This window comes from Garra rufa, chromosome 8, assembly GCF_049309525.1.
Source record: "Garra rufa chromosome 8, GarRuf1.0, whole genome shotgun sequence".
Classification (NCBI taxonomy): domain Eukaryota; kingdom Metazoa; phylum Chordata; class Actinopteri; order Cypriniformes; family Cyprinidae; genus Garra; species Garra rufa.
Window position 1 is genome coordinate 14,183,660 of NC_133368.1, and position 144,179 is coordinate 14,327,838.

At 37.8% G+C, this 144,179-nt stretch overlaps 6 protein-coding genes across 6 annotated transcripts in view; 4 read left to right on the top strand and 2 right to left on the bottom strand.

Moving 5' to 3' along the window:
- The first annotated feature begins 27,165 nt into the window (after window positions 1-27,165).
- Window positions 27,166-40,043, top strand: steap3 (STEAP family member 3, metalloreductase). The gene is made up of 5 exons (XM_073845496.1): window positions 27,166-27,402; window positions 33,491-33,983; window positions 34,073-34,600; window positions 34,691-34,855; window positions 38,631-40,043. Exons 2-5 carry the CDS (start codon window positions 33,498-33,500, stop codon window positions 38,901-38,903), a joined length of 1,452 nt encoding a protein of 483 aa, XP_073701597.1. The 5' UTR covers window positions 27,166-27,402; window positions 33,491-33,497; the 3' UTR covers window positions 38,904-40,043.
- A 134-nt stretch (window positions 40,044-40,177) lies between these two features.
- c8h2orf76 (chromosome 8 C2orf76 homolog) lies at window positions 40,178-41,808 on the bottom strand. The gene is made up of 5 exons (XM_073845497.1): window positions 41,437-41,808; window positions 41,255-41,305; window positions 41,107-41,144; window positions 40,802-40,883; window positions 40,178-40,658 (listed from the first exon to the last, which is right to left on the bottom strand). Exons 1-5 carry the CDS (start codon window positions 41,564-41,566, stop codon window positions 40,582-40,584), a joined length of 378 nt encoding a protein of 125 aa, XP_073701598.1. The 5' UTR covers window positions 41,567-41,808; the 3' UTR covers window positions 40,178-40,581.
- Window positions 41,809-45,199: 3,391 nt separating this feature from the next.
- Window positions 45,200-52,758, top strand: dbi (diazepam binding inhibitor (GABA receptor modulator, acyl-CoA binding protein)). The gene is made up of 4 exons (XM_073845529.1): window positions 45,200-45,306; window positions 51,964-52,081; window positions 52,168-52,230; window positions 52,321-52,758. Exons 1-4 carry the CDS (start codon window positions 45,298-45,300, stop codon window positions 52,392-52,394), a joined length of 264 nt encoding a protein of 87 aa, XP_073701630.1. The 5' UTR covers window positions 45,200-45,297; the 3' UTR covers window positions 52,395-52,758.
- Window positions 52,759-54,525: 1,767 nt separating this feature from the next.
- On the top strand, window positions 54,526-56,676 carry tmem37 (transmembrane protein 37). The gene is made up of 2 exons (XM_073846290.1): window positions 54,526-54,741; window positions 55,773-56,676. Exons 1-2 carry the CDS (start codon window positions 54,721-54,723, stop codon window positions 56,370-56,372), a joined length of 621 nt encoding a protein of 206 aa, XP_073702391.1. The 5' UTR covers window positions 54,526-54,720; the 3' UTR covers window positions 56,373-56,676.
- Window positions 56,677-61,534: 4,858 nt separating this feature from the next.
- sctr (secretin receptor) lies at window positions 61,535-96,878 on the bottom strand. Its single transcript, XM_073846173.1, has 13 exons — window positions 96,721-96,878; window positions 95,268-95,382; window positions 86,418-86,513; window positions 85,258-85,367; window positions 84,909-85,018; window positions 80,583-80,715; window positions 80,307-80,460; window positions 76,350-76,410; window positions 76,056-76,125; window positions 75,729-75,820; window positions 75,358-75,496; window positions 62,390-62,431; window positions 61,535-62,184 (listed from the first exon to the last, which is right to left on the bottom strand). The coding sequence occupies exons 1-13, from the start codon at window positions 96,781-96,783 to the stop codon at window positions 62,032-62,034; spliced, it is 1,338 nt and encodes a 445-aa protein (XP_073702274.1). The 5' UTR covers window positions 96,784-96,878; the 3' UTR covers window positions 61,535-62,031.
- A 34,251-nt stretch (window positions 96,879-131,129) lies between these two features.
- The window catches only part of rap2aa (RAP2A, member of RAS oncogene family a), a 17,203-nt gene continuing 4,153 nt past the window's right edge, over window positions 131,130-144,179 (top strand). The window contains exon 1 of the mRNA XM_073845414.1: window positions 131,130-131,895. Coding sequence (XP_073701515.1) covers window positions 131,582-131,895 — 314 coding nt within the window. The 5' untranslated portion in view covers window positions 131,130-131,581. The remainder of the gene's footprint in view (window positions 131,896-144,179) is intronic.

The following is a 144,179-nucleotide window of genomic DNA, read 5'->3' on the forward strand; positions in this document are numbered from 1 at the left end:
TTGGAGTTGTATTTATGTGCAAAGTGACAAATCCCTCTTCATGCTCAGCCATGAGAGAGTTAACAGTGTCAACACACCTATCAAATTCAATGCCGTCAACATAGAACGTGTCATCATATACAGCGGATTTGTCCATTTTAAGTTCATGTACTGTCTTTTTGTAGTTTGTTTTCTTTGGACCAAACTGACAACGCAACATTCTGCAACATTTTTTGAAATGGTTCATTTTCTTGCAGTTGTGGCATAGCTGTCCAAAAGCCGGGCATTTTTCTTTCTTTGCTATGTGATTGTTTCCACAATTCTTGCAATTGGTTATGGTGAGTGAATCATTGTGTTCCATTTTGGGCTTTTGTCTTATGTACTGGCGCCTCCTGCTGGAAACTGGATGTACTGCATCCACATTAGTGGGCGTCTGCGGCATCGCCAACGTTTTATTGTTTTCTTCAGTCATTTCATGTATGCGACATATTGAGATGGCTTTAGTTAGAGTTAAATCGCTGTCCCTTAACAGTGCTTTCCTTAAGCTCTCACTGTTGATACCGCATACTATCCTGTCACAGATTAGCTCGTCTGTCAATTCTCCAAAATGACATACTTTTGCTTTAATCCTTAGATCACTGATAAATGACTCAATAGTCTCACCTTGTTTTTGGTTTCTGGAGTGAAACTTGTGTCTCTCCATTGTTTTGTTTTGTTGTGGGTTGCAAATTTCACGAAACTTCCTTTTCAGGCATTCCGGATCCTCTCTTGTTTCAGCGGGAGTTAAAACAGCGCCATTATCGCCCGGTGCACGCACCTCCGCTGCGTAGACGAACGAACGCTCTCGTTCTATGGCCTCCGGTCCTGCGAGATTGAGGAGGATATAGGCTCTTGTCTTGGCAGGCTTATCGTGGTGCGCCGCCGCGATGAAAATGTCATACTCCTGCTCGAAGATTCGCCAATTGTCGGCAACATTCCCTTCGAAAGATAGCGGGTCAGGTCTCCGAAAACAATCCGCCATTGTCACGCACTACGCGGCTTGAGAAAAACTTTCTACGAGCAGTCTCTGTTTGTTTACAAAAACGGTTCACTCGCAGGCGAAAAGTCCGTGCCGTTTTCTGACACCATGTTGTGTGTCCCAGGAATTAAAACCATGACATCGACATATGAACGTGATGATTATTAACACGGCTTGTGTCTGTGTCGCCAACATGACATGTCACACACACACTCACTCCAGGCTACTCGTTGCTGATACATACATCGCATGAGGGAGTGCCATTCTTAAAGGGCCCAACACATTTAAAGTGCAACACATATAATGCACAAACCACTTTCTATTTATGAACAGATCATTTATCACAATGATCTACACAAATCATTGTGCTTGTACCCCGACGATCGAGTTAAACTGCATTGTTTGATTTACTCTCTGTGCAGTTGTCCACAACGCTTTGGTGACAGGACTTTGAAATAACAAACAGGGAAAACGATAAAAGGCATGACTTTACATGACTTTATCCAAGCTCCATGATTCGTAAGATTGTTTTATTTTTTGCTTCATTTGAACGGCTTGTGATCTCACCGAATTTGGTGGAAATTGCTCTTCGCTCGTTAACTTCGCCATCATTACTCTGATTGACCGCGCCTCAAAAGAAAAAAAAACCCTTAAATCTTGCGGTATTTTCTAGTGCTTGGGGCAGAATTTTCAGCGCCCCAAGACCATAAAATTCTGAGAGACTGATTGGCCGCATATTTATTAATTTACCCTAGCAACAGTACATGACTGGCTATTTGGCTGCACTGCAGGGGCGCTTTTTCTCAGCGCCCCATGACAGAAACGATACAAGTCTGTCTGTGGAAATTCACTGGTGAATGAATGTCACTAGGTGGGAAATGTTGTATATGTTATTCATATCGCATGTAGGCACATACTGGTGGGTAAAACCGAATTTAAAAATACATTTTACATTTTTAGCCCCTCTTATCAGGGAGGGCGGTGCCCCAGCGCCCCCTATGGGCCAGCCGCCACTGAGGTTCAACCAACTCTGAGTTTAAACTTGAACTCAGAATTGACTTACCCTGAGATGGGAAACACTTGAGTTTTTTGTTTCAGAACAGCTGAACTAAGTTAGTTCAGTCCACTCTGAGTAGGTTTACTCTGAGTTTAGTGCTTGCACTATGACTATGAAAAGCCCTGATCAATGGAGCTCCGAAATTATGATTCACCATGGCAACAGATCCCGCCAAAAAGATGCATACTTCGAGTCAATGCTTAACTTTAATTCTTAATAATTATTAAGAATATAATAATTTAATTATCAATAATTAGAATATCAAACGAACGGTAAGTTACTGTGTAAGGTCGCATAGCATAGAGAACTGAACTGTCACATATGCGCAATTTAGGTGCAGAATGATGTGCTTCAACACAACCTGAGCGCACGCAATAAGCAATGAGCAGCGCTTCGTTATGGCAGAGACGCGCAAGAGAGAAACGACTACAGTACGGGTGGGTCTATGCTGATAAGACTATTCAAGCTGTTCAGGGATGCAAAGTAGTTATATTGTGTGCGTTGATGCAACATAGTAAGTTCTTTATTCTCATTCTTTATTTTATAATTAAGATTATTATGTTTGTGTGCTATATTGTGGTTAATGCCGATGACGCACTGCTAGTTTCACTCAACTCGCCATTTGTTATGCACGCAGCGTATATTACATTTGCCTAACAAAGATATAGTTTCTGTTGTATTGTGTATTGCATAGCGGAATACTTTGAGTGGTTCTATCAGAAATATTCGTTATAATCTGTGATGCACTTTATATTCAGTCACGTTTTTTTGTACATGTGACAGTGCTTAGCGGCAGTTATTATTGCTTTGAACATGATAGTTAATTGCACGTTACTGTTTAGTTTATTTACTGTTTAGCTTTGAAAGAATGTATATGAATAACAATTTAATAATGCTGTTACTTATGCTGGTTATTTGTTTAATTTCTGAACCACACACATATACCCAGATAATATAAAGCCATTGTTTGCCCATGCCTACTTCAACTGTTAATTAAACAACCTCAATTCAGCTATTGGTCTGGTTCCTGTGTCCTGACCGACACCCGGGAGTGATTACCACACAAATAAGATCCAGCAATAGAACTTATATACAGTCCTTTTACGTCTCACTAACATACTGAACTATTAATTTTCATGGTATCCCACAGGCAAAAAATAAAATAAAATAAAATAAAAAATAATAAGAAGAATGAAACAGCTAAACATGAAGTATAAAAACAATATTCAACCAGGTAAAGCTTTAAGCATAAAGGGTTCATGGGTGTAGGCTACATGACTTTACTAATATTTGACATTAAAATATAATTCTGGGTCTATTTCAATTTGCAGCAGCTTTTTCCACATAGTCTAACGCTCTTTTCACATAATTAAATGTTCTCTAATCCAAACGGTTGCATTTCTTAATTAGAGTATTGAAATTAACATTTGATGCCTACTCAGCCAACAGAAAGAAGGCTCAGATGAAGAGGAGATGGAAGTACTGGAAGAATATTAAAATCCAATAAGAAAAAGAATAAAAGTTGCATTTGTGCATTTAGGGAAAAAAGGTGGCTGTCGTGGTGGTTATATATAGCTGCATTATGAAAATATGTGCAATAAATGGATGCACCTAAAAATGCTTTTTCTTACTAAGTATTATTGTCCTGGTGTTTCCAATTGAAAAAAAAAATCTAAAGATTCTTAAATCAAGATGCATTTCTAAGAAAAATGTCTTTCTTTTTTCTGTCAAAAAGGTTTTTGAGGAATTCCAGGATTTTTCTCCATATTTCGATGGGAGCCAACAGGCCAAATTTCAGTTTCAATGCAACTTCAAAGGACTCTACATGATCCCAGCCAAGGATACGGGTCACTGGAAACTTGTAAAGCCCTTGAAAAGCTGTACGAAAGCTGTATTGAAACCCTTCAACCCTTTAGCTCTCATTGAAGTCCACTATATGGAGAAAAATCCTGGAATGTTTTCCTCAAAAACTTTAATTTCTTTTTGACTTGAAGAAAGAAAGACATGCACATCTTGGATTACATGGGGGTGAGTAAATTATCAGGAAATATTTTCTCTGGAAGTGAAGTTGTCTTAAATGATAACTATTGCCAAAATGCAACCTGGGCTGTTTTTTTACTGTAAATGAGACAAACTTATATCTAAAAGCATAATTACGACAAACGAGCCGTTTTTGAGATTGACCGTGATTTTGTTTTGTGGTCAATGGCCGGTGAATGGGAGTACTAGGGGCATAACTTTGAGAGCATCAAAATCGATATTTTTACAACACTAAGAAGGCTCGACACACCATAAAACTTTGCTCGAAGTATCGCCTGGGTCTCTACACATGAACTCGAGCATTGAGAACATTGTTTGTGTACACAGAGTTTACTAAAAAGAAAGGTTTTGAACAACTCACTTTCACTGTTTGAGTTTCCGCTCGCGGCCGTCTTGCCAGTCAAGAGGTGTCGATATCCGAATGCGAGGAGAGTAAAGATGGATAGCTCCTAAAGCATATTTCCATATAAATGCTCGGCTAATTCGTTGTTTTGTCACAAGTGAAAAACAACACTGTTAGACATTTCTGTAATTTCTACAGTTATTTACTGTATATCACCCAGTATAAAACAGCAAATTCCCTTTAAAGTAAATAACTGTATTTCCCTTTGCATCATGGGAATTTTCTGTGACGTCAAACACCACATACAGAGACTAACTTTATTTTTAAAAATTGCTGTATACTACTGTATTTGCGGTAACGACCTCTTTGGCGCCACTCCATTGAGATAATTCTTTTCCTCATTTCTTACATTTGGACTGACAGGATTTTGCGCTACAGGAGTTTATCCTTCGTGTCAGAAACAACGCAAGTGAAACAGCGTGCTTACAGTACTAATGTACTTCAGAGATATACTGGGGCATCAGTTTACTGTCCTGCATCTATTGTGGATAGTATCACGGATTTTAATGGTTTCTATACTGTCTTTTGTCGCGTCGCGTCGCTCTCGTCTGAGGACACGGAACCAGCAAGGCAGCGTCGGGGGTAATAAGACAAGCAAGCAAGGTAAAATATACATATTTGTATGTCTGTTTGTGTGTGGTTTGTAAGATTTTTGCCCAACAGTTTAACCTAGTAACATTTACTTGTCAACATTATGTAAACTTTACCACGGTAAACTGCTGCATACTTTCAATTAACAAACGACGCTGTCAGCTTATTAAATTACCAAATACAATTATTTTAACGCGCACGGCATAATCCTATATTAACTGTACGTTAACCAATGTGAAATTTTGATCGTGTTAACGTTGGCCAGTAGCCTAGTTAAGAATACAAAATCGTATGTTAGCTAGGTTAAACAAAAGTTTTATGACTAGCTGCCTTTCTAGTTTTAGCATTAGATTTTTTTAATTGAATTTAATATTTACTGCATTTTGTGTGTGTGTGTTTAAAGGCAACTCAAATGAAGTATCACAACGGACAGAAGCAGGCCAGCCACGCTGGGACTGATAATTCATGGTAAGAGAAGAACTTCACTATGATTTTGAGAGGTTTGTGTATTCCATATGGGGGTTTGTCTTTTACAAATGTGTAATTTTTTTTTTTTTCAGGGAACAAAAATCTCTATGTAACAAAGTGGATGGTGAGCAAAGGTGGCCTACGTTTTGGAGCAGCACCTGGAATGCCTTAGATGGGAGAAGCAGTGAAGATGCACTGTTCCAGCATTGGAAGACTATTTTTCAGTGTTATATATGCAATGTCTAAATATAGAATTTGATATTTTGGAATAATTGTGTCTGTTTGAATTGAATGTCAGTAGGACCTATAAAATTAATTCTTTATAAAAATTAAATAAAATCTATATACAAAACAATAATATTTGGCAGTATATTACTACAGTGCCTTACTGTAAACTGAAATACAGTTGGGTACTGTAAATCCTAATTACAGTAACTTACTGGCAACAGTGTTACTGTAAAAACCCTTTGAAATGTCTAACAGTGAATATTAACCTTCCAGTTGTAAAAAGAGCCTCATATAAGCCTAATATTTCGTCCTATGGAGTCCATTCATTCACATTCGGAGATCGACACTTCTTGACTGGCAAGACGGCTGCGAGTGGAAACCCAAACAGTGTAAGTGAGTTGTTCAAAACTTTTTAGTAAACTCTGTGTACACAAAGAGTGTTCTCAATGCTGGAGTTCATGTGTAGAGACCCAGGCGATACTTCGAGCAAAGTTTCATGGTGTGTCGAGCCTTCTTAGTGTTGTAAAAATATCGATTTTGATGCGCTCAAATTTATGTCCCTAGAACTCCCATTCACCGGCCATTTACCACAAAACTAAATCACGGTCAATCTCAAAAACGGCTCGTTTGTCGTAATTATGCTTTTAGATATAAGTTTGTCTCGTTTACAGTAAAAAAAAAACAGCCCAGGTTGCATTTTGGCAATAGTTATCTTTTAAGTGGAATATATATTTAATTAAACATTCTGACTGTTCCATGTTCTTCATCCTCACAGTATTTTAAATGTAATTGTGCTGTATTTCTTAAAAAAAAAGAGCTAAAAATGTAAAATGTAAATTTTATATGGCATTTCTGCAGACTTTGTATTTTGTCTTTTACATAAAACTGTACATTTTTCACCTTGAGCATGCTTTGACACTTTATTGAAGTTTTTTTTTTTATTGTAATGATTTGTAAAATAACAGTGTTTCTCTGTAGAACTTTTTTTTTTTTTTTTTTTTTTTTTTTTTTTTTTTTTTTTTATTTATATTTAGTGCTTTCATTGTAATAATCTAGGTAAAATCTGTCAAATAAGGATTTTACACTAAAAAAATGGTCAAACGACTGGCAGCTATGGCTGCCAAACAAAAATCATAAAATTAAAGTAATATATCCTAATTGAAACAAGGAAAAATCTGTAAAATAAAGTTTTTTTTTTCTCTCTCTAAAACCTTTAATGAAAATCTCTGTAAAATTATTGTCTTTGCACTTTATTTAATTTTTTTAATTTTTTTTTTACAGTGTACATAAGGTGTTTACTTAATCTTTTAAGTGTATTTTTCTGATTTTGCATATCTGCCAATTGGGTAAGAAAATAATTTTGTTTCCATTTGCATTAAGATTATTTTTCTTGTTTTAAATAAAATGCACTAAATTTACATTCCAAAACACTCACTAAGAAAAGCATTTTTGGAGCATAAATGAATGAATGATGTATTTAAACATCACTTACACTTTAAAAGGGGGGAGGAGAAAGAAACTCTGGGTTTACAGAAGAAAACCTGCTCCTGACCAGGTTTGGTTCACAGAGTAAGTTAGCAAGGTATAAGTGAGTATAAGTTACCTGTCTTTCAGAAACAGGCTTGACTTACCCTGCTTTCTTGATAAACCTCCCATTCTGAAACGGAAAACCCAGAGTTTCCCTTATTTCAGGGTTGACATACTCAGAGTTTTCACTTAACCTCCTTTCTGAAACGGGCCCCTGGTCTTAATTTAGGCGGAACACAAATATGCTATTCGCACAGGCAACATTAATTGCCCAATGGCAAGACACTTCATGGAACACCATAATAGTAACCCGTCCACTTTACAGGCCTGTGGGATTGATCACATCCCACTGTTCTTGAGAAAAGGTGATAGACAGAGGCAGCTAAATCAGAAGGAGACTTTTTGGATATTTAAATTGCAAGCCACTAAACATCCAGGCCTAAATGAAGACCTGGGGCCCGTTTCAGAAAGGAGGTTAAGTGAAAACTCTGAGTATGTCAACCCTGAAATAAGGGAAACTCTGGGTTTTCTGTTTCAGAATGGGAGGTTTATCAAACCTGAGAAAGCAGGGTAAGTCAAGCCTGTTTCTGAAAGAGAGGTAACTTATACTCAGAGTCAGTTACCTTGGTAACTTACTCTGTGAACCAAACCTGGTCAGGAGCAAGTTTTCTTCTGTAAACCCAGAGTTTCTTTCGGTCTCCTCCCCCTTTTTAAAGTGTAAGTGATGTTTAAATACATCATTCATTCATTTATGCTCCAAAAATGCTTTTCTTAGTGAGTGTTTTGGAATGTAAATTTAGTGCATTTTATTTAAAATAAGAAAAATAATCTTAATGCAAATGGAAACAAGATTATTTTTCTTACCCAATTGGCAGATAATATGCAAAATAAGAATTTTTTTTAAAAGATTAAATAAACACCTTATGTACACTGTAAAATAAATAAAAAAAATTGAAATAAAGTGCAAAAACAGTAATTTTACAGAGATTTTCATTAAAGGTTTTACAGGGAAAAAAAACGTTATTTTACAGATTTTTCCTTGTTTCAATTAGGATATACTGTATTACTTTAATTCTATGGTTTTTGTTTGGCAGCCATAGCTGCCAGTCGTTTGACCATTTTTTTACAGTGTAAAACCCTTATTTGACAGATTTTACCTAGATTATTACAGTGAAAGCACTAAATGTTCTACAGAGAAACACTGTTATTTTACAAATCATTACAATCAAAAAAACCTTCAATAAAGTGTCAAAGCATGCTCAAGGTGAAAAATGAAGAGTTTTATTTAAAAGACAAAATACAAAGTCTGCACAAATGCCATATAAAATTTACATTTTACATTTTTAGCTACATTTTTTTGTTGTTGTTGTTAAGAATATAATATATATTATATATAGCACAATTACATTTAAAATACTTTGATGATGAAGAACATGGAACAGTCAGAATGTTTAATTAAATATATATTCCACTTAAGAGAACTTCACTTCCAGAGAAAATATTTCCAGATAATTCACTCACCCCCATGTAATCCAAGATGTGCATGTCTTTCTTTCTGCAAGTCAAAAAGAAATTAAAGTTTTTGAGGAAAACATTCTATTTTTTCTCCATATAGTGGACTTCAATGAGAGCTAATGGGTAGAAGGTTCAAATTTCAGTTTCAATACAGCTTTCATACAGCTTTTCAAGGGCTTTACAAGTTTCCAGTGACCCTTATTCCTTGGCTGGGATCATGTAGAGTCCTTTGAAGCTGCATTGAAACTGAAATTTGGCCTGTTGGCTCCCATCGAAATATGGAGAAAAATCTTGGAATTCCTCAAAAACCTTTTTGACAGAAAAAAGAAAGACATTTTTCTTAGAAATGCATCTTGATTTAAGAATCTTTACATTTTTTTAAAATTGGAAACAACAAGACAATAACACTTAGTAAGAAAAGCATTTTTTAGGTGCATTGATTTATTGCACATATTTTCATAATGCAGACACTGTCAAAGTGACAAAAACGGCATGTCCTTTCATACATAAGATTATTATTTTTTATATAGTATATATATATATAACCACCACCACAGCCATCTTTTTTTCCTAAATGCACAAATGCAACTTTTATTCTTTTTCATGTTGGATTTTAATATTCTTCCAGTACTTCCATCTCCTCTTCATCTGAGCCTTCTTGCTGTTGGCTGAGTAGGCGTCAAATGTTCATTTCATTACTCTAATTAAGAAATGCATCTGTTTGGATTAGAGAACATTTAATTATGTGAAAAGAGCATTAGACTATGTGGAAAAAGCTGCTGCAAATTGAAATAGACCCAGAATTATATTTTAATGTCAAATATTAGTAAAATCATGTAGCCTACACTCATGAACCCTTTATGCTTAAAGCTTTACCTGGTTGAATTATGTTTTTATACTTCATGTTTAGCTGTTTCATTCTTCTTATTATTTTTTATTTTATTTTATTTATTTATTTTTTGCCTGTGGGATACCATGAAAATTAATAGTTCAGTAACTTACCATTCTGCCAGTTTTTACCTTTGATATTCTAATTATTAATAATTAAATTATTATATTCTTAATAATTATTAAGAATTAAAGTTAAGCATTGGCTCGAAGTATGCAGAGGTCTTTTTGGCGGGAGCTGTTGCCATGGTGAATCATAATTTCGGAGCTCCATTGATCAGGGCTTTTCATAGTCATGGTGCAAGCATTAAACTCAGAGTAAACCAACTCAGAGTGGATTGAACTAACTTAGTTCAGCTTTTCTGAAACCAAAAACTCAGAGTTTCCCATCTCAGGGTAAGTCAATTCAGAGTTCAAGTTTAAACTCAGAGTTGGTTGAACCTCCTTATTGAAACAGGCCCCTGGACTTTAGTGTTTTTCTCTGATTTTGTGTCTGGTTGTTGCCATCCTTTTATTATTTTTTACTCTAGATTTTGTTTACTTTTACCTGGTTACTGTGTGTGTTTTTGGACCATATGTATAGTATGTATATGTGATATTCAGTGTGTTTTATGTATAATGTTTATGTCTCACTGTTTGGTAAGGATGACACCTGTTGGTTGTTTTTGATATACACCATTAATGTTAAAGTGGATTTTAATGATAAAATGTACTATTTAGAAATCACATTTGAGAAGTGTATTGTCATCCTATATTGAATAATAAGCTAAAATAGCAATATTTAATTAAGGAGAGTCTGATAGGCAAGGTCGAATTTTGATTGGTCGTTTGATTAAGCGTGCTCACCCAACCTAACATCATGTAAAATTTCTTGCATTACGGAAAGCAAACTCGAAGGCTAGGCTACGAACATCAAATAATTTCAAGGTTGTATATTGCATGAACTAATTTCATCATGGACATTCGAAAATGGATTAAAAAGAAAGAACCTGCAGCTACTACTAGTACCTCTGACTCTGAGCTTCTAAGCAGTGTGGAGGTGGACACTGACAGTGTAGGCCCGCTTGCTCCACTGACAAACACTCAGCCCGCCAAAAGCAAGGACTCACCATCACCGTCAGTGTGCCAGAGGACCTCGGTAAAGACAAGCCAGTCCAGGTTCGTCTCAAGCAGATTCCAAAAAAAATAACAACATAAAAATGACTGTACGCGGTCATTTTCACTGAACTGGTACTTCACGAGTTCCCTCTTACAGATAATAAACTGAGCGAAAGGTTGTGCGTATTTGGCGTGCTGTCCGGGAGAGGGCCTCGAGCTCGGTAGTCATTCCCGAGCCCGGGGCTCTCCCCCGCCCAGGGGGAGGGGTCCGAGCTCAGCACTGGTCCGAACCCTATAAGCGCTCCCCCCTATGGGCTGAAGGTGAGGAGATGGGGTGGAGGAGGGGCGTTGACAAGACAAGAGATGATGAAGGTAGGAATGTTGTGTTATTTATAGGGATTTTTCCTGTGCTGATTGGAAAGGGAGAGTGATTGCTAAGGGTGAATTGGCCGTGTTAAGTATCTGTGTGAGCTCCTCCCGAAACTTGTTAATAAAACATCACAATGAGAGAGAATAGCTAGAATATTCAGAGCAAGCAGATTCGGCATTTTGTTTCCCTTGTCGGAAATTTGGTGGGAGTGACTCTGTGTTTACAAGTACTGGTTTTAACAACTAAATGCAAGCGACAGATAAAGCGAAGGGATTTCACAGACATGCTAACAGTAAAGAGCATCTGGCATGCATGGCTATTTGGAAAGAGCAGCAATTGCGATGTTCCACAGGAAAGGAGATTTCAACCCTAGTTAATTCAGATCAGCATTCTCGAAACTGTCTCTATGTGTCTGCAATTACTGACATTATCGAATTCCTGGTTTCAAACAAACTGCCATTGAGGGGTGCAGTTGATTCCTTTGAAGACAGAGGCCAGGAGAGCAGCGGACTGTTCCTGTCACTATTTGATTACACACTAAGAAAAAACAAAGAGCTAGCCCAGGCCTTCAGTACAATTCCAAAAAAATGCGACATACACATCACACGATGTTCAAAATGATTTAATTGAACTGATGAGTACAATCGTGACAGAGCACATTGTGAAAGATGTTGGGGAGTCATGGTTTACAGTTAAAGTGGACGGAACAAAGGACCCAACGGGCAGTGAGAATGTCTCAATTGTTCTTCGATATGTAGACCAGAACTGCTCCGTGAAAGAGAGACTGTTGTCAATGTTGACCACGGATAAGTGTGATGCCCTGTCACTCAGTAACATGGTGCTTGAAGAGCTGGCAGACGTTGGTCTCAATACGAGTAAAATACTAAGTCAGTGTTATGACGGGGCCAGTGTAATGTCTGGAAGAGAAGGAGGCATGCAGAAACTAATTCAAAACAAGTTAAACAGATGTAAGATTGTAATAGGGATTAATTACACATATAATTTATAATTTAGCTCAAAGGGAATCGAATATGATTCAATAGGGAATTTGAACAGAATCGCTGTTTTACGGCTGTTTCAGAGTCGACCCGCGATTCATTCAGCAGCCGTCTAACAGACACTCTGCAATGGATATTGCTATCCAGAATATAGTGAAAACACTATATATTAGCACAGTAGCAAAATCAGCAGTTTAAGACATTAACTTGTAAGCACGAAACACAAGATACTTATCTTTTCTAATAAAAATATGAATTTATTGGATAAACCTAACACATACAAACTAATCTAACATAAACACACGCATTTACACAGGTTGCAGAAAGAGAAAGTGAGGAAAGAATGAGTTTAAAGGAATGAAAATATGAAGTCCCAAGTTAGCAATATGCAATTGCTTAGACCTGAACAACCATCAATCACTTAATTAACCCTCGTATTGAGTCTCTCAAAGAGGTTATTAAACTTTATATCAAAATGCACCAGTTCAGTAAGATTCTGGAGGTTACTTGCGCGTTGCCTTTGGGAATTCCTTTGGTTGCGTCGCTTCAAAAAGGGGGCTTTCCCGAGGTTGCTGATTGGTTGGTGGTCGGTCAATGTGATGTCTTCTTGGGCGTTGGCTGGATATGAGAGTTGTGCGTGCGCTGATAAAGTTCAGGTCCGCGAAGACGTTTAAGTCGGTCGCGGCTTGCACAAACTTAACTAGACACGAAACTCTCAACGGAAAGAAATAAAAAGGATTAAAGAAAAAAACAGAAGTGGAATGATCTCCTCATGTTTCCTTTAGATGAGGAGGCTGGCATGCAGGCCAGGCGGCGTCGAGACGCGGCGGCGCGAAGCACGTGAAGAGCGTTGTAAGGAGTAAGAAAAGTTGCAAGAGAAGAGCGAGATTTTAGGGTGTCCTTGAGTTTTTAAACTCAGCCTTTGGACACATCCCAAAATGATGTCTTGACCAATTAGAACATTGGCTGAACTCCGGTGGGCTGCTGGTTCCACCTTCCAAACCATAAATCACCATGTTATCTTATTAGTCCCGTGATCCCAAATTCCCGCTCTTTGCAGAGATAAATTTGGACATGATTTCTATAACAAGACAATAATACATTTCGCAAAGAATTGAATTACAGGAACATTTTGAGAATGCGATTTCCAGACCGTGCATATCAAACATCAATATAAACCATTAAACTATTCAATAGTTATCAAAAGGGACATACACAATGAGTGATTAAAACATAATAGACAAATGTGTGGGTTACATATATGATAGGAAGTTATACATAGAAATGAGGAGTTGCTCCTTAGTTCTTTAGCACATTTTAGGCGCATATGTACATCAATAGACAGTTTTCTGTGCCCTTCTGTGAGGGTCTGTTTTCTAAGCTGGGAGGTCAAAAGTTTAGGGAAGGAATTTCCGTTGTGTCCTGTGTGTGGGGGAAAACCAACCATATCGCTAATGACTTTAATCATGTGATGTTCAAAATGTGCATCTCTTTGACCATTAATCTTGGTTACTTGCTCCAAATTTGACAATCTCCTTATTCGAAGGATTTGATTACGAAGAAGTGTCTTTGTGTTAATTTCGCAAGTTCTTGGTTAGTTAGGTCTGCTTCAGGCTGGCGTTCTGGCGCCAGGCTATGAAACGTCAGATTTATGACGGGCCTATGGTGGAATGTGAGTCTGTAGTGTTTTTACTTTTAATCGACTCTCCCAAATTGTTTGATTCGCGCTGATATCCCTACACAGAGAAGTGCCCTATATCCATTGTTTTAATCATCAGTTACATTTGGTCATAGTACATGCTGTTTCATCCGAGAGCGCGGTAGAAGATTTTTTTGACGTTTGCAATGCGCTTTACAAATTTCTGAGAAAGCCCACCGTAGCTGCACAGTATAAGGGAGAGAAGCTTAAACGGCTGCTGGATCAACGACGGACAGGACACCTTAATATGTGGTGCTGACACACTTGTCGAGTTCTGAATGAAATAGCGACCACAAGAAAAGGTGCTGATATAAAACTTGAACCTGTTGGACTTCACAAAGCCATCACAGAACCAGCTTTCAAATTTCTTTCCTGTGTGATGTACAAAGTTTTGGGCCTGATGGATCCACCGAATAGAATGCTGCAAGCTGAACAAACCGATCTAATGATGGCAGTTCAGCTCATTCGCAGCGCTTCTTCATGCATTGAAAGTCTATGATCGGATGCAGAGTTTGCGAAACTGTGGGCTGAAAGCATTAAAAGTTCAGATGATGCGGTTCCTACTGCTCCAAAATGGCAGCGACAGGCCAGCGAGTCTCTGCAGGACTATATTGTAAATGAAAGTGTTGGTCAGCGTGAATCGAACATTGAACAGGAGTGCAAGCAGCTGTTTTTTAACATTATTGACCCTTTTCTCGGAGAAATGTCCGTGTGTTTCAGCGAACGTAATAGCCAGTACATGTCAGCTTTGGATGCACTTGACCCTGGAAGTAAGAACTTTTTGGATGCGGGGAAAGTGAAACCACTACTGGATTTAACGAACACCGAAATGGTCGAGTCTCAGTTCACCGTTGCACGCCAGTTTTGGCAAACATTGTGCACAGACCAGGACGAGAAAATGACTTTGGTCAAACTTCTTTCAAATTACTCCAGCGTTTTCCAAGCCATGCCAGTGGTGCTGACTGCCCTAAAACACGCACTAACATTTGGGGCCTCGACTGCTATGTGCGAGAACTTTATCTCAACGTTGAAGAATGTATTTTCTTAGCACCGATGCAGCATGTTGCATAGACGAAAAGCGCATCTGATCAAGTTGGCATTCGAATAATGACCTTAGTAGAAAGTTCAGAGAAGAATGGAAAGAGTTACTGCTGAGGAGGTTTCACTCATCGAAGAGAAGATTGCAGCTCTACTGAGGCTAAAGGTATGATTAAATATTTTGCTTGTGTTTTAAAGAGTTTGATGATTAGTGACAGTTGTCAGTGCTGTCAGGTTGTTTTAATACTCTGTTAAACAAACATGTAGGGTAGCAGGCATAAATTGCGTTTGATGGTGTTGTTGCGTGTCTGCATTCGTGGTAAAACTTATGGTTTTGTGTATATATATACACACATATAAAGACGGTTCGTTCAGAGCTCTGGACGTTGCTCACTAGCTGCAGTTTTTGTGCTTGTAGCAGATATGTTGGTTGGTTTATGGCGTGTTAAAACTTAAGCAATGTACCATAGCTATCTGTTTTTTCTTACTTGGGAGTGTTATATTTGCATTAATATGATCGCCTGATCTAATACACCACATTCTGCATTCTTATATTCACTGAGACCTCATGTAGAGCAGAAACTCTCAACATCTGTTTTATTCTTTTTATGTTTTACGTCTTTCTTGTTTAATTTTGATATAGTGGTTAAAATGATATACTGGTAGACATTTGGTATAAATCATAAACTTCTTCTGTATGCCTTTAAAATCGTTATGAGATTCAGATAGGCCTAAGTTAGATTCTTACTGTTAGATCGCTACCACTTCATTTGAATAAATGAACAATTAATTGACCAACGAATGTATGCTGTGCCACAAGGCTTGGTTTTATGTCCTTTGTTGTTCTCTAGACCACTGGTTCCCTACCATGTTACCCAGAATACCCCCAGCAGTGAGTGCACCCCTTCTATAGATACCATTTTAACCATTATGATATTTCTAGTTATTAAAATGGGTATTTTTATTTTTGGTGTTCTGAAGTTTTTGTGTAACTCAGCTGCTGGGTCAATTTTAGTGACAATACAAATGATGAGCTCCCTCACACTTGGTCAAGTGCTGGGTTAATGCAACCCAATGCAGGCTACTGTGCCAAATCTTTTTTTTTTTTTTTCAGAAAATGCTGCATCCAAAAGCTGAAAATGCTGCCTTTGGATGATGCAATCCAGGTTAGGAAAGTATCAAGGCACATCTGAATCCAATGGTAGCTTCACTTCCTGTCTCCTGAGATATTTTTTATCTGATCGACTTTTGCCATTAACATCCCACAGTTCTCTGGATTCAGTTTAGTTCAAAACATCTGAGCTAAAATTTTTAAAAAGCCATCTGAAACTTTGGGTTGGTGGTTAGTTTGTGTGTGTGTGTATAATCTAGGTTTTTGACCAGTTCCATTTTTGATATGATTTATAGCGAGAAATTAGTAATTAAATTGCTTAGTTATCACCATTACCCACTATATTTCTGTCTGAGAGTGCATTGTTAAAATGAATAACTTTCAGTATCAGAATGTTTGACTTATCACTGTGCCAGAAAACAACCCAGCAAAATGGTTAATGTATAAAACCCACAAACCCTGTCCAAAATTTACCCAGCACCGGGTTGCCAAATAAACTAGCAATGGTGGTTTTTAACCCAGCTTTTTTTAGAGTGTACTATGGTAGCTGTAGCTAGATCACATCTGTCTAAATCAACATAAAAGCACATAAAATCGGCAAATTAAACAGATTTATGAGAGTACATTATACAAGAAAACACCATTTCTGTCTTTCTAATTTCCTGAGTCTGATATTTTTTATTCTCATGTGCCTAAACATCACAATATTCCATGTAAAACTGCTTTGGATAATGAATATTTAATGTGTTTTGGATATAATATGTGACCCGGCACCACAAAACCAGTCTTAAGTAGCACGGGTATATTTGTAGCAATAGCCAAAAATACATTATATGGGTCAAAATTATCGATTTTTATTTTATACCAAAAATCATTAGGATATTAAGTAAAGATCATGTTTAATTAAGTTATTTTGTAAATTTCCTACTGTAAATATATCAAAACTTAAAATTTTTTGATTAGTAATATGCATTGCTAAGAACTTCATTTGGCCACCTTTAAAGGTGATTTTCTCAATATTTAGATTTTTTGCACCCTCAGATTTCAGATTTTCAAATAGTTTTATCCTGGCCAAATATTGTCCTATCCTAACAAACCATAAATCAATGGAAAGCTTATTTATTTGGTGTAAATTGTGTCATGTCTTATGACTCGTTTTGTGGTCCAGGGTCACATATAATATGTATTATAATATACAGCGTGATATTTTAAGTGTTAAATAATGACCAAATGGATAACAGTGTTCATATTCTTTAATTACACCAAGTAAAAAAATGAAAAAAAAAATAAAATAAAAACCTGTACCCTTCTTATCATTTTTATTGTTGAAAATGCTCAATTACACTTTATTACAATATTATTATAATATTATTTTGATACTCTTATAATGTATACAACTAAACTATTCTACCTAATCTACAGTATATGTACAGTATATTATATTCATTTCTATTATTTATGATCCAGATGTGTGCAGGCTGCTTATGGGTGAAGTTTCTGTTGAATGGAGATGAACGCAATCTTGTCACTTTTGGATTCTATAATCAGGAGACAAAAAGAGGGTAAGTTTAACATGAGTGACCAGTTTGCACAAAAAACTGTTAACAGAAAGTTTGAACTGCTCTTAGAACAAGGGTATTTTAATTTTAGAAAGCATTACCTTTTTGCTTGGTTTGTTTCATTGTACCATCTATTGACAAATAAAGTGGAACTTCTCCTCACAGTTTCTGTGTGTCCAAACCTTCGTTTGCTTGTTCAGGGCTCCACAACGAAGGTCTCTGGCAGGACACTGGGGCAGTTTCATCTGAAAAAAGAAGGAGTATTGAAAATGATCTCCGTTGAGCCAGAACCAGTGCCCTGCTAGATAACGCAGACCAGTCCACACATATTCAGTTTGAGCACGTGCGATTTCTGGTAATGCAGAATTCATCATGTTCGCTGTGCTCAGACTTGCCAGATCGTTAAAATAAGTTCTGCAATATTCCAGAGCTCCTTCCCAGGTCTCATTCTGACGCACCAGAACAAACTCTGATACGTTCATACAGAAGAAGGAGTATTTAGCCGAGCAATTTGCATCATGCAGTTTCTTACGGCCTCTGTGTAGAAAAGCACAGCCTCCAACTAAATCTGGTTGATTAGTATCCCAGTTAATCTGCGTCGCATTTTCACCTCCTGACCACTTCCAGACTCCATATTCCATATAAAGTCCAACCCAGGCATCAGGCGTTTCATTAGCTGCATATTGCAAAAATTTCTGTTGCTCATACTCACTGGGAAAGATGGAGAGGACATGAAAATTAGATTCACAGTATTTTTTCGCAGAATCCCATGTCTTCTCATCATTCACAAAGAAGTGTTGTATAAAGAGACCAGAGGAAAGTCCGTAGAGCTCTATGATTAAGAACACAGTGAGTTTAGTCTTCATCTTCATCCACTTGAAGAGGTTCTGTGATTTTTCAATGATCAGTTGAAGTTGAGGACAGAACTATGCAGGATGACACTGACTCTCTCATATTTAAACTAGCATACGGCCAATGACAAATGAGTGAGATGGTGTGACCAATCACAGCACATCTTTACAGACAGAGCAAACAAAACAGGTTCATTTAACCAAATAAACCACATAATATTTGTAAGAAAGAAATTAGCGACAGGGAAATATGGCATGAAACATAAAATTAGCTTCAGTGTACTTCAGGATTTTGTCACAGTTTCATTTTGCTTAACCAATTTATCCATTTGAGTTGAGATTATACAAACATGGGAACAAGATATCAACTTTTCATATGTTTTGCATGGGACTGCATAAGGAGAGTAAATGCTGAAATAAATTGTTATTATTTTTAGCATATTTTAGCAATATGAGAAAATGGGCAGACTTTTCATGTTTAATGTTTTTTTAAATGTTATTACAGTGGTGAAATGTAGAGCATGTGCTTAGGCTGAGGACATGCTAACAATAATTCAATCTGCCTGAATATTCTGTCTTAACTTCAGGTCCCACACATTCTTTGGTTTATTATTTTTGTGTATTTGATCTCTTTCCAACAATGACTGTATGATTTAAAGATCCATCTTTCCACGCTGAGGACAACTGAGGGATGAAACTACTACAGAAGGTTCAAACGCTCACTGATGCTTCAGAAGAAAACAATGCATTAAATGAAAAAAATATGATAATTAGTCAGAATAAGAAAAATGAACATCTTAATTCTGTTCAAAAGCTTTCACCCATCGGCTCTTAATGCATCGCTTTTCCTTCTCAAGCATCGGTGAGCTTTTGAATCTTCTGAGATGCATATGAGTCCCTCAGTTGTCCTCAGTGTGAAAAGATGGATCTCAAAATCATACAGTCATTGTTGGAAAGGGTTCAAATAGACAAAAATGCTGGAAAACCATGACTTTGTGGGACCTGAAGGATATTTCTGAAAAACAGCAGGCAGTTCAACTGTTCAGGACAAACAAGGGACTCATAAACATCTATCACAAAAACACAGCTGTGGATCATTCAGGTAACAACACAGTATACAGTATAAGGAATCAAGCGTATGTAAACTTTTGAACGGGGCCATTTGTATAAATTCAGTTCGATTCATTTTGTATGATTCTTCTTATTTTGGTAAAATAATGAACATTTTTACTTCAACTGTAAATGTTTACTTAAAAAAAAAATGTTATGTGTGTATCACAGTTTGTTTTAAATGGTTCCAGATTTGGTTCTCATCTAAAGAATATACAAATACAGTTTAGTTTTTATTACATTTTTATTATATTTCTAGTCCAATAAACATTTAAATGGTGGCTGTCATAAAAACTTGACAGATTTATTCAAACATATATTAAACACTGAAGAACAGTAAAAAAAATATGTTATATGCTGCATATATTTAGCAAAATGCTCCTCTCTAAAGTAATTTTTTTAGCTCACTAATGAGTTTGTGATCACTGAATATAGTGTTTTCACAATGCGGCATCAATAAGCCATATTGACGGCACTGAACAAAATTAAACTGACATAGTTTGCTGATTATTGCTGAAAATGGTCAGTCATTTTCATGTTTTGAGCTGTACTAATAGGTCTGACCAGGAAAAACATTTGGAATACTATAGCCTGCCAAAAGTTATAACATCTCAAGGAATAAAAGAAACAAAAGGCATTTGTGGTTGGCCAAACTGAACCAGGATTTCCAGGGTTTCCACAATTTTGTGTTTGTTCTTATAATTTCTGGTCAGGTAGGTGAAATATTAGGCTAATATCTTAATTAATACCGCTGGTATGTATCTTTACCACCTATTAACTTTAGCTTGTGAAAATATTGCGCCCTTTCCTGCTTATTAAGTCCTTCTCTATTTGATTTAGCAGCTTTCACAATGAGACAGGATACGGATTTTGTTAAGTTCGATAAGTACTTTAAAAAAAAATACCTTTTTGTTTATCAATGCTAATTTCGTTCTGTAACTGGTATTAAAGCAGAGGAGTTGATCAGTTCATGTGTACTTTGTGTTCTCTTAATATATGTTAAAGTAAAGTTTTACACACAACACTGCCTCAGCTTTGAACAAGTCAGTCAAAATGTGTCATATGTGCCTTTTTCGACCAAATGGCTTGTCGATGCAAATCGGAATTAGTGAAGCAAATCTTTAATACAATCCAAACAAGCAGAATAGGATTTGCCTTTGAGAATAATGGAGCAGAATGCAAACATTTAATGCAAACATTCGCTGGTAACTAAATGCACAGATGCTGCCCTCTCAACCATCTGCTTAATAAGCTGCTTGAATGTTTGAAAAGAACTACAACATTGACATTTACCTTTTTTAGGAAAGGAAAGGAGGTGAAGTGAGCCCAAGTATGGTGAACAATACTAGAAATTTGTGCTCTGCATTTAACCCATCCAAGTGCACACACACAGTAGTGAACACACACACACCGCGAACACACACCCGGAGCAGTGGGCAGCCATTGCTGTCGGTGCCTTGCTCAAGGGACTCACCTCAGTCGTGGTATTGAGGGTGGAGAGGGTGCTGTACATTCACTCCCCCCACCGGACCTGAGACTCGAACCTGCAACCTTTGGGTTACAAGTCCGACTCTCTAACCATTAGGCCACGGCTGCCCCCTAAGTTTTTATGTATTCTTTTTTGCAAATCCAAAACAATTTACAGAAAAGAATAATAAAAGCAAAAGTAGTACAATAGAGCAAAGCACAAAAGTCTATCCAAACATATTTTGTTTGAAACTATAAAATTGAAGGTTCATTTAAAAAATAAAAAAAAGCTTGCCTTTCTATTCACTGTAAAAAGTTTTCACCAACTTAAAAGCCTAAGTTCAGCAGCTGCCTTAAAATTTGAAGTTAAATCAGCTTAAAACGACAAGTCATTTTAACTTATTACACTAAAAATGAGCTGATTTAACTTGTGAGTTGAAATGACTAAAGTTGATTTAACTTAAATTTTTAAGGCAGCTGCTAAACTCAAGTTTTTAAGTTGAAACTGGTAAAAAACTTTTTACAGTGTAGCAATTCATTATGTTGAAGAATTATTTGCAAAGCCGGTGTTTTTATGTCTTTTTTCAAGACACAAAATGCATTCTTCATGTAGTTTTAGAATACTGGTATCACAGTAACAACAGTTTTAATTAAATTAAATACGTAAAGGTGGATATACAAAGGGATTGAATTAGTGGCTTGTAGATTTGAGCCTGAAATTATGCAAATGTTATAGTCAAAAACCGAAATGAAATAGTATGCATATTTGCATTACATTTCCATTTGGGCTCAAAACAAAGAAAAAAAAACCTATGGGTGTCCCTGTGACTAATGATATAAACACATAGAATAATAAACTTACATTATTATAATAGGTAATAATACCTGAAGTGCAATGGTTCATGCAGTAAGATGGTGTTGCCCCATAAAAAGCATGAATATTGGTAAATTAAGTCTTAAAAGTGTACCCAAATGTATTTGGTAGAAATGTCAGATGTCCTATACATTTGCAAAAGTAAAAAAAAAAAAGCAGTGCTATGCAATTGATGTCTTTAAAGCTGCCTTGAATCACAATTTGATGCATGCATATTTATACATAAAATCTGCCAAATTAAATAAATAAATAAATAAATATGACCTTGTATGAGGGAAATTTATGCCTTTAATTGGAAAGGGATCAATGAGAGTTATAGTTTATAAAGTAAGAAATGCATAGGCATCACAAAGTGAATGTAGATGTTTTTGGGTAAAAAGAAATTATTTTACTTAGTTCTCTATTCTGAACCAAGGAAAAATTGGTAATTGATATCAAATTGATGTTAATGTTTAGTCTTTGGCATTGGTAAAAAATTGTAGTATTTTGCATGTGGAAAACAATTCTACTAAAATCACTTTTATGTATTTGTTCTATTAATACGTGGTGATCCAGATGTGTGCAGGCTGTTTATGGGGGAAGTTTTTGTCGTGTGGAGGTGAACTGGGTACACAGTCTGTCACTGGTAGATTCAGTAAAACTAGGAGAAGATGAGAGACCACTACCTGAAACACACAAACAAAAGCAGAGTCTGTGAGACACATATTTTAACATTTAGAGGTGGCTCATTCAGAAATGAAACTTCAGTCATTATTTACCCTCATGTCAAATGCATGATGACTTTCTTATGTGTAACACAAAAAGAGAAATTTTGAAGATGTTCTGATCACTTGTATCATAAAAAGCCCATAATAAAAAACAAACAAAACAAAAACGTACCATCAGAGTCGTCCATATGAAGGCCAGACCAAAAAAAAAAAATCCCAGAAAATGTTTTGAGTGAAAAGCTTGACATCATTCTGCCATTGCTCCTCTTGATCCATTCATAAAAGTTAATGTGACAAGTAGGAATGTCCAATTTATAAATGAATAAGTCTGATCTTTTTATCCAAAAAACAAAACCACTCTGAGTGATTCAGAGTGAATGAACTGGTCTGGTTCTTGAGTTTAACTCAATGACTCAATGATCCAATCAAAGTTTACAGCCCGCTGGAGAGTTAAGATTACCAGTAAATAGCGACATAAATACTGGTTTGTTTAAAAAAAAAAAGTGTATTTCAGAAGATTTACATAGCATGAGTTATATGTTTTAAGATACTTGTATGATGTTTGTGCTTGAAAAAAACTCCTGTCCCCATTCACTGTTCTAGCAGAGGGACAGCACACTCTTAAATAAAAAAAATAAAGATGCTTTGCGATACCATAGAAGAACTGTTTTGTCTAAATGGTTCCATAAAGAACCTTTAACATCTGAAGAACCTTTCTGTTTCACAAAAGGCTCTTTGTGGCAAATAAGGTTCTTCAGATTATAAAAAGGTAAGAAAAGGTTCTTTGAAGAACCTTTGACTGAATGGTTCTTCTATGGCATCGCTTGAAGAACCTTTTGAAGCACCTTTATTTTTAAGATTGTAGGCTACACAATCTTCTCTTTTTATGCTCCACAGAAGATGGAAAGTCACAGCAGTTTGGAGTGACATGAGAGAACCTTCATTTGAATTTGGTTACAGGTGACTGCACTGTTGCACGTGAACACACTTGTCAATGTTTCGACAAACATTCACTATGGTAACCGTAATTCTAAGTTAGTAAAACTGATCTCAATCAATACAATGAATTTCTGTTATTAAAAAATTCACATCAGAGCAAATTTAGGTGTTCTTACTGATGTCCTACATGTTCTTTTTTTGAGGAATAAGGGTTGACAGTTTATTCCCCAGCACAGATTTATTTGGAAAGAAATAGTGTGTACAGTTTTTTACGACTTCATAGACTCCTATTAGGAAAGAGTAAATGCTTTTCTGATACTGTGGTAAACAGCAACTGTCGGGAAAGCAGATATGGTCAGTAATCCAAAATTCTGTCACGAAACTCTAGATAGCACAGTGCGATAAGTCTAACTCAATCTGACATAATGACATCATTATCTCATGGCGCAGCTGATTGGATCTTTTGTATCAGCAGCCAATGAGCTTGCTGCTCAACATCCAAATACTTGGCTAGTGCCTGCTCTTGCAGTTGCAGCGGGCTTCAGAAACCCTCCACCTTCCCCAGCTCCACCTGTATATATCTGCTACGGGGTGATTTATGTATGCTATATATGGGGTTATTAGGGCCCTTTTGAAATTGCTCAGTTTCTTCTTCAAAATGAATCACATTTTTGAGGGCCTAAACATGCTTGTAAACTCATGAAACTTTGCACAAACACCAAAGTGGTGAAAATTTACGTCTGAAAAGGGTTTCAGAAGTAGGTGTGTCAAAATGGCTCCATGGCGCCAACTATAACATTTCAACAAAATGCCCCTCTAGCTATGTTTTACATACATCTACGAAATTTTATAATTGAATTTTCTCCATTTTTGCCATTTTTAGGTATTTAAACAAACTCTTTCCAGAGGTTTAAACAGATCAACACCAAATTTGGTGAGTGTTATCTAAAGCCCGTTGTGACGTTAACTTGCAAAGATCTTCAGTTTTCGTTAAAGGACGTGTCTGTGGCGGCCTGACAAACTTTGCTGTTTCGCCATGGAAAAGGAAGTTGTTGTAAGACATACAATGTCCAATCTGCCCCAAACGTCACATGTTTAATAAGAGTCCTGGCCTGAACTAAAGGTTAATATTCAGTTATCATCAACAGGAAATTATTTGTATTACACTAACTTAAACATTCAATGTCCAATCTGCTCAAAACTTAACGTTTGGTAAGAGTTCTGGCCTGAAGACATCTATATGACAATATGCAGATATAGTTATAGCGCCACCAGCTGACAACAGGATATGTTGTGTTTTACACTAACTAAAACATGCAGTGTTCAGCCAGTCTGTGTTCTGTAATGAGATTTCATCTATATAGTTTGCAATAGTGGTTGCTGAATAAATGCCCTTACTCAACCTTTGTTGTTTTAATAGAGAAACATAGGCTATTGCAATTTGGAATTATTGGAACTACTATTAGGAACTTCACTTTTATAATATTTTTTGTGTGTTTTACCAGTTTTCATAATGTAGACAGAGAGAGTGCATAAGTCTTTGGTTTTCTTTGACTAAAACTAAACTAAAATGTTGAGACTTTTACCCCTGGTTTCACAATCAAGACTTAAGACTAGTCCTAGACTAAAACGTAAATCTGAGCTGTTTCAACTGAAAGAAACTTGCACTGACTGATCGTAAAATATATCAGTGCCTTTGTTTTGTCTCAGGATGCAATGTAATGTTTTTTCTAAGGCATGTTTATACAAATTACTTAAATCTTGCAACTGAACTGTGGCCTAATCCTGGCTTAATCTAAGTGTCTGTGAAACTGGGCCTTAGTCTAAAACTTGACTAAAACTAAACAGGATGAGGCTGACTAAATATGATAAAATCTAACAAGGACATTTAACACAGGACTATGAAAATAGCTGACAAAATGAACACTAACTAAATATGCAATGTCCAACATGTTTGACGAAGTCCTGCTCTGAAAACATCTACACATCAATATTGAGTTATAATCACAGCACCACCTGCTGGCAACAGGAAACCATGTTCAATCTTCACCAAACTTTATATGTTTGATAAACGTTCTGGCCTGAAGACATCTACATGTCAATATTCAGTTATAGTCATAGCGCCACCAGGTGGCAGCAGGATGTTTGACACATATAAATGACTGAAATATTCCACCTATATTTAACACAAAGCATATTCCCCACCGTTCGTGCTTTGCCTAAAGCCACTGCTGCTTGCAGCTTTCATTTTAGATATGTATTGTTGTCAAAGTATTGGCAGTAGTAAATCTCAGTACTTGCTCTGTCAGAGCAGCAGTGTAGCAGATCTATTCCACCAAGACCAAACCCTCAGAGAGTTGTAATGATAGAAATGTTATTAAAACTAGGTAGTCTTTGTTCAGCACAACATTAGCTGTTCTCTCTCACTTACCTCTCATGAGGTTGTACATGTTCATGTAGTTTGTTCCTGAGTCTAAAATGGCATACCAGCTTCGAGAGACAGACCGGCCCTGAGGAAGAATTCAAAAACAGTACGATTGAAAGTTTGATTGATTGAATTGTTTATTGTCAGGACACAAGCTTAAAAATACAGTGTGTTTACTTTTGTAAGAAAGCTAATGTCACACCTGAACATCACAGGAGTCTTGGTCTGGGCTGGTGAGGTTAAAGGTGATGTCATCCACAAAATACATCACTGGAGTGGTGTGTGTAGCAGTGATGTCTTCTGCATTTACAGACACCAACTAAAGATATAAAGCAGAATCACATGTAGGTGGCAAATATTACGGTTACCACATGTGTAAGTAAGTGACAATTTAATGTGGGCTGGATTCATATTGATATATTCATATTACAGTATATGAAACAACTGCATAAAGTATTTTTTTCTCTAATCTATTTATGCACACACTCACAGAATAAAGGCATCTTTGACTCGTCCCAGGACATGTTTCTGTTGACCACTCTTTAATCTGATTGACCAAGAGGGAGGAGACGTCAAAGCAAGGAATACCGATTTCCCTAATCAATAAATAATATATATTAATAAGCATACTTATATACATGCAAATGCATTTAAATAATATATTGTTGTTCTCCGAAAACAGGAGTAAGTGCGACACATGCAGACATTTAGCAAATATGTAACTACTACTGTAAATTACATACCACTCAACAAAGCACTGCGCATGAAGCGGACCAGCCGCCAATGCGCACAGTATCCCTATACCGAGAACCAGTGCTGCCAGCACGGACACACACACAGTCATTTTCCGGTGAGAGCTACACGAAGAGCCGGCGGAGCGAGAAACCGCCTCGTCCCGTAACAAACCCACGGTGCTCATGCTCGTCGCGTTCTTATCTGGGTCTTGCAGATGTTTACAAATAGTATCCGGATCAGCTGAGTCCGCAATGTGGGTCTACAAAATATTAGCACCAAAGATGGTCGATGCGCCACACTTCACATAAGAGTCCCATGCTATAATCCAGTGCATGTATTTTCCTGTCATGGATTATGCATTATTCATAATCCCGTAATAAAACCGAACGGTTTATTTTCTAGTGTCAGTTTCGCGTTAGGGGGCGTTAACACAGGAGGTCAAAGCAGCAAGGCGAACCCTACTTGGAGGAATGGAGGGGTCTCAAGACGTCATCTCAGATTGATCACTCGGACCAATCAGCTGTTAACCTGCCGCTAGAATATAGCAACGCTCCCCTATGTTCTATACAGACAGTCCGTGTATGATAAGAAATTACTTTTTCTGCGCGGTCTCATATCTTTAGTGCACAGTAAGGGAAGCGCACCGGTTACAGCCCTGGAACAGCACAGTCCAAGAGTCACCAGAAAAGGTAGCCTATATGAAAGTGGTGAGTACACTTAAATCAGCATATAGAATATAGAATAACGTGTTTTCTGACATGGATAAATATGTTAAAGAATGTAGAAATAAATGTTAAAGTTATTTTAGCATTTGCTCTGAGTAATTGAAAACGTTTTCCCCCCACCCTTTCAGTAGAAACGAAACTTAGTGAAAACTAATTTAAAAGGTGAAAAGAGAACTTTTTAACATGCTCAATAATAATAACTAGGCTATAAAAATAACTGTAAAAACTTTAATAATAATAATCTAAAATGTCGTCCAGTGTTTATATATATATATATATATATATATATATAAATATATTTATATATATATTTAAACCCCAAATTTTATACGCAAATCTGGGTAGAATTTGTGTACTTTTTGTGTAATCTTTGCACTTGTTTAAGGAAACATTAAATAAACATACTAACTAAAACGGGGCTAAATGGTTGAGTTTAAAATTGAGAAAATGGAATTATATACTTGTTTTCCTGTTCTGCTGTCAGAATTAAGACTTGCAAGGCTTAATATAATGTAAATAATGTCTCTTACTGAAATATGTAGTAGAAGACGTTATTTTAAAAAATCCACATCGTTTTTATACATATTTTTGCTATTACGACGTGAAATAGTTGCACTCTGTGAGCTACTAGCGTAGCTACCCATCGGAAAATAAAATACTGATATGATGGCCACAGCTACTGAAAGAGCTTACAGGCGGCAATGGTTATGAAAGTAGGCTTAAACCAAATGCTGTACCATTGTTTTTCCCTCATAAGGAGTCTAAACACCCCAGGATATTGAGAGAAATCTGCGCTGAGAAACTCCTTCAGTGGCTGTGGCGTTATGACAAGCATCGGCATGTTTACATCCTGCCATTTACATCTAGCATTTCTTGTTTCTGTCATTTGTAAGCTTTTTTAGTAGCTGTGGAGTCCTAAAAGCATCAGGTTTAAAGTGGAGTGAACAAAGATGCGGGTCTTTAGGACGTTTTATTTGTCCACAAGCATCTTCCTATTCTTTTGTCCTCTTCTTATCGCTGAGAAAAGAGGTAAAGACTTACATCGCTTCTCTTATTGCCCTTAGACTGAAAATTAAACCAAACGCTGCACAATGTGGCATCGTATCAGTATTTTATTTTCTGAGTTGTGTACCCAGGTAAAAAAAAAGTGCACTAAAATGCACTTTATTTAAGTATACTTAGTACACTTTTCAGTAATGTACTAAAAGTGCTCTATTTTCGCACACTAATTTTGTACTTAATGTACTAAAAGATAGTATTAAGTATATGTTAAGATAAACTTAATACCATCTAAGTGTACTCAACTGTGCTATTTTGAGACACCATGAAATTGAACTAAAATGTGCTTTTAACATACTATATCTGTATTTTAAAAAATATATTTAGTTAAAACTAGAAATACACTTGAACCCTATTTTTAAACATTTATAAATATATTTAAGACTAATTTAAAGTATAATAGTAATATATTAAAAGAATATTCAAAATGTGAAAAAAGTGTGCTAAAATACACTTTAAGTATACTTAGTACACTTTTCAGTAATGTACTAAAAGTGCTCTATTTTCGCACACTAATTTTGTACTTATTGTACTAAAAAATAGTATTAAGTATATGTTAAGATAAACTTAATACCATCTAAGTGTACTCAACTGTGCTATTTTGAGACACCATGAAATTGAACTAAAATGTGCTTTTAACATACTATATCTGTATTTAAAAAATATATTTAGTTACAACTAGAAATACACTTGAACCCTACTTTTAAACATTTATAAATATATTTATGACTAATTTAAAGTATAACAATAATATATTAAAAGAATATACAACGTGTGAAAAAAGCGTGCTAAAATACAATTTAAGTACACTTAGTGCACTTCCCTAATGTACTTAAAGTGCTCTATTTTCGGGCACTGATTTTGTACTTAATATACTAAAAGTTATTCTTAAGTACTCCTTAAGATAAACTTAAGATCATCTAAGTGTACTCAACTGTGCTATTTTGAGACACCATGAAGATGAACTAAAACGTGCTTTTAACATACTATCTCAGCATTTCCAAAAATGTATTTTGTTACCACTTATAATACATTTGAAACATATTTCATAAACCTTTAAATATACTAATTATGCATAAAAAATAAACTTACTGATTATTTAAAATACAATAATAATATATAACAAATGTATACAAGGCGTATTTATAATGTATTGCCCACATGTTTTTTTATTAATAAAAAATACACTTATTAATTATTTAAAATACATGAATAATATATAAAAAAATGTATACAAAGCGTATTTATAATGTATTGGCCACATATATTCATTAATAAAAAATACATTTGTTGATTATTTAAAATACATGAATAATATATGACAAATGTATACAAGGCGTATTTATAATGTATTGCCCACATGTTTTTTATTAATAAAAAATACACTTATTAATTATTTAAAATACATGAATAATATATGACAAATGTATACAAAGCGTATTTATAATGTATTGCCCAAATATTTTTATTAATAAAAAATACACTTGATGATTATTTAAAATACATGAATAATATATGACAAATGTATACAAAGCGTATTTATAATGTATTGCCCAAATATTTTTATTAATAAAAAATACACTTGATGATTATTTAAAATACATGAATAATATATAATAAACGTATACATAGCGTATTTATAATGTATTTTTTATTAATAAAAATATGTGGGCAAGACATTATAATTACGCTTTGAATAAATTTATTATATATAATTGATATATTTTAAGTAATTAATAAGTGTATTATAATGAATAAAAATGTATGGGCAATACATTATAAATACATTGTCACGAAACGTGTAGGAAAGCAAAAAATAACGTCTTCAATAAAAAGTCTTCAATAAATCCTCAGGCAGAGTAACAATAGACAGGAATGGCGGGAGAAGACGTGCACACAACGAAGGAACATAGGTGTAACGCTTGTAGCCGGACAAAGAAACAAGGAAATCAAACAAACTTATAAAGGGGAGATAATTACAACAACAGGTGGAGGGGATCACACTAATGAGCAGGAAGACCAAAAAAGGGCATGGGAGAAACCAAACAGACAGTCCAATGGGGGAAACACTGGGAAAAACCAAGACAAACAGTCCAAGGGCGTGACATACACTTTGTATACATTTATCATATATTATTCATGTATTTTAAATAATTAAGAAGTGTATTTTTTATTATTAAACATATGTGGGCAATACATTATAAATATGCTTTGTATACATTTATTATATATTATTTATGTATTTTAAATAATCAACAAGTGTATTTTTTATTGATAAAAATATTTGGGCAATACATTATAAATACGCTTTGTATACATTTGTCATATATTATTCATGTATTTTAAATAATCAACAAGTGTATTTTTTATTGATAAAAATATCTGGGCAATACATTATAAATACGCTTTGTATACATTTGTTATATATTATTCATGTATTTTAAATAATCAGTAAGTTTATTTTTTATGTATAATTAGTATATTTAAAGGTTTATGAAATATGTTTCAATCCTATTAGAAATGGTAACAAAATACATTTTTTGGAAATGCTGAGATAGTATGTTAAAAGCACATTTTAGTTCATCTTCATGGTGTCTCAAAATAGCACAGTTGAGTACACTTAGATGATCTTAAGTTTATCTTAACATATACTTAAGAATAACTTTTAGTATATAGAGTACAAAATTAGTGGCCGAAAATAGAGCACTTTAAGTACATTAGGGAAGTGCACTAAGTGTACTTAAATTGTATTTTAGCACACTTTTTTCACACTTTGTATATTCTTTTAATATATTATTGCTATACTTTAAATTAGTCATAAATATATTTATAAATGTTCAAAAGTAGGGTTCAAGTGTATTTCTAGTTGTAACTAAATATATTTTTTAAATACAGATATAGTATGTTAAAAGCACATTTTAGTTCAATTTCATGGTGTCTCAAAATAGCACAGTTGAGTACACTTAGATGGTATTAAGTTTATCTTAACATATACTTAATACTATTTTTTAGTACAATAAGTACAAAATTAGTGTGCGAAAATAGAGCACTTTAAGTACATTAGGGAAGTGCACTAAGTGTACTTAAATTGTATTTTAGCACACTTTTTTCACACTTTGTATATTCTTTTAATATATTATTGCTATACTTTAAATTAGTCATAAATATATTTATAAATGTTCAAAAGTAGGGTTCAAGTGTATTTCTAGTTGTAACTAAATATATTTTTTAAATACAGATATGTTAAAAGCACATTTTAGTTCAATTTCATGGTGTCTCAAAATAGCACAGTTGAGTACACTTAGATGGTATTAAGTTTATCTTAACATATACTTAATACTATTTTTTAGTACAATAAGTACAAAATTAGTGTGCGAAAATAGAGCACTTTTAGTACATTACTGAAAAGTGTACTAAGTATACTTAAATAAAGTGTATTTTAGTGCACTTTTTTTTAACCTGGGAGAATTACCACACTCAAAATCAGTTTAAGTGTTAGTGATAATAATGCATTCATATTAAGTGTACTTAAGTACAACTTTTGGGAAAATGTACTTCTACTACAATACATTACTAATAGATTTTTAATAAAATAAATTTAATGTAAACTTAAAATTACCACACTCAAAATCAATTTAAGTGTTAGTGATAATAATGCATTCACATTAAGTGTACTTAAGTACAACTTTTGGGAAAATGTACTTCTACTACAGTACATTACTAATAGATTTTTAATAAAATCAATTTAATGTAAACTTAAAATTACCACACTCAAAATCAATTTAAGTGTTAGTGATAATAATGCATTCACATTAAGTGTACTTAAGTACAACTTTTGAGAAAATGTACTTCTACTACAATACATTACTAATAGATTTTTAATAAAATCAATTTAATGTAAACTTAAAATTACCACACTCAAAATCAATTTAAGTGTTAGTGATAATAATGCATTCACATTAAGTGTACTTAAGTACAACTTTTGGGAAAATGTACTTCTACTACAGTACATTACTAATAGATTTTTAATAAAATCAATTTAATGTAAACTTAAAATTACCACACTCAAAATCAATTTAAGTGTTAGTGATAATAATGCATTCACATTAAGTGTACTTAAGTACAACTTTTGAGAAAATGTACTTCTACTACAATACATTACTAATAGATTTTTAATAAAATCAATTTAATGTAAACTTAAAATTACCACACTCAAAATCAATTTAAGTGTTAGTGATAATAATGCATTCATATTAAGTGTACTTAAGCACAACTTTTGGGAAAATGTACTTCTACTACAATACATTACTAATAGATTTTTTATATATTAACTTATTTTAAACTCAAGATTAGTATGTAAACAGTGTACTAAAAATCAACTAATGTTTAAAGCATTTAAAGCACACTTTTGAAAAACACACTAATAAAACTCTTTTGGATGTTTTTTCTGTAGTGTACTTTATTGTAGTACACTAAAAAAATATTTAAGTATTACTGGTATTTAGTATACTTTTGTCAAGTGTACTAAAGTCCTACTGAAGTATAAACATACTTTTAATTAGTAAATTTATAGTGTATAACCATCAAACTTTTATTTAACACACAAAAAAAACAATGTACTAAAAATGTATTTGCGGGTATTTAAGTGTATTTTAATTGCATTTAAGTATATTTTTTTTTCACCTGGGTATTCAAGTTGTGGTGCAGTAAAAAAAGCAACAGGTAGCAGCAGGAGTGTAGCTATTTCACGTCATCAAAATCCATTCAAATGATTTTGATGTGGTTTAATTTTCATGTGGTGCACAAACGTTCAGAAACTAAACTTTTTTTATTGTTAATTACATACATGTATTTATAAACGCATATAAGTTATTAATAGTTCATCAAACATATCTAATACTTTTATCTCCAAAGGAAATTAAATTTGAGCCTTCAACGGTAACAGGACAGCAGTTTGGAAATACCCAATTATATAACTGTATATCATCTAAACTCACACTCTTCTTCCTAGGTTCATTATGGCAGAAGATATGACAACTCCTTTGCTCTCAGACTCTGAAGACCCAGCTGATGCCCTACCTGTATGTCAAACAAGCTCCACAGTTGCCATACTTGGTTCTGGAGACTTTTCTCGCTCACTGGCTGTGCGGCTGGTAGCATCTGGCGTGCAAGTTGTGGTTGGAAGCCGCTGTGTGAATCGTATTCCATCAGGACTGTTCCCTGATGCAGTGGAGTTAAAGAACCAAGAGGGGGCAGTATCACAAGCAGTGTGTCTGGTGTTCATGGCCTTGTTCCCTGAGCATTACCGCTCGTTGGTGGGGCTACAGTCTGCACTGGCAGGGAAAGTGCTTGTGGATGTAAGTAACGCAGAAGAGATAAGGATCCATAGGCCATCCAATGCGGAACGACTAGCTGAGCTGTTTCCAGACAGTCTAGTGGTCAAAGGTTTCAACACAGTTTCAACCTGGGAGCTGCAGACTGGGGCTCATGATGGAAGCAGACAGGTCAGAGCTGTTGCTGTGTTATCTGTGCTTCTTGAAAATCAGTGCAAGGTTATCTAAATTCTGTGAGCTTCTACCTTTCACTTCTATAGGTCCTGATCTGCGGTAACAGTACAGAGGGGAAAAAGAAAGTTGTCCAGTTGGCACGACAGATGGGGTTCCACCCGGTCGATATGGGTGGCTTGTCTGCTGCTCGAGAAATTGAGGTAGCCCCATTGCGCCTATTCCCATCTTGGAGTGGCCCGGTAGTCGTTACCTTCCTCCTCTTTCTCTTCTTCTATGGCTATGGTTTCCTGCGGGGAATTTTGCTACCATTTCTTGCAGAAGGACGCAATGCTTTCTACCGTCTCGCCCTTGACCTGGTGAACGAGAGTTTGCCAGCAGTAGCTTTGGTGACCCTGGCACTCGTATACTTCCCAGGATTGTTTGCTGCATGGTTGCAGCTCTGGAGGGGCACCAAATACCGGCGTTTCCCATCCTGGTTGGACAACTGGTTACAGCGGAGGAAACAACTGGGCTTGTTGAGCTTCCTTTGTGCAGCGCTGCATGGTGTCTACAGCCTTTGCCAGCCGCTGCGCAGAGTAACACTGCACAGACTTGTCAATGCTGCCTACAGACAGGTGTGCCAAGATGAGAATAAAGATCTTTACATGTTTCGTGTGTCCTCTCAAAATTATAACGTCTGCTGTGTGTTTGTCTGAACATATCAGGTTAAAGCAGGTACAGAGGAGACCTGGGATGAACTAGGTGTTTGGCAATCTGAGCTGTACCTTTCTTGTGGAGTGTTGGGTCTGGGTGTCCTCTCTTTACTGGCCATCACTTCCCTTCCCTCAGTGGGCAACACTCTCAACTGGAGAGAGTTTACATTTGTACAGGTGAGGCCATGCACACCATATCAGTGTTTCCCAATCTTGCTTCTAGAGGTACAGCAACAGTACACAGATTGGATGTCACCCTTATCTGACTCATCCATTCAGGTCTTAGCTAAATCAGGTGTGTTTGTTTAGGAAGAGTTTGATAATTTGTACTATTGGTTAGCCTCCAGGAACAGAGTTGGGAAACATTGCACATTCATATATAACTGCTTTGGATGGAGCTTTGGTGAACCAGTACCTACTCTGTCTAAACCAGGGATGGGCAACTTGCAGAGTTGCAGAGTTTAGCTTCAAACCTAATCAAACACATCTGAACAAGCTAATCAATGTCTTCAAAATCACTAGAAAGCTACAGGCAGGTGTGCTTGATTAGGGTTGGAGCTAAATTCTGCAGGACAGTGACCCTCCAGGAACGAAGTTGCACATCAAGGATAGCTAACCCTGCACCTGCTACCTTCAACCTTATTCCAACACAAATGCCTGTATTTTTTAAGAAACCCTGAACACCAAGTTTAGATTGTTCAGGTGTGTTTTAGGGATCTCAAGACTCTGTCTTAGAGGGCTGGGGCCTGTTTCAATAAGGAGGTTCAACCAACTCTGAGTTTAAACTTGAACTCTGAATTGATTTACCCTGAGATGGGAAACTCTGAGTTTTTGGTTTCAGAACAGCTGAACTAAGTTAGTTCAATCCACTCTGAGTAGGTTTACTCTGAGTTTAGTGCTTGCACCATGACTATGAAAAGCCCTGATCAATGGAGCTCCGAAATTATGATTCACCATGGCAACAGCTCCCGACAAAAAGACCTCTGCATACTTCGAGCCAATGCTTAACTTTAATTCTTAATAATTATTAAGAATATAATAATTTAATTATTAATAATTTGAATATCAAAGGTAAAAACTGGCAGAACAGTAAGTTAATGAACTATTCATTTTCATGGTATCCCACAGGCAAAAAAAATAAGAAGAAGAATGAAACAGCTAAACATGAAGTATAAAAACATAATTCAACCAGGTAAAGCTTTAAGCATAAAGGGTTCATGGGTGTAGGCTACATGACTTCACTAATATTTGACATTAAAATATAATTCTGTGTCTATTTCAATTTGCAGCAGCTTTTTCCACATAGTCTAATGGTCTTTTCACATAATTAAATGTTCTCTAATCCAAACAGTTGCATTTCTTAATTAGAGTAATGAAATGAACATTTGACGCCTACTCAGCCAACAGCAAGAAGGCTCAGATGAAGAGGAGATGGAAGTACTGGAAGAATATTAAAATCCAACATGAAAAAGAATAAAAGTTGCATTTGTGCATTTATGCAAAAAAGATGGCTGTGGTGGTGGTTATATATATATATATATATATTTTTTTTTTTTTTTTTTTTGGCGCTTTGACAGTGTCTGCATTATGAAAATATGTGCAATAAATTAATGCACCTAAAAAATGCTTTTCTTACTTATTATTATTGTCTTGTTGTTTCCAATTTAAAAAAATCTAAAGATTCTTAAATCAAGATGCATTTCAAAGAAAAATGTCTTTCTTTTTTCTGTCAAAAAGGTTTTTGAGGAATTCCAAGATTTTTCTCCATATTTCGATGGGAGCTAACAGGCCAAATTTCTGTTTCAGTGCAGCTTCAAAGGACTCTACATGATCCCAGCCAAGGAATAAGGGTCACTGGAAACTTGTAAAGACCTTTGAAAGCTGTATTGAAACTGAAATTTGAACCTTCAACCCATTGGCTCTCATTGAAGTCCACCATATGGAGAAAAATTCTGGAATGTTTTCCTCAAAAACTTTAATTTCTTTTTGACTTGAAGAAAGAAAGACATGAACATCTTGGATTACATGGGGGTGAGTGAATTAGTAGGCAATATTTTCTCTGGACGTGAAGTTGTCTTAAGTGGAATATATATTTAATTAAACATTTTGATTAAACTGTTCCATGTTCTTCATCATCACAGTATTTTAAATGTAATTGTACTCTATTTCTTTTAAAAAAAAGAGCTTAAATGTAAAATGTAAATTTAATATGGCATTTGTGCAGACTTTGTAGTTTGTCTTTTAAATAAAATGTTTTATTTTTCACCTTCAGCATGCTTTGACACTTTATTGAAGTTTTTTATTGTAATGATTTGTAAAATAACAGTGTTTCTCTGTAGAACATTTAGTGATTTCATTGTAATAATCTGGGTAAAATCTGTCAAATAAGGGTTTTACACGGTAAAAAAAAAAACAAAAACAAAAAAACGGTTAAACGACTGGCAGCTACGGCTGCCAAACAAAAAACATAAAATTAAAGTAATATATCCTAATCGAAACAAGGAAAAAATATGTAATATATGTTTTTTTTTATTTCTGTTAAACCTATGAAAATCTCTGTAAAATTATTGTTTTTGCAATTTATTTCAATAATTTTATTTTTTTAAAAGGTGTTTATTTAATCTTTATAAGTGATTTTTTTTTTTTTTTGCATATTATCTGCCAATTGGGTAAGAAAAATAATCTTGTTTCCATTTGCATTAAGATTGTTTTTCTTGTTTTAAGTAAAATGCACTAAATTTACATTCCAAAACACTCACTAAGAAAAGCATTTTTGAAGCATAAATGAATGAAAGATGTATTTATCATCACTTACACTTTAAAAAGGGGGAGGAGACCGAAAGAAACTCTGGGTTTACAGAATAAAACCTGCTCCTGACCAGGTTTGATTCACAGAGTAAGTTACCAAGGTAACTGACTCTGAGTATAAGTTACCTCTCTTTCAGAAACAGGCTTGACTTACCCTGCTTTCTCAGGTTTAATAAACCTCCCATTCTGAAACGGAAAACCCAGAGTTTCTCTTATTTCAGGGTTGACATACTCAGAGTTTTCACTTAACCTCCTTTCTGAAATGGGCCCCTGGTGTCCTGCAGAGTTAGCTCCAACTTGCCTCAACACATTTGCCTGGAAGTTTCTAGCATGCCTAGTAAGACCTTGATTAGCAGGTTCAGGTGCATGTACGCTTGTAGGCTTCCTTATGTCGTTTACCCTCAAATGACTTACAGGATTTCTTACTGTTCTGATTCTCGCAAGTCTGCATTCAATGCATTCTCGAACACATCCGGGTAATTTCATGCATCTGTGGTACTTGTGTTCTTGACTATTTGAATAGAACTTCGGCAGTTGATGATGATGTAGAGCAGGGGTGCTCAACCCTATTCCTGGAGATCTACCTTTCGGCAGAGTTCAGCTCCAACCCTGATCAAACACATCTGAACCAACTAATTAGGATCTGAAGGAGCATTTGAAAATTACAGACAGGTGTTTGATCAGGGTTGGAACTAAACTCTGCAGGAAGGTAGATCTCCAGGAACAGGGTTGGGTAACCCTGATGTAGAATGAGACCACAAGGATGCAAGCTCACATTAGAATGCTTATTAAGAAATGGCCTGGGTCTCTAGGAACAGGGTTGAACAAACCCTGTACCAGACAATTCCAAACAGTGGTGTTCTTACAGGCTTAGTTTATTGAATTTTCCAATGTGCCTTGATCTGTCACACTACATGTTTGTGTTAGTCATACCTTGCTAGTTTCGGTGCAATAACTGATTGATAGTTGATTTTAAGGGCTAGGAGGAAACATGTAAATGTTGCTCTGATATTGACCAGACATTGTGGCATGATTTGAAATGTACATCATTTTGGCAATGTCTTTGGTTAGCATGCAAATGAACCCATTCAATACAAAAACATTCACAGCTTTCAATAAAGCTCTCTCTCTTTTCCTCCTTTAGTCAAGTTTGGGCTACATTGCTCTGACTCTGTCCATCATGCACACGCTCTTCTTTGGCTGGGATTTTGCCTTCCACATTGAAGCCTATCCATTCTACATGCCGCCAAGCTACTTATTGGCTGTAGTTCTACCCTGCATCATTCTGGTGTGCCGCTGCTTTCTTCTTCTACCGTGCATCTTCACCAGATTGACACGAATCCGCCATGGATGGGAAAGTAAACGCAACTGCCCAGTCTTACAGCCCCACCATGTGGTGGCTAATGGAATACCATAGAAATCTAGAATACAAGAACATCTACGTTTAAAACCTTGGTGTAATTAAGGACTTATATAAAAATGAACTGTTAAGCAGATATAGAGTTGGCAGTGAAGTGGTCAACACTTTAAAGATGCAGGTCAAGTGGAACGCAAGTAAACAACACATTACAGCCAAGACGCGTTTAGGCCAAAGACTAAATACAAAGTGAAAAAGGTTTCTAAAGTATTTTTGAGGATGGTCAATTTCTGACTAGTTGAAGTCAGCCTTATCTAAAATGGGAACAATAATAATTTGATTATACTGTCATACTGGCAAATTTGTTTAATTTTCTTCAGGCTAAAAGTCAAAAAGAGCTTTGCTCACATGTACACAGTACCTCATGACCTTCAGCTCTCTATTTCTGTTAACTAGAATGTAAAAGCCATAATCATCACACTTATGCATAGACTCAAAACTCAAATCTGTATCACACAGCTTTAGCTTAGTAAAAAGACTGAAAGACTTGTCATTTGTAATCATGTGTTTTAGCCTTCAATAACTCCTGACTCAACTTTTCCGACTCTCTATGCACTAAAAGGATTTGACATGTGCCTTATATTATATCAGTAACTCAGATGATTGTCCTCAGGGCTAGTTACTGTGTAAACTCAATTTGCAAACTCCATCTGTAACAGGAAGGCCAGCATTATACTGAGTACCAATAAATTGCATCACATTTATGTGTGCAAACTGTTATAAATTAAGCCTGTGTGAAATTATTATTATTTTTATTTGTAATTATGTAAAAAGTTTTAAAGTAACATTTGGATATCTGGTTATTTACACAGATAGACAATGCAAATTCAAAATGGTCCAATCATACAATATGCATTGACTGTCTATTTTGCTCTGAGAAAATGTACTAAATGTTAATACATTTTTTGTTTCACTTCTTTTCCTTGGTCTGGCTGACTGGCTGTCATTATTGTGGATGTTGTACACTCTTAAAAATAAAGGTGCTTCACAATGCCATAGAAGAACCCTTTTTGTCTAAATGGTTCCATAAAGAACCTTTAACATCTGAAGAACCTTTCTGTTTCATAAATGGTTCTTTGTGGCGAAAGAAGATTTTTCAGATTTATAAAAGTTAAGAAAGAGATGGTTCTTTAAACAACCTTTGACTAAATGGTTCTTTGTGGAACCAAACATGGTTTTTCTATGGCATAGCTGTGAAGAAACTCTTAAAGAATGTACAGGAAATGAGTTTTGAATTGAACTTTCAATGCGTAATGATTTTGGAATTGTAAAAGCATGATTCATATCTTCAACTTTATTTAACAAAACGGCAACCAACTTCCAAAGAGTCATTTAAATAAAACTAGATATTTGGTATCTGATTTGCTGTAAATCAAATAAAATATTAAACAACTGGCACTCAAAATGCACATTTTGACACTGAAATTTTCAGTACTCCTACCCAAGAAAATAATTATTCTGTAACATAAAAAACATCTCCCCTCAAAATATGCCAAACATGTCAGAAACTACTGAAGGTATTTGAATGATAAGGCTAAAATATAAAAAGTATAGCTTTAAATGAAATTAAAATAGATGTTTCAGGCCCACTTGAACAGATCACTTGCTTGTAACATCTGAAAAGAAGTGCCTCTGGTAAATAAATACTCCAAGACCTCGTGTTGCACCTTGATCGCCATCACCATTCTGTCTGTGGATTGGCCTTGAACTTTTCATAGTCTGTCATTTTGAAGAAGGCGAGTTCTGTCTCATTGGCTGTGAAGAGAAAGAAAAGATGTTGAAATAAAGATTTAAACAGGTAGATGCTAAGTTTTGCATTTTATTTTTTATGTAAGAAAAATAAAATACAAATGTATTCTACACTGTATCATGAAGCCCTAAATATTGTTTTTACATACCAACACCAGACGCTTGTAACCTGCAGCCATCACGAAGAATCAACTTGTCATCATCCTCTAAACTCATTACAAGCTCATTCGTCTGAAATCACGAAAAACAGATATTATCAATTCTAATAGTTCATATTTACTTGCTTTGTTAATACAACTATTTATTATGTTCCTAACCTTGCAAGTAGACATTTCTAAACTTTTAATTAAATCTGAATGATCATGTAAGGATAACAGCAGCATTTTTAAACAAATGTAATCATGTCAATATTACATAATTTATGCCACAAGCTGTTGATATGATTTAAAATTACCTTTGCTCCATGTGCCTGGTGTATGATTTTCATTGTGTCTGCAACAACACGGCATGTTAATGTAATACCAGTTAATTTTATTTTTGAAAATAGAAAGATTGTTTTTATTAAGAAGAAGAATAAGACTGAGTAGTAAGTGTAGACTTACCATAATCAAACTTCTTAAAGGGCGGAGGCAATCCAGCTCTTGTTGAAACGTCTTAAAAGAGAGAAACTCTTTAGTTTAATTCGTATTAGTCATAGTTTGATATCAAGCACTAATCTTATTTACTTTTAACAAATAAAAATGTGAACTCTGGCTACAGTCCGTTTGTTGTCATCGTGTCTTACCTTGCTTAACAAACGTAATAAACTCATCCACCGTCTGATCTAAATTAACATCCTTGTAAACCACTGGTTTAAAGTTGCGATGCTCAAAAGATCGAACCAGACGCACTGTCAAAACCGCAGGATCACACATCTTGAGCACGATCACATTACAAACTACACCAACTAAACATTTCAAGTCCAGGCAGGATTATAGCGTAAAAACGTAAGCCTAGATAAAGTAAGCCTAAGTCAAATTAAGGATAGCAGAGCAGACAAGACTACTTCACTATTTTAGCGTGTTTTCTGTAATTATAATACTTATTTCGAAGCGTTTACTTCCAGCATGTTCTGAGATATGCAATTCCAGACCAAAATAGCCGCTACGTCGATCAGGTAACAGGCAAAAGCAATAGAGCTGCAGAACAATCGATAAATATTCAGCATGTGACTCGTTCAATGCGGAAACAAAGTGGTAAAGAAGAATAACTGCCTCCACAGTCCAAAACCAACCGTTATGTTTATAATTTCCCTGCTAGTTGCTGGTCTTAGCTGGTTTAAGCTGGAAGTAGCTGGTTTTAACTGGTCTCCCAGGCTGGTCAGGGGTGGTTTCAGCTAGTGGTTTCCCAGCCTGACCAGTCTGGGAAAGTGGCCAAAACCCCTCTAAAACCAGCCTGCTGACCAGCTAAAACCAGCCGGGTTGACCAGCTAAAACCAGCCAACCAGCCTAGGCTGGTTTTAGCTGTTTTTTATCAGTAAGGCTATGGCTTGTTTTATGTCTTCTGACGATTTTACGCACTAAGTGTTATATATATATATATATATATATATATATATATATATATATATATATATATATATATTATATATATACATTTATGCATCTCAAAATTTGAATGCAAATGGAATATCTATTATAATTTGGACACTATCCAATTGGGCTAAATAAAAATCAGAATGAAATAAAATGTCGAATTCATTATCTTGAGAAAATATGCCTTAGCTCCTTGTTTTTGCATGAGATTCTAAGTCTGGAAGGCTGAGTTTATAAATAAGACTTTTCAGTGGACTGATAAGGTTGCATAGCAAATCAGATTGAAGCATCAGTGAGCATTTGAATCTTCTGTAATAGTTGCATATGAGTCCCTCAGTTGTCCTCAGTATGAAAAGATGGATCTCAAAATTATACCGTCACTGTTGGAAAGTGAAAAATGCTAAAAAAAACAAAACTAAAAAAAACAAATGACACCTCTTATTTTGGTAAATTAATTAACATTTTGCAGATTGAGCGAGGTGTATATAAACTTTTGACTTCAACTGTATTTTAGTAATATTTGTTGTTTTGTTTTAACAATACATTACATACATTAATAATAGGCCAGCTTATCAAAAAGTCTAAAAAAATCTAAAAGAATCAGTTGTTTGTCAAAATTCCTAAATCATTCCTAAATAAAAATCATCTAAGAATGAAATTTAAAAAATCATGATCTTGAGAAAATATGGCTTTGCTCCTAGTTTTTGCATGAGATTCTGAGTCTGGAAGACTGAGCTTAGAAGACATTTCAGTGGACTGATACAAAGTTGCGTAGCAAATCAGATCGGATCTAACTATTTCAACTATTTCAAGGCCTTGCATTGTACACTTTGGTGGAATGATACAAATTGTTAGTATGTAGTAAACTATGTTAACTATGCAAAAAAATACTGATTATAACTGTTTATTTGTGTGTAAACATAATGGCTGCATCCGAAAACTGGAAAATGCTGCCATCGGACGACACATTTAAAGACTTCAAGTTCGAATCCAATGTTAGCTTCACTGTTAGCTTCACTTCCTACCTCCTGAAATACCTTCATCTAGTTGATGTTTGAAGGCAACATATCCTTCGTTGCCTTTGATATCCCAAAATCCTGTGCGTTCCATTCTGTGATGTTTGAGCAAAAAATAAAGATGGCATCTGAAAGTTGCATTTGGTGGTCAGTTTGTATGTAAATGTATGTTTCTGACCAACCTTTCACACGTTTGATGTTATTTCTAGCGAGAAATCAATGTTATAGTAATTAAATATTCACTTAGTTATAACCAAAGCTCATTCTGTTTTGTTGTAGATCATTAAACCGTTATGCCATTGCTGGATGAGGTAGCGAGGCAACAAGCCAGCTGCCATGTTTTCGGATTTAGCCATTAAGTATACATCAAGTGCGGTGTATATGGGACAGGGCCAGCTTGCATAAAACAGTCAGTTAGGATATCAGGCTGCTGGCTATCAGGCTTAGTAAAGTAGTTTGTCTATATAGATCAATGTACTGTTGTTAATTACCAACAAAGCTTTATATATGACTCAGTATTTGCACTCCAAACATGTCTAAAAATTGAAGACCAAAACATCCCTGCTGAAAAAAACAATAGAAACTCTTACAGAAAATACCATTACAAACATTACAAACCATCAACTATTAACCATTAAAACCATAAAAAATGGTTTCCTGTATGTTTTACCAGAAGAGACCCACAGGGACCATTACAGTTCTACCCTGCTGAAAAAAACAGCCTGGTTTAAGCTGGAAGTAGCTGGTTTTAGCTGGTCTCCCAGCCTGGCCAGGCTGTTTAAAAACAATACAATTCCCAATATAAACATTAAAACCATTACGAATTCTTTCCATTTTTTTCCCGCCGGGATTAGGTTCAGCAAACCTATATAATGTATGTAAAGTTGAAGTTAAAAGTTTGAATCCACCTTGCAGAATCTGCAAAATGTTAATTATTTACCAAAATAAGAGGGATCATACAAAATGCATGCTATTTTTTTATTAAGTACCGACCTGAATAAGATATTTCACATAAAAGATGTTTAGTGATAGTTGTTAATGAGTTCCTTGTTTGTCCTGAACAGTTAAACTGTGTTTTTCAGAGAAATCCTTCAGGTCCCACAAATGCTTTGGTTTTTCAGCATTTTTGTGTATTTGTTCAACAATGACTGTATGATTCTAAGATCCATCTTTTCACACCGAGGACAACTGAGGAACTCATATGCAGCTACAAAAGGCTCCATAAGAAAAGTCCAGGGGTGTAAACTTTTGAATGGAATTAGGATGTGTACATTTTTCTTATGTTGCCTAAATATATATTTTTTTCATTTAGTACTGCCTTTCAGAAGCAACAGAAGATACTTACATGTTCCCCAGAAGACAAAATAAGCTAAATTTACCCTGCTCTTCAAATTCAAAAAGTGTTCACCCTCTTAATGCATAGTTTTTCCTTCGGAAGCATCAGTGAGCATTTGAACCTTCGGTTATAGTTGTCCTCAAATGGATCTCAAAATTATACAGTCACTGTTAGAAAGAGTTTAAATACACCAAAAATGCTGAAAAACCAATTGACACTCATTTTGGTAAAATAATTATCATTTTACAGATTGTGCGAGGTGTAGCCTATGTAAACTTTTGACTTCAACTGTATTTTAGTAATATTTGTCAATTGGTTTTAACAATACATTACAAACATTAACAATAGGCCACCTTATCAAACTAAAAGAATCAGTTGTTTGTCAAAATCCCTAAATGTAAACTGCCACTGATAAAAATCATAAGACACGTCAGTGTTAAAAACTTCTGTTGCAATGAGTACCTTCTGTTTGAATAAAGGGCATCTCTATATTTGCTCAGTACTCTCAATCTGGCATCCTTGGCGTGACCCTGTGGCCTAGTTAAAAGAACCTACAATTTCGTGAATTTGATTGGACAGCTTCCTCAGTACATGCTCCAGCAGCCAATAGAATACAAATGGGCGTGACAGCTGACAGTACAGCAATCGTCGGAGTGTCCCGCTGCCATCACAACGGGGTTTCAAGCACATCATTTTAACAGACTGAAGCATCTGTAACCATGTCTGAGGTCAGTATGAACAAACACGACGCTTTTGTTTGACACGAGAGTATTTGAGAGTAACGTTAATTACAACGTAAAACGCACGGCGCTGTTTGTACCAGCGCAAGAGAATTGCTTAGCATTTCGAATGTCTTAAAGCTTAATAGTGATTTACTTTGATCAAAAGAGGTAAAAAGTCAACTATACGGTACTGTAACGTTAGTAAATGACACTGGAGGGCATACTATGCATGTAGACCTCAAGACAGCGCCATGTCTAACTTTGCGTGGGTGTGGCGTGAATGTAAAGTACATTATAATATAGAGCTAACGTAACGTTACTGAACGGGCTTTGTGTTCCGTTTGCGCTATTTCTTAATCGTTGGTTGCACTAACATTACATGTACGCTTTGCGTTGCGTTTTTAAGACAGTATTTATGAATGGTTGCCCAAAAAGCTTAGTATGATGCCTTAACGCAACGCAAAGGCGAGATGTTGATGGCAGTCACCATTCATTTTTAATTTAAGCAATAAAAAGTAAAAGGTGATATTCTGCATACCACCTAATTATGTTGTTTGCACTAAAGAATACTGACAGAAAATACATTTTGAGGTGAACTATTGCTTCAAAGTAGCGTTCTGTTCAGTTCCGTTACTGAAGCGCCTTCAAGACTCATTCATTGCTCAACAGCAGGACGTTTTGGGAAGTTATTGAATTAACTAAAATGTTTTTAATTCGACGTTCTTATGCGTTTATTTATTTTATGAGTAGATTTATTTTAGTATTAGAGTATGACTGCAAAAAAAAAAAACGTCGCTGGAAATATTAGCTGTTTAACGTTTATTTTTCCAGTTAAAGGTGTGAGAAAGTGGTCTCTGGCGAGCCTCTATTTAGTCTTTATGCACTGAAATCTGATAACACGTTGCCATGATAAGACTGAGGTTTACTCGAGCACGTTGTGGTTACTGTAACAGGAAGGTGGACTAACAGAAATTGTGTCGATAATGAGGAGACTTGATGCGCGTGTCACGTAATTAGGTCAGAGAACCACTGGCATAGTAAAGAGTGTGAGAGAGAGGGATGGAGTTTGACCAGCCTGATTAGAGATCTGCTGAAACCCTTTTTGATTGTATGCTGGCCATTGTGCATGGTTATATAATCAGTTCATGTCACCTGCCAGCACTATGGAGCAAGACCAAGAATGTAAAATGGCCATGACCAAAACCTTTTCAGCCTTTTTTGTAAGGAATGAGAGAATGAGAGCTGAATGCGTATAGATGGTGAGGGTTTTACTTACCCTTCCTAATCTGCTTTTTGTATGCAGTGCAGAGCAGAGACTAAAATTAATGGTGCATGGGTGGAAATATTCAAGTGATAATATTCTGTTTAATATTAAAGGAACACTCCACTTTTTTTTGGAAATGGGATCATTCTCCAACTCCCCCTGAGTTAATAAGTTGAGTTTTACCGTTTTGAAATCCATTCGGCTGTTTTCCTGTTCTGGCGATATCACTTTTATCATAGCTTAGCATAGATCATTGAATCCTATTAGACCAATAGCATCGCGTTCAAAAATCACCAATGAATTTCGGTATTTGTCCTATTTAAAACTTGACTCTTCTGCAGTTATATCGTGTACTAATACCAGCGGAAAATGTAAAAATGCGATTTTCTAGGCCGATAAGATTAGGAACTACACTTCCATTCCGGTGTAATAGTCAAGGAAGTTTGCTGCCCTAATATGGATACAGCAGGCGCAGTAATATCACACAGCGCCTGAAATTAGTTCCCAGCTAGGTAACTTCCAATGAGGAACGCTCCCTGTGCATGCAGTTGGTCACGTTGTAATGCATGGTATTACTGCTCCTGCTTCGGCCATGTTATGGCAGCAAACTTCCTTGACTATTACGCCGGAATGGGAGTGTAGTTCCTAATCTTATCAGCCTAGAAAATCGCATCTTTACATTTTCCGCCGGTCTTAGTACACGATATAACTACAGAAGAGTCCAGTTTTAAATAGGACAAATACCGAAACTCGTTGGTCATTTCTGGAGGCGATGCTATTGGTCTAATAGGATTCAATGTCCTATGCTAAGCTATGCTAAAAGTGATATCGCCAGAACAGGAGAACAGCTGAATGGATTTCAAAACGGTAAAAATCAACTTATTGACTCGGTTGGAGTTGGAGAATGAGCCTATTTCAAAAAAAAGTGGAGTGTTCCTTTAAGGCTTTCACATCAAGAACAACAACTAAACGAGAACTTGTTAGGACATTTTGATAATTGTCAGTTTAAAACCTTTTTTTTTTTTAATGAATGAAAGAATGAATGAATGAATGTCCAAAACATTTACAGCCAATAAAAAAACCATCCAGTTAGAATCAAAATCCTTTAAAGTGGCAGATGACAAAACTGCAGCAAATGCATAGGATAAACAGAACATTATTGTTAGACTCAAAAGATCCTTGAAGAGTCAGAAATTTTCGTATGCGCTTTTTTTGTATTTGTCAAAATGTGTCACACACAGAATGTCACAAAGCTCTGAATTGTCAAAACACCTCTCAAAATGCTTGCTACAGATACAAATAATGCTGAAAATTTAACCAGATCCAAGTTTTTAATGGTGAATGAAAGTTTTAGAGGAAGTTTATAAACATTATTGACACATCGTGAGGTCAGATTTATTTTTTAAGGCACAAAAAATTTGGATGAGAAGTTCATTATGTAATGCCACAAAAAAAGCCAGACTAAATTATGCCTGCTCTGATCCACCTTAGACATCTTTACAGTGCTAAGGCTGCTTTGTGTCTGCCCAAAATTTAGCATGAAGATGCAATGCTGTATAAAAGCTATATAGTTTTAATTGCTAAGTAAATGCATTCATGCCACCTCTGAGGAGCACTGAACAGTCTGTGCTACCAGTCAAAAGTTTTTGAACGTTACCGTTTTTAATGTTTTTAAAGAAGTCTTTTCTGCTCACTAAGCCTGCATTTATTTGATTCAAAGTAGAGCAAAAACAGTAAAATTATGAAATATTTTTACTATTTAAAATAACTGTTTTCTACTTGAATGTATTTTAAAATGTAATTTATTCCTGTGATTTCAAAGCTGAATGTTTAGCATCATTACTCCAGTCACATGATCCTTCAGAAATCATTCTAATATTCAGAGTTTTGCAGAAAGTTCAGAAGAACAGCATTTATCTGAAATATCGATATTTATCTTTATCATCACTTTTGATTCATTTAAAGCATCTTTGCTAAATAAAAATGTATTCATTTCTAGAATGTCTTTTGAATGGTTCTAGTGTATAACGTTACAAAAATGTACTCAACTGTTTTAAATATTGATAATAATAAAACAATAATGAATGTTTCTTAAACAGCAAATCAGCATATTAGAATGATTTCTGAAGGATCACATGACACTGAAGACTGAAGTAATGATGGTGAAAATGTAGCTTTGTTTACAGTAATAAATTGCATTTTAAAATATATTCAAATAGAAAACAGTTATTTTAAATAATACAAATATTTCAAAATTGTACTGTTTTTGCTGTAATTTGAATCAAATAAATGCAGGCTTGGTGAGCAAGAGAATTATACTGTTCAAAAACTTTTGACTCGTAGTGTATATTCAACTTCAGAAGCGCTTCTGCGCAACCTTTTCAGTGCAAATTTCATATATATGAAATATCTTTATGCCACCTCTGAGCAACATTAACCTATATTCATCTTTAGAAGTGCTTCTGTGCCATCTTTGCTATAAATATATCATTATAGCCATCTTTATAGTTATAGTTCTTGGTTTGAACTGGCCTTTAGTCTTGCAGTTATATGACTATCACAAAGTATCAAATGAATGTCTCACGAATTGCTCGTTAAAGGCAAAACAAATCTACACCACCGCAATAGAATCAATAGCAGCACAGCAACATCAGCAACCTGGTCTCATGACGAAAACGTACCAGTGGGAACATTTTCACGGGTAGCGAAATACGCACCAATAAGTACATACCACTGCAGTTTTCAACAGAAATGTCTACTGAGTGGCGCTAAAAGAGTGTTCACAGAGTGAAACAGATAAACGTAAATATGGTACATTTTATGTGAAGTTGGCTTTGTACGTCACCGCAGATCTGACTTGAAATATCCATTGAGTGGCGCTATAACTATAATGCTCTGTGACATTGCTCCATCTGCACTACACCTAAACCTACCCGATAGTATGAACAAAAGTATATGTGATTGAAACTCAATCGCAAGCATGCCGTTTTAGCTTGTTTTTCGATTTCTCATCTTTCAGCTCTTTCATTATGAATCATGTTTTTCACGGGATTTGTACCCAAGGATTCTGCATCCTAAGTCCAATTCCGTGCCGGCTGATATGGAGCTGTAATCATAACTGTGTATGAAACCGATTACATGATGGACATTTCTGTTGGAAACTGTTATGTACCTATTTTTACGTAATGAATCGTTAAAAACACTCACTGTCTGATGAATTCTTCCCTGAATGAACTCACTCACTGAACTGCAAATTAGCATAGCTATTTGTAGGGCTGAGCGATTCTTTCAATTTTTTAGATTAATTCGAATTTACGTTTCAAGACGATTTAATTTTTTATTAAATCGAGGTATCGCGATTTTTTAATAAAAAAAAATTATATATATATATATATATATATATATATATATATATATATATGTGTGTATTCAGAACGGAAAACAACGCGTTCTGGTAAAATAACGCGAGTCACTAAGGGGACATGATTAGCTGCTTGCTAGCAAGTTAGCCTGTTACATTACAGTACATACAATTTCACTTACCACATAAACAGAGTAGAGACATGATTGAAGGGCAAAAAGAAACTACTACGTGCGACTATGAAAAAATATTTAGGAGCACCATGTGCGACTGACCCGACCAGCATATTTGTATTTGCGCTGAGTGGAGCTTCGAAGGTTTCTATGTGTTTTGCACGTTGACTAATGTACCTCAAGTGTAGAGAGAGTGTAAATAAGAGACTGAATGGCAGTAGCTTCGTTTATCATAATAGAGCTTTGTGAGATTGCGAACTTAGATGAGTGACAGCTTTTAGTCATTTTTAAGGGAGTTTGTAAACGAGATATTGATTTATTACAACAGTTAAATAAACAAGAAGTTATTATTAAGTGACTTACATTGTCTGACTATAACACTATTGCCTGATTTTGCTCTATTTCGTCGTTAAAAGTAATCTGAAACAAGTCACATTTGAGCCGCTTTGCATCTCCACTCAAACACAGCGGTGTTTCGTTTATGAATGAACGTGCGTTTTTAAACGAATCTAGTGAAATGATTCAATTTCCCATTCATAAAGAGTCACTTGCTTTATTCTTGAATGAACCATCCGTTCAAACGAATCAAATGAATGAAATGATTCAGTAATTAAATCTGTGTCTTACCACCACCTGCTGGCAGATCGTTTCAGTTTTTTAAATCATTTAATATTTCTGTGTTCAAAATTGTATATTTTTGTATAGGATATAAGTGCAAGAGAAAAGCATGGCAATATATATTTTCCTCCCATCTCATATTTATTTGTCTTACAAACATTTACTGTGTCTGGTATGATAAGAATGGGGCCTGGTGGAAAGCGATCACTGATGCAGTTGCAATGTATATTGCAAAATATATGGTGCCCATATATATTGTGGAAAAGCTGGGGTTTCTTTACATGCTAAAAGAAGTAGGGGGGGGGGGAACGATTTAAATCGTAAATCGGATTTTTTGTGAAAAAATCGTTGATTATTTTTAGGCCATATCGCCCAGCCCTAGCTATCTGTGATACCTTACCTCTCACTTAATCTTAATCAGTATGCATTTGGGTCAGTGACAAAAAGGGGTTGGCAAGATGAGAAATTCAACAATCTTTTAAAAGCATGTATCAGGTATTTTAAAACATGCACTGCGTGTTTATGTTGATTTTATGTCATTAAAAACGACATATGCACCATTTTTTTTTTTTTTTACAAAAGTTAAGACTGAATGTACATGAAAATGTCAAATGGTCTAACCGCCAAAGAATGAGAAATATTAAATATTGTATCCTCCTAGATGGCATGTACGCTTACTTATTGAAATAAATACTTCATTTTAAAACATCACAAGAAAATAGATTATAGAGTTATCTCTAAATGTAAATTTTAAAGCGTTTTTGCAATATTTGTGGAGACATATGCTGAAAACACCTGTTTTCTAAATAATCTTTGACAAATTATGTAAAAACAAAAAACAAAAAAAAACATACTAAACTGGATTATTATATTTTATTCCACACTAATTTTCCTGTATATAATTGTTTTTATGAAAAATACTGGTTACGCCAATTGACAAACCAGATACACCACCTGACCATGTTGCTTCTACAGCCAAAAGCCATTGTTTGTTGAAGAAATTGACATTGAAAATCAAGCATATGACTGTCAACAAATTCAGCTGAATTGCTTTTTTTTTTTTGCAATGCTAAAAAAAATCTGGCAACATGAAATGATCATAGTGATAAACAGTGAACTCATGTCTCATATTGTAATTACAGTTAAGAAACAATATCTGACAAGAAATCAGGGTGATGAACAGTGAACTCGTGTCTTGTAGTGTAATTTTAATTTGTCTGTCAGCTCACATTGTTGGTTTTCCACAGGCTGAGTTTCAGAAAGCAGCGGAGGAGGTCAAACAGCTGAAAGCGAAACCATCGGACGCTGAGATGCTGGAAATTTACAGTCTGTACAAACAGGCCACTGTAGGAGATGTTAACACAGGTGAGCTTTTCTTTTTCAAAATGAAAGTGAATACATGTGGCTAATAAATTGCAGCTCTTTAAAAAAAAAAAGTGTTGTTTTTTCAGCTCGACCGGGCATGTTAGATTTCACTGGCAAGGCCAAATGGGACGCCTGGGATGCCAAGAAAGGTCTGTTTCTCCTCCTTACCAGCAGGGGGCAGTGAAATATCATTTTAAGTTTGTTTTTTCAGCAACTTAGAAAGCTCTTGCTCTTTTCAGGAATGAGTATGGAGGATGCTACAAAAGCATACATCGCTAAGGTAGAGGAGCTGAAGGGAAAATACGGAATCTAATAGACGGAACCCATCGTGGCCAGCCTGCCTTGACCTGTACTGTTCTCCCATAAAACGCCTTAAGGCCTCCAGTGTGTACACCCCCCACGAGGGTGTAATGGTTACGCTGTTGGATACAGACTGTGTTCTGTGTGAGAGAATAGGCACATTCCTCGCAGGCCAAGAGCAACCATGTAGTGAAAAGCCCTAATGAATTCAAATTTATGCAATGCCATAAAATCACTTTTTCAGAAACCATATTTGCATTGTTTTCTTACAAACACTGACTGAGAAAAATGTTGGATTTCCTTTAAAAACTTTGATGGTTTTTTTAAGACCCTGTGAAAGATTTTGATTTAAAAAATAAACGATTCAAAAAATCAAATGCATTGAGTGTTGAATTAAATTATTGGAGTGCATTTCACTTGGATGTAAACATGAACGAATCAATAAGCAATCAATTTTTCACCATTTCTGTCCCACCTAATGTCTTCTCTTCAGTCTGGAAAGAGCTCAAAGTCTTTTCGCTATGGACTGTGAATTGCATAATTATGTTTTGGGTCACAGTCACCAAAAAGGGACTTTGGCCAGTCAATAATTATGATAATCAGCAGATAAATAGCAATTTGCAGTAAAGAGTGAAAAGAAGCATTCTTAGCAATACAGTATGCAGAGTTTAATGCCTACCCTTAGTAATAACTACATGCTTGATACCAACAACAGATTATTTCACTAATTACTTAATAAACATTCTAGATATACTATTAGTGACTATTCACTAAACGATTAATCACATCCAAAATAAGTTTTTGTTTAAATAATATGTGTGTGTGTGTGTGTGTGTGTGTGTGTGTATTTATTATGTTAAATATGTGTGTATATTATTATATTAAAAATATTTATATATCAATTACATGAATATAAATATATACATGTAAATATTTTCAAAATAGGTGTGTGTTTATATACACAATAAATATACACAGTATACACATATGTAAACAAAAACTTATTTTGGATGCGATTAATCGTTTGACAGCACTTAATAAGAATTAAAAACAAATTAATATAAATAACTTAAAAATATTAAAAAAACTATAATATTTAAATATTTAAATTTAAATAATATTTAAATATTTAAATAACTTAAAAAACGCAATATACACGCATATATTATGTAAACAACTTAATTGCGATTAATGTTTTGACAGAACTAATTTATTTATTTAATAGTAAGAATTAGCCATTTTACTATAGTGCCAAGATAAAAACGGAAATTTATATAAATATTAACTTAATTATTTTGTTAAAATTAGGGCTGCAAAACGATTAATTGCAATTAATCGAATTCAAAATAAAAGTTTATGTTTATTTTCTTTGTGTACTGTGTATATTTTTTATATTATATTTATATAAATACACATATATAAAGGAACAAAATATTCGATTTTCATATAAAATATGTATATATATAAATTGTATGCAAATATACACATGTATCTGCTGTGCGTGTGTATATATATGTGTGTGTGTGTGTGTGTGTGTGTGTGTGTGTGTGTGTGTGTGTGTTCCTATATAGGCTACTGAAAAAGTTTATAATCGGATCAAAACCCTACAAAACAAAAAATTATAATGGGATTCTATAGTGTTATTATTAAAAATATGAGTGTCCTATATCCTTAAATATTTCCACTACATTGTATTTTCTGTCGGTGATTGACATTAAAAAGTTGGAAAACATCCAACACTAATTCCTGATGCACATTTTTATAGCCAGCAATTTAAGTAAACACACAATTTTATGCCTATTTTTTTCTTTTCCAAGCACACATTATACATGACATTTGGCTCAAACTTTGGCTTTACAGTACTTTATTATTATTATGTTTTTATTTGTTTGTTTGTTTTTAAATATCAACATATCAAAATAGCTAATGTCTCGTTTACTCTTTCATTAGTTTTGTAATAAATAATAAATCTACGTTTTATTAATGGATTTGAAAATCTGGGACAAGGAGTTTTGTTACCTTCATATAGCAAACTTATATTAGTCGTCATAAAAAAATCCCCTTGGACAAACTGGCGAAATCTTTACAGAACCTCTAGCGTAATATCTGACTGCTAGTTACCGAAAACCTCCGTGACCGGAAAACAAACTCGAAGCGTCCGTGATCTGCGTGTCTAAAGGAGCAAGACGGGACGGGCGGGTTTGAAGATTGAAGTAGGCTACTTCTGCTGATCGAAGTCAGTTAATGTTACACTAAAATTATACTGTACTTTCGACTGGAGTTGACTTGGCTGCTTCGTCTCGCTTCTTCTGGTCTGTGAGCTCTAATTCACGTTGAAAATGACGGCAATAAAAATGAGGGTAATGTCTTTTAAATATATGTTTATTTATAATGTTTAGAGTGAAATCATATTCATTTACTTGAGGTGAAAGGTCGAGATATGCTGCCTATTAAATAGCGTAAGCTCGATAGCGCTGAGACTTTGACAAGAAGTAAACAACAAAATGAAAGGGTTGACATGGTTGTGAGAAGGGGAATAGTTTGTTATTTGCAGAAATGCCTTAATTTTAATATCCTATTTTCATTATTCATAGTTAAAAGTTAAACAGATTTAAAACACTTGTGTTGTTACCTGAATGATTTGTTCTGCTGTTCTTCAGAAAAACCTTCAGGTGCCACAAATTCTTTGGTTTTCCTGCATTTTTGCATTTGAACCCTTTCCAACAATGATCCATCTTTTCACGCTGATAACAACTGAGGGACTCGTATGCAACTATTACAGAAGGTTCAAACACTCACTGATGCTCCAGAAGGAAAAACTATGCATTAAGAGCCAGGGGGTGAAAACTTTTGAACAGAATGAAGATGTGTACATTTTTCTTATTTGGCCTAAATATCATATTTTTCCATTTTGTACTGTCCTTCAGAGGCTACAGAAGATACTTACATGTTTCCTAAATGACAAAATAAGTTAAATTTACCCTGATCTTCAAATTCCAAAAGTTTTCACCCCCAGCTCTTAATGCATTGTTTTTCCTTCTGGAGCATCAGTGAGCGTTTGAACCTTCTGTAATAGTTGCGTTTGAGTCCCTCGGTTGTCCTCAGTGTTAAAAAGATCCAGGAGAACCAGGTCATTTTTATAAATGTAACTATTATTATCTTTTGTGGACTATTTTATCTGAAATATCTTCTTCAGATCAGTACTAAATAAACAATAACATGCATTTTGTATGTTCCTCTTTTATTCAAGATGTTTTTATTCAGTTTTGAGTTCAGAAAGTTCGCAGCAGCGGTCTAGCAGTTTTTATTTTTCAGAAAGGGCAAAACATTAGTGCTTGCATCATGTTGATATGTGTATCAGATCTTTTCTGATAACTCTGTTTCTTTCCAGATTGGTGCTGTTTCACGTGAGAAGTCCACTCCTCTTTTTCTAGACTTGTTTTGCCGCAGTCTTATTATCCTGTGCACATTTCTGTCTGTCATCCTCTCGTCTATTGCCGTGTGTGATGGTCACTGGCTGCTGGCTGGTCGACGTATGTTCGGCCTGTGGTATTTCTGCTCACTGGAGGAGGAGCAGGGCTCCCAGAGTTTTAAAGCATCCTCAAACTGCACTAGACATCTGGAGGAGGCAGGGGTGGATGGTCTGGGTGTGGGCTTGGCGGTGTGTCGTTCTGTGATTACGTTGGCTGTGGTCAGTGCCATATTCGGACTGGAGTTGCTGGTAATGTCCCAGGCCAGCGAAGGAAGGGACTCCAGTCAACGGTGGACCCTCGGGGCACGGCTGGTGCTTCTGGCGGGAGTGATGGCTGCTGGAGGGGTCGCCACTTTTGTACTCCTGTTAGGGGCATTTGCAACGCTACTTGGGTTTACTCTCACCTTCTGGTGCCAGTTCACTGCTACGTTCCTGTTCTTCCTAAGTGGAATGGCAGCACAGCACATCCAGAATATTGAACCGCTGCTGCCCTTTAGTGGACATCTTGAGAAAGTGTAGATAAGGCTGGCAATACAATAAACTCTTTAAAACTTGGAGAAGCTGCTGTTGTGTATCTGCATTATTTTGGATCAGTACTGAGAAGTGATTTTGAAAGTTTGTAAATACTAAGGAACGTCCCAAAAAAGGCCCAATGTTAATATGAAGAAAGTTTCTGTTCTGTTTTACCTGTCAAAATTCAACCTGTGTTGTTTTGTGTAGTGGGGTTGAAGGAATATCTGTAAACCTAATATAAAGAAAACATCCTGGCAGAAAACTACTGCAGGCCTGGTGTGGAAATAAATGTTTTACTAGTTTGTTTTTAGTTGTATTTGATTTATTTTTCAATCATTAATATTGCTTTCACAGCAGATTGTTTCATTGTATCATATTGTTTGTCATTCATTTTTATTTTTATTTCTTGTAATAATAATAATGATGAGCAGCAGTTGACAACTGACTCCAATTTCATCTGTGAACCGGGGTTGGAAATTAACAAGGGCTTGTGGCAAAAAATGCCATGAAAATGAATTCAAGACAAAGGGGCAAAAAATGCCCCTGCACAATTATACGATGTATTACGGCTGTCACACTTAAAATGAAATGTGAAAATGAATAAAAAGCGCCAATTTGCGGAATTACATTTAGTTTCGCTTACACCACATCAGATTGCTTTTATGTGCTGTTTTGTGCAGCATAGAGCCTTATAACCAATCAAACGCATTTCTGTCGAACTTAGGAATGTTTTGGCCAATCAGAGGTGCTTAGATTAGTCAGCTAGAATGTGACAGGTCCAAAACTAAACAAAAACGCTTTATATCATTTTCTATATTGATATTAATAATCATTATTACAATATAAAGAGCAATAATGAGCTATGAGCTTCTGTTTTTACATGTATAATTTACATACAATTGTAAACAGTCTATTGTTATTGACAACAGTTTAAATATTTAGTATTTCACATTAAAGACAACATAGGATGGCCTTCATGAATGTAAAATAAATTCCAGGAGGCAAATATTGCTCCATAATGGAAAAGTTCCATTTCTGACCCGGCTGTGAACAAACAATGAATCTTTACAGTTAGTCTTAACAGTTTATTTAATAAAGAAGTCTCTCTTTTACATCAATAAACAGACTGTTTTACAGTATTTTTAATACTTTCTTAACATGAGGGATCAGTTTTCTTTCTTAAAATGGGACTATACATGAGGAAGCAGTTCATTTAATAACAAGATTTTTCTTTTCTTTTCACAACTCACAATATTTCACAGGACAATACAGGAATATTAGGTGTTCAAGGCATTATCTCAAAATGTACACATAGATAATAGGGGATGAAAAATTACATTAAAAGGGTCAAGTTATGGCTTCCAGTGTCGCTTATAGACACCAGTAATTTTTGATTTTTCACCTCCCAAAGCTCTCTATTATGGTGCCAAGTTTCTTTAAAGGGTGTGTTTACACTTGCTAAATTTGGTTTGGTTAAAAGCAACACTGGTGTGATTGCTCTGTTAGTGCAATTCATTTGAATAAGTGTGAACGCTGCCATCAAAACCTTGGTGCGCATCAAGCAAGTGGACCAAGTCCCACCTTTTTAGGGTTCTCAGTTGACATTGAATCAAAGGGCTTTTCCAAATACCCACACTTGCGGTCTTGACCACTTGAGAGTGTGTGCACGCAACAGGAAGTTTGCCAGCCTGTCCCAGGTCTTAAAAACACCAAAGTGCGGTGCCTTTAACGCACCTTAATTCCACAAACAAATCTCAAATACTGCTCCTAAACAGTGGTGGAGGCTAAGTGTATCCCGTCATGCATCATGGCAAGCATGGATGCTGATTTGAGCTGGTTTAAGCTGGTCCTGAGCAGGAGCTAGTTGCTTAGGACAAGCTTAAACCAGCTCATGGCCAGCTTAAACCAGTTCAAACCAGTATCTATGCTTCAAAACCTACCCAAGCATATGCTGTTTTTTTCAACAGGGTTTTGGTGTTCCATCAAGTATAGAAGGCTGCACTCAAAACCACATGCTTCTCTACTATCCATCTTATTTTTCCCGTAAGTGCAGGCACAGCCATGTGTAAATTTTATGGGTCTGGCTTCCAGTCTCATCTACATACAGCTACAGGTTGTTTTGCTGCTTGATATTGCATATTGGTGTGTCTTATCATACTATTTTAATGTATTATCTTAATTATGAACAACCTGGTTTGTAGTAGAAACAGTTTTACCGTTTACTGCATGTTGTTATCCTTCTCATTAGTTCCATATAGTGGCTAATGAACTAGAAGTCATGCCCATAGGCTTACTCCCGCGTTGAAGAATAAGGTATATACAGTAGCCGAAAAACAGTATGTGACCAAAAAAACTGTCTGAATTTAAAGTAGTCATAAAAGAGTAGGCAAAATTTACTGGGATGATTTACTACTTCTAGCGTGATTCTGAAGTGTGCATACGATAGACACTTTCCTAGCCCATAAGGCCACAGGAAAGGACTTATGAATGGCAGTGACACAACACAACTTGCTCAAAAGGTAAAAGTTCTTGATGCCCAGGAATTACATCATGTAAGCAGTCAAGTGGTCAAGTGAAAAGACTGTAGGTTTGGGTATTTGGATAAGCCCTTGGACAGGCCCAAACTCCGGTGTGGTTCGACATCTGCAGTGCCTTGCTAAAATATTCATACCCCTTCAATTTTTTTTTTCATGTTTTGTTGCTGCCTTGTGTTAAACTATTTTTAAGTATTTTTTTCCCTCATCAATCTACAGTCCATGCACCATAATGACAAAGAAAAAACAGAATTGTCACAACTTAATAACTTTATAAAAAAAAATAAGTACATTGCATAAGTATTCATACCCTTAACTCTCACTTTATCTGAAGCACCTTTACATTCTCAAGTATTTTTGGGTATGATGCAACAAGATTTGCACATCAACATTTGGCAATTATCTGCCATTCTTCTCCTCACCTCCTCACTTCTTAAGCTCTGTCAGCTTAGATGGGGTCTGGCAGACATTGTCAGGTTTCTCCAGATATATTTGATTGGGTTTAATCCCAGGTTCTGGCTGGGCCACTTAAGAACATTCATAGAATTGTCTATAAGGCACTCTTGCTGTGTGCTTAGGGTCACTGTCCTGTTGGAAGGTGAACCCTCTGCCCAGTGTGAAGTTCTGAATGCTCTGGACTGGGTTTTCATCATGGCTATTTCAATATTTTTGTGCACTGAGTCCCTTAGTCCCTGCCGTTGAAAACCAGCCCCACAGCATGAGGCTGCTACCTGCACATTTTGCTTTTGGGATAGTTCTCTGCAGGTGATGAGCAGTTTGTGGTTTCCTCCAAACATGATGCTTGGAATTGAGGTTCATCAGACCACAGAATCTTGTTTCTCATAGTTTGAGGGTCCTGTAGGTGTTTTTTGCAAATTCCAAGTGTGTTTTCATGTGTCTTCACTGAAGAGAGGATTGAGTCTTGCCAAACCACCATAAAGATCTTTGGAGTGTTGCAGTGATGTTTGTCCTTCTGTAGGTTTCTCCTATCACTCAAAGTGAGCATCAGCTTCTTGGTCACCACTCTAACCAAGGCCCTTCTCCATCAATTGCTCAGTTTGGCCAGGTGGCCAGCTCTAGGATGAGTCCTGGTTGTTTCAAACTACTTCCATTAAGGGTAATGGAGACTACATGCTTCTGTGAACCTTCAATGTAACAGATTTTTTTTCTGAACTCTTCCCCAGATGTGTGGCTTGACGCAATCCTATCTCTAAACTCTAGGCAGTTTTTTTTTTTTTTTTTTTTACCTCAGGGCTTGGTTTTTGCTCTGATAAGAATTTTCAGCTGTCAGACCTTTTATTAAGACGTGTGCGCCTTTCCAAATCATACCCATTCAATTGAATTTGCCACAGATTAACTTCATTTGAAGTGTAGTAATATGAATGCTCCTGAGCTAAATTTCAACGGTCCTAGATAAGGGTATGAATACTTTTGCAATGTAATCATTTAAGTTTTTTATTTTGAATAAATTTGCAAAGATTTGCAAACCTGTTTTTTGCTTTGCCATTATGGTGTATAGAGCCTGATAGAGATTGATGTGAGAAAAAAGTAATTTAAAGCAGTTTAACATATGGCAGCAACATAAAATGTGGGAAAAAAAATCATGCAAGGCACTGTAAGCAAACTAAAAACAGGACATAATGTCACAAGACGTGACAAAGGCCAAAGTACAGTAACTGGTTCTTCTAATTACAGAAGCAATGCTGCCCTTTACAGTTCAGTCCAAGTGTCAGAACTGCCAGCTCCTTACAGCAGATCTCCATGTGTTCAGTAGAGGAATCACTGCTACTGTTTTGACTCCTTTACACATTCCATAAGCTCTTACTTGAGTTATAACTTGGTTAAAATACCACCATACGTTCACATATACAAAGAGCGCATTTAGCTCAGCACACAGCAGCTGTTTTGGATGTCCGATAAGTTCATTTTCTTTTTTGGTCTGGACCACAAAAAAACCAAACAACAAGTGTAAACACACCCTAAAACTTTTCAGAAACGGCTAACAAAATGTTTGGATTAGCTAACGTCATTACATCTCATTCCTTGGGTGCTTCTCATTTCTTAAATAGTGAGGAAAGAAGGACACACAAATTAGGAAATGAGCCGCACCTCTTGTCACCTCAATGCTCACCACTGGTGGATGGCTATTGAAAGGTAAAGTCGATAGAGATGCAAATGTCTAAAATGTGACATTGCAATGTGAATAGAGTAGAAAAAAGATTGATTTAAAGGGATAGTTCACCCAAAAATGAGAATTCTATCATTGATTACTCACCCTTGTGTTGTTCCAAACTAGTAAGAAAACAAATTCAGAACACAAATTGAGATATTTCAGATGAAATCAGAGAGCTTTCTAACCCTGCATAGACCTATACTGCCCTCCAAAGGCAAAGTGCAGTAACTACACATCTGGTCAAAATTGTCTAACAGTTAAGGCTTAAAATGGACTTTGTGACAACGGTTTTGTCTTGTGGCAAAGTCTCCTGGTTCAGAGAAACGAGAGTGTCAACATGTTTGACTAGCTGGCGTAAAAACTTTAAAGGCATTTTTCTCAGTTTCAGTGTTGGCGTAGTTACTGCACTTTGCCTTTGGAGGGCAGTATAGGCCCAGAAAGGTAGTAAAGACATCATTAATATAGTCTATGTGCCATCAACCTGAAGCTCTGAGAATACTTTTTGTACATAAAGAAAACAAAAATAACAACTTTATTCGACAATTTCTTCGACACATGTTCCGAAGACAAAGGACTTACAGGTTTGGAATGACATGAGGGTGAGTAACTAATGACAAAATTTTCATTATTGAGTATACTATCCCTTTAAGTCAAATATTCTTTTGCAGCAAGGAGTATTTTTTGCGGTCTGAAATGAAAATGTAATTCCTTAACTCACGACCCCTTTAAATAGTATCACACGTTGTGCTGTCTTTCAGAATAACAAGAGCAGGCAGACACAAGACTAATACAATCATCTTCATAAACTGTCAGTTTGTTATGGTCATGAAGCTTTTCTGTTTGAGAGTGTCAGCCAGCTAACAGCTGTTGTTTTAGTTAATCGGAGGGATTGTGTGGTTTTAAATGGACTGTGCGTTTGTGATGTTAGCTGTTGGATTGTGCTTGTGATCTGAAGTGGTCAGGTGATCTGTGTGCTGGGACGTGTCAGCAGTGAGACCTGTGTCAGCGGCAGGCCACTGTTACTCAGGGAGCCGTGATGCACTCTGGGATCACCATGGAAACGCTGCTTCATCCGCCACCGTCTCCACCGCCTTTGGACTTCATATTGTACCTGTTGAAAGTTAAAGGTCAGGAGTTGTTAGGATTTACCAGTGCAACATAAAACAGAACCACCTCGCTTCTTATGCCTAGAGTGGGATCTGATAATGACAAGTGTGTCTAAAATGTACAGGAAATGTGTGATGAATTAAACTCGGTCCGGAAAGCATAATCTAAGATAATTTGATTTGAATTTCAATTTCTTTATATTTGCTCACCTCTCCATTCAAAAAACAGTACAGCAGTGCCACGATAAAGCCCTGTAATATTAAACACAACATGAAACAGAAGCAAAATGCAATGAGGGATAATTTTATAAAGTCAGAGAGAGTATAAATAACAAAATAAATGTGATATACAACTCATAAAGTGTATATAGTGCAACCTATTGTACCTGCGGATATACAGTAGACTTGCATTAAGGAAAATATACCATATTGCAAACCTCGGCTGCATAATTGTTTATATCATTGCAAAAATGTAAACTGTTTTATCGCAAAGCTCTCTATGTAAACTTGGATATATAATGAATCTAACTTTATCCACATGCATACAGTATAGCAACATACACAATACAGCAATTCTCAGCTACATGATTGATTATGTTGACACAAAATGTAAACTGTATTATAGCACAGCTAAAGTTGGATATATATTAAATCCAAAATCATCTGCATACAGTACACTCACATAAAGCAATCTATATTATATAACAAATCTCAACTGACTGTTTTCTTTTTTTTCTTTTCGTTTTATTATTATCACCCAGCTCTTTATATGAAGTTGGATATGTAAGTATATATGCAAGTATTCTGCCCTCCAAAGGCAAAGTGCAGTAACTACGCCAACACTGAAACTGAGAAAAATGCCTTTAAAGTTTTTACACCAGCTAGTCAAACATGTTGAAACTCGTTTCTCTGAAACGGGACACAATTTAACCAGGAGAATTTGCCACAAGACAAAACAGTTGTCACATAGTCCATTTTAAGCCTTAACTCAGTTTTGACCAAATGTCTAGTTACTGCGCTTTGCCTTTGGAGGGCAGTATACAGTATACTATACAGCAAATACCAACTGCCAGATTTATTTGTCACAAAATGTATGCGGTATGTATGTATGAATGCCTATCTGTGTACGTTTTTAGCTGCATACATACAGTATACTTTTACAGCCATTCTTTAGAATTGGTGCAAAGTCAGAGTTGGAAACATCTTTTTCCACAAATTTTGTATATATGCAAATTATATAATATCCAAGGTACACATGTCTACCACTTATGCAGTTAATTCTCATATTGTATTTTTAGAAAGTTTTGGAATATTTGTCCTCTCCCCAAATTTGTCACAACTGAAACACAGTAATATATAATTTAATAAGAAGGATTATATAGACCTATTAAGATTTTGCTTACATCTACCTTGTAAATATATATTTTTATTATTTTATTAAAAGTTTTCAGAGGTAAATCAATAACAATTACAATTTTAACAATATTTAAAGTGTTGTTTATGAGACTTATTGTATTTAGAATCCAATTTTCTCTTTGTAAAAGGCAAAAATTTGATCATACAGATTTCAAAGTTAAGGATTCATTAGTCTGAATATCTATTGAACCAAACACTCCATTGAATAACATCTTAGTTGATAATTCAATATACTTTATTTATGACAAAACATCCCATGTTTTGGTTGTGACTGCACATTTTTGTTATAGCAACCACATCACATTACAGAATTTTGACTTACATACTAAAACATAACTGTACTAAAAGTTGGTTTATTTCCCCTTAAATAAAGGATCATGTGCTCCCCTTTGTCACTACCGAAAAAAATATGACTGTTACCAAAACTTCACCAAATGTTTTGGTTGTGTCTGTTTCAGTAGTGACAATTTTAGATAGGGGAGAGTGGGGGCGGTTGCAACACTTTTTGCATTTCCTTTAGTTTCTCAGAGACTGTTTGTATTAGAAAGCCGGAATTTTAATACAATAAAGCCACATCTGTCAGCTACTCACCCATATTGCTAAAACATGTGTACATATGATAATATACATACAATTTACACTTAAATAGACAAAGTGAAATGTTGCAACCGTCCCCACAATAGGGAACAGTTGCAACATTCAATAAAATGTAATTAAATCATTCTTAAATATAATTTTGCAATTTCTTTATTTTATTTGTGCACAGTCAGGGTCTTTAATAAGGTAAATTGGCTGTAAAAAAAAAACAAAGAATAGTAAATGAAAAACATTGTTAAGTAACAAGTAGATTTTTTTGCCTATTTACTTAAAAAAAAGTAGAGATACCTAACTATTAAAGGGGTTCATTAGTATTATCATTATAAAATTACAATTATGTACTTTTATGGCAAGGTTTTAAATCAATATTGTGGTAAGGGTCAGCATTTTGGGACGATTTCAACAGTGTGTTGCAACTGTCCCTACAGTGATAGCATGATAAAAATTGGTATATTAGCTTGACAACATATCATTGCAGGGGCGGAGTGGCAATCGGGATGACCGGGACTTTTCCCGGTCGGCCGGCCGAAGGATTTACACAGCGGATCACAAATTGAGCGGGCGCGAGGCGAAAGCGACCGGCCTGAGCTTATTAGAATCATTGGTGTTACTAAATTCTCCGCGAATAGCGGCCAAATACTCCCACATACTCCCCCCTAAACGTCCAACCAATGTTTACATCAGTTGCATGTCCTTGCATGATGCTTGAAGTTTCCATCCAATCACAAAGCTCTTTCTAGAATGCTCTTAGTTCTATAGTTCCTTACAGGCCCGGCTCCATGGCCACCCAATCAGAAGCTTGGCCCACCCGACCTGAGCCCCACACTACATAGCCAATCACAAAATTGGCGCAATATTTAGTTGAGCTCCATATTTTTTTCTTATCGGCGCACCCGCAAATATTCTAATATTGCATATAATTTTCGCACTTTCAATATGCAGGGTATAGAAATCGCTTTTAACTGAGTGCTCGCGCTGTTTACTTTTACTTTCGATTTTGCGATAACGCACACTCTGTGTAAAGGGAGCAGCACATCTTATAATAGATATTTGTCAGTGAGTACAAGATTGCAGCAAATCCTCCAGTCTATTTTTTGTCATCTCTTTTTACTTTCGGCCGGTGATCATTCAAATCTAAAGGTCATTGTACACCGATTTTCACATGCGTTTTTTTTTTTAGTTTTCTCATATTCGCCATCCTTATCAAAATGCTTATTATGGATGCGAAAATGCAAATCAAACACGATCCGAATTTTTTTTTATGACAGACAAAAGTTTCAGAGGCAGTGTGTAAACTCGATTAACATAACCTGTATTTTTTTTAAAGTGCAAAAATCTCGGACGAAAATTACGTACTCATGTGTGCAATGACATTAACTCCAGCAGCTCGTGTTGGATGCAGGGTTGCCAAGTCCGCGTTTTTCCCCACAGAATTGGTCTACTTTTAAACTGTTGCCATGGGTTGGGTTCCCCCAGTTATTTAAAGGTTTTAAATATTGCAGAAATTAAATTTCAATAAAATGCCTGTATTTAAATATTTTGCGTTCTACCTATATGATAAAACAGTGCTGGTGTAACGAGGGGTTTTGTTTTGCCTTGGGGTTTTCATGTTCATGTTTTCATGCCTTTTATTTTGTATTTGTTTCATGCTGTTGTGTCTTGCTTCCCTTGCCCTCCTGCCATTGGTCCCTTAGTTCCATGTGTCATGTTCTCATTGGTTGTCTTTGGTTGCTATGGTCCTGTTCCTTGTTTTTCATTGATTTGTTTGTATCATGTGACCTGAATTGTGTTGTATAAATAGGCCTTATGTTTCTTTGGTTCCCGGTCGTGTATTAATGTTGTTTACCTGCTGTCTGGCGAGTGTTTGTTCAAGTCAAGTCTGTTTCAAGGTCAAGTCAAGTCAAGTCTGTTAATATCAAGTCTGTTCAAGTCTAGTCACGTCATTGTTTGGATCTCTGTTTGTTTGGATTACACTTTGGATTATGGATTATCGTCACTGTAAATAAAACTGCACTTGGGTTCTCACACATCTCGCCGTCACAGTGGATAATTGTTACAGCTGGATATTAGGTTTTGTGAAGGCTACTGGTAGGAAGCCTTTGAGCTGGGCTTATGATCAATGTGCACAACTGTAAAATGTGTATTTTAGATATGGAAATGAAGTATATAAATTTTGATATTTGGGATATGGTCAGTGCGCTATTTTAGGTTGTTCTTGACTGGCAATTGGTCAGAGTTTTCCCGGTGGATTTTAGTGCCCCACTCCGCCCCTGTATCACTGACACATGCTAGCTATGCCTACTAGAAGCTAAGAACGCACTGATTAAAATGTTATGTTTTTACAATGCAAACAACTTAGACACTATGACCAAAAATCTCATCTTTAAAAAAATTCCTTTTTTACCAAGAAAATGATTTTTGGTAGAAGGACTGATCACATGTGGCTGATTTCTTCCAGGAAGTATGAGGGGCCAATAAAGCATGTGCAGTATGAATATCATCTCTGTATCTTATTCCTGCTTGAAGAAATAAGCAATGTTGCAACTGCCCCTTGTTGCAACCGTCCCCACTCTCCCCTACTTTTGAACCTAGCTCAAAGATGCTAATCAGCACATGGTTAGTGAGCACAGTTTTGAACAGTTTTACACATATAAAAACTGATATTATGGAATAACTCACAAAAAAGTGTGTTTATTTGCAGAAAAAAGGTGTTTGGTAGTGACGTTCTTTAAAGGGGTCCTATTATGCTTTTTCACTTTTTGAATTTTAGTCAGTGTGTGTGTTGTGTATTTTTTTCCATAAAAAACATAAAGTATAACTATAAAGTTACAAATCTTAAAGTCCACTCCAAAGAAGGGGTTATTTTGGTTTTTAAAAAATCCCTTTTCAAGAACTACAGCGAACGGCTCCTTTGGACTACAGCGTTTGTTTTCTGGATGCTATGATGTCACAACGCGGTCCATTAGAATATCATTCAAATAAATCCCACCTACGAAAATTAGAATCAGGTGGGGAGCGACGAGGTGGGGGATTCACCTAACTTTAGTGATGTAGCATGGACACCCGCTTCTGGGATGCTTCAGTGAGCCGCAGGGCGGCTGGTATAAAAACAAGCATTGACTAAAGTGGCCGCAAACTGCTTCGGTCGCTGTGCTGGAGCTGGCCGTTGACGTGTGCGGTATAGAGGGTCAAACAAATGTGGAACCGTGGCTGATATAAACACAAGCATTGACTAAAGTGGCCGCAAACTGCTTCGGTCGCTGTTCTGGAGCTGGCCGTTGACGTGTGCGGTATAGAGGGTCAAACACATGTGGAACCGTGGCTGATATAAACACAAGCGTTGACTAAAGTGGCCGCAAACTGCTTCGGTCGCTGTTCTGGAGCTGGCCGTTGACGTGTGCGGTATAGAGGGTCGAAACACATGCGGAACCGTGGCTGATATAAACACAAGAGTTGACTAAAGTGGCCGCAAACTGCTTCGGTCGCTGTTCTGGTACTGGCCGTTGACAAGTGTGGTATATAGGGTCGAAACACATGTGGAACCGTGGCTGATATAAACACAAGCGTTGCCTAAAGTGGCCGCAAACTGCTTTGGTCGCTGTTCTGGAGCTGGCCGTTGACGTGTGCGGTATAGAGGGTCAAACACATGCGGAACCGTGGCTGATATAAACACAAGAGTTGACTAAAGTGGCCGCAAACTGCTTCGGTCGCTGTTCTGGTACTGGCCGTTGACAAGTGTGGTATAGAGGGTCGAAACACATGTGGAACCGTGGCTGATATAAACACAAGCGTTGCCTAAAGTGGCCGCAAACTGCTTTGGTCGCTGTTCTGGAGCTGGCCGTTGACGTGTGCGGTATAGAGGGTCAAACACATGCGGAACCGTGGCTGATATAAACACAAGCGTTGACTAAAGTGGCCGCAAACTGCTTCGGTCGCTGTTCTGGAGCTGGCCGTTGACGTGTGTGGTATAGAGGGTCAAACACATGCGGAACCGTGGCTGATATAAACACAAGCATTGACTAAAGTGGCCGCAAACTGCTTCGGTCGCTGTTCTGGAGCTGGCCGTTGACGTGTGCGGTATAGAGGGTCGAAACACATGCGGAACCGTGGCTGATATAAACACAAGCATTGCCTAAAGTGGCCGCAAACTGCTTCGGTCGCTGTTCTGGAGCTGGCCGTTGACGTGTGCGGTATAGAGGGTCGAAACACATGTGGAACCGTGGCTGATATAAACACAAGCATTGACTAAAGTGGCCGCAAACTGCTTCGGTCGCTGTTCTGGAGCTGGCCGTTGACGTGTGCGGTATAGAGGGTCGAAACACATGCGGAACCGTGGCTGATATAAACACAAGCATTGACTAAAGTGGCCGCAAACTGCTTCGGTCGCTGTTCTGGAGCTGGTCGTTGACGTGTGTGGTATAGAGGGTCGAAACACATGTGGAACCGTGGCTGATATAAACACAAGCATTGACTAAAGTGGCCGCAAACTGCTTCGGTCGCTGTTCTGGAGCTGGTCGTTGACGTGTGTGGTATAGAGGGTCAAACACATGTGGAACCGTGGCTGATATAAACACAAGCATTGACTAAAGTGGCCGCAAACTGCTTCGGTCGCTGTTCTGGAGCTGGTCGTTGACGTGTGCGGTATAGAGGGTCGAAACACATGTGGAACCGTGGCTGATATAAACACAAGCATTGACTAAAGTGGCCACAAACTGCTTCGGTCGCTGTTCTGGAGCTGGCCGTTGACGTGTGTGGTATAGAGGGTCGAAACACGTGGAACCGTGGCTGATATAAACACAAGCATTGACTAAAGTGGCCGCAAACTGCTTCGGTCGCTGTTCTGGAGCTGGCCGTTGACGTGTGTGGTATAGAGGGTCGAAACACATGTGGAACCGTGGCTGATATAAACACAAGCATTGACTAAAGTGGCCGCAAACTGCTTCGGTCGCTGTTCTGGAGCTGGCCGTTGACGTGTGTGGTATAGAGGGTCAAACACATGTGGAACCGTGGCTGATATAAACACAAGCATTGACTAAAGTGGCCGCAAACTGCTTCGGTCGCTGTTCTGGAGCTGGCCGTTGACGTGTGCTGTATAGAGGGTCAAACACATGTGGAACCGTGGCTGATATAAACACAAGCAATGACTAAAGTGGCCGCAAACTGCTTCGGTCGCTATTCTGGAGCTGGCCGTTGACGTGTGCGGTATAGAGGGTCAAACACATGCGGAACCGTGGCTGATATAAACACAAGCATTGACTAAAGTGGTCGCAAACTGCTTCGGTCGCTGTTCTGGAGCTGGCCGTTGACGTGTGTGGTATAGAGGGTCGAAACACATGTGGAACCGTGGCTGATATAAACACAAGCATTGACTAAAGTGGCCGCAAACTGCTTCGGTCGCTGTGCTGGAGCTGGCCGTTGACGTGTGTGGTATAGAGGGTCAAACACATGCGGAACCGTGGCTGGTATAAAAACAAGCATTGACTAAAGTGGCCGCAAACTGCTTCGGTCGCTGTTCTGGAGCTGGCCGTTGACGTGTGTGGTATAGAGGGTTGAAACACATGCGGAACCGTGGCTGATATAAACACTAGCATTGACTAAAGTGGCCGCAAACTGCTTCGGTCGCTGTTCTGGAGCTGGCCGTTGACGTGTGCGGTATAGAGGGTCAAACAAATGCGGAACCGTGGCTGATATAAACACAAGCATTGACTAAAGTGGCCGCAAACTGCTTCGGTCGCTGTTCTGGAGCTGGCCGTTGACGTGTGTGGTATAGAGGGTCGAAACACATGTGGAACCGTGGCTGATATAAACACAAGCATTGACTAAAGTGGCCGCAAACTGCTTCGGTCGCTGTGCTGGAGCTGGCCGTTGACGTGTGCGGTATAGAGGGTCAAACACATGCGGAACCGTGGCTGGTATAAAAACAAGCATTGACTAAAGTGGCCGCAAACTGCTTCGGTCGCTGTTCTGGAGCTGGCCGTTGACGTGTGCTGTATAGAGGGTCAAACACATGTGGAACCGTGGCTGATATAAACACAAGCATTGACTAAAGTGGCCGCAAACTGCTTCGGTCGCTATTCTGGAGCTGGCCGTTGACGTGTGCGGTATAGAGGGTCAAACACATGCGGAACCGTAGCTGATATAAACACAAGCATTGACTAAAGTGGCCGCAAACTGCTTCGGTCGCTGTTCTGGAGCTGGCCGTTGACGTGTGCGGTATAGAGGGTCGAAACACATGTGGAACCGTGGCTGATATAAACACAAGCATTGACTAAAGTGGCCGCAAACTGCTTCGGTCGCTGTTCTGGAGCTGGCCGTTGACGTGTGTGGTATAGAGGGTCGAAACACATGTGGAACCGTGGCTGATATAAACACAAGCATTGACTAAAGTGGCCGCAAACTGCTTCGGTCGCTGTGCTGGAGCTGGCCGTTGACGTGTGCGGTATAGAGGGTCAAACACATGCGGAACCGTGGCTGGTATAAAAACAAGCATTGACTAAAGTGGCCGCAAACTGCTTCGGTCGCTGTTCTGGAGCTGGCCGTTGACGTGTGCTGTATAGAGGGTCAAACACATGTGGAACCGTGGCTGATATAAACACAAGCATTGACTAAAGTGGCCGCAAACTGCTTCGGTCACTATTCTGGAGCTGGCCGTTGACGTGTGCGGTATAGAGGGTCAAACACATGCGGAACCGTAGCTGATATAAACACAAGCATTGACTAAAGTGGCCGCAAACTGCTTCGATCGCTGTTCTGGAGCTGGCCGTTGACGTGTGTGGTATAGAGGGTCGAAACACATGTGGAACCGTGGCTGATATAAACACAAGCATTGACTAAAGTGGCCGCAAACTGCTTCGGTCGCTGTGCTGGAGCTGGCCGTTGACGTGTGCGGTATAGAGGGTCAAACACATGCGGAACCGTGGCTGGTATAAAAACAAGCATTGACTAAAGTGGCCGCAAACTGCTTCGGTCGCTGTTCTGGAGCTGGCCGTTGACGTGTGTGGTATAGAGGGTTGAAACACATGCGGAACAGTGGCTGATATAAACACAAGCATTGACTAAAGTGGCCGCAAACTGCTTCGGTCGCTGTTCTGGAGCTGGCCGTTGACGTGTGCTGTATAGAGGGTCAAACACATGTGGAACCGTGACTGATATAAACACAAGCATTGACTAAAGTGGCCGCAAACTGCTTCGGTCGCTATTCTGGAGCTGGCCGTTGATGTGTGCGGTATAGAGGGTCAAACACATGCGGAACCGTGGCTGATATAAACACAAGCATTGACTAAAGTGGCCGCAAACTGCTTCGGTCGCTGTTCTGGAGCTGGCCGTTGACGTGTGTGGTATAGAGGGTCGAAACACATGTGGAACCGTGGCTGATATAAACACAAGCATTGACTAAAGTGGCCGCAAACTGCTTCGGTCGCTGTGCTGGAGCTGGCCGTTGACGTGTGCGGTATAGAGGGTCAAACACATGCGGAACCGTGGCTGGTATAAAAACAAGCATTGACTAAAGTGGCCACAAACTGCTTCGGTCGCTGTTCTGGAGCTGGCCGTTGACGTGTGCGGTATAGAGTGTCAAACACATGCGGAACCGTGGCTGATATAAACACAAGCATTGACTAAAGTGGCCGCAAACTGCTTCGGTCGCTGTTCTGGAGCTGGCCGTTGACGTGTGTGGTATAGAGGGTCGAAACACATGTGGAACCGTGGCTGATATAAACACAAGCATTGACTAAAGTGGCCGCAAACTGCTTCGGTCGCTGTGCTGGAGCTGGCCGTTGACGTGTGCGGTATAGAGGGTCAAACACATGCGGAACCGTGGCTGGTATAAAAACAAGCATTGACTAAAGTGGCCGCAAACTGCTTCGGTCGCTGTTCTGGAGCTGGCCGTTGACGTGTGTGGTATAGAGGGTTGAAACACATGCGGAACCGTGGCTGATATAAACACAAGCATTGACTAAAGTGGCCGCAAACTGCTTCGGTCGCTGTTCTGGAGCTGGCCATTGACGTGTGCGGTATAGAGTGTCAAACACATGCGGAACCGTGGCTGATATAAACACAAGCATTGACTAAAGTGGCCGCTAACTGCTTCGGTCACTGTGCTGGAGCTGGCCGTTGACGTGTGTGGTATAGAGGGTCAAACACATGCGGAGCCGTGGCTGATGTAAACACAAGCATTGACTAAAGTGGCCGCTAACTGCTTCGGTCGCTGTTCTGGAGCTGGCCGTTGACGTGTGTGGTATAGAGGGTCAAACACATGCGGAGCCGTGGCTGATGTAAACACAAGAATTGACTAAAGTGGCCGCTAACTGCTTCGGTCGCTGTGCTGGAGCTGGCCGTTGACGTGTGTGGTATAGAGGGTCAAACAAATGCGGAACCGTGGCTGATATAAACACAAGCATTGACTAAAGTGGCCGCTAACTGCTTCGGTCACTGTTCTGGAGCTGGCCGTTGACGTGTGTGGTATAGAGGGTCAAACACATGCGGAGCCGTGGCTGATGTAAACACAAGCATTGACTAAAGTGGCCGCTAACTGCTTCGGTCACTGTTCTGGAGCTGGCCGTTGACGTGTGTGGTATAGAGGGTCAAACACATGCGGAGCCGTGGCTGATGTAAACACAAGCATTGACTAAAGTGGCCGCTAACTGCTTCGGTCACTGTTCTGGAGCTGGCCGTTGACGTGTGTGGTATAGAGGGTCAAACACATGCGGAACCGTGACTGATATAAACACAAGCATTGACTAAAGTGGCCGCTAACTGCTTCGGTCGCTGTGCTGGAGCTGGCCGTTGACGTGTGTGGTATAGAGGGTCAAACACATGCGGAACAGTGGCTGATATAAACACAAGCATTGACTAAAGTGGCCGCTAACTGCTTCGGTCGCTGTTCTGGAGCTGGCCGTTGACGTGTGTGGTATAGAGGGTCAAACACATGCGGAGCCGTGGCTGATGTAAACACAAGCATTGACTAAAGTGGCCGCTAACTGCTTCGGTCACTGTGCTGGAGCTGGCCGTTGACGTGTGCGGTATAGAGTGTCAAACACATGCGGAACCGTGGCTGATATAAACACAAGCATTGACTAAAGTGGCCGCTAACTGCTTCGGTCACTGTGCTGGAGCTGGCCGTTGACGTGTGCGGTATAGAGGGTCAAACACATGCGGAGCCGTGGCTGATGTAAACACAAGCATTGACTAGAGTGACGATCATCGGTTGTCACGTCAGAGCCATGTAGACATGTGCAGTGTGTGGTAAGAGATTTCATCATACAGTGTAGACAGCTTCACTAGCCTTATGCTGGAGCTGCACAATAATGATAATATCATGTATCAGTGCTCTCGCAGGCTGACGATAGGACCAACACTACTGTAGCGCATGGAGGGTTATTTACTCACCCTACATGCATCCTAGGTGTATTTGACTTCTTTCTTTCAGACGAATGCAATCAAAGTTATATTAAAAAGTTATCCTGGCACTCCCAAGCTTTAGACTGGTGTTTCACAATAAAGTGCATGGATTGATAATAAAAAGTGCCTCTTTTTGGGCTTTGTGAAGGGGCATGGCAGGACTGAAACGTCGTCTAAGCTGGGACTTGCTAACCAATTAAAACACATTTTGTTTTTCGGATGGTGGACCTTCATCAAACCCGGAACTAATCGAGCCATTTGTGCCAGCCTGGGGAGAAAGCTATTGTAATAATGTGAATTATGTGAAAAATTATGCTTTTTATTCGATCCACCAAGCATGAGAGCACGTTCTAGTGCACCCTCAAAACAAAAAAACAAAACTTTGTAAAAGAGCATAATAGGCTTTAAAGTTACACAAAGATTTTCATACTTTTGAACACATTTACCTCAAAATGATGGGCCTATCTACAAAAAACTTATCAAACCAAGGCACTCAAAAATCTTCTTAGTAAGAATAAGAAGGGTGTTCCTGATGAAGGCAAGTTAGCCGCAATGCGTCGGTGCATGTTAGATGTTTTTAATTGTAAGGCCATGTGAATAAAGGCTTTTTATTCTTACTAAGAAGATTTTTGAGTGCCTTGGTTTGATAAGTTTTTTGAAGATGTGTAAAGATTCCCGTGACCAAAGAGCACCGATTTAAAGATTTCACACCCCAGCAGCATCTTGCATACTTTTGGAATCATGATGGGCCTATCTACTCACAACATGTAGCTATGAAAGAGAGTGACACAAGAATATTTCCTACATAAATGTAGAGGTGTAGTTAAAATCAGTCTCAGTCAATGCACTAAAACATACACTGTTTCGGTAGTGACGTGAAGACACTTGGAACAATGGAAAAAAAATACAAAAATTATTTCAATATCATTTTCATAATTTGAAATTTAGGGGTTAGGGTTCAGGACAGCCACCTCCCAATTGAAACTACCAAATAAATGATGATTTTACGTATGTTAAGCTTACTAATATAGATAGATAATAGAAGGATCTTAGTAAACATCTAATATGTGACCCTGGACCACAAAACCAGTCATAAGGTTAAATTTTACAAAACTGAGATATATACATCATATGAAAGCTCAATAAATAAGCTTTCTATTGATGTATGGTTTGTTAGGATAGGACAATATTTGGCCGAGATACATCTATTTGAATCTGGGGGTGCAAAAAAATCAAAATGCTGAGAAAATCACCTTTAAAGTTCTTCAAATTAAGTTCTTAACAATGCATATTACTAATCAAAAATTACATTTTGATATATTTATAGTAGGAATTTTTAAAAAAATCTTCATGGAACATGATCTTTACTTAATTTCCTAATGATTTTTGGCATAAAAGAAAAATCAATAATTTTGACCCATACTATGTATTTTTGGCTATTGCTACAAATATACCCCAGCGACTTAAGACTGGTTTTGTGGTCCAGGGTCACATATTTGAATACTTAAATGCTATTTAAATGTGTTTTTTGGTTGTGGGACAGCAGTTCGCACCAGTTCAGCTTTTATTGTCACAAAATGTAAGTTATATTATCGGTCAGCTCAAATCCATGAGGCATAAATTATTAAAAACAGTAACGTCATGAATTTCTGTAAAACTACTTTAAAATAATGTGTATTGTAAAAAGCACTATACAAATAAATTAGCTGTAACTGTTTCTGTGTGTATGTGTTTGTATGAAGGAGAGATGTTGAGTTGTACATCACCTGTGTGGATGCTAATGCTAGCTCAATGACGTTCCAGATTTTGAAGGTTAGCACGCTCACTCTATCAGGGAAGAAGGCAAAGAGCACATACTGGAGCCCAAACAGCGACACTAAGAGAAATGTAGATTTCGCCAGCTTCCTGCGCCATAAAAAAAGAGGATGATAAGTAAGAGTTGTGTGTCTGTTTTACATGCTCATTTTGTTTTTAATCATATAAAGCTGTTAAACTAGAGTGTTTAATTTCACCCACCCTAACAATATGAAACAGCAAAAAATGACTTTCTATTAAATGCATATTATTTTTGCCACAGTCATGATTTCTGCAATTTAGTTTGTTTTTTAGTGATTTCAAACGTGTAATTTTCTCTCACCTGTGATGATTAATTTCATTTCCATGCATATCAGGAGCTTTCAGTTTTGCCACTAATGTCCGAATAATACTCAGAAAAAACAGCATGTTGACCTGAAAAACAGTTCCCTTAAATTGATCATTTAAGATAACTGAAGATTAGATAATTAAAATGATTATTTATTATTCCATAGACTGTTGGATAATTCAAAAATATTATAAACAGGACAGTATTATGAATAATATTTAAAAAACATTATAAGCAGAGCCATTTGAAAGTAAAAACACCATTTATATCTGAACGAATAGGCTCGAAGCTGGACAAATCAAACTTGGAAAGTTTGCTTACTGTGATAAAAATGATGACTGGTACTCGCAGGATCCACCATATCCAGCCATGATCTCTCGTCTCCCAGCATCTGACAACACACATACACAACATACTGTGTGTTCTCATGCACAGACACGCTGATTTTAAATAGCCTCTCTTATATAATACAAATATAATAAATAATCTTGTGTTGTCCAAAGAAGGTTGGTATAAACAAAGAAAGTCCTTTGAGAGATCAGACTAAGCTTAAAAGAGTCTGACTCCCAGCTTTTACCCACTCCAGAACCAATTTTTCGATGTGTGTGAACGTACCCTTCATCCTGGTGCAGATATTTGGCCAAACTCCAGCTAATAATAATGAGCATCGGGATCCCTGTTGGAACAAAATTAAGCTTTAATTGTATATCTGTACATTCATGTGCATGCAAATTCATTTGTTATTTACTGTTCAAGTTTGTATACTAGACAGTCGAAATTCACGTTTTGATACAGTTCCTCTTCCCATTAAAAACACAATGCATTAAGAGGGGGTAAAAACTTTTTGAATTTCAGGATCGGGGTAAATTTAACTTATTTTGTCTTCTGAGAAACATCTAACTATATTCTGTAGCTTCTGAAGGGCAGTACTAAATGGGGGAAAAAGAGATATTTAGGCAAAATAAGAAAAATGTACACATCTTCATTCTGTTCAAAAGTTTTAACCCCCCGCTCTTAATACATCGATTTTCCTTCTGGAGCATCAGTGAGCATTTGAACCTTCTGCAATAGTTGCATATGAGTCCCTCAGTTGTTCGCAGTGTGAAAAGATGAATCTCAAAATCATACAGTCATTGTTGGAAAAGATTCAAATACACAAAACTGCTGAAAAACCAAAGAATTTGTGGAAGCTCAAGATTTTTTCTGAAGAACAGCAGGCAGTTTAACTGTTCAGGACAAACAGACTCATGAACAACTATCACTAAAACAAACAGCTGTGGATCATTCAGGAAACAGCACAGTATTAAGAACTAAGTGTATGTAAACTTTTGAACAGGATCGTTTGAATAAATTCAATTATTATTTTCTCTTATGGACTATATGTAAACATCTTCAACATGAAATATCTTATTCAGGTCAATACTAAATGAAAAATAACATGCATTTTCTATGATCCCTCTTATTTTGGTAAAATAATGAACATTTTGCAGATTCTGCGTGGGATCCTAAACACTAAAACTTTCTTCATTTAACTTTTGGGAGACTATTCTGAAGCAAACGATCAGAATGATTTACAGTCACCTCAGAAAGTACCTAAACACTTAAGCCACACTTAAAAATGTCCTCATTTCACTGAATTACATAACAAAATATCATGGCAAGTGTCACTTGTGCTAAACGTTACTAAAGCATTTCTAAGAACTAACTCAATGACTGTTAACAAGGTGATTTTTTTGATAAATGCATAAAAACAGTTCTTCCCAAGTTCCTAGCAAAGGAACCACACACTCTTAAAAATAACGTTTTCAAGGGGATTGCACAGAATATGCCATAGAAGACCCATTTTTGGTTCCCTTAAGAACCTTCTAGTTAACAGTTCTTCAAAAAGCCATTTAAAAAAGCATCTAAAGAAACTTTCGTGCAATGGAAATGTTCAATAGATGTTTGAGATGCCATAGAAGACCCATTTTTGGTTCCCAAAAGAGCCTTCTAGTTAACAGTTCTTCAAAGAGCCATTTTAAAAACACCTAAAGAATCTTTTGTGCAAAGGAAAGGTTCAATAGATGTAGAAGACGCCATAGAAGATTCATTTTTGGTTTCCTAAAGAACCGTCTAGTTAACAGTTCTTCAAAGAGCTATTTTTTTTAAAAAAAACGTCTAAAGAAACTTTTGTGCAATGGAAAGGTTCAATAGATGTTGCAGATGCCATAGAAGACCCATTTTTGGTTCCCAAAGAGCCTCCTAGTTAACAGTTCTTCAAAAAGCCATTTAAAAAAAGCATCTAAAGAACCTTTTGTGCAATGGAAAGGTTCAATAGATGTTGAAGAAGCCATAGAAGACCCATTTTTGGTTCCCCAAAGAGCCTTCTAGTTAACAGCTCTTCAAAGAGCCATGTAAAAAAAAAAAAAAAAAAAAAAAAAAAATGTCTAAAGAACCTTTTGTGCAATGGAAAGGTTCAATAGATGTTGAAGATCCCATAGAAGACCCATTTTTGGTTCCTCAAAGAGCCTTCCAGTTAACAGTTCTTCAAAAAGCCATTTTAAAAAACATCTAAAGAACCTTTTGTGCAATGAAAAGGTTCAATAGATGTTGAAGACGCCATAGAAGACCCGTTTTTGGTTCCCCAAAGAGCCTTCTAGTTAACAGTTCTTCAAAAAGCCATTTAAAAAAAGCATCTAAAGAACCTTTTGTGCAATGGAAAGGTTCAATAGATGTTGAAGACGCCATAGAAGACCCATTTTTGGTTCCCCAAAGAGCCTTCTAGTTAACAGTTCTTCAAAGAGCCATTTTAAAAACATGTAAAGAACCTTTTGTGCAATGGAAAGGTTCAATAGATGTTGAAGATCCCATAGAAGACCCATTTTTGGTTCCTCAAAGAGCCTTCTAGTTAACAGTTCTTCAAAGTGCCATTTTAAAAAACATCTAAAGAACATTTTGTGCAATGGAAAGGTTCAATAGATGTTGAAGACGCCATAGAAGACCCGTTTTTGGTTCCTCAAAGAGCCTTCTAGTTAACAGTTCTTCAAAGTGCCATTTTAAAAAACATCTAAAGAACATTTTGTGCAATGGAAAGGTTCAATAGATGTTGAAGACGCCATAGAAGACCCGTTTTTGGTTCCTCAAAGAGCCTCCTAGTTAACAGTTCTTCAAAGAGCCATTAAAAAAAAAAAAAAAAAAAACTAAAGAACCTTCTTTGCAATGGAAAGATTCAATAGATGTTGAAGATGTCATAGAAGACCCATTTTTGGTTCCCCAAAGAGCCTTCTAGTTAACAGTTCTTCAAAGAGCCATTTTAAAAACATGTAAAGAATCTTTTGTGCAATGGAAAGGTTCAATAGATGTTGAAGATCCCATAGAAGACCCATTTTTGGTTCCCCAAAGAGCCTTCTAGTTAACAGTTCTTCAAAGAGCTATTTTAAAAAAACATCTAAAGAGCCTTTTGTGCAATGGAAAGGTTCAATAGATGTTGAAGATGCCATAGAAGACCCAATTTTTGTTCCCCAGAGAACCTTCTAGTTAACAGTTCTTCAAAGAGCCATTTTAAAAAACATCTAAAGAACATTTTGTGCAATGGAAATGTTCAATAGATGTTGAAGACGCCATAGAAGACCCGTTTTTGGTTCCCCAAAGAGCTTTCTAGTTAACAGTTCTTCAAAAAGCCATTTTAAAAAGCATCTAAAGAACCTTTTGTGCAATGGAAAGGTTCAATAGATGTTGAAGACGCCATAGAAGACCCATTTTTGGTTCCCCAAAGAGCCTTCTAGTTAACAGTTCTTCAAAGAGCCATTTTAAAAAACATCTAAAGAGCCTTTTGTGCAATGGAAAAGTTCAATAGATGTTGAAGATGCCATAGAAGACCCAATTTTTGTTCCCCAGAGAACCTTCTAGTTAACAGTTCTTCAAAAAGCCATTTAAAAAAAGCATCTAAAGAACCTTTTGTGCAATGGAAAGGTTCAATAGATGTTGAAGACGCCATAGAAGACCCATTTTTGGTTCCCCAAAGAGCCTCCTAGTTAACAGTTCTTCAAAGAGCCATTAAAAAAAAAAAAAAAACTAAAGAACCTTCTTTGCAATGGAAAGATTCAATAGATGTTGAAGATGTCATAGAAGACCCATTTTTGGTTCCCCAAAGAGCCTTCTAGTTAACAGTTCTTCAAAGAGCCATTTTAAAAACATGTAAAGAATCTTTTGTGCAATGGAAAGGTTCAATAGATGTTGAAGATCCCATAGAAGACCCATTTTTGGTTCCCCAAAGAGCCTTCTAGTTAACAGTTCTTCAAAGAGCTATTTTAAAAAAACATCTAAAGAGCCTTTTGTGCAATGGAAAGGTTCAATAGATGTTGAAGATGCCATAGAAGACCCAATTTTTGTTCCCCAGAGAACCTTCTAGTTAACAATTCCTTAAATAGCCATTTTAAAAACATCTAAAAGCATCTAAAGTTTAAGGTTCTTTATGGAACCATTGATGACAACTACAGAACCTTTATTCTCAAGAGTGCAGAAAATCACATTAACTATTAACATTATTGTATCAGCATTATCCATTATAATTTCAGAAGAAATGGAACCTACCCCAGCCAAGCAGAATGTACCAGTGCAGGCGTTTCTTCTGTGAACGCAGTGAGAGGTTAATGAGGCTGTGTAGATAATGACCTTCCACCAGCAGCCAGCTGTAATTTGCCAGGATGCAATAATTAGACAGGAACAGTGCCACTTTGCAGCCAGGCTGAGGGAAACCCCGGAAACACATCAGCTCAGAGAGCTTATCTGTACATTTCTTTATGATGTATATGTAGAATATAATGCATTTATGTGCATGTGTTGTGTGGTTTGTTTATGTGCGTCTACCGGATGAGAGTTGCAGTGGTAGTACTCCTGCGAGTATTGCAGAGCAGCATCTCGGACAAAGATGAAGATGGCTCTCAGGATAAAGGACAAAAAAAGCTGCATGTGGATAAAATTACGAGTACAGTGCAGCTTCCTGGAGGGTTGGGATGGAGAGAGATTTTAATCAATAAAAGCATACAACGCATGTAAATAAAAATGTGTTTAATTGAGTGTGGCATGCTGGATTTTTCTACTTCACTTATCCGAATGTAAAAGTATACATGTGCAACATCTTTATCATCACAAAGCCAGCCTGTGCAAAGTAACTGCAGCATGGAACTTGGAACACGAATGGCAGAATTCTTTGGCTGATGTCACAGAGTTTAGCAGAGCGACGGTTTAGGCTCAAGACAAATTTGCTACGATGTCGGGATACTTTCCATCTTCCATGTTCTCGCTCAGAATGACAGCTATTTTAATTTTAACTTCTTTTCTGTTGATTTACGACTGTTATCACTAACAGAACAAGCACTGGAGGAAAGTTTCTTCGTGCTTGAGGATATCTGTGAGAGCTGCACACTAGCTGCATACTAACTTGATTGTATATTGCTTTTAAAAATTAATGGAATGGTTTACGTTTGTTTGACAAGAACTGTAATTTCTTATATTCTGTTGATGTGAAAGTTTATGTAAGTGTAATATAACCATTGGTTGTTTTTGTTCTTCATTAGTGGCGTTTGCCAAAGCGAGTATTCTACTCTAGTTTTGTGCAAACTTAAAGGTACTCCACTGTCCCAAAATGCATAATTTGACTCACACTGTTTGATCTATGAACACTTACGATATCTTAAAACATGCAGCTTGTTGCTTTTCTAAGAGACTGTACTTATATATTTTTTGTAGCATAAAAACAGGCAAAATAATCTTATACAGATATGTCTCTGTTTTCTCCATAGAATAAAAAAGGACATTTCTCACACTTATGTAAGCATTGAATTTAAACATTTTTTTCTCAAAATTCAGAATTTCTATCTTGCAATTCTGAAATTCCAGAGTTTGCAGGAATCCTTAAAGTATGTTGAAGGAGGAATAGTTCACCCAAGAATGAAAATTACCCCATGATTCACTCACCTTTAAGCCATGCTACATGTATATGACTTTCTTCTTTTAGACTAATACAATTCAAATTATATTAAAAAAAATGTCCTGGCTCTTTCCAGCTTTATAATGGATGTGAATGTCTGTTGAGATTCAATGGTCCAATAGAAGTCCATTAAAGTGCCTCTATCCAGTATAAGAAGTACTCCACACGGCTTCGGGGTAGTAAATAAAGATCTTCAGAAGTGAATCGATTAATTTGTGTAAGAAAAATATCCATATTTAAAACTTTATAAACCGTAATATCTAGCTTGCTGTAAACAAAGCTTGGTTCTCGCAGCATATTATCACAGGAGCTTCCACTGGAAATCTACTCTCTTGTGAATGCGCATATGACAGTTAGTGGAAGCTAGAGATTACAGTTTATAAACGTTTAAATATGGATATTTTTTATATACAGTCAAGCCCGAAATTATTCATACCTTAAAGTTACTTTCATTCAACCAGCAAGTTTTTTTTGACTGGAAATGACACAGGCTTCTCCAAAAAGATAATAAGACAATGTACAAGAGGCATCATTGTGGAAAAAATATTTCTCAGGTTTTATTTACATTTGAACAAAAAGTGGCATGTCCAAAATTATTCATACCCTTTGCAAACTGTTCCAGTCTATGGGAAAATCCAAAGTTCTATACCATTCCAAATAGTCCAAGCTGTTCTAAAGCATCCTAATTACCCTGATTCATTGAGAACAGCTGTTTTAATCAACTCAACAGGTGAAAAACAGAAGCTCTCTGCTGTTGGTTTGTGGACAGTCATGGCTAAGACAAAGGAGCTCACTGAGGACCTGCGGCTGCGCATTGTGGCTGCTCACAAGTCAGGAAAGGGCTATAAGACCATATCTAAATGTTTTGAAGTTCCAGTGGCTACAGTGCAAAGTATTATAAAAAAATACAAGACGTTCCGCACTGTAAAAAAAAATCTCAGAAGACGTGGTCGGAAGCCAAAAGTGACACCTGTGCTGGCCAGGAGGATAGTGAGACTGGCAAAAAAGAATCCAAGGATCACCACCAAGGCCATCCTGATAACCCTGGCCTGCTGGTGGCAACATCTCAAGGCAGACAGACCAACAGACACTGCACACTGCTGGGTTCCACGGACGCAGACCAAGGAGGACATCACTTCTCCAGATAAGGCACACAAAAGCCCGCTTGGCCTTTGCAAATGCCCATCTGGACAAAGAAGAAGACTTCAGGTCTTCTGTTTTATGGTCAGATGAAACAAAAATTGAATTGTTTGGCCACAATGATGTAGCCTTCATTTGGCATAAAAAAGGAGAAGCCTTCAACCCTAAGAACACCATCCCCAGTGTCAATCATGATGGTGGGAACCTAATGTTTTGGGGGTGTTTTTCAGTCGGTGGACCAGGGAACCTAATCACAGTAAACGGCACCATGAAAAAGGAGCAATACATCAAAATTCTCAACAACAACACCAGGCAGTCTGCAGAGAAACTTGGCCTTGGGCACCAGTGGACATTTTAACATGACAACGACCCAAAACACACAGCAAAAGTGGTGAAGAAATGGTTAGCAGACAAAAACAATAACGTTTTGCAGTGGCCCAGCCAGAGTCCTGACTTAAATCCAATTGAGAATCTGTGGAAGGAGCTAAAGATCAGGGTGATGGCAAGGAGACCCTCCAACCTGAAAGACTTGGAGCTCATCACTAAAGATGAATGGGCAAAAATACCAGTGGAGACATGCAAAAAGCTGGTCAGCAATTATAGGAAGCATTTGATTGCTGTAATAGCCAATAAAGGCTTTTCTATTGATTATTGAGAAGGGTATGAATAATTTTGGACATGCCACTTTTTGTTCAAATGTAAATAAAAGATTAGTAATAATTTTTTCCACAATGACGCCTCTTGTACATCGTCTTATTATCTTTTGGGAGACGTCTGTGTCATTTCTTATCAAAAAAATAAATAAATAAATAAAACTTGCTGGTTGAATAAAAGTAACTTTAAGTCAGAATTTGCCAGGGGTATGAATAATTTTGGGCTTGACTGTTTAACATTTATATCAGTTCGCTTCAGAAGGTCTGTATTAACCCACCAGAGCTGTGTGGAGTACTTTTTTATGATGGATGAATGCCATCATAAAAAAGTACTCCACACCAATGCGCTTTACTGGACTTTAAAGTCTTAGCAGCCATTCACTGCCATTATAAAGCTTGGAAGAGCCAGGACATTTTTTAATATAACTCTGACTGTATTCATCTGAAAGAACAAAGTCATATACACGTAGGATGGCTTGAGGATGAGTAAATGATGGGGTCATTTTCAGTTTTGGGTGAACTATTCATTATTATTGCGAATTCAACTTATGCGCAAAATTGGAATATCGCCTAAAACCAGCTAAACTGGTTCCAAATATAAGCCACTGTGGGTCTTTTTTCGTATATAATAAATGACTTGCGCCTCAGAGCAGAGACTAAATGTAAAAAAAAAATGCAGTCATTTTATCTTGCTTTCAAAGGCAGATGGTTCTGGGAGGTAATTATACCAAAAAACTTTGATGAAAGACTTTTAAAATTTCATGACGACTAAAGCAATATTTTAGAGGCTGTGCAATGTGATTGGTCCACTTGTTAGTCCAGTTATGTTGTCCCATCTTGCAAAATCACATGACTAATGCACATTAAGGAATTTATTCGGTAAATGTGTTGTAGTTTATGCGCATGTTTTCTCAAAGTGCAACCTTTTTCTTCCCGTAAGAATGGGCGAGGCCATTTGTAAATTTTTTATGGGTCTGGCTTCCGGTCTCATCCACGTCCATCTATTTTTCGCTGTACAAAACAGTGTGTTTGCTGCTTGATATTGCAGATTGGTGCAAATGATGATTTTATTTTAATGTATTATCCTAATTATGAACACACTGGTTTGTAGTGCAAACAGTTTTACCATTTACTGCATGTTTTTATTCTTCTTGTTATTTCCCTATAGCGGCTAATGAACTAGAAGTCTTACTTGCGCATTAAAGAAAAAGGTGGATATAAAAATAGATGGTAAGAAACAGCTATTGAAACTTGGGCCTAATAAGCAATGCCCAAACATCCACCAAGAACACCTTAGCAGCTGCATAGCATGTTTTTTGTTTGCTGTTCAGTATTATTAGTACACTTGATATGTTCACAATGCAATAATCAAACATACACTCATATACGCAAACACACACAGTCTGTTACCTGAACACACACAGCACTGTGAGGGCAATGCTGAGTGAGACCAGAGAGATGGCGTATCCCGCAGAATACATGATCTTCACATAGAAGAAATACTCATGTGAGACCAGCACCTATAAAAAGAGACAGATCAATTCACATTATGTAGCACTTACATTTATAACTTGTGTTTCAATGAGCGTCTGTGTTGCTGGTTCAGTGAAACGAAGATGGGAAGCTATTGTTATGCTGTTGTCCCTTGTACATGCATTTACGTTTTTTCTTTCTTTAACTGTCCTTTAATGTTCGTAAGTTATGAAGTTATGAAGAATATGAAAATATAAATAAAACATAATATGATTTTCAATAGTACCAAGTCAGTGGGAATTTTAAAGCTGTCATTGAGCCCATGGCCACAGGCGAGTTCGTATGGGGGAAAGATTTCAGACCAGCCATTCTCAGTGCAGTTTTTCATCACAGCTCCTGTGGACAACAGACATGAGACAAATAACAGACAGCACATTTACAGCTCTGTCCAACAGTTTATCCCTGAGAACCACCAAGAGCACTCTTTATTGTAAAATATTTTATAAAACATTTGAGTCCATAATCATATACTGACTATGTTGTTTTTTTAACTCTTTAAAAAAAAAGCATGGATTTATTGTATTTGATACACAAATTTATACTGTGATCAAAAACCTGTGGTACACAATCTTCTGTCGTTGCTAGTTCAGACTTCTTTAGAAAGCAAAAGGCCTTTTAATATAATTGTAAAAACATCCCTTTTCAAAGTGTGGTTTATTTGCTGTGAAATCTTTACACTTAAGAACAATATTGTTAGTAATATTTCAAGATTAACATTCACTGGAGTGAAGCAACCAAGGTTTACCTGGTTATTCATATATATGTTTTAGAAAACTCACATTAAAATGTGATCCATCAGGCTTTTGAGGAAAGTTTATTTGTTCATCTTTCAATCATCATTGTATTGCATTGCATTATCAACACGGTCTCACTCCCAAGTCGTCACATATTGACGTTTGGTCAGGACCCCTTGGCGTCGCATTTTGACGCTTAAGGTACCCCTTTAGCGTAGTTTTTTGACGTGAAGGGCCAGAAATCTTGCTGATTGATATGGGATCAAATACATTTTTCACTCATTTAACTGCTAATCAACTTTTTTGAAGCGTGTTTTACTGTTTTGTTGTTGTTGTTGTTGTTGTTATTCTGTCTCCCACTGTTCAAATAAACCTACCGTTAAAATTATAAACTGATAATTTCTTTGTCAGTTGGCAAATTTACAAAATCAGCAGGGGATCAAATAATTTGTTTCCTCGCTGTAACCTGCCATTTAAATGTAAAGCAGCAAGCTCTTTGGCTGCGTACGCAATATGAACCAATCAGGTTGTGCCAAGTAGTATCATCAGTTTGCATTAAGGACCCATCAGCCTGCACCACCTAGAGTTTCATGACAGAACTTGCCATTTAATTCAGGAAGGCTTATCTGTGAAAACCCTGGATGCACCTTACCTTTGACCCGAAGGAAATTGGGGCATGGCCGCGACACAGTCTCTCCCACTTCAGCATGAGGCCAACAGTTCAGATCATCCCATAAAGCACTGCAACCTGGAGATGGAGTACAACAGAATTAAGAGCGAATCTGAACAGTGTTTTGAACATCTAATTCGAGATTCGAGGAGCTTTGCAGTAGTAGGCTAAACACTGATAAATGGCGTGATATGGTTAACATTAACTTGTGAAATCTAAGTGATGTTTCAGAGGGTACCATTTTTGGGTTAAACCCAACATGGGTTGTTTTTAACCCAGCATTTTTAAAGTGCACAGATGAAAACCTGGATGTATGAGGTAGCCTGAATTTAAACATTTTTTAAATTTCTAGACCTGGATAAGAAGAAAGACTAGAAATGTTGGCTTGGCAACTCATTGAAATGTAAAAAGTTCAAGTTTTGTCATATTTCCTTTGATTTCAGTCAATGTTTTTCATAACCCTTTATTGTTTGCAAACAAATGCAGTCTTTTGGCATCCTTTCTTGCACTTGTTCTTTGTTCTTCCTCTCTGTCTAATGAATGGCACTGTCTCTCTCTTATTTTGCCCCCTTTTGCTGTCTGTCTCTCTCTCTCAGTCTGATGAATGGCAGGAAAAGGTACGTGGAGATGTAAATGTTTCTCTGTTTCTACAGTGAAATACAGAGAGGAGAGGTTGTAAGCAGTAAAAGAGATCTGTACAGCGTTGTACTGTTATTGTGATGTGCCTGTGTTGACAGGCCTGTATTGACTGTTTCCTGTGTATGTAAAGGACAGACAATATTTTGAGAAAGGATTTCTGCTTACAGAGTGCAACCTTAAGGTCTGTTCACACTGTCAGTTTTATTGCCATGTCTGAGAGTGGCTGAGTGTTGGTCCTTCCTACTGATGGATGGTATTCCACAAAGCAGATTATGTGACGGTTAAATCCACGGATAACCTCTACTTTCAGTTTCAAAAACTGAGGCTTGTGTAAGTTGCTTTTATTTTTGTAAGTACCTTTAGCAACTTATTCTCTGAATGTAAGCACAACTGCCTAGTAGGTGGCAATATTCAATAAGAATGAAAATTGCAATAGATAAAAGATGAAGATAGATGGCGCACATGATTACTTTGTAAAAAATATATATTTTTTTGTAATCTTTAATCAAAAACATTAACCTCCCCCTCATAAGGACTTTTCTTCATTAAAGAGGTTGGACTATGCTGACTGTCCAATGACCAAGCTTTTTGCACCCTTCGCCGGACATTCGATTGACAGGCAATCTGACCAATCATAATGCAGAATCCACCATTTTATTCAACAAACAAACCGGACAGGAAAGTTAATGTCAGTAGAGTAGAACTTTAAAATGGTGTACTGACGTCTTTCCGCAGTTGAGACAACATACCATCTGATGTTCATTCATGTGCATTTCATGCTAGAAGAGATCTACCCTGCTGAAAAAAAACAACTAAAACCAGCCTAGGCTGGTTGGCTGGTTTTAGCTGGTCAGGCTGGTCTTAGCTGGTCAAGCTGGGAGACCACCAGATAAAACCAGCCTGATTATCCTGGGAGAGCAGCTAAAACCAGCTACTTCCAGCTTAAACCAGCTAAGACCAGCCAACCAGCCTAGGCTGGTTTTAGCTGTTTTTTTATTTATAGGGTATTTACATTTGAAATGCTAGAACTGAGGGGCTACAGTGATCTGTCACATTAAAAAGACGCAAAAATTATATTTATTGTTTGAACTTCTTTAAAAAATGACAAAATCGGAAAGCTGAGACTTTGTTTCATACCAAAAGTAACCTGCTCTGTCTTATCTGTTGGCGCATTGTCAGTTTCCTCTTTGCTCCACAATGTATGATGTGATGTGTGGCATGAGTGGCACATTAACCAATCATTTCTTACTCTTTACTACTAGTTATAGCAAACATAAACATGAATGAACATTAGAGGAACATTATTTTGTCTCAACCACAGAAAGAGGACAATACACCATAGTCTACTGACATAAATCTAACTCTCATTTTGGATTGTTTGTCGGACTAAATGGCAGATTTGGCATTATGATTGGTCAAATAGCCTGTCAATCAAGCTCCTGGTGAAGGGTGAAATCCCACCCTACATTCCAGAAGCCATTTCACTCGGATACACTCTTAAAAATAAAGGTGCTTTAAAAGGTTCTTCACAGTAATGCCATATAAGAACCATTTTTGGTTCCACAAAGAACTATTCAGTCAAAGGTTCTTTAAAAAAAACATCTCTTCCTTACCTTTTTATAATCTGAAGAGCCTTTTTTCGCAACAAAGAACCTTTTGTGAAACAGAAAAGTTCTTCAGATGTTAAAGGCTCTTTATGGAACCATTTAGACGAAAAAGGTTATTCTATGGCATTGTGAAGCACCTTTCTTTTTTAAGAGTGTATACGTCACAATAGGGAAAAAAGAGTATCGCAACTTCCATTTCATGCCAAAGATTATCATGCAGCAGATCGTCATTGATGTTTCAACGACAGTGTTTACATATGTTAGCTAGCGTGTAGTGAGCTACACTCACCCAGTATGTTCAGAATTGAGGTGATTTTACCTCAGCAGTTCTCTTTGACCCTACGATTGTGGTACCTTTTTGACACATTAGAGACAGTTGTGTTATTGCAAAACTTCCACAAGACATTCCTCCATCTCCACTATCCCGGGACCCGTACAGCAGCTTGTTTTGCGATCGAGCATAGGCTGTTAAGTACTGATGTAATCATAGCTGTTAGCTTTCCAATTTAAAATCCTAAATATCAAACATGGCCCTGATTTCCGTGCCAAACACTGGAACCAACTGAATCTCGGGAGTGGAAAAACTGGGATAAATCAGCCTAAAACTCCTGTAGTTTGAGCCCGGATTTAGCATCTGACTGGTGACTTTTGGATTCAGTGCTCTGTTGAGAATTGGGCCAGTCCCAGTTCCCACATGTGTGATCTTTGTACTCAACCACTTATCTACATGAAGTGTTTCCTGTATTTGGCCAAAGTGTTCAAGTGGGCATCAAGACCACACATGTGATTACAACTTTCGATTACCTGATGGGACACACTTACAACATGGTGTTGTAAAAATGCAAGCAGGTTTTACTGAGTTTTACTGAATTTTACCCATTTTGATTATTAATACTGCAGTTTAAACTTGTAAATGTCTGTTCAGTAGTTCCTATGAAACAGGCGACACAATTTAGTATTTGTGGCACTTCTAATTATAACCAACATAATAACTCATGTTGGTGCGAATATTGCTAGATCTATGGACATGTCTAACAAAAATAAGAGGGTTGAAACGGGAAGCAGAATAATGCAGTCAATACTTCTTGGAGAGATAAGTGAAAGTGAGGTATTGTCTATTGTGAGGAAGTGTGAGAATAAAACATCTACTGATAATGATGGGATTGACATGACCATAGTTAAAAGCACAATTGACTGCATCGTGAAACCACTGACATTTATTTGTAACCTGTCCATTCAAACAGGAGTGTTTCCAGAACAGATGAAAATTGCTAAAGTCATCCCCCTTTTTAAAAGTGGGGATAAGCATAAATTTAATAATTACAGACCAGTGTCACTGTTATCCCAGTTCTCAAAAATACTAGAGAAATGGTTTGCTAAACAAATGATTAATTTTTTGATCACTGAAAACAGTATGGATTTAGATCACAACGGTCTACAGGATTAGCACTTATCGAATTAACAGAAAAAATTATTGCAGCTACAGAACGTAAGGAATATACTGTCAGAGTTTTTATTGATTTGCGCAAAGCTTTTGATACCATAAATCATGAAATCTTAATGTCCAAACTGTACAACTATGGTGTCAGGGGCATAGCACACCAATGGCTTTGTAGTTATATGAAAGAAAGAAAACAATTTGTTCACATAAATGGGATAGACTCAGAGTGTAAGAATGTCATTTGTGGAGTGCCGCAAGGGTCAGTTTTGGGACCACTACTTTTTATTTTGTTCATCAATGATATCTGTGAGTCCTCAAAAATACTACAATTTCTTTTGTTTGCTGACGATACAAGCATGTTTCACTCTGGAGGTAATTTGGTTGAAGTAATATCAAATATAGAAAAAAAATGTCAAAGTCAGAACTTGGTTTCATGATAATAAGTTATTTTTAAACTGGGATAAAACTAAATATATGATTTTTGGCAATCGAAAAAAGGATGAAAACGTTAAAATAACCATTGATGGTGTTAATATAGATAGGGTAAATGAGATCAAGTTCTTGGGTATTTTGCTAGATGAAAAACTAAGTTGGAAAGCCCATATTAATCATATATCAAGTAGTAAGTCAGTAAAAACATTGGTATTTTGTTTAAAGTTAAAGATTTGCTTGACCAGAGTTCACTGTCTATGTTATATTCCTCTATGATACTCCCATATTTTTGTTATTGTACTGAGGTCTTGGGGAATACATATAGCAGTAATACCAAGCCTTTGTTTCTCTTACAAAAAAGAGCCATAAGAGTGGTTAATGAAGCCAAGTACAGAGACCACACCAACTGCCTTTTCATTAAGTCCAAGCAACTCAAGTTCAAGGACTTGGTTGATTTGAAAATGTTGGTGGTTGTCTGGAAGGCTAAAAGAAGACAAAATAATTGCGGAATATGTTGATAATCAGGAACTTGGAATATAGTGGTGTAATCTAGAAACATAACTTTTATTGAATGAAGTAATATGTTTACATTGGTGAAGGGAGGTTAGGAATGGGTTCAGGAGCTGTAAATGCAACTGTAGCCTAATTGTCTTGTTTATTATTCTTTATTTCATTTTGTTTCTTTTTTTGAGCCATAAAGGAGCATGTTTATAAGATTTATCTTCTTTGTTCCTTTTTGTCATGTCATTCCCTTGTTTGTCATGTTAAAGCTGTGTAGGATAATATAATATGACAAATAAATAAATTATGTTATAAAAGCTGCAGCAAACATTTTAAGAAATACATTAATCTCTGCACCAGTAGAATGTGCAACACATTTATATTTTAGTAACAAATTATATGTAAGATCCCATTAATTTGACTTACACTAGAAGGTTTCCTTTAAATTCTCATGATCTGTTGCACGTAAGTTAGTATTTTTTTTTCCGACCTGGGGCAGTCTTTTGCATTGTGTGGCCTTGAGTCTGGTTATTGGGACAGGTCCTACATTTCAAACTCTGGGTTGAATGAACTAACTCCAGACTGCATCTTTGGAACCAATAGATAACCACAAGTAGGCAAGGTTTACATTAATTAACCAAGAGTTTAAAGGGGATGCAAAATTCACTTTTACATATTGTTTAAACATAAATGTGTGTTGGCAGTATCACAACTGCACTGTAAAAAATTTGCTGTAGTTCTGCTGGTTGCCAGTAACTTACTGTAGATTTTTAATTTATGTTATTTACTGGCAACAGTTTGTTCAAAGTTAAATGAACATTAAACATTAACAAGTCTGTATCTTTACAGAATAAAACTATGCATTAACAACCTACTGCAAAGCATTCTGGGAACCAGAAACCTTCATCAACCTTTTTCTGGGTTTTTTTTTTTTCCCTTCAGATTTTGGTTCCCAGAATGCTTTGCATGAGGCTGTTATTTTAGTTTTATTCTGTAAAGATAAAGACTTGTTAATGTTTAATGTTCAATTAACTTTGAACAAACTTTTGCCAGTAAATAGCATAAATTTAAATCTACAGTAAGTTACTGGCAACCAGCTGCCAGTAATACTGTAATTTACTGTAATTTCTACAGATTTTGTTTACAGTGTGCCCTATAATGACAAAAATCCACCCATTGTTTTTTTTTAAATCCCAAATAATAATAATCACTTTCTCAAATCAAGCTGTTCTGAGATTCCTGGCAGAATGATGTAGTTCTGCACTAACTGTTGATTGACACAACGTCTTACCTTAGACCCGTCCTGAGTGAGCTGTGAACTGTCTGCTATTGTTTTGATGCCTGAGCAGGGGAAGACAAGAATGTCTCCAAAGCAATTGAGGTGTTTTGGTGTTAGATGTAATCATGAACATAGCAGTCGTCTGTCGCCGAGTCGCTGAAGACGCAGAGGATTAACGTGACTTTCATTTGAAGGGAATGCGCCTACCGATCTACCTAAATGCATCTATGTTCATGCAAATCATTCGTGATCTAGCTTCACCTACAGAAGAAGTGAGGATAAGGAGTTTTATGAATCTTAGAAAACCGTCTTTCCTAATAATGTGCTTGTTAGCCAGTTTCGCGGCTAAATGAGCCCAAAGTCTTTTGAACCACTCGTCACCCCACGGAAGAAAGGGGCGGGGTGAGCAGAGCTCATTAGCATTTAAAGGGCCATGCACCGAAATGGCTCGCTGTGAACAGGGCTGTTTTTGACAAGGTAAAAGGGTGTTTTTTTACACTACCATTTTATGTTATAGACTTTTCATTAAGACCCTTAAGGATCATATCAACTTGTGGAAAATGGGCATCCGGTGACCCCTTTAAGATTTATGCAATGAAGTTAACCTGGACATGTACCTGGAAACGAGTTTAGTACATTTTAGCACTTCTGGGTTTCATCGTCCTGAAGTCAGTGTTTCTTTTTATTAAATGGGTTTTGGTAAAATGCCTGAAAAAAGGTCTGTGTTTAACGTAAACTCAAGATATTTTCACATTTTAATCTACGACATAACATAAATCAGTAATACCACCTTTTTTGAAAAAGGATGTGGCTAAATGGCATACAGAGGTTGTCAGGGACATCGAACATCATCATGTTAAATTTCTGTGGTGTAGTTTGCTTATACAGTGCCCTTCACTAATATTGGCACCCTTGGTAAATATGTGCAAAGGTGGATGTTGAAATAAATCTGCATAATTGATCCTTTTGATCTTTCATTCAAAAAATTCACAAAATTCTAACCTGTCACTGAAGTAAAACAATAGAACGTGGAGGTGAAATCTCATTATGAAATAAATGTTTTTCTCTAGTTCACGTTGGCCACTATTATTGGCACCCAATTATTGCAACGTCCTTTTCCCAAGATAACAGTTCTGAGTTTTCTCCAACAATGTCTAATGAGTTTGGAGAACACCTGACCAAAGATCAGACACCATTCCTTCATACAGAATCTCTCTAGATTCTCCAGAATCTCTCTCTTCCCAGCTTCATGTTGGTTTAGCTGCCAAAAAGCTCATTTTTAGTTTCATCTGACCATAGAAGTCCTGTTTGAAGTTCCAATCATGTCTGACAAGTGCTGTAGTTTGTTTTTGGGTGAGCCAGGAAGATTTTTCTTGAAACCCTCTGGAACAACATGTGGTGATATAGGGGCTGTTTGATCATTTTATTTTAGGCTTTCTGACTCCAAGACTCAACAATTCTCTGCAATTCTCCAACTGTAATCCTTGGAGAGTCTTTGGCCACTCAAACTCTCCTCCTTATCGTGCATTCAGATGATATAGACACACATCCTCTTCTAGGCAGATTTGTAACATCTTTCGTCGATTGGAACCTCTTAATTATTGGCCTGATGGTGGGGATGGGGATTTTCAATGATTTAGCTCTTTACTTACAGCCACTGTCTATTTTGTGAAGCTCAACAAACTTGTTCTGCACATCAGAACTACATTCTTCTTGTGATGGATGATTAAGGGAATTTGGCTTTTGTGTTTCTCATATTTATTATCATGTGGAACAGAAAGTCATGGCTGGACAATTTTATCGTCATAGCCACCCTGGTGTGCAAAAAAAAAGTAATATTAATGGGAATATACTTCAGAGATATTTTACTTAGACAAATTTCTAGGGGTGCCAATAATTGTGAACTAGAGAAAAACATTTATTTCATAATGAGATATCCCCCCAGTTTCCATTATTTTACTTCAATAAAAGGTTAGAATTTTGTGATTTTTTTTTTTAAATGAAAGATCTAAAGGATAAACGATGCAGATTTATTTTCACAGTCACATTTGCTCATATTTACCAAGGATGCCAATATTAGTGGGTGCACTGTAGCCTACGTTTAGCATTTTACTTCTGGATACTGTATTAGGCGTCAAAGTTGTGCTCATTGGTGAAGCTTTTCATGATGAACAAAATGTGTAAGAATAATAAACTTAACAATGTTTATTTTACGCAATAATGCGATTAAAAATTCCTGTTGGGTTTTTGTGGAGGGCACCTGGGGTGATGTGAACTTCTGAGTTTGATTACAGAAATACGTAATCACTGCAGAGCTTCACAGCATTGCTGCTTGCATAAAGATAAATTCTTCTCAACTTTGACACATTGCTGGACATGGCCACATTTCACCAATGGTCGCTGTTACTCATGTCGCTGTAAATCACCAACTGTCACTGAATCTAGTCGCTTTGTCGTTCCAAAGCACCGGACGTGTAAACAGGGCATTAGAGTTTATGATACTGTCAGTTGAACACACACAGACCCTCTCAACCGAAAACAACAGAGGCTCACACTCACATTACAATGTATCCTGAATGGCCAATAGCTGTGCCAGCACTAGAGCAGCATTTGTGTGTGTACTCACTGCGCTGGAGGGCGTTATTTATCTATAATCTGATAAGGGTGTGATTTATGGAATATGGATTATGGAGGCCATTCTCTAAACTTCCCCCCTGATATCACATTACACCTCTTAGGAACACACATAAACACTTATCATTTTGTTTGTCCACATAAACGACAAATATAAAAGGGCATTAGGTGTCTTGATGTGTATGAAGGAGGGTTATGGAAAACACTCTAGGCATATCAAAAATAGCTGCCCTCTATATGAACTCAATCTTCTCATTAGGTGTGTGTGTATGAGAGAGAGAGTGACTGTAATGGCTCGCCTGTGCGTGTGGACCCGGTCTCTGTCAGGTTCTCTTGATAGATGAGGTTGTAGCAGTTTTCCTCCTCTCTGAATAGCATTAAGTCTAGATCACATTCTGGAGGAATGGCACACACCTTCACACACACATACAAACTGGTATCAAGCACAAACTTGTACAGCAGACAAACAACTCAGAAAGCTTCAAATGATGACAAGAAATATATACACTACCAGCAAACCTTTGGAATAATTACGATTTTTTAAATGTGTTATGTTCACCAAGGCTGCATTTATTTGATCAGAAATATATTAAAAAATAGTATATTTCTGAAGGGTCATCATGTGACACTGAAGACTAAAGTAATGATGCTGAAAAGTCAGCTTTGCATCACACAAATTAATTACATTTTAAAATATATTCAAACTGAAAACTGTTCTTTTAAAATGTAATATTATTTCACAATATTACTGTTTTACTAAGCCAAAGAGACTTTCAAAAACATAAACAAGTTCTTAATTATTTTAAACTTTTGACCAGTAGTGTATATATAGAGTACAATGCAATAAAATAATATATATATAATTTATTATATATACACTACAGTATGTTGTAACGCTGATTATAATGCTGATTTTCTGCTCAAGAAACATGTAGTATTATTATTATTATTATTATCAATATATAAAACAGTATTTTTTATTCAGGATTCTTTGATGAATAGAAAGATCCAAAGATCATTCAAAAGTTTGGAGTTATAGGGATAAATTAATACTTATATTTATTAATAATGCTTTAAATTGATCAAAAGTGATGTTAAAGACATGCATAATGTTACAAAAGATGTCTATTTCAGATAAATGCTGTTCTTCTGAACTTTCTATTCATCAAAGATACCTGAAAAAAAAAATCTACTCGGCTGTTTTCAACATAATAAGAAGAAGAAATCAGAATATCTGAATAATTTCTAAACGATCATGTGACTGGATTAATGCTAAAAATTCAGCTTTGATCACAGGAATACTGTAAATTACATTTTAAAATCATTTTATTTTATGTTATTTTAAATAGTAAAAAAAAAACACAATATTACTGTTTTTGCTGTACTTTAGATCAAATACATGCAGGCTTGGTGAGTAGAAGAGACTTCTTTGACTTCATATTATGATCATAGATTGCTCATATATAAAAACCTGACGATTTTAATAATATTTTAATTGAAGCATCTGTTCACTGAAGAGATTGTGTAAAGTTAAAGCCAAGTTGTCACACATTTTGTTGTAATTTACAACAATTTCTCAACAAATAGTCTATATCTTGGCCAGAACAGAAAACAAATTACAACTTTTCCCTTACGTAACAACATGCCCCTCTGTGTTAACTATAAATGAATATTAAACAACCGTTGCATCATACAAACGAGTTTCCGCTATGTCACCTGTACAACAAATTCAACATTCTGCTCTAAACTCACGTGAGAACAGGCGTGAAGTAAAGCCGCGAGAGCAACCAGGTGTAAAACGGCAGAAACCTTCATTTACAAATCTTCTGATGGCAGAGCTCGAAAACCAGCCAATGATTCGGTTGTTCTGATGGAAAAATCTCCTGGCGCTCGGTCCCTCTGAGGGAAAGTTTCATCTCCTCTCGTACATTCCTTGACGCTCGAGCAGAGTGAACACGCGTCCGGTCAGCCCACGAGCGACTGATGATCCAGACAGTTCGCTGACATCTCCTCTAAACATCTACCTGACTATTAACTGCCCTCAGATGCTTGCGTCTCTCAGCACAACCTCTGATTTACTCATAACCATTTGCTGCACTCATTCATTGCGCACGAAGATACTACGACCATGAAATGCAGGCTTTATGAAACTTGTAAGTGCAGTTGATACAGATAAAACATGATATAAGTCACTTTCCCATTAATATTGTACTAATTAATATCTAGACTTTTACATTTTTAAAAGAAAATATGCTTCATTCCTTTCACAATTACAGCGTCGTGAGTAAAAGGTGGCTAAAGGTGTTCCGAGTGATTTTTACACATTAACTAGCCTACTATTTGGTTCCTAGGTGGTTGCCAAGGTGTTTTTATGAATTTTCACAATTTTCCATTACATTGGATATTGTGGTGTTTCTAGGTGGTTGCTAGGATCCCTCTATAAATGGAATACTATGTTTTTTTTTTTTTTTTTTCATTTTACAGAACAATATTGTACCCATTGTTGCCAAGTCTGTGGTTTTCCCACGGAATCGGGCTACTTTTACACTGTTGCCGCGGGTTGTTTTCTAGTCTGCGGGTTAATACTTTCTCTAATTCAGTTATGATTATGAAACATTGCTATTGCCACTGACGAAGGGGAAAACCACGAAAAACGTTTCTTCTTTTGTGTTGCATGAATGAGTTTGGAACAGAATGAAAATTTTGGGGTGAGCTAGCCATTAAAGGGGTCGTGAGGTTTATAATGTTAATAAAGTTTTTTTGCACACAAAATAAAAAAATAAATATGTGGGAAAATTATTATTTTCAATCCTCGTTCTGACCCTTTGTCTAAACAACCTGTTTTTAAAATAGTTCACTTTCAGAACAAAAATGTACAGATGTAATGTACTCACTCCCTTGTCATCCAAGATGTTTATGTCTTTCTTTCTTCAGTCCTAAGGAAATTATGTTTTTGAGGAAAACATTCCCGGATTTCTCCCCCGAGTTTGAACTTCCAAAATGAAGCTTCAAAGGGCTCTTAATGATCACAGCCGAGGAAAGAAGGGTCTTATCTAGCAAAACGATTGGTTATTTTCTAAACAAATTACAATTTATATACTTTTTAACCCTTAAATGCTCATTTTGTTTAGCTCTGTTCCGGTTCATGACAGTTAGGGTATGTCGAAAAACTCCCATCTGATTTTCTCCTCCAACTTCAAAATTGACCTACATCGCTGTTTTACCTTTTTTTGTAAAGGGTGTGTGATCTTATTTGCACGTTCACTTTGTGAACACTGGGTCAGTACTTCTGCAGCAATGTAGGATGATTTTGAAGTTGGAGGAGTAAATGAGATGGGAGTTTTTCGACATACCTTAACTGTCATGAACTGGAATACACAAAGTTCACGCAGAGTTTGCATTTAGTGACTGAACGCCAATGGGTGGATTCCTTGCTCTGGAGGCAGTATTTATGCAAAAGGGACGTCATCTTGCATCTTACGAGCCATCTTTGAAACTTGATTAAATAAATGCTTTTTTTATAATGAGGAGGATGTTTTAAGCTATGGAACTTACAAGATGTTTATTGCTACAAAGGCCTCTTATATGCCAAAAGATCAAGGCAAATTTGATTTCTCATGTCATCACCCCTTTAAAAGATGAGCAATAGTACCTGTGATAGTAAGCATTACTAAAACATCTCAAATAGTTCAGTCCCTAAGTCTAAGGGCCATATTTACTAACAGCTTGCACAAGTGCAAACCTTCCTTTAGTGTTAGAAAACTAATGTCAGGAGTTACTCAAGACATTGTGAGAAAAAATAGCAATGAAAAAGTTTGAACAGACAAAACATTTATGGGAGGATCAAATTTATGGCATTATAACACCCCAATTATAATTATAACGCCCCCAAAAAGTAAGTCTTAACCCAGTTTGCTCCTGTGTTATTACATTACTCTTACCTGATCATCACCAGCTCTGCTTGTTTGCGACCCGATGCTAATTTGCACTATTCTTGGTAGATGGCGTTGGTCATAAATGATCTGGCTGTGTCTGTGTTGTTTCATTCGCACATTGTCAGTAGATCAACCGCAGAACTTTCCACTTCCATCGGCACTTTTATGGGATTGCAGTCTCACACTCTTATACCCTGTTTGCAAATCTGGCCCTAAATGTTGAACACTACATAAGGATAAAGGACCACATGAAGTGTGAGGTTGTGGCCGTGTGCCTGGTTATTTAATTTCCTGTGACTACAGAATGACGTGCATTATAAAACAGTTAGTTCCAGTCTGCCTGCTGTTCTTCAGAAAAATCCTGCAGGTCCCACAAATTCTTTGGTTTTTTAGCATTTGTGTGTATTTGAACCCTTTCCAACAATGACTTTATGATTTTTAGATCTATCTTTTCACACTGAGAACAACTGAGGGACTCATATGCAACTATTACAGAAGGTTCAAACGCTCTCTGATGCTCCAGAAGAAAAAACAATGCATTAAGAGCCAGGGGGTGAAAACTTTTGAAATTTGAAGATCTGGGTAAATTGAACTTCTTTTGTCTTCTGGAAAACATGTATGTATCTTCTGTAGCTTCTGAAGGGCAGTACTAAATAAAAAATATGATATTTAGACAAAATAAGAAAAAATGTACACATCTCCATTCTGTTCAAAAGTATTCACCCCCTCCTTTTTAGGTTTCAGTGAGTGTTTGAACCTTCTGTAATAGTTGCATATGAGTCCCTCAGCTGTCCTTAATGTGAAAAGATGGATCTTAAAATCATAAAGTCATTGCTGGAAAATGGTTCAATACAAAAAAAAAAAAATGCTGGAAAACCAAAAAATTTGTAAAAACCTGAAGGATTTTTCTGAAGACCAGCAGACCAAATAAGGGACTCGTCACTAAACAAAAAAAAAAAAAAAAAAAAAAAAAAACACAGCTGTTGATCATTCAGGTAAAACAGTGTTGCGTGTTTGATTCTTTTTTGCCTTCGCAAAAACAGGCAATGTTGTTCCTAATACTCAATATTAACTTTTTTTTTTAATCAAGCTGTTATATATAAGTAATCACTTTCACTTGCTTTCGGACTAATTATTACTATATAAATGACAACACAAGTTTTTTGTCCTGGGTGTTTTTGATTTTGACTCATCAGCATTTCATTTCCTGTGCTACAAGGATGTACTGAGTTTCATCGAAAACACTGTCCACACCAAGCGCTGTTCGATGCAATAAGTTATATGGTTAGAGCTTAAACAACCATTTTAATTAATGATTAAACATTCTCTCTCTTGTGTTCAAGAAAGGATGAGTTACTTATATCCCTCATTTAAGCGGATTTAGATAAACCCTTATTGCTCTTTACAGCCTTTAATAAAAAGCCCTGCTTTCCAATATTCGGAAACAGCAAACAGTGGATCACGCTGACAGCTGTGAGCTGTATTGCTGTGCGAGTTGATGTTCCATTTGCCATATTTGGAAATAGAGACACATTTGGAGCATATTATGATATAAAGATGTTTACGTAAGCACTCAATATGTACTGCTTCGACAGTAAAATGTAGGACAACAGGATGTTCTCAAACAAGAAAAAAGCGTTTTGGTTGGTTTTTGTGGAGAGAAGTTTACCTGATGGCAAAGGTTTTTTCAGTATCATATACGCTTCCCAGGTCCCACACACACACACACACACACACACACACACACACACACTCACTCACTCACTCACAAGCCTGCAGTATGCGGAAGTCTGGAGATTGATGTCTGCTGGTGCTTATGTAAACTGACGTGCTGTCTCTCTTTTGATCAATGAGGTGCTTTTTTATTGACTTGATAACAAGATTATTCTCACCAGACAAAAGTATATCTGTGTGAACTTGTTTTCAGCATGAAAACAAAAGAGATCTGGTGGCTCCCCTTGATCTACACAGGTGTGTACAAGTGCAATTCAACCACATTTGTGAGGTCACCATCCCATTGCCTCCTCTGTCATGTGAATTTTTCAAAACACAAATCACACACTTTGGACATTTAAAGGAGTAGTTCACTTTCAGAACAAGAATTTACAGATAATGTACTCACCCCCTTGTCATCCAATACGTTCATGACTTTCTTTCTTCAGTCGTAAAGAAATTGTTTTTTGAGTAAAACATTTCAGGATTTCTCTCTATATAATGGACTTCTATGGTGCCCCCGAGTTTGAACTTTCAAAATGCAGTTTAAATTCAGCTTCAAAGGGCTCTAAACGATCCCAGCCGAGGAAGAAGGGTCTTATCTAGCAAAACGATCAGTTATTTTCAAAAAACATTTACAGCTTATATACTTTTTAATCTCAAACGCTTGTTTTGCCAAGCTAGACAAGACGAGAATTTGAGGTTAAAAGTATATAAATTTGAATTTTTTTTTAGAAAATAACCCATCATTTTGCTAGATAAGACCCTTTTTTCCTCGGCTGTGATTGTTTAGAGCCCTTTGAAACTGCATTTTGAAAGTTCAAACTCTGGGGCAGGGGCGGACTGGCCATCGGGAGAACCGGGACAATTCCCGGTGGCCTGGCAGCCAATTTGGCCCGCTGCCATTTTTTTTAATTTATATTTTATTTTCATATATATATATTGTTGTTGTTGTTTCTGTTGCCTGCCGAATGTACTAAAGTGATTATTTCCAAATTCGCCATTCAATAATAATACTCTAATAAATCGTAATCCGGTTTGTCTTGACTGACAACGCAATTCGCCACGCGCACGCTCCGCTCATCCGCGCGTCCGCCAAAAGAATGCAAGGCTGTACCCGAAATCGCCCCCTATACCCTCAAATAGGGCACTATTTGAGGGGACAGCCATTTTAAGTGGTGTTCGAAACCATAGTGGACGTTCTAGAGTGCACTCATTCAATCCCACAATGCACCGCAAAAACGAGTGTACAACCGATGTACGCTCAACAGCTAGAGATAACCCATAATGCACTGTGAGAGTCGCGCGCCGACTGAATTCCCGCGTCTCTCCAGACGATAGCGCCCGCAGCTGAATCATCCATCTGTTCATTTTACAACGCGCTCGTCCACTGCGTAATGCAGCGTACAACACAGGTACAAATTTGTTGTAAATTGATTATTAAATTGTTTAACCAAGGTTTATACATAAACTCCTTGACATAGTTCAAGATAAATCCTTTAATCTTACTACTCGAACTGTCAGTTTGAAATGATTGTTAAACAGTAAGCAATACTATGCAAAAGCGGCAGTCCTTCCGGTGCACTTAGTGTCCGAATTCACTCACTCGTTTTCATTCATTCCTTCAAGTGGACTGTACTAGTGGACTAATGTAGGGAATAGTGAATAGGGTATAGGTAGGGTGACCATATTCTGAGAATCCAAAAAGAGAACCCCCCCCCCCCCCCCAAAAAAAATTTATTTGCCATTATTGGCAACAGACACATACTGCCCTTCAATGGCAAAGTGCAGTAACTACGCATTTGGTCAAAATTTAGTTGAGTGTCAACATGTTTGACTAGCTGGCCTAAAAACTTTAAAGCCATTTTTCTCTGTTTCAGTGTTGGTGTAGTTACTGCACTTTGCCTTTGGAGGGCAGCATAGGTGCCGGCTTTGCAGATGGTGCACAATGCTTCCCATTTATCTAAGTAGGGCTCGCACATCGGGTATTTTTTTTGCAATTCGTCTGTGAAACTACATTTGCATTTCGGCATGTTAGTGACAGCGCAGCTCCTTGCAGCGCAGCTCCTCGTTTGTTTTGTTTTGACAATTGGGTCTTTCACGTCATCAGACAGGTACCTCAGAATAATGCCGGTGGGCAGTGGCTGCATTTAAAGTGTTGAATTAATGACGGTCAGTGAAATGAGGTAAAAAAAAAAACGGACATTTTATGATATTTTACAAAATCCCCCCGGACATAATTTTATAGCCAAAAAGGAGGACATGTCCGGGTAAAAGAGGATGTATGGTCACCCTAGTATAGGGGGCGATTTCGGATACAGCCCAAGACTCGAGAGTGGAGCGCCCAGGTGGAGCAAAGAGTCGAAACTGTCTTGTTCAGTACTTCATTTACAGGTCAGATACATCTGTAAATAGACTATTGTAGTTTTGTTTTCTTAGTTAACCATTAAACTGCTTGCAAATATTATCAATAGCAGCCAGTTTGCTGCAAAATTAACAAAATGGCATAATTTTTGTAAAGAGTAGGAATTTAGCAGACAAATATTCACATTGTTTTATAAGACGTTTAGAGGGAGCTAAGGCTAACAACAATACAACCCTTACAAAAATTAACCATGTTTTCACTAAAAACCAAAAACCATTGTTACTATAGTTAAACTATGGTAACCACAAATAAAAAAAAGGTTTTGCTACACTTACAAAATGCCAAAAAAAAAAAAAAAAAAACACAGTTACTACTACAGTATACTTTCACCATAGGCCTAATTAAACCATGGTTAATTTTCCTAAGGACAAAACATGACCCATGATAATGCAAAAAAAAAAAAAAAAAAAAATCAGTATTAGGATTTTACTAAAGATATATTCAAGATGTAGCAATTATTGTAGGCCAACAGTTTTGACATTTGACAATAGCACATGGTCCTAATGTAATACTTACATTTTTATAAAAAGGTAAATGGAAGTTCAAGAGATAATCTTTAATTATTTTGCGTGGCACCAGCCAATGGATTATACTTTTTATGTGATAATAATAATGGCTTTACAAAAAAAAAAAATTGTCCATGGTTTCAGAATTTGTTGTGGGTTTTTGGGATGGCCTGGATGAGTGTGAGATTTCCCGGCCTGAAATTTTGTCCCAGTCCACCCCTGCTCTGGGGCACCATAGAAGTCCATTATATGGAGAGAAATCCTGAAATGTTTTACTCAAAAAACTAATTCCTTACGACTGAAGAAAGAAAGACATAAACATCTTGGATGACAAGGGGGTGAGTACATTGTTCTCTACATATGATGGACTTCTATGGTGCCCCCGAGTTTGAACTTTCAAAATGCCACTTCAAAGTGCTCTAAATGATCACAGCCGGAAAAAAGGGTCTTATCTAGCAAAACGATTTTTTTTTTTTTTAAATACAAAAAATATATATATATATACTTTATATATATTACTTTTATATTATATACTTTTTAACCTCAAATGCTCGTCTTGTCTAGCTCTATGTGTACTCTAGAGATTAAAAAGTATATAAGTTGTAAATGCCCTTTGAAGCTGCATTTAAGCTGCATTTTGGAAGTTCAAACTCGGGGGCACCATAGAAGTCCATTATATGGAGAGAAATCCTAAAATGTTTTACTGAAAAAACAATTTCCATATGACTGAAGAAAGAAAGTTGTGAACATCTTGGATGACAATGGGGTGAGTACATGATCTGTAAATTTTTGTTCTGAACTACTCCTTTAATGTCCCTATTGATAAGGATTGTATGATTTTTGAATAATATCAGCCTTTAAATGCAAGATATGTAAAGTGAACCTAAAGTATACTTGCAATAGTTCCATTTTAACACAATTAAAAAATACTAAAGTATATATTTAGTTATACTTCAGCACTACTCAAATTTCTCACACTCATGTTGTTCCAAACTTTCTTTCTTTTGCGGACCACAAAAGATATTTAAAAATTTGTAACTGTTTTGGTTTTTTTGTCCATAAAGTGAAAGTCATTGGGGCCTAGTGTTGTTTTAGACGCCATTAACTTGCATTGTATGGACAAAAATGGGTGCAGCATTCCTCCAAACATCTTTTTTCAACTTGGAAAGAGAAATAAAGTCATATGGGTTTGGAACAACATGTAATTATGACAGAAATTTCATTTTAGGGTCCTTTTGATGTGATGAGTAAAGCTGACCTTTGTGAACATTTGGAGAATTAGCTTCGTCCACTAAAAGTCACTAAAATACCATTTGATTACAAGTCAAATCATGAAAAATTGAGCACAGATTCTGTTTTATTTTGGTATTTTGTTTTAATATAGTTACCTTCAGCTTTATATGGTATAAGCATTCAAACGCTTTTTGAGACCTCTTTATTCGCACAAAGCTGACAAACCCCAATATCATGATGTTGTCTCATCAGAGAATTAATTTTATGGTGCAGTAATTTTCACAGACAAGATGAGCTCTCATTGTAAACGTCGTTGAAGCCACGGTCGTAACTGTCATGCCTTCATCATACCTAACAAGTTATCTATATATAGCCAAGCGGACATCAAAGTAAGATTTGAAATGCTGCAAGTCAACGATGGGCATAATTCAACAGCAAACCAAAGAAAATTACAAGCAGTATCCATAGTAGAAAAAACACTGTGTCAATGCATCTCTTTCTCTCTCACACACACACACAGAGTTCTCTCTGCAGTGATTCACAGCATGGTTGAAAGCTTTGTGGGTTTTGGTTGGTCTGCAACAACTCAACCTTGTGTGCTGCATCGTAACTACTGTACACAGCAAAGAAAAATTCAGCATGTTTCATACACACACACACTTGTGTTGGATCAGTTACCGCTCATAAAATTTTAGAGGCCATCTTAAGATGTTAAGCTGGTTACATCATTTGTGTATTTCACTTGTATGTTTACGTACCACTGCTATTTTGCTATTTTATTAACTAATTCATTTACTAAAAGGGATAGCTCACCCAAAAATGACATTGCTGTCATCATTTATTCACCTTCATGTCGGTCCAAACTTGCGAGTTTATTTTTTCTGTTGAACACAAAAGAAGATATTTTGAAGAATGCTGGTAATCTGGCAGTTGACCATAGCCATTGTGTATATATTTTTTCTTATTCTTTAAAATAGCTTCTTTTGTGTTCAACAGAAGAAACTTATGCATGTTTGGAACAACTTGACAGTGAGAAAATGATGACCAAAATTTAATGTTTTGATGGATTATCCATATAAAAGGATATGCTGGGGTCCTAATTAGCACAAAAACTTTTTTTTAACTCAACCGTCATTTACGTAGGCCAAAAAATGTTACGGTGTTGCATGTACAATGTAAATGATTACACTGCAAAACAAATGCTTTTCTCACTTAAATTTTTTTGGCTTGTTTCCAGCCAAAATATCTAAAAATTCTTAAATCAGGTAGGAATTTCTAGACGAGTAAAAATTATTGTCTTGTTTTCAGAAACAAGCAAAATAATCTGCCAATAGGGGTAAAAAAATCATCTTGTTTTCTGTTTGAAATAAGATTTTTTTTGGCTTTCCCTCCCCATTGGCAGATTATTTTGCTTGTTCTAAGCAAAAACTCACTAAATTTTGACTTGTTTTTTCTGAAAACAAAAAAATAATTTTTACTCATCTAGAAAATCCTTCTTGATTTAAGAATTGATATTTTGGCTGGAAACAAGACAAAAATGGTAAGAAAAGCATTTTTTTTTTTTTTTGCAGTGTAGGGCACTGTTCTTCTTAATTCTTATTATTAAAGATGTAAAACTGTTTAAATATTTTTTACATATTTTTTAAGATTTATAGCACTACATTTTCATGGCAACAAAGTACAATTGAATATAACTTTACTAAAACATTTAATTTGTTCTCTTTACTCCTGCGCTGTGTAGTTCGGTTTATAGTCGTCATGTCTCTGGGCCAAAAGCAGCTGTATGAATGTGAAAGTTTGACATAAAAATGAAAACATCAATAGAAACACTGACTGAGTTTACCCCTCCATGTTTAGAATCACAACACCGAAACAAAGTTTAACCAGTATTTTGAAACTGATTTGTGAATGGTACTTTACCGGTAAAAAGAACGGAACATCATTGCCTGTGTATAAGGGGCATTTGTATATGCACTGTATACTGTACTGTAGCCAAGTTCTTAAACAGTTGCTATAACATTATTTTTAGAGCAGTGAAGTTACTCAATCATTTTAGCACATCAATTTTACCAGTGAATTCTTGGAAACAATGTTGTAAAACCCTAAATGTTCTAATGTTTATGGTCTCTTGTGTTGTGTATCAGTAAGCACATATCGCAATAGATCAGTACAAAGATGCTAAATCACTCTGTCAAATGACAGTAGCTTTACTGTGTGTACAAATGCACATATCTACATGTCCTCCTTTGTGAAAGTAGTTCTCCTTCATTCTTTTTCATTATCTAAGCACCCTCACTAATCTGCACGGACTACAGTACACTATTTTTTATTCATGTGTATATATATCAAACATATATTTGGGTCTTTTAAGAGCACCAGTCACCTGATGTGAAGTGATGCAACACATTGAACAGCTGTCTCTCTCTAGTGGTTGCAAGAGGTAGCAGATACTGCAGGATGTGTATAACATCACAATTAGATGGTTATTGTTTGAGTCTAGTGCCACTTAAATTCACCCATCCTTACATTCTTCTCTCTATATCTCTTTCTTTTCTTAATCTTCTCTTCCAACAGCATCACTGCTGCCTTTGTAACGCGTGATATTCACGTGAATCAAACCAAACAGCACCTGTGGAGTCCCAGAGCATTTATAAACATCACCGCAACAACAGGTAAATGCACCCTTTTTTGACCGTACATCGTAATCGATTATACAGTATAATATGCACTACCAACAGATCGGTCTGTTTGTAATTTGTTTGGTCTATTTTTATAAACATCCTAGCTGCTTTTTGCTCTACCCTACCTTTTTGAACTACAGTACACAGACAAGTAACTAACTACGCGTGACCTTTCCAACATGATAACATTAAGATGTGAAGTTAGAGGACAAACATCACAGAGCTAGTGCAAGATTAGCATTTGTAGTTTTTTTTTTTTTTTTCTTTTTTTAGAAAATGACCGAGCGTTAAGATTCTTATTTTTTGGCTGGGATCGAAGGTACTAAGCATTTGGTGAACTAAAATATTTATAAAATATAAATTTGTATGTTTGTCCACTGACAAAGAAATTATAATTTTAATGGTAGGTTTATTTGAACAGTGAAAGACAGAGTAACAACAACAACAACAAAAAATCCACAAAAACGCATTTCAAAAAAGTTATAAATTGATTTGCATTTTAATGAGTGAAATAAGTATTTGCAAAACATGACTTAGTACTTGGTAGCAAAACCCTTGATGGCAATCACAGAGGTCAGATGTTTCTTGTAGTTGGCCACCAGGTTTGCACACATCTCAGGAGGGATTCTGTCCCATTCCTCGTGTCTGCAGACACTCTCCAAGTCATTAAGGTTTTGAGGCTGACGTTTGGCAGCTCAAACCTTCAGCTCCCTCCACAGATTTTCTATGCTTAACGTCTGGAGACTGGCTAGGCCACTCCAAGACTTTAATGTGCTTCTTTGTAACGCTCAGCCTAATCAGGCAGGCTACACAAATAAAAGTTAGTTCGGTAATCCCTCTCTTAATCCTTATTCAAAGGAAGTTATACAGAATAGACAAACATCGTGAAGATTGGATACCATCCACAAGTGTATTTACAGTGCAAAAGATCAATACCAAAACGACAACATATGCACATATACAACATATAGTATGAGTGTGTGTAAACTCCAAAAAACAGTCCAATGTTTGTGTATGTGTGTGCGTGTGTACGATTGCTTCGGCCTCACCGGTAAAGCTTTAGAGTCCGTGAGCACGAAGACGATGAACAGCGCTGTCCTGTAACAGAATCGCCCGAAACACAGTCCAACCAGGTCGTAATCCTCAACGAGATTACTCCACAAGTGCAGTATTTCCACGAAGGCTGATAATCACAGGTAAAGACAGCGTTAACGATCGTATATCCAGAGAGCCCTCTGGAACGCTGAAAAGCCGGCTTCTTTTATCGGAAGTGTATAATCAGGTGTTTTAGATGACGTCAGGGAATTCCCTAACGTAGCGCGGCAGAACTCTCGCGAGACAAGAACAGGGGAAACCACATTTTGCGGGGCAATACAGACAAGGGGATAAAATTGCACCAGCAGATACAAATAAATAAGCAATTTAGCAATTCATTAACTGCTTATAAATATCCCTCTTATGTGGCCGTGCTACATAGATTCCCTCCCCCCAGCCAACGGCGTCTGAGGTGAGCGTCCATAATAACGCTTCAAATTCACCACATTTATTACGTCCGTTTTCGGTGGGTTGCCCCAGCAGACCGTGTAATTTATTGGCCCTGTTTTACTTTTAATTTCAGCTGGACCCTCCCACTTAGGCGCTAGCTTGGCGGAGAATTTATTAGAGGCACTAGAAAGATGATGGGTTTTTAACCAGACTAGGTCACCCGATTGAAACTGCACATTTTTTCTACGGTAATTATAATACCTAGCTTGTTTGGCTTGGCTCATCCTCATCCTGTTTTTTGCCTCCTCCGCCATGAGGTTCTGTCGTTCTATCAGGGTGTATGCAGCTTGATCAGGTGAAGGTGATCGGTGGATTAGGCGTTCCAGCGGTCCCAGCATTTGCCTGCCCAACATGAGCTCTGCAGGTGTCTTTCCGGTGCTTTCCTGCTGGGCTGTGTTGATGGCGTAGCGGAATTCTGGAAGCCATTGGTCCCAGGTTTGGTGTAATTTTCCAACATAGGCAGCAATCATGGTTTTTACAGTCCTGTTTACTCTTTCTGTTAGGTTTGCTTGCGGGTGGTAGCTGGTGGTAAGTTTTTGGACACAACCCCATGTCTTACAGAGATCACCCAGAATGCTGGAAGTGAACTGGGGCCCTCTGTCCGACACTAGGTGCTTTGGGACCCCCCAACGAGTAAAAATCTCCTCCCGGAGAATTTTCACTATCTTCTGGGTCTTAGCATCCCGAAGTGGAAACATCTCCACCCACTTTGTGAAATAATCCACAACAACAAGCAGGTAAGTGTTACGTTTTTTACTTATGGGGAATGGACCCATTAGATCCACGCCTAGGGTGTGTCCAGGCTCTGTCACTTGTGAACTTTGGAGAAGTCCCGATGGTTTAGTATTACTGGGTTTGTATTTCTGACATACCTCACAGCTCTTTACATATTCCCAGACATCTTTCCTGACGGACGGCCACCATGCTACCTCCAAGATTTTCAGCAGGGTTTTTAACTGACCAAAATGGCCTCCTAATGGATTATCGTGGTAGTAGTACAGGAAATCTGTTTTTAGAGCTTGAGGTACTACCAACTGATATTTTTCTCCCTTTGTTTTTAAAGGTACTTTGCGGTAATACACCCCTTGATGTTCTTCAAAGGTGATGGATTGTTCTTTGACTGCACGTGGTTGGATGCCTGGCTGAAGGTGAGTGCTGATATTCTCTGACCGTTGAGCTTTAGCTATTTCTTCCAAGGAATGCGGTAAGGTCTTCGCATGATGAGATGACATTGAAAGGCAAGGAGCAGCATTATTAGAATGTGGCTCATAAATCCTGGATAAGGCATCCGGCCCGGTATTGAGGCAGCCTTTCCTGTGATGCACTTGAAAGTTGAATTGTTGAAGTCGGAGAGTCCAGCGAGTGAGACGAGAGGATGTTTTGGGGCAATTGAAGGCCCAGGCGAGTGCAGCATGATCTGTGAAGACGTCAAAAGGCCTCCCCTCCAGGTAATGCCTCCACTTTTCCACAGCCCAGACCACAGCTAGACATTCTTTTTCAGATGTGCTATAATTTTTTTCAGCCCCTGTTAAGGTCCTAGACGCATACGCCACCACGTTTTCTCCTTCCTCAGACTGTTGGGTGAGGATAGCCCCAAGTCCTACATCGCTTGCATCTGTGTGGACTTGGAACGGCTTGTTGAGGTCCGGCTGTATGAGTACAGGTGAGTTTTGTAATGCTTGTTTAAGTGAGTGCACACTGTCTTGACATTCTGGCGTCCAGTCCCACTTAACTCCTTTCTTTTTAAGATGGTTCAGTGGAGCAGTGATGTCAGCAAAGTGGGATATGAACTTATGGTACCATCCTGCCAAGCCCAAAAATCTTTGCAGAGTTTTAAGATCTTGTGGAGGAGGGAACTCCGCAACAGCCCTTGTCTTCTCCGGGTCAATCTCCACGCCCTTAACAGAGACAATATGGCCTAGGAATTTGAGCTGGCGTTTGAAGAAGTGACATTTCTTCATGTTAAGCGTTAGGTTGGCTTGGGTAAGCTTCTGAAAGACAGTATTGAGATGTTGAATGTGCTGCTCAGCAGGTTTTGAATAGATAATGATATCGTCATTATAGACGAAACAAATCTTCCCTCTTAAATCAGCCAAAACTCTCTCCATCAGCCGTTGAAAGGTAGCTGCAGAGTTCCTGAGTCCATAAGGCATAGACTTGAATTGAAATAGCCCTTTGGTGGTAATAAAAGCAGTCTTCTCTTTACTTGTTTCCTCCATCTCCACCTGCCAGTAGCCCGACTGCAGATCCAATGCACTGAACCAGGAGGCGCCTTCCATGGATTCCAGGATGTCATGAATAAAAGGCATTGGGTAAGCATCGGGTACTGTGTTGCTGTTCAACTTCCTGTAATCCACACAGAACCTGTATGAGCCATCAGGTTTGGGGACCAGGACCACAGGTGATGACCAAGGCGAGAAGGATGGCTCAATGATGTTATCTTGGAGCATTAGGTCAACTTGTTCCTCAATTATCTGTTTCTTGATGGGAGAAACTCTGTAGGCCCGGGATTTGAAAGGTATGTCATCGGTCAAAGTGATCTTGTGCTGTACAACTGATGTTTTACCCAGGATGTTCGACGTGGTACGCGGCCAGGTGGTGACCAACTTCAACAGTTCTTCCTGATTGTCAGAGTCCCATAGTGATATCTCTGGGGTGTAGGACATTAGCTCGGGAACTCTCCCGGTCGGTGGTAAGGAGTAGTATAAGTTCAGTTTAGCAGCCGTAAGGAAATGAGCTTGGCCAGACTGGATAGTCGGACCTACTGGCATCTGTGCTGGCAAGAAAGGATAATATTTATATCCTTTTCCAGATCTCAAGCCATACCTGCCTTGTCCCACTTCCAAGATGGCTCCCATAGCAGTAAGGAAGTCCAGCCCTGCAATTAAGGGAAAGGCAAGGTGCGTGTTCTTCAGGATATAGGTATCCAACGTGCATTCTTGATCATGCCATTGGTAGTTTAACTGTTGCAGGTCTCGGGATTGGTGAATGGTTCCATCGGCCATTATGAATCTTTGAGGGATAGAGGAGATGACTGATGGAGTCTTCGTCTTCAGCTGCTTCCACAAACTCTCCTGCATCAAAGTGTAAGAGCTTCCTGTGTCTATTACTGCTTTTAGCTCCTGTCCATTTACCCTTACCGGAACGATGAGGAGAGATGTGACCGTATGGGGTTGAGCCAGGGTCACTCCTGCCAGATTTTTGGGGTTGGTACGCTCCACTGACTTTTTAGTCTTTTCTTTGCCACCCTGTGTACTGACTTTTTGCCAGTAATCTTTCGCTCCCATGCAGTCCTTCTCCACCAAGGACCCCACTTTCACCAGCTGCTCCACAGTGTTCACCGTTCCCCTTAGACATCCTGCAACCCTGGGGTTGATGTTGTTTAGGATGCGGTTCACCAACTCCTCCTCGGAGATCTCAGGCTTCCATTTTAAGCAGAGGGCCCGGTAGTCATAAGCAAAATCCCTCAGGCGTTGTTGTGGCTGCTGGACCAACGTCCTCAGCTTCTCCTCTACTTCTGAGAGGTAATCATCTGAAAGAAATGCCGCCATGAATGCCTTTTTGAAGGATTGCCAGTCTGTTACCTTAGCCTTCTCTGCCTTCCACCAGCTCTGAGCTGGTCCCTTCAGGACAGTGCTCAATGTTCCAATGAGCTCGAGACTGGGGAGTGGCCTTATCTCCAGGAAATTCTCACACTGTTCGATGAAGTTAAGCACCTCCGCCGTCTCGCAGGAGTCGCCGAAAGAGGGGAACTCTAGGCGGATAGGAGGCCGAGCACAGAATGAGGATGAACCAGCCAGAACTGAGGAGGGAAGCACACTAGGTGGGTGAGTATGCACAGCAGAATCAACAGCATAGGTAGTATTTGGAACTTTATAAATGGCATCTTTGTGTTTAGCCACTGGCCTGGGGGTCTGGGGACATTGGACAGGAGAGATGTGAGCCGAGGCTGGTGAGTAGGCCTGTAATCTAGAGAGGGTTGGAGTACTGGTGAGTCTTAGTTTTTTCATTTGACTTTCCAATTTTTCATCTCTCCGCAGAAAACAATCAATTACAGCCCTTTCTAATTTTTCCAGCGACCTTTGGAAATAATCCTCCAACCCCGCCAAGCTAGCATCCACGGCTTGCCTGAAACTGGCTTCACGATTCAACGTGCTGTCCATTGACTGTTTAAAATCATGCTCTAGAGATTGTATTTTTTGATTGAGAGCCAATAAATCCCCTTTTACTTGTGCTACGTCTGCTTGTATTGTTTGTACTATTTCAACATTAAAATTGCAACCCTCTTCACCCTCATCACCTTGTTCAGAGTCAGAATCAGCAATATACAATGAGCTAAGCATAGAAGATATTTCAGCCGTAGGATTACGCCTTGTCACAAATGGGCCTGCAGTGAAATCCACATCAAGCTGTTCAACATTTCCCTGATCATTTACAGGAGTAGTAGGGTTATCTGTATTTACAATAGCATCAACTGTAACTGGATCAACATTTGGTACATCCATAGTGAAGAAAAAAACAACAAAACAAAAAAAAACAAGAGAGATCCCCGTACGGGCCACCAATATGTAACGCTCAGCCTAATCAGGCAGGCTACACAAATAAAAGTTAGTTCGGTAATCCCTCTCTTAATCCTTATTCAAAGGAAGTTATACAGAATAGACAAACATCGTGAAGATTGGATACCATCCACAAGTGTATTTACAGTGCAAAAGATCAATACCAAAACGACAACATATGCACATATACAACATATAGTATGAGTGTGTGTAAACTCCAAAAAACAGTCCAATGTTTGTGTATGTGTGTGCGTGTGTACGATTGCTTCGGCCTCACCGGTAAAGCTTTAGAGTCCGTGAGCACGAAGACGATGAACAGCGCTGTCCTGTAACAGAATCGCCCGAAACACAGTCCAACCAGGTCGTAATCCTCAACGAGATTACTCCACAAGTGCAGTATTTCCACGAAGGCTGATAATCACAGGTAAAGACAGCGTTAACGATCGTATATCCAGAGAGCCCTCTGGAACGCTGAAAAGCCGGCTTCTTTTATCGGAAGTGTATAATCAGGTGTTTTAGATGACGTCAGGGAATTCCCTAACGTAGCGCGGCAGAACTCTCGCGAGACAAGAACAGGGGAAACCACATTTTGCGGGGCAATACAGACAAGGGGATAAAATTGCACCAGCAGATACAAATAAATAAGCAATTTAGCAATTCATTAACTGCTTATAAATATCCCTCTTATGTGGCCGTGCTACATCTTCTTGAGCCACTCCTTTGTCCACGACCCATTTTCAATGCCCTAGCTAAAGGAAGGAGGTTCTCACCCAGGATTTGACGGTACATGGCCCCGTCCATCGTCCCTTTGATGCGGTGCAGTTGTTCTGTCCCCTTAGCAGAAAAACACCCCCAAAGCATAATGTTTCTACCTCCATGTTTGACGGTGGAGATGGTGTTCTTGTGGTCATAGGCAGCATTCCTCCTCCTCCAAACACGGCGAGTTGAGTTGATGCCAAAGAGCTCGATCTGACCACAACGCTTTCACCCAGTTCTCCTCTGAATCATTCAGATGTTCATTGGCAAACTTCAGATGGACCTGTTCATGTGCTTTCTTGAGCAGGGGGACCTTGCGGGCGCTGCAGGATTTCAGTCCTTCATGGCGTAGTGTGTTACCAATTGTTTTCTTGGTGATTATGGTCCCAGCTGCCTGGAGATCATTGACAAGATCCTCCTGTGTAGTTTTGGGCTGATTCCTCACTGTTCTCATGATCACTGAAACTCAACGAGGTGAGATCTTGCATGGAGCTTCAGACCGAGGGAGATAGACGGTTATCTTGCGTTCCCTTCCGGAGGGAACTCTACGCTGCGTCCTGGTGGACACTTTGGGAACTGCCTTCAGCATGACCGGTTCTGAAACAAATGTATGAAACAACGACAGTGAACTTGACACTGGCCGGCGCCAGCCTATGACATCATCATCAGGCGCCTGCTAGTATAAAAGCAGGTGCCTGAGAGCACATTACCATCTTTTTGTCTTCAGAGTCCTCTGTTCTAAACGAGTGAGTACAGCGATGCCTAGAGAAAGAAAACTGTAGGAAGTGTGCGGATCCGTGTCAGAGAAATCTGACACTTGATGACGCACACGACCTTTTGTTTGGTGTGTTTAGGTGTAAGAGCACGCGCGCTCGGCTCTAGAAGAGCGGAGCGCGTTCATTGTGAGAGTTTCACTTTGAAGAAACTCCGTTCTCGTCTGGCCCTTTTCTCGAGGGAATCGGGCCATCCATCTGCCCCACGCTGCTCCGGTCCCGCCACAGCTGAGGCTGCTCGGCGGCCGAGGTTTGCGGGGCTCACGGGTGGAGCTGGCTGACGAGTTTGAGAGAGCGTTTAATCGCTCGCGCACGTCAGCCGGAGACGAGAATGCGCTGCTAGCGGATGATGTGTTGTCTCTCACATCCTCCGGTTCTGCAGCGAGTGCTCTTTTGGCTTCAAGCCAGGGCGAGCAGGAGGTTGAAATGGAACAAATATGAGCTCGTTTGAGCCCATGCAGCCTCTCTGCCCCGCATATGAAGAGTTGATGTCTGTTATGGACCGCGCGGCTGCCCGCTTGTATCTATAGTGGAAGCCCGCGAGGGAAGAGGCCGCTCTCGGCAGACTAGACGAGCGGCTTCTTCCGGGCCATGACAAAGCCAACTCCTGTGAGCCTCCCATTCCTTCCTGATCTACTTAAGAGATCGAGAGGGAATGGGACAGGCCATATTCAGCCCGCATTCACAGGCATCGGCATGTGAATCATGCTGATGTCGAGGGAATGCACGGGCGCGGATATGTGACGATGTCTCTCGCTGACGGTTGCGAAAATAAAATATCTCTCAGAGCGAGGGACATCGACCCTGAAGGCTCCAAAGCATTTGCGGCAGTGGCCGGTGCTCCTCTGCACACGATGGAAGTGTTGCAGAGGCGCACCAGGCTGATCTGCTAAAAGATCTGGACCGAGCCCCGGGGGTTTGCATCCCTTGCCGGTCCACGCCTCCACCTAAACACCGGGGGGAAACCAGGCCCGTCCTGGCCCAAGGGCCAGAGACGAGGCCAGTGTGGGGCTACCTGCCCCTCCCTTTTCCCCTTGACTCCGGGGCTGGGCCAACGATGAGACTAGGCTCCGTCTGTTGGCCCGGTATGTGAACAGTAAAGACACTTTAATAAAATATTCAAGCATGTATGTGTATGTTTTCCTTTGTCTACCAGCTCCGCTTGGGTGATTACTATTGCAGTTTCGAGCTCCTCTTGAGTTCTACTGCCACCAAGTGCCGAGTGTAGCCAGGTCTCCCCTCGTTCTATAAAAGAAAACAGTGTGTAGAGACCTACCTCCGCTAGAGTGAGCTTGGTATAGACATGATCCAACATACATATACATACGAGAATAACCCTCTTGAGCGTTGTCAAGCTGCTTCAGGCGGAGTATCGCTCTGCCGAAGCCTCCGCTCACTCAAACCCTGCTAAGAGTAATACTCTTTTTGCATGAGTGTGGTCAGGTACCTTCCCTGTGTATTTTCATATACACATATGTGAGACCTCCACTCTTGGGAGTTTGTGTGCTAGGGTGAATAGAGCGTTGTCAAGGCTCCCTCTCTGAGAGAGAGGTGTTTTACTAGAGCCTCCGCTCTCTTTAAAAAGCCCCGCTTTGAAGTAGAATTGAGTGTAGCAGGCCTAGGAGGCCTCCTCTCTGCGAAGTCCTCTGTGAAGAGAGACATAAAGATAATACTTCTTAGCGCTGAATGTGGCAGGTCATTTTTAGACCTCCATTCATGAGAGCTTTTTACTGGGTCCAGTGTTGCTAGGCTCCCTCTACATGAGGTGTTTCTGTTAAGCCTGCACTTCCCAGAAATACAGGCCGGGAGAACACAAGGTTAAGGCAGCTTGTGAACTCTTTCCGTGGACCTGTCACTACAAGCGTTGAGTGTAAAACAAAGTAGGCCTCCCTTCTATGAGAGGGCGTGTATTCCAAGGCCTCCACTCGATAGAGCTTCCTCAGTTGAGCGTCGTCAGGCTTGTTATGTTCGAGAGCTTAAAGCCTCCCTCACTGAAAGCTCCGCTTCCGGGTTCTGCTATCACCCGGGTTAATACAGGTGTCTTTCTCGCGAAACGCTTAGAGCACCTTCTTAAATCCACGTTTGTGGTGTTTGCTCACGCAAAGTCTTTGAGCACTCTCTGAAATCCACGCGAGTGGTGAGTGCACTAATTCAGGCACTTAACTAAAATCCATACTTATGGTAAGGTTCCTCCCGTAAAGGCAGGTTCCTTTCTCCTACGGACCACGCAGGTAATCCTCCGTGCCCGTTCTTCGAGTTGGTTCCAAAACCCTTAAGTTTTACAACTCCTTCGATAGCACAGTGTAATAGGTCTCCCTCTGTCACAGCCAACAGTACTGAGACCTTCACTCTCACAGTTATAGCAGCTGGCAGGCCCATGAGTGCCTCGCTGACTATTTTTTGGGGGAGTGCAGTCTTCCACTCACCAAAAACTAGTGTTGTAGGCTTCTCTCCTTGGAGATGTAGTCTCGGAGCCTCCACTACACAGAGCTAGATGATAAATGAGAATTTTTCATTATTGGCTCTGACTGTGAGTATCTGCCTTTCTTGAGCGTCGAGTGTAGTCAGGCCTCCCCTCGCCTAGAGGGTTTTACCTGAGGCCTCCACTCTGTAGAGTTTCCAAGGGAGAGCGTCGTAGGCCTCCTCTCGCTTAGAGAGTCTTTCTGCTGAAGCCTCCCCTCTCCAGAAGCTCCGCTTTCAGGCTCCGCTATCGCCTAGAGACTGCAAATCTGGTGATCCTCGCTATGCTCAGGACACCTACTCAAAACCACAGATAGCGCTGCTAGCAGGATCGAGTGTCTGGCCTCCTCAGGCCTCACTCTCCAGGAGAGCTCCAAAATGAAGGTATTTCTGTCGCACAGGCTAGTCAGCCTCGCGGATGACCTTCAAGGCTAGAGTGTAGTTAGGTCATGAGACCTCCACTCTCAGAGTTCTTCCTTGCTAAGCACGGAGGTGCGTAAGGCTCCCTCTTTAGAAAGCCTCCACTCTCCAGACTCCACTCAGGCAGTACTGTCGTTTAGGCTGTTCAGCTTCGATGAACGCCTGCAGTGTTGAAGTGTAGTAGGTCTTGGGACCTCCACTCTTAGAGTCCTTCTGCTACTCGCAGAACATTGCCAGCCTCACTCACTGAGTGTTGCCAGGCTTCCTTTCGGCGAAGCCGCCACTCCTCGGGAAATCTCCACTTAGACAGGCCTGCTGCACAGGCTATTCAGCCTCACAGGCCGTCGTCAGTGTCAAGTGTAGTTAGGTCATGAGACCTCCACTCTGTAGATTCCCTCTGAGCAGAAGCTCCACTCGGGTAGTTCGGGTTGCATAGGCTATGCAGCCTCACTGAATACCCCCAGTGTCGAGTATAGGCTTTTTTCTCCGGGCGTGAGTGTAGTCAGGTCTCCCCTCACTGAAGGGCTAGTGAGACCTCCACTCCTAAGAGCTGGTGGACTGAACGTTGTCTGGTTTCCTCTCTTTTTAGAGAGTCTTCTGTGAAGCCTCCGTTCTCCAGAGGCTCCGCCTCCAGTACCTCTAGGCGTGAGTGTAGTCAGGTCTCCCCTCACTGAAGGGTTGTTTGAGACCTCCACTCCTAAGAGCTAGTGGATGGAATGTTGTCAGGTTTCCTCTCTTTCAGAGAGTCTTTTATGAAGCCTCCATTCTCCAGAAGCTCCGCTTTCAGTACTTTCAAGCGTGAGTGTAGCCAGGTCTCCCCTCACTGGAGGGTTATTTTGAGACCTCCACTCCTAAGAGCTAGTGGATTGAATGTTGTCAGGCTTCCTCTCTTTTAGAGAGTCTTTTATGAAGCCTCCATTCTCCAGAAGCTCCGCTTCCCCATCTATACCTGTAGCACTGAATGTTGTCAGGTCCCTAGAGCAGGCGTTCGCCCTGCCGAGACCTCCATTCCCTAAACTCCGCCCCTTATGGTCAGGGCGTTTATGAGCTCCTTCACTTAGAGAGCTAAGTGTAGTAGGCTTCCTCTAGGCCTCCACGCTTGAGAGTTGCGTGCACAGGTAGCCGGGCTAGCCGTGGCAGGTCACTGGGCCCCAGCGACTCTCGCTGATGCAGGGGTGATTTCCTTCTTGACTCCTCATTCAGTCAGTTTGATCACCTATCCCTCGGCATGGCGGCGTTGGGATAAACGTTCCCAAAGTGTCCACCAGGACGCAGCGTAGAGTTCCCTCCGGAAGGGAACGTCTAGGTTACGTATGTAACCCCTGTTCCCTGAGGACAGGGAACGAGACGCTGCGTCTCAGGGCCATGCCTCGGGCCCTGCACATACCTCCGTCAGACAAAAAGATGGTAATGTGCTCTCAGGCACCTGCTTTTATACTAGCAGGCGCCTGATGATGATGTCATAGGCTGGCGCCGGCCAGTGTCAAGTTCACTGTCGTTGTTTCATACATTTGTTTCAGAACCGGTCATGCTGAAGGCAGTTCCCAAAGTGTCCACCAGGACGCAGCGTCTCGTTCCCTGTCCTCAGGGAACAGGGGTTACATACGTAACCTAGACGTTTCTTATATTTGCAAATAATATTACCAGCTCTTGTCATCTTCTCACCAAGCTGCTTGGCGATAGTCTAGCTCATTCCAGTCTTGTGTAGGTCTACAGTCTTGTCCCTAACATCCTTGGACAGCTCTTTGGTCTTGTCCATGGTGGAGAGTTTGGAATCTGATTGATTGATTGCTTCTGTGGACAGGTGTCTTTTATACAGGTAACAATCTAAGATTAAGAGCTCTCGCTTTATATCATATATTTGTAATTACAATTCTCAAATACTCCATTCACACACAGCAACACTGACCTGCATCATGCATCTTAATAATCCCCATTTTGTACCATTTTTCTGTAAAAGGCTGTAAACAAATACAGCAATACAGAGTAAATTACACTAAAACTAACAAGGCAAAATGAAAATGCTCAGTATCGCAGCAGGAACAAAATTGCGAGGTTTCAGTAAATGATTGATGATTATGGCATGATTCAGAGGAAATTATAAGTAGGTGTGATTAATCAAAGTCATAGCTCTAAATTCAGGTCAGTGACACTGTGGTTCCTGCTTAGACCAGACCGAGTCTTTATGCTGTGCTATTCAGGCTGGTTTGGTGCTGGTCACCAGCAAAACTTAACTGTTGAAGCTGTTAAAGCTAGTTAAAAGGCTAAAGAAAGAAACCACAGAATACATAAGCAGGTATGCTGGTCTGTTCATTGAGGAAATGTGTGTGATTGTGATGAATGTACTGTATATTTTTAATCAGTTTACATGTAATTCAATATTACAGTCCTGCTAATATTGTTAGCTCCTTTAATGAATTGGTTATGCTTCTCCTCATTTGTCAGTCACTTTGCATCAGAGCATTAACTAAGCGAATATTTAATCATTTCTAGTTGGTATTAGTGAGGAAAACAGGATCCAAACAGGAAATGGCCCTCAGCTGACGGTAAGCATATCATTGGAGAGTTGATAAGCTGATTAGACGCATCTTCTGTGTTTTCCTTTACAGATTCTCTTCAGAACAAACGTCCTAAAGTGCAGCAGCTCTTCTGTTTCCAGTGCATACTTATTTTCCCATTCGTTCAACACACACGTCGTTTCTCCATACTTTCTTTCAAACTTATACAGCTGTGTGATTGACATCTTCTCAACAATCACATCTGAATTTACCACCATAGTTTCTGAGCCATTGTGGGTAATATATCATTGGCATTGCCGTCTGTGAGTGATGTTAAATGGCTCACGCTGTAAGTGTGTCGGCAGTTTCAGAGAGGCAGCTGCTCAAGCAAAGACTCATAAGCCCAAAAGCTGCCATGTCGACAACAGTTACGTCACCGCATGCTTTGATGCTTTCAAGGTAAGGAAGTCCATTTACAGGAACAGATACTGTAATAATATGTAAAATTAAATCGCATTACATATCCATTCACATTAAATTCTGAATTGGAGGATATCATGATTCGTAATAGTCTAGTAATCTTGAGTGTTAATGAATGGAGTAAGTGACTCATCCCTTCCTTTCATTATTCTAGATCAGGCTTGTTTCAGACTTTACCAATTTGCTTTGGTTGTATTTGCTGCTTCATTGGCTCCAGTCAGTGTTTTAATTGTTGACCTGCACTGAAACAGGTTGCTGTGACAGAGCTGTTTTTGACAAGGTAAAAAGGGTGTTGTTTTACACGACCATTGAGGAATTTCAACCAAAGTATATTACAGACATTTCATGAAGAGCCTAAAGAATCAAATCAAGAATCATTTGATTCAACAAAAAATGGCTACAGTGTTGCAGCAAATGCATTTTGTGCTGTCTGGATCCAGTCTGTCTTCTGTGGTAAACCCCTTCCCATATTTAGCCCCATTTTCCTTACATTTTTGCTCCTCCTTTAAATATGCAAACAAGTCTATTTTGTTAGACATAACCTTTGTACCTTCAGCTCCATTCTTGTAAAGAAATTCAAATGTTTTGGTCAAATTGTAACCTACATTGGGCTGTTTGTCATTACAGACCTCATTTCATATCGCTCAGAGTTTGGGGACGGGGTCTGGGATCAGCTACACCCCATATGTGCCTGTCTCTAATGGAATTGCTTCCTATTAGCCATCAAGTCATCATCCCTTTTGCCCCTCAAGTATTAGTGCAGACCTCAAATGCCTCTCATCAGAAAGTGCTGCTGCACTCTGACAAAATGGAGGTATAATTCAATAAAAACAACACACTCACATATACACAAATGCTGATTTGTGAATACTGTGCAATGAATACTGTCAAGTGCATGAGCCTGATGACTTGACTTGGTGTCTGTTATTCTGGTTTGCTTCCAGAGAGAGAGCAATTTTGTGTTCCTGCTTATATGATCATGGGAGTGTGATAAGGAATTGTAGGTTAATAAAACAGGGTATATCTAGCTTTTGTGATTGATTTAGGTTTGCTAATATATTTACGTTTTTCATTGTTTATTAAAGAACTACTATAAATAATAGCAAAAGCAGGATTATTATTGTTAACTAAGACCGTTCAAAACATTTTTGTTAATTGAAATGAAGCTGAAATTAAATAAAATATAAATAAATATTAAGAACTAAATGAAAATTGCAACTAACTGAAATAAGTTGAAATAATTGAAATAAGTTTAAGTTGGAGCACTAAAATTGGAAATGAAATTCAAAATTAAACTAAAATGAAGTACAATAAAAAACGAATTAAAATAAAACTTAAAATTAGTATGAAAACAAAAATAAATAATAAAATGCAATTGCGAGAAAAAAAATCTGAATTGCAAGATACAAACTCGGATACAAAGTCAGAATTGCATGTTTATATCTCCATTCTGACTTTATAACTTGCAGTTGCGAGTTTATATCTCATAATTCTGACTTTATAACTCACAATTGTGAGAAAAAAGTCAGAATTGGCAGATGTAAACTCGCATTTGCAAGAAAAAAAGTCAAGAGTTGAGAGATACAAAGTCACAATTCTGACTTTATTTCTCAGAATTACGTGATACTCGCGACTGCGAAAAAAAAGTCCGAGTTGCGAGATACAAAGTGATATAAACTCGCAATTGTGAGAAATAAAGTCAGAATTGCCAGATGTAAACTTAAAATTGCGAGACACAAAGTCAGAATTGCCAGATGTAAACTCACAATTGCCAGGGAAAAAAAGTCAGAATTGAGAGAGGTAAACTTGCAATTGCGAGATACTCCCAATTGCATAAAAAGTTAGAGTTGTAAGTTCTAACTTTATTACTCAGAAATGCATGATATAAACTTGCAATTGTGAGAAATAAAGTCAGAATTGCTAGATGTAAACTCGCAAGTGCAAGAAAAAAAGTCTGAATTCACTCGCGATTCACTCACCCCGCTGACAGCACATGATTGACAGCACTGATAACACAGTGACCGTGTGTATGGACCATGTGAGGGGGAACTGCAACAGAAAGAAGTGCAGATACTTCCGCCCTACAGCACATCCAGCTTCCAACTGGAGAGACCATCAGGCCATCCACTGCTACTGCCACAGTGAGACCTATCGCACACAGACACAACTTCTGATGTGCTCTTGCTTAAATCTCTGCTTTTTTTTTTTTTTTTTTTTGCTTATTTCTTTACACGACGCACCCACCTGCTGGCTGTATGTTAAACTTGTGGCCTGCGGCTGTCATGTTGTGGCTTCATGCTGTTTGCAGAATCAATCCAGTGCCAAAATACTAAAGTGACACCTTGAGACATCTGTCGACATGATACTTAACCATTCACCCTTCACTTCGACTTTAATAGCTGCAGTCCATCAGAGGCACATTCATTTTGTACCATTTTAACGCACAGCATTTCAGTTCAAAACCCTGCAACTTATTCAGAAACTACAGTCTGAAAACTGTAAGCCATTGTTGTACATTTCCATTTGTACATTTGCCTCATAATTAATGGCCCATGCAAAACACAGTCAGCGCTCATTTTGTAGGCATGCCACACAGACAATACTTGCAATATATGCAAAACAGCCACAATTCATTCTCTGAAAATTACCCTTCTTTTCTGCCAGACATTTTAACATTCACTTACGTAAAAGAAGTGTGCTTAATTGTGTTGAATATGCATTTGTAGTATATCTCAGTTTATTTCTTTCAGGCCATTTCTAATGCTCTGTTGGCTAAGTGTGTGGCTATGGAGAAGACTGGTGTTGCGGGAGGTCTGTTGAACCGTGGCACACTGTCCTTCCAGCAGCTGGTCAGCCCAGCACCACTGCAGATGACCACAGCGTTACTCCCTACAGGTACATTTGCTCAAACACACTCACACACACACGCAACTACATCACCTGCCCACATTTTGCTACAAATTCCATCATTCTGTGTGTTCCCTGTTGAAAAAGTTCCCATGATGCTTGGGGCACCAGCTGTTCCTGCTGTCAGCCCTTATGTTGCTGCTGCTACAGCAAACGCCAGCCAGTTTTGTGCATTAACTCTTTCCCACTAACCCACTCTGACCTTCCACCTAAACATCTGTTCAGATCAGATGTTCAACTGTCTGTCTATCAAATATAAAATATGTTTCCTTCTTTAATTTTGTCAGAAATTATTTATCTAAAAAAAGTCACCAAGTTCTGAAAGTTGCAGTATGTTTACATAGTATGTCAAGGTCTTTTATCTAAAAAAAATCTATCAAATTACAACATTTTTTATGACATGGTTGCTTTAAATATCAGTTCAAATGACTTGCTGTTCTGTAAAGTTCGGTAAACATGTGATGTTCACAAATCGCAAATTGGTCTGTAATATTTTATTAAAGCAATAGTGTTGTTGAAACTAAAAATTACTTCCGTTTCTAACGTGTTTATTTTTCCGAAAAAAAGTCTTTACTGCAGACTGTTAAAAACAGTCTCTTGTCGCCATCTAAAGGCAGAACAATGTAACTAAAATTGCCATCACGAACACAAACACTGTTTGTTTATCAATACTAAACACTTTGAAATAACTATTATTAATTATATAAAATACAGTATTACTACTATACAAAATACTATTTTTTTTATTAAATATTATTTATTGAATTATTATAAATAATTATTGAATAATAACAACAACAGCAGCCATCATAAAAGTTTCCAGGCATTTCGGTCAAACGTACATAGGCAGCTCTCTGACATACAGCATTAAGTTTACATAAACATGATGAGATTTTGCCAAAACTATCTTCTCTGGAACAAATAATAGTTTAATCAATGAGACCAAAGACTAGCTGTTAGTTTTACCCAAAATGAATTCTATCTTATGTTTAACTACTATAGAGATCAGAGCCAGCAGTAAATTCCAGAAGATCTGGTCAAGCTGAGGCTTCTTTCGTGGGGGTTCATGAGTGCAGAACGGCCGCTGACGATGTGAAGCTCACATGTACGAAAACGGCGACGCAAATTTTTAAATAGACATTATCTTTATTAACAAACTGCATATTTTAACCATAAACAAGAAAATTCTCACCTAAAAATCTTTTAAAACTACATTCCGTGACACAAAAACAGTATTACTTTTAAAATCACACTGGATTTGGGCCTCCGCCATGACACTCGCTGTAAGAAGTACCGCAAACTGAGAGATACAGTTACAAATGGTAAAACGGCTGTTGGAGTTCTGATATCGCTCTAATATCGCACTCTTATCAGCCAATCAGATTCGAGGATTAGAAAGAACTGTTGTATAATATAATACACATGAATGGAAATGTTCAATATCAACACTAATGATTAAAAATATTGTTTCATTAGTTAATATCAGTGAACATGAACTAAGTATGAACAATACTTCTACAGCATTTATTATTCTTAGTTAATATTAATTTTAATATTTTACTAATGCATTATTTAAATCAAAAGTTGTGTTTGTAAACTTACATGAACTAAGAATGAACAACTGAATTTTCATTAACTAACGCTGACAAAGATGAATAAATACTGCGATAAATGTATTGTTCATTGTTTGTTCATGTTCATTAATACATTGAGTAATGTTAACAAATGACACCTTATTGGAAAGTGTTACTGAAATATTTTCTTTTCGTCTATGCAGGGCAATTTAAAAGTCTGAGAGCACTGAATAAAATGCTTCGGTTTTACATTTTTTTCCAGTTTTATACAAAATTCTAAACTACATTATAATGTAATATTATCCAAAAATACAATTAATTTTACAATTACTAATAATAATTTTATCATTCCTAATGGCACTTTTTTTGCTTGAAAGGCAGCAACACCTATATATATATATATATATAAAGTGTTTATTATAATATAAAAATGTATTTATATTTAATTAGTGACAAATGTAAAATTACATCAAACATTATGTATTACTTCTATGTTATATATATTTTTAAATTCCAAAAACTGTTCATTTCCAGGTTTAAATAGGATAAATGACATATTTCCAATGTAAACCTCAATGAAAAACTGCAGTTATGTACATGTTATGCATATATTTGTGCTTGAGAAATGTCAGATGGCAGTTTGTAAAGGCTCTGCTCATAAGGATAGAAACACTGCAGTGTGTTTAATGGATGTTGGGTGCAGGACTGCTGCACTGTTGCAGAAGCTGTCCTCTCGCTCTTATACCAACAGCGCCACCTACAGCTATGCTGCAGCAGACACCACATTACCCTAAGCAATGAGCAAACAGAATAGTGTCTGAATTTATAGATTAATTTTTTAAAATGACATCGAAGCTAGGCTGTTCTTAAAGGCATATTTGTATCTAGTTAGAGTTAGCTGAGAGTGGCCTGTACTACTGTATATTCTTGACCAGATTGGAGGGAAAGTGTGGAAAGAAAACAGAAGCCATTCGCCTTATTAGAGGTCAGTGTACCATCTGAATGATTTTGAAACTGATATTGGAATGTTAAGTTGCTTTAAAGAGTTAGTTCACCCAAAAATGAAAATTAGCCCATTATTTACTTACCTTTAAGGCATCAAGGTGTATATGACTTCCTTCTTTCAGACAAATGCAATCGGAGTTATATTAAAAATAATCTTTGCACTGACAGACTTTAGAATGGCCTTGGCGGGTGTTTCTCTTCAACAGTCCAGAAATAGTCCAATAAAGTGCATCCATCCATGATAAAAAGTTGGCTCCGGGAGGTGAAGAAAGGCCTCTTATATTGAACTGATGCGTTTGTGTAAGAAAAATATCCATATTTAAACTGTAGTAATCACTTTAATCTATCTTATCTACGGGCAGATGACACGTTGCACATGCGCCGCTCTGAAGTGACGAACACAAACACGCAGTGGAGAGTTCAAAACAAAACAGTCACAAAATAGAAGTACAAAACAAGGATTTGTAAAAGTAAAATGTCAGAGGATTTTGATATAAGTCAAGAGGAGACTGGTTTTCTCTGGTTTTCTTTGCTAAAGTAAGTAAACTTTGCATCCTTTGCTCCTGTAAACAAACATCGATTTGTGCGAGACTCGCCAGCGCATTTACTACGCCAACGTCCTACGTCATCTGTCTGGTACGATCAGTTGGTGCAAGCTGATTATTACATTTTAAATATGGATATTTTTCTTACACAAATGCATTGATTCAGGAGGCTTTTATTCACCCCCCGGAGCCATATGAGGCACTTTTTATTACGGATATATGCACTTTATTGGACTTGTTTTGGACTGTTGAAGACAAACACCCGTCCATGCCATTATAAAGCTTGGAGGTCCCAGGATAATTTTTAATATTTAATTCTGATTGCATTTGTCTGAAAGAAGGAAGTCATATACACCTAGGATGCCTGGAGGATGAGTAAATAATGGGCTAATCTTCATTTTTGGGTGAACTAACCCTTTATATTGCAGATATAAATAAATAATTTTGGCCTATGGTGAGATAAATTAGGGTTATTGAGTGCTGTTCTTCTGTATGTTCTTTTAAACAATCAAAATGCCCAAATTTGGGCAATTTACTAACTTTTGTGTTTGTGTTTATATATACGTTTATAATATATTTATCACTTACAGTCGTGGCCAAGTTTTGAGAATGACACAAATATTAGTTTTCACAAAGTTTGCTGCTAAACTGCTTTTAGATCTTTGTTTCAGTTGTTTCTGTGATGTACTGGAATATAATTACAAGCACTTCATACGTTTCAAAGGCTTTTATCGACAATTACATGACATTTATGCAAAGAGTCAGTATTTGCAGTGTTGGCCCTTCTTTTTCAGGACCTCTGCAATTCGACTGAGCATGCTCTCAATCAACTTCTGGGCCAAATCCTGACTGATAGCAACCCATTCTTTCATAATCACTTCTTGGAGTTTGTCAGAATTAGTGGGATTGTGTTTGTCCACCCGCCTCTTGAGGATTGACCACAAGTTCTCAATGGGATTAAGATCTGGGGAGTTTCCAGGCCATGGACCCAAAATTTCAACGTTTTGGTCCCCGAGCCACTTAGTTATCACTTTTGCCTTATGGCACGGTGCTCCATTGTGCTGCATTGTTCTTCACCAAACTGTTGTTGGATTGTTGGAAGAAGTTGCCGTTGGAGGGTGTTTTGGTACCATTCTTTATTCACGGCTGTGTTTTTGGGCAAAATTGTGAGTGAGCCCACTCCCTTGGATGAGAAGCAACCCCACACATGAATGGTCTCAGGATGCTTTACTGTTGGCATGACACAGGACTGATGGTAGTGCTCACCTTTTCTTCTCCGGACAAGCCTTTTTCCAGATGCCCCAAACAATTGGAAAGAGGCTTCATCGGAGAATATGACTTTGCCCCAGTCCTCAGCAGTCCATTCGCCATACTTTTTGCAGAAGATCAATCTGTCCCTGATGTTTGTTTGTTTTTTGGAGAGAAGTGGCTTCTTTGCTGCCCTTCTTGACACCAGGCCATCTTCCAAAAGTCTTGGCCTCACTGTGGGTGCAGATGCGCTCACACCTGCCTGCTGCCATTCCTGAGCAAGCTCTGCACTGGTGGCACTCCGATCCCGCAGCTGAATCCTCTTTAGGAGACGATCCTGGCGCTTGCTGGACTTTCTTGGACGCCCTGAAGCCTTCTTAACAAGAATTGAACTTCTTTCCTTGAAGTTCTTGATGATCTTATAAATTGTTGATTTAGGTGCAATCTTAGTAGCCACAATATCCTTGCCTGTGAAGCCATTTTTTATGCAACGCAATGATGGCTGCACGCGTTTCTTTGCAGGTCACCATGGTTAACAATGGAAGAACAATGATTTCAAGCATCACCCTCCTTTTAACATGTCAAGTCTGTCATTCTAACCCAATCAGCCTGACATAATGATCTCCAGCCTTGTGCTGGTCATAATTCTCACCTGAGTTAACAAAACTATTACTGAAATGATCTCAGCAGGTCCTTTAATGACAGCAGTGAAATGCAGTGGAAAGTTTTTTTCAGGATTAAGTTAATTTTCATGGCAAAGAAGGACTATGCAATTCATCTGATCACTCTTCATAACATTCTGGAGTATATGCAAATTGCTATTATAAAAACTTAAGCAGCAACTTTTCCAATTACCAATATTTATGTAATTCTCAAAACTTTTGGCCACGACTGTACATTTAAAGCAAGAGAATCAAAATATTTCACAGCCATCAACAAAGCATTTGCTTTACAAATACGTTTTATTTTCTCAGATTGCTTGTTATTCAACAATTAACTTTAAAATATATTTTAATGAAAGGGGAACAATAGGAAGTTTTACATTGGAATTGTTTTGTCAAACAAAAGCCTTAAAATTAACATATGGAAATATATGTTTGTTTTAGGATTTTACTCTATTGATGAAACACTTGCTGAATTGTCAGTCTCATTGTAAACAATTGTGCTGATGACTATATATTGAATTTAAAACAATATATGAGTGTATTTTTGTCTTATTTATATGCCATTATCAATTGAAAGCAAATTCATTAAGACTTTTTAAGACTGTTTGCTCTTTTAGTCTGAATTATTAGCCTGATATTTTATTATATTTATGTATAACTGAAATGGTTTTCCGTTTTATTACCATAAAAAATGTCATTTTTTATAAAATTGCTTTTAGAACGCAGAGATGTCCTGAAAACCAAAACTGCAGCACTAACCGGGTCACTGTAATGTCAGTGAAACCACCGAGTCAAGCCACCTACACGCGCCTTGTACACCGCGTGTTTCCATAGCAACAACATCCGCCTCATTCTCGCCCGACTTTTGATAGAGTGCGCGCGCAGCCGCCCGCCACTACAGAGATTGTCTCATTATTGGGGGATTTTTCGGCCAAACATTTCCTTACGTCAGTGACAACCGGTTAGTTTTGACTCAAGCGGAAACTCAGCTTCAGTTCGGTGTCGTGGGCGCGGTTTCAGGCAGCCGGGCGGCTATTGGACACCTCACGGATCCGTTAACCGACAAGAGCGTCTGTCTTCGCCTTCTGTACGGAAGCCGAGATGGAAAAAGGCGAAAAAATTGTCCGGTTCTTGAACGAATCGCCCTATTGAGTCAGATCTTTTAAGCGAATCATTTAAACCGTTTCACAACGAGGAACGATTTACAAATTGGACTGAATCAATCCAAGCTTTATATCTTGCAATTTTGAGTTTATATAGGCCTATCACAATTCAAGAGCAAAAAAGGTTTGAATTATGAGATATAAGCTCAAAATTGCAGGGGAAAAAGTATGACATGACATTCAAGAAATTATGGATCATCTATAAAATTTCACATGTAACAAACAAGAGGAAACACACACACACACACACACACACACACACACACACACACACACACACACACACACACACACACACACACACACACACACACACACATACACAAAGGACAAAAATAAGCTGAATAAATAAAATAAAATGAATACAATTGTAAATATTTAATAGCCTAATAAAAAATACTAAACAAATTAACTAGATTAAAAAATAATGTTTCCACCACAGACTTCTCAATTTTAGCTTTTTTTCCCCTCAGAATTCTAACTTTTTTTCTGAATTGTAATGAACTAATAATGGCAAGAAAATGTAATTATTGTGAGATTTAAAAAAAATTAATTACCTTTTTTTGCAAAAAAAAAAAAACAAACAAACAAAAAAAAAAAAAAACAATTGTGAGAAGTAAACTCAAATTCAGAGGGGGAAAAGTCAGAATTGCGAGATTTGATTTTGCAATTTGAATTGCAATTTTGAGTTTATATAGGCTTATCACAGTTCTAGGGCAAAAAAACTGAATTGTGAAATATTAACTCAAAATTGCGGGGGAAAAAGTAGCCTAGGAATTGTGAAGGGGTAAAAAATAATCGAAATTCGTTTTTAATTATTTATTCTGTGGCGGAAACAACTTCCATAGTAAGCGAACTAAACCTTATCAATAGAATTGTCCAAATGTAAATACTGTATCAAGAAATTAGCTTTCTCGGAAGATTAATGACCAGGTAATGACCTAATTACGTCAGAACGTAAAAGAATCAGTGAATCATTCTTGAACTGATTCCTTCGAACGAACCGCTTGGAAGAACCGGTTCGCCAAAATGACTCGGACTTCACAATAGTGGAGCGGAGCGGAGCGGCGGAGGATCCCCACCCGTGAGCATGGCGGTGTGCTAGTCTATTAATGAAGACCGGAGAGAGCAGACAGAGATGGAAAACACTAATATGTGCCCCGATCGCTTCAAATAACCTGGCTTTAACGGACTGTGTTTTGATTTACTAATGCCAGAGGCACTCTGCTGGGTTTCTCCATGCAGCCTTCGTTTACTTCTATAGGATGGTGAGCTGAGCAGATAAAAAGCACAAGTTATTGGTGATTGCATCTATTCAAGCATTCCCCGTTGTGAATTATAGGCGCGTGTGGGCCGCCGGTGCTCCGTGATCATGAAGCGCTGCTGCGGGAAGCGTGTCTTTGTGCGAGGCGTGTTTATGTCCGCGGACAGGCTCGTTTAAACGCCCTAAACATGAATGCCATTGTCATGTCGAGAGCCGTGTGAGTTTATTTTGATTTTTTGAACTGTTCAGACGGGAGAGATGCGTGAGTATAAAGTGGTGGTCCTCGGGAGCGGCGGGGTCGGTAAATCCGCCCTCACCGTACAGTTCGTCACCGGGACGTTTATTGAGAAGTACGACCCGACCATCGAGGATTTCTACCGTAAGGAGATCGAGGTGGACTCGTCGCCGTCGGTGCTGGAGATCCTGGACACGGCGGGCACGGAGCAGTTCGCGTCCATGCGGGACCTGTACATCAAAAACGGACAAGGCTTCATTCTGGTCTACAGTCTGGTCAACCAGCAGAGCTTTCAGGACATCAAACCCATGAGAGACCAGATCATCCGAGTCAAGAGGTGAGATCCTATAACCGTCTGGAATTACTGTGTCGGAGCTTTGCTGTAGATGACATGTCATTGCATACGATGAAAACAATCTTAACATATCTGTCAGTTCGTCTGTGTGTGTCTGTACAGTGTGAGTGTAGTTGGGCCTCTACAGGCCTGTTGCTCGAGTTTTGATGTGCCGCATCCAGTGTTTCAAACGCACTGCTGTCTGCATGAAAGATTCATGCAGAAGTGATGCGATGCACTTGACTGCTGCTCTAAACCTGATCCACAGTTTTCAGGAACAACGAAATAGCATTCAGATGCTGTTCTCGTGTATTCATGCATCATTGTAATGATTTTGTGATAAATCTTTTAGTGTGTTTGAAAAGAAAACAGAAGTCTGGTGGCTTTTAGTCCATACATGTGAGCTTTGAAGCTTCTAGATGCAATGTTGACAATATTAGTTGTTAGCTTACTTAAAATTGGGTCTTTTACTTCCAAAAAATAGGATGATGATTATAGATAGACAGACAGATCGTTTATATTCAGGTGTCAAGTGTAATTGCAAGTTGCTGTAATTTAGAGAACTGCAAGGCTTAAATTAGTCAAATTCATTTGAGCATTCAAAACACCCTTAAATTATCTAAAAAAGGAAATTCACTTTCTAATTGTGGGTGTGTTCATCAAAACAATTGCAAAATGTGTTTTTTTTTTATCTGAAATGCAATTTGATCACTTTATTTTGTGGTTTTATATGTGCATTTTACAAATGCATTTTATCTAGACATAGAAGTAGAATGTTTTTTGTAATTAAAGAATGCTTTTTGGCCTACAGAAGGTAAGTCTATTAGCCTGGAAAAATCCAGACCCTAATCTATTAAGATTAAGGGTCTGGGATCGAGCAATGAAAACTGCCTAACTCGAGGGGCGGCACCAAGCATGCATTTGAAACTCTCACTGCACACAATTGGATAACGCCACGACCAATCACAACAATACACGCTTAGCTACCAGCAGAGCTAAATGATGTTTCATTAACAAAGTTCGGGAGAAGCGCGTCAGATACTTAGCGTAAACATCACAAGAGGAGCCCACTCAAGTCAATCAGCGCCATAGGTTTAAATACAGCTGACTCACCTCAATTCACTCGATGGTTTATCAGTAACCCTCCACCACCCCATCTCATCACTCCGAGTTCTCGCTACTCCTATTGGGGGGTATTCTGGGTTCGGGCCACTCCCGAGCTCGGAGCCCTTCACCGGACAGCACGCCAAACATGCACTACTATTCTCCGGCTAATTTATGTAAGCGTGAACTCGTGAACTGATAGATTAAACTCTTGCCATATCCAGTCGGCAAAACAGCATAAACGTCCTTCTTGCAAAGGAACGATTCGAGTTTTCGGTTTTCTGTTCCTCTTTTATATGAAAAGCCAAGTCTAACTCGTTCATTGTAGCGGCCAAAGCCGTTTCAAACAACTGGTGTTCATCTGTAGCGACAGCGATCTTTCAAAGTTTACTATATGATTCGAACGTCGCAGCGCTGTCGTCATCAGTTTAGCTCGCCTCTGTCCCGCCTACATCAGATACACCGATTTGATTGGTTCCCACAACTGCTTACGTAATGCAGTAACCTGCATCATTGCTCGATGCCAGAGTGTCTTGCAGAGACAATTCAAATTGTGCTCTCGCGAGACCTCTGGATTTCCAGGGTATAAGTCTATGGTGATATGGTACTGATTCGGGAAAGCAAATGTGCAAGTTTACGTTCAAAAAGTATTCAAAACTTTCGAAATAAATATTATGCAGAAATTGTCACCGTACAGACTAGATACAAATGTTTTGTGGGGCTTTTAAAGGGTTAGTTCACCCTAAAAAATTAGCCCATGATCAAACCAGTGTTGTTTTCGTCAACGATGACGATGACGAAATCATTTCGTTGACGCAACTTTTTTTCATGACGATAACGAGACGATGACGAGATAAAAATGGCTCGTTGATGACTAAAACATGACGAGACGTGTGTGAGTTTGCGTTGACGAGACGAGAATAGAATAGACGAAAATGTTAGTGGGTGGTCCGTCAGACGTTTAAAATGAACGGCATTTCTGCTTATTGTGCATGCCGATTAAAACCTAAAAAGTATCTGCCGCTATGGCAAGCCGTTTTAGCATTAAATACTCTTTGCCATGCTAGTAGGCTATGGCAAGCCGTTTTAGCATTCCATCCTTGTTTGGTTACGCCCACCACCTGGTGTGCAGCGCACAACATGCTCAACATGTCACATTGTTGTCACTCAGACAGACAGACGATTAACCATGATGGCGGCAGTTTGCACATTATTTCAAATATATGTCTTTTATGTCTAAAACCATTCCTTCATTATTGTAATTATTGGTGAAAATAGTCGATCCGGAAGCTCACATTGTGTTGAACTATAGATCTGCTATTTTCACAACTTATAAGTGACACTACCCAACAGCAAAATACTTACTGACCTACATTAATTTGTTAAAAGACTACTTTCCCCCCTTTTTTTGACTAAAACTAGACTAAAACCTTTATGACTTTTCGTCGACTAAAATTGGACTAAAACTATCACATATAGAAGTGACTAAAATTTTACTAAAACTAATAAGCATTTTAGTCCAAAAGACTAAGACTAAGACTAAATCTAAGATGGTTGTCAAAAACAACACTGGATCAAACCATCCTAGGTGTATATGACTTCTTACTTTCAGATGAATCCAATCAGAGTTCTATAAAAAAAATGTCCCGGCTCATCCAAGCTTTATATTGGTAGTGGGTGGGTGTTTTTGTTCAACAGTCCAAAATAAGTCCAATAAAGCGCATCCATCCATTATAAAAAAAGTGCCTCACACGGCTCCAGAGGGTGAATAAAGGCCTCTTGTAGTGAATCGATGCGTTTTTGTAAGAAAAAAAAATATATATATATATAAACTCTTTTCTCTAGCTTGCGCTAACTGTTATACATGGAAGCCGTTCCAGGCAGATGGCATAGGACGTATGCGTAGCGCATGCGCCGATGAAAAGTGCAGGAAGCGCAGAGGAGAGAGCAAAACAAAACACCGGTCACAAATTAGAAGTACAAAATGAAGATTTGTAAAGAAAAATGTCAGAGAAAAGAGGAGACTTTTCCTTTGCTACAGTAAGGAAACTTGGCTTCCTTTGTTCCTGTAAACAAATGTTTGTTTTTGGCGAGACTAGCATATTCTCACCGGCGTCCTACGTCACCAGAACAGCTTCCGCATATGACAGTTGACAATGTAAATATATGACAATGTAAATATAGTTCATATGTTTTATATAAGGATTTTTTCACAAAAACACATTGATTTGCCTCAGGAGGCCTTTGTTCACCCCTTCGAACCATGTGAGGCACTTTTTATTATGGATGGATGTGCTTTATTGGACTTCTTTCGGACTGTTAAACAAAAACGCATGCCCACTGCCATTATAAAGCTTGGAAGAGCCAGGACATTTTTTAACATAACTCCGATTGGATTCGTCTGAAAGAATAAAGTCATATACACAATGCCTTGAGGGTGAGTAAATCATGGGCTAATTTTCATTTTTGGGTGAACTTACCCTTTAAGTCAATGCTTGTTTGACTGCATTCAGGGCCATTAAAAGACTATGAAATATAAGCAACAAGTGGCAGAAAAAAATGCTAATGGATATCTGTCTGAAACCAAATCATCATTGACCAATCATAATGCCGAATCTGACATTTTTGTCTGACAAACAAACCAGACAGGAGAGTAAATTAACATTGGTGGACTTGAACTTGAAAAATATTTTTTGAATCTTTCTGCGGTTGAAACAGCATACCTTCTGATGTTCATTCTTGTTTATTTCATGCTACAACTAGTAATAAAGAGGAAGAGATGATCTGTTCATGTGCCGCTTGAACTGAGGTGCTACAGCAATCTGTCATGGCACATTAAAGAGACAAAAAAAATGGTATTTACTGTTTGTAATTTCTTGGAAAATCACTAAATTTAAATGCTGAGTTTTGTTTTATACATAAAGTACCCTGCTCTGTCTTGTCTGTCGGTGTATCGTCAGTTTTCTCTTTGCTCCACAATGTATTTTTCACTGCGTGAGAATATGATGTGTGGCACTAGAGTGGCATGGCTTGTCAGACATAGCAACAGTAATAAAGGGGGGCGGGTCTTTGTTAAGGGTCTATTGAGGTCCCACTCATATTAGATCCTTAGATTTAATTCTAGGAGCAATCCATTACCATTAGAAACTTCACTTGTCAAGTTCAGATAGTAAACTAAAAGATGATAATAATAAGCAAAATAATTGGGGGAGTAAAAATGATTACATTATTCATTTTGTCAAAACTTCTTATCCATCTCATCGGTTTGTAACTCAGACCTAAACTGTGGCGTAACTCCAGACTTCCACTAACCTCACAGTCACCCTGAACCAGAAATGCATTTATACAGACCTGCAAACAACATCACCTCCAGCACACATTCCCACGCAAATAATACAGATCTGCACTCTCACGCAGAAGGATGTTTGTCTTCAGAAAATATTGAATAATTGAATGGCATAAATATTTCACACTGTAAAAGCGGTGCATAATGAGGAGGGGAGAGACGTCTGTCACAGCGGCAGCGCTGTTTGTTCTTGTTGAAGGATGAATGAGACGGGTAGTGAAAGAGGAGAACAAGGGTTTAGTCTCGTTTACAGAAAAAAAATGACTAAAACCGATTTCTTATTGCTTATTTATACTGTAAAAAAAGCACATGATAATAAAATAATGCAATAAACAATAGTTTAACAACATCAGCTGTAACTAAACCCTAATGTGAAAAAACAGATACAAATAAGCTAAGAAGAATGGCTATTTAAAAAAAATCACTGTCAATTATAACACAACTATACGTTACACTCTTAAAAATAAAGGTGCTTTAAAGGTTCTTCACAGCGATGCCATAGAAGAACCATTTTTGGTTCCACTAAGAACCATTCAGTCAAAGGTTCTTTAAAAAAAACATCTCTTTCTTACCTTTTTATAATCTGAAATACCTTCTTTCGCCACAAAGAACCTTTTGTGAAACAGAAAGGTTCTTCAGGAGTCAAAGGTTCTTTACAGAACCATTTAGACAAAAAAAGGTTCTTTTATGGGATCGTGAAGCACCTTTATTTTTAAGAGTGTACTGTAAAATTACATGGACTGTCCAGATTTACAGTTTTTTATTGTTTATAGTAAGGCAATATAATACCAATTTATTGGTGACCACTAAGTTTTACAGCAGTTGCTGTTAAAATCACACCAGGGTTAGGGATTTCGACAAGCCAAAGTATGCAACTCATCCCGCAGTACCTACAAACTTAAGCAGTGTTTCCCCTACCATTATCTTAGGGGGGCGCCCCGCCCCCCCAACGGCACCCCCCGCCCCCCTTGAATGTCAAGTTCATTTTATTTTTGATATAGCGTCAGATCACAATAGAAGTCATTAAGGTTATCTTTCCTATAGAACAGGGCTATACATTGTTCTTTTATTAAACAAACTAAATTGCCTTGTGTTATTTATCTTATTTACACGAAGGCATGTCATTTCTGTCTTTACATGATCGCGTGTTTACAATGTCTCATCTGCGAAAACACAGACGGGATCGCGGACTCCATTCATAAAAACCGAATCTACTATAGCGCGAAATGCCACGTAAATTCGTCGATTTTTGGATTAATAAATCAAAAGTTGGTCTGTTACTTCATTCAAATCGCGATATGGACTAGTGTCTGTGAAAACTGAAATGCAAAAAGACCGTTTCAATATGAATCCTGCATGCTCCGTTTGCCTCTGTACACTCTAAAAAGTGCTGGGTTAAAAAATAACCCAACCATAACCCAGCTGCTGGGTAACTATGGGACAGAACACGCGTTGGGTTGTTTTGACCCAAGTGCTGGGTTAAATCATTTGACCCAAAATGCTGGGTTGTTTATTTGACCCAACCAGTGGGTCAGATTAACTGTGTTGCTGGGTTAAACACTACCTAAATATTGGGTTATTTGTTGTCTAATTGCCTTGCTACCTTTATATTTACCAATAATAATATATAAATCACAAAAGAATGTAAAATTATTATTGTTTTCCTGTAATACAGTTACACAACACAAAAAAATGCATCTGTAAATGTCAATTTAATGAGTTTTCATATTTCTTTTTAATACAGTTTTCAAATAGGTGCAGCTGTCACACATTTTGTCCAACCCTTACAGACATAAATAACGGTTTTAGTAGATCAGTTTCTTTTAAACACAAAACTGTAAACAAGGCACAATATATTCCTATTCTTTATGTCAACATTGCAGCAGCAGAACACTCAAAAATGAATTATTACCACATTAGAATCATTCCAAACATCGTGCCATTAAAACTAAGCCAAACAAAGAGTCCACCAGACAATTCTTACAATTTAAAACATGTTACAAGTGGCCAAGAAAAAAAACTTTTGCCCTCAAAAACTTCACACATGAAGACTTATGTCCATCAATATGATATACTGCAAGCTGGAGAAATTCCCAGGCAACAAGTCCGCTTCAATGGCATGGCCTGGAACAATGGCGAAGGTCTAGAAATGTTGTTGTCTCATCCCAAGGCTCAAATCCACCATGTTGGTCCCCACCTGTTAATTATATGGCATTTAGTCTTGCAACATAACTAACATTTTAAGTTAAGTGTATTTTATGAACATAAACACAGAGGCATGAAATAAATGCTCATTTTGCTTCTCAACTTTTCATACAGTTGTGGTCAAAATTATTAGAACACTAGTATTTTCACCTGCTAAATAAGGTTTTAAGTCAGTGATTTCTATCTTTTGCTGTAGTGTGTCAGTAGGAAATATCGGTTTACATTTCCATTCATTTTGCCATTAATTGTGATAATCCAGTGACATTTTTGTTTGCACAACAGCCAGTGCTCCACACAGGATCTGTTCTCATCATCATCCAGAAGAACTGTGATAGCGTCTCCAAGATGCTCCAAGAGACCTAACTGCAAAGCTACAGTACTGTTAAAAGCACTTGTCTAAAAATGTCATAAAATGATGCTGTCAAAAATAATGTCATAAATAAATGTTCTTTATCAATTAACCTTGATTAACTAAATTAAATCAACATTTGGATTGACCATCCTTTTGCGTTTAAAGCAACTTTTGCCCTACACTAGGTGCACTTACACATAGTTTTTCAGGTAGCTTTGCGGGTAGGTCTCTTGAAGCATCTTGGAGACGTTGTCACAGTTCTTCTGGATTTAGTCTGTCTCAGTTTGTTTTGTTTCTTCATGTCATTCCAGACAGACTGGATGATGATGAGATCAGATCTCTGTGTGGAGGATTGGCTGTTGTGCAAACAAAAACCTCACTGGATTATCACAATTAAAGGCAAAATGAATGTTTGGAAATGTAAACTGATATTTCTTACTGACACACTACAGCAAAAGATAACAAACACTGACTTAAAATCATTTTTTAGCTGGTGAAAATACAACAGTTATAATAATTTTGGCCACCACTGTGTTTATATATATATATATATATATATATATATATATACACCCTTATTAGAGCAGAAAACGTCAAACAAAACTTACAGGTTGTACGTCAATGAATGGCCTCCGGGATTCCGTGGTTGTGGGTCTGAAGACCTTTTCTCCAGAGTGGGCAGGACTTTGAAAGCACTTTCCCCGTTAGCATCTAAACCATAGGAATAATATGCAAACTGTGAAACATATTTTATAATCAAAACAACAAACTGAAACACTTTCATTTGAAGATTTCTTCATTGATTTAAATAATGCAAATTAATTCCCACCCTCATTCAACTACTGCAGGTTAAGTTTAGGTATGGGGTCAGATTCAGGGATGTAGAATATGCTCATGCAGAATAAGGCATCAGTATGTGCTTCATAAGTACTAATTAACAGCCAATATACAAGCTAATAAGCAACTAGTTAAGTGTTACTGACCATTGTATTTACCAGTTGATGTGTGTCAAATACAGTTGCATATTGTTTTTATAGATTGACATATTATAAGAAAAAGCTTACCTTAATTCATGTCACCCAGGAATGTCCCTTGCTGAGCACTGGCAAGAATTAGGTCTGCAACTGTAGCCCAGTCTTCAAAAAGTCTGCCTCTGGATATAGCTTCCTAAAGTCTTGTGAAATCTGATCAAATCTGAAAAACAAATGTGGTTCAATTAGTTTAAGGTTTATACTGGTCTCCTAGTTTGTAATGCAACACAGGCATTCACAGAGGAAGAGCCTAAAAACGCATGAAAACGCAAGACGCGTCGCTTTCTCATCAGTTTCTCATTCTTTCCAAAACGCAGCTTGCTCTCACATGGCGTCTGCCGTTGCTAAGCAACCATGTCCCGCGCCTGGAAAAAACGAGCTTCCATTATGAGCGTACAGTATATTGGCATCTACATTTGAAATAACTAACGCGCAAAAAACGCGACATGTGAACGGCCACATACACCACGAGAGATTCAGTCTAACTTTACATACTGTAGCTAAGACAACATTACATTTAAGTAATAAACAATAGTACATACCAGTCATATTGTGGTTTAACATTATTAAAGTAAGGGACATAGCGTTTTAGCTAATGCAGATAAGTTACCTCAAGGAAAAAAGCGCAAAAATGCTCAACATAAAACATATGGCTCTATCGTTGGATTCGGCACGTCGCATACATTTACTTGAAAAAATATGCCCTTAAAAGATCAATTTTTGTATGAAATTATCTAATTTTGACAAAACATTACAAAGCCATACAGTATGCAGACAGTAAATGAACTTACCCCCGTATTTCTGACCCACTCTTTCCATAAGGTGTTAAAATAATGGCCATATTCATACTGTAAGTTATACAAATAACACTAACGTTACACTACACACACACACACACACACACACACACACACACACACACACACACACACTTTATATAACAATAAAGCGATTGTTGAGGCAAAAAAGTACATCGCTAGGGCTAGGCTGCTTAAGTTACAACGTTCGTCATTCACGGAATAAAATGCCAACCCCGCACAGCGACATATCAAATATTGCATTAAACAGTGAAATCAGTGTGCTCTAAAACACAACTTATTAAAAATAAAGGTAAATAATGATATAATCATATTAATTTACCTTATAATCCTGCTTGCTGCGAGGTGCGTGACCGCCTGAGGAGGAGACGAGTGAAGAATCCAGAATGTTCGATGAAGTGAAAAAAATAAACAAACCGGTTGGGTCAAAATAACCCAACCCAGGTGTTTATAGTGAAAGAACCCCTTATAGTCCATTTGACCCAACATGATCAACCCAACTGTGTGTTTACAGTGCCTCAAACAACCCAGAATTTTGACCCAGCACAATTAACCCAGCAATGTGTTTACAAAAATAACCCAGCACTTTTTAGAGTGTATGTATGAATGGTGGAGACGCGCTTTTACTACACGCATATACTGAAGCACACGTGACGCTCCCGCTAATTTTGGGCATTTGCATCTCGCATGAACAGATAAACTCAATATCCAAAGCTGCTGTGAGTGTCACTTTTACCGTTTCATTTGAGAAAACTAGCATCATAACATGCTGTACACACACAGAAACTTCAAGGCAACCTGTCAAAATAAAAGTAACATGTAACAGAACATTAGTCTTGTATTACTTTTGTACAGTATAATGTAGTTGTTTATATATTCCTATTTAAATAATTGACATGAAACAATATATATGATAAAAATAAATATAACAAGATTAACCACTTAATTGTAGAAAAAATACTACAATTATTATTTAAATGTTAAATTATTATTATTTATTGATTTTAACAGTAAACCTCTGTTTGTTTGCCAAAAATTAAAAGGGTTTATTTTTCATTTGATTAAAAATAAATAAATGTTTATACTTTTAATTTGATTATGAGAAAAAATAATACACACAAGAATTAAAAAAAAAAAAAAAGCAAAAGTTGGTAGAGCCCTATTGTTCAAAATGTTAAAATAGAGAGTTTTGGACTTATTTTTCCACTGAATAAGTCTATAATAATGTTTTCGTTATTTCACAAAGTAGGGTAAAATACCGGGGGAAAAAAAGTAACGTTGGCTACCGGCACCCCCCCCCCCAACACTGGAAACCTAGGGGAAACACTGTTAAGTGATACTTCAGCTTGTGAATGAGAATTGTGCTATTACTTTAATTCCCTTGTTGGATGATTTTTGAGATCTAACCATAGGAAGCACATAGCAACTCCTTTGATACTGGCCGAAACACCCAAGCACTGCGGTGGCCAGTTTTGCAGTCAAGCAACACTAAAATGTTACTAAAATGGTACAGTGACCCATTTTTGGTTCATGACCCACAAATTGTGAGAATCAGAGGACAGCAGACTGTCATTCTGCAAGAACTTTTTAAATTGTGATGTCATTTGTGGCTTGCTAATAACAGGGTGTGTTTGTAAGGGGCGTGGCTTCAGTAACCCCACCCTCCTCATCATCCTTTGGCCATCATTAGTGGTTGCGGTTGAAGACATTCTTCTTTTGCCTAGAGGAAAACTGCACTGTGAGAATTCAGACTGGAGGTGCAGATGTATTGTGTGCCTCCCGTGAGAAAGTAGTATAATCGCAGTGATCATTTTTGATACCGTTGAGATAATTAAGCACAAAGGTGAGGCCATGACACGCTTTATATTGTGAAAATCATCAGTGTCACAGCTGTGTAAAACTTTGGAGACTTTTTAATGTTCTTAATGTCTCTTATGTACATCAAAGCTATTTTGTTTGATGAAAATACAGTAAAAACTGTAATACTGTGAAATATTATTACAGTTTAAAACCTTTTTTTTCTATGTTTTCTATGTTAATATATTTTAAAATGTCATTTATTTCTGTGGTGGCAAAGCTGAATTTTCAGCATCATTACTCCAGGGTCACATGATCCTTCAGAAATCATTCTAATAGGCTGATTTGCTCAAGAAACATTTCTGATTATTATTAATGTTGAAAAAAGTTGTGCTGCTTAATATTTTGTCACTGTTGATCAATTTAATGCATCTTTGCGGAATAACAGAATTCAATTCTTTAAAAAAAATTCTTACTCATCCTGAAATTTTGAATGATATTGTATATTCAAAATAGAAATATTTTAGACACACATTTTCTTTATCAGGGTTCGTACAAGGTGCTCAAAGTGCTTGAAGTACTTGAATTTGACTTTTTGAAACTTAAGACCTGGAAAGCCCTTGAAAATAGCAATATTCTTGAAGAGGTGCTTGAAAAGTGCGTCAACTATTGAAAGACAATGCATTTATGAAAAAAGGATTTAATTTTGTCAATAAGCATGCATGCACTTCAAAAAACATCATACCCTTTTTGCTTATTTCAGTTGATGTCAGAAAACAATTGAGCTAAGCAAGTAGAAGTACTGACTGAGTCACGTAAACATGGCTGAAGATGCAAAAAGAGGAACAGATGAGCCAAATCAATTGAGTCATTTATGCTGGAACCGCTCCGATCGATTCAAACGAATCAGTTAAACCATTGCATTGTGAAGTAATTCACTGTTTCGAAGCGTTCCAATCGGATTGCAGGTAGTGAATCATTTGATTCAGATCGGGACTTCGGAGCGCCTATCACGAGTCATTTAGATCGAATCATTTGAGTTAGATCAGACCAGCAAATTGAATGATTCAAATCAAATGATTCGCTATACGCAGTTTGAACTCCAGATCTAAATAAAATTCAGATCTGCACTTCAGAGTGTGGATCGTGAATCATTGGATTTAGATCAGAACTTCGGAGCGGGCTCGCAAATCTTTTGCTTTAGATTGCAACTTCAGAGTACTCATAAAACTAAGCTTTTTAAAACTCAGAATTAGTTAAACCATTGCATTGTAAAATGATTCACTAGCGCTTCAATCGGATTGGGTATAGTGAATCATTTGATTCAGATCGGGACTTCGGAGCGCCTATCACAAATCATTTGAGTTAGATCAGACCAGGTTTGTGAGTCATTTACCGAATTGAATGATTCAAATCAAATGATTCGCAATACGCAGTTTGAACTCCAGATCAAAATCAAATTCAGATAGGCACTTCAGAGCGTGGATTGTGAATCATTAGATTTAGATCAGAACTTTGGAGCGTATTCGTGAATCTTTTCTTTAGATCGGAACTTCAGAGCACTCGTGAAATGAAGCTTTTTAAAACTCAGAATCAGTTAAACCATTGCATTGCAAAATGATTCACCATTTCGA

Excerpts from the sequence above, each read along its gene's own strand:
- steap3 (XM_073845496.1), top strand. The coding sequence starts at position 33,498 with ATGGCAGAAGATATGACAACTCCTTTGCTCTCAGACTCTGAAGACCCA. Across the intron at positions 33,984-34,072 it reads CTCATGATGGAAGCAGACAG|GTCCTGATCTGCGGTAACAG; the intron begins GTCAGAGCTGTT and ends TCACTTCTATAG. Across the intron at positions 34,601-34,690 it reads TCAATGCTGCCTACAGACAG|GTTAAAGCAGGTACAGAGGA; the intron begins GTGTGCCAAGAT and ends TGAACATATCAG.
- c8h2orf76 (XM_073845497.1), bottom strand. The coding sequence starts at position 41,566 with ATGTGTGATCCTGCGGTTTTGACAGTGCGTCTGGTTCGATCTTTTGAG. Across the intron at positions 40,884-41,106 it reads ACCAGGCACATGGAGCAAAG|ACGAATGAGCTTGTAATGAG; the intron begins GTAATTTTAAAT and ends TCGTGATTTCAG. Across the intron at positions 40,659-40,801 it reads GTTACAAGCGTCTGGTGTTG|CCAATGAGACAGAACTCGCC; the intron begins GTATGTAAAAAC and ends TTCTCTTCACAG.
- dbi (XM_073845529.1), top strand. Across the intron at positions 52,082-52,167 it reads TGTAGGAGATGTTAACACAG|CTCGACCGGGCATGTTAGAT; the intron begins GTGAGCTTTTCT and ends TTGTTTTTTCAG. Across the intron at positions 52,231-52,320 it reads CGCCTGGGATGCCAAGAAAG|GAATGAGTATGGAGGATGCT; the intron begins GTCTGTTTCTCC and ends TGCTCTTTTCAG.
- tmem37 (XM_073846290.1), top strand. The coding sequence starts at position 54,721 with ATGACGGCAATAAAAATGAGG. Across the intron at positions 54,742-55,772 it reads TGACGGCAATAAAAATGAGG|ATTGGTGCTGTTTCACGTGA; the intron begins GTAATGTCTTTT and ends GTTTCTTTCCAG.
- sctr (XM_073846173.1), bottom strand. The coding sequence starts at position 96,783 with ATGAAGGTTTCTGCCGTTTTACACCTGGTTGCTCTCGCGGCTTTACTT. Across the intron at positions 80,716-84,908 it reads ACAGTGCTGTGTGTGTTCAG|GAAGCTGCACTGTACTCGTA; the intron begins GTAACAGACTGT and ends CCAACCCTCCAG. Across the intron at positions 75,821-76,055 it reads CAGTCATCATTTTTATCACA|GTCAACATGCTGTTTTTTCT; the intron begins GTAAGCAAACTT and ends ACTGTTTTTCAG.